Source organism: Oryctolagus cuniculus, assembly GCF_964237555.1.
Source record: "Oryctolagus cuniculus chromosome 17 unlocalized genomic scaffold, mOryCun1.1 SUPER_17_unloc_2, whole genome shotgun sequence".
Lineage (NCBI taxonomy): Eukaryota > Metazoa > Chordata > Mammalia > Lagomorpha > Leporidae > Oryctolagus > Oryctolagus cuniculus.
In genome coordinates, this window is record NW_027208203.1 from 1499730 (window position 1) to 1642359 (window position 142630).

A 142630-nucleotide genomic window follows, 5' to 3' on the forward strand; every position below is an offset into this window, starting at 1 on the left:
TCTTAAAAAAAGACCAGCGCTGTGGTGTAGTGGGTAAAGCCACCGCCTGCAGTGCCAGCATCCCATATGGGCTCCGATTCAAATCCTGGCTAGCCGCTCCTCTTTTGATCCAGCTCTCTGCTATGGCCTGGGAAAGCGTAGAAGATAGCTCAAGTCCTTGGGCCCCTGCACCTGTGTGGGAGACATGGAAGAAGCTTCTGACTTCTTGCTTCAGATCAGCGCAGCTCTGGCCATTGTGGCCATCTGAGCAGTAAACCAGCAGATGGAAGATTACTTCTGAAAGCTCTCCCACATACATTGCATTTGTATGGCTGTCCTCCAGAATGGGTTCTCAGGTGCCCAGTGAGATGTGGATCACTGCTAAATGCTTTCTCACAATTGCTGTATTTAGTGGGCTTCACTCCAGTGTGACCTCATTCATATCTGGCAAATATGATGTCTACTCAGATGCTTTTCCACGTTCATGACATATGTAAGGTTTCTCTTCAGTATCAATTCCCAGATGTTGGGTAAGATTGCGTATTTATGGAAGGCTTTTCCACAGACAGTGCACTCATAGGGTTTCTTCCATATGAATCCTCAGATGGATTGAGTTGGGGGAACAATGGAGAGCTTTCCCACATTCATTACATTTTTTTCTTTCTTCTTCTTTTTTTAAAGATTTATTTATTTATTTGAAAGAGTTACACTGAAAAAGAAGGAGAGGCAGAGACAGAGGTCTTCCATCCACTGATTCACTCCCCAAATGATAGCAATGACTGGAGCTCTGCCAATCCGAAGCCAGGAGCCAGGAGCTTCTTCCAGGTCTCCCATGCAAGTGCAGGGGCCCAAGGACTTGGGCCATCCTCTACTGCTTTCCCAGGCCATAGCACAAAGCTGCATCAGACATGGAGCAGCCAGGACTTGAACCGGTGCCCATATGGGATGCCGGTGCCATAGGCAGAGGCTTAGCTTTCTATGTCACAGTGCCAGCCCCTACTATTAACTCTTGATTCATACAGGGCCTATGTATAGTCACCAAAGACTTATAAAAAAGATAAAGCTGTACCAACCAGTATGTTGTAAATGATTTTTGTTTGGTAGACAAGATGGTTCCAAAGGTTATGGCAGTAGTCCTGCAGGACCAATTTTCTAATTAGCAATCTTATTTGTGCTTTTATTACTTCACTACACACACACACACACACACACACGCACACAAATACCCCATCTCTGGTGTTTTCTTTCAAGCTGGCCTACTAGTTTGATAATTCTTTCATCAAGACCAAATCTTTATCAACTTAAAAAAATTATACTTTGACATCTTGTCTCCCAAGAAAACAGCAACATTTATTGCCTCGTTTTCTGTTTTCGATAATGGAAACTGCTTTTAAGAAAGAGGCTTATACAAACCAAAAGCAATGTCTACCCAGTATATGTGTGTATAACTGTGTGCTTAAGAGACCTTAGTTACAGCTGTGAACCAAGATGAGCAATGGGAGAAGACACAGAGCCCTTTACAGAGGATGAGAGGAGCAAGCTTTATCTCAGATGCCACCGTCCCTTCCCTACTTGTTGATGGACAACCTCCATACTTACTCCCAGCCATCAGCTTTTCTCTTCTTCCTTCTGTTGTCCACACTGCAAAAATTAAACTTGGTCTATGTCAGCTCACTTGCTAAAAATGACAATTGAAATCCTCTAGTTCCTTGCTTCCATATCTGAAGCGCCAGCATCCCATATGGGCGCCGGTTTGAATCCCAGCTGCTCCACTTTCAATCCAGCTCTCTGTTATGGCCTGGGAAAGCAGTAGAGGATGGCCCAGGTCTTTGGGCCCCTGCATCCATGTGGGACACCCAGAAGAAGCTCCTGGCTCCTGGCTTTGGATCACTGCAGCTCCAGCCTGTTGCAGCCAAATATGGAGTGAACCAGCAGATGGAAGACCTTTCTCCCTGCTACTCTGGTTTTCCATGCTCTATGCAAATATAACCACATAATATGTAGTTCCTGAAAATCACAATCCTTCAGCTCACACCTTCTCCCTCTAGAACATCATGGCAAAGCTATACAAGTTGAGTATCCCTTAGCTGATGTCCTTGGGACCAGGAATGTTTTTGATTTTGAATTTCTTGGGATTTTGGTATATTTACAAATATATAATCAGATATCTCAGGGTTAGGACCCAAGTATAAAAAATTCATTTGTATTTCATGTATACCTTATACACATGACTAAAAGGTAATTTTATACAATATTTTTAGTGTGTCTGTGTTAGGACAAGTCACATGAGCTCAGATATGGAGTTTTCCTGTTGGTGCTTAACATTGTTTTGATTTCCAGATTAGAGTTCCAATCTGTATCTGGGACAGTGGATATTTCAATAGAGTGTTGTGGGGCAGTATGTTAAGCTGCAGCCTGCAACGTTGGCATTCAATATGAGCACCAGTTCAGTTTCCGGCTACTCCACTTGCCATCAGTTCTCTGCCAACGTGCCTGGGAAAGCAGTACAGGGTGACCCAAGTCTCTGGAACCCTGAGCACATGTGGGAGACCTTGAAGAAACTGCTATCTCCATTCTATGGCCTGGCTCCACCATTGCGGTCATTTGGGAAGTGAAACAGCAGATGGAAGACCCCTCTCTCTCTGCAACTTTGCCCTTCAAATAAATAAATATGTATAAAAAGAATAGGCTTGATCTACCAATGCCTCGGATTCCCATGATGTGAACTTTTCTGACATTGATCATGTGTTTATGGGTGAACTGATGGGAGTAGGAGGGAGGTGAAAGATGTACCTTTGATTTCGAGTAACTTAATCTAAGGGCAGATTATCTGGTTTATGGATAAACAGGTTAAAAAACAAGAGGTGGCCAGTGCCATGGCTCAATAGCCTAATCCTCCGCCTTGTGGCACCAGCACACCGGTTCTAGTCCCAGTCGGGGCACCAGATTCTATCCCGGTTGCCCCTCTTCCAGGCCAGCTCTCTGCTGTGGCCAGGGAGTGCAGTGGAGGATGGCCCAAGTCCTTGGGCCCTGCACCCCATGGGAGACCAGGATAAGCACCTGGCTCCTGCCTTCGGATCAGCGAGGTGCGCCAGCCATAGCGCACCGGCCGCGGCAGCCATTGGAGGGTGAACCAACGGCAAAGGAAGACCTTTCTCTCTGTCTCTCTCTCTCCTCTCACTGACCACTCTGCCTGTCAAAAAAAAAAAACACAAACAAACAAACAAACAAAAAACCAAAAGGTTATATAGTGAAAAATGTAAATGATTCAGTGAAAACATCCAATTTTTTTAGGGCATTAACTGGAACAATACAGTAACCCATAGATGCCACATTGCATGTATTATCAACTACAGGGGAATACTCTTCCCACTGACAGTAAAATTTATGGTGAGGGAGAGCTCAGGTGGCTCTGGGCCCCCATATTGCCCATTTTAGGCCAAGAATAAGTATAAGAAAGGAAGAGAGAACATGGGAACATATAGCTTCTAACTTGAATCCTGTTCTAGTATTTTATTTTTTAAAGATTTATTTATTTGCAATCAGAGTTACACAGAGAGAGGGGAGGCAGAGGGAGACAGAGAGAGGGAGGGGAGAGGGGGAGAAAAAGGGAGAGGGAGAGGGAGACAGAGAGAGAGATCTTCCATCCGATTCACTCCCCAATTGGCTGCAATGGCTAGAGCTATGCCGATCTGAAGCCAGGAGCCAGGAGCCTCCTCTGGGTCTCCCACGTGGGTGCAGGGTCCCAAGGACTTGGGCCATCTTCTACAGCTTTCCCAGGCCACAGCATAGAGGTGGATCAGAAGTGGAGCAGCCAGGTTTGGAACTGGCACCCATATGGGATGCCACTGCACCACAGTGCCAGCCCCCTGTTTTAGAATTTCAAAAAGTGAGGATTTATCTAAGAAATAAAAACTATGAGTATCTTTTAAAAGATGATTGAACACTTACCAACAGATTTGAATGTTTGATTATTCTTAATTATTTTATACCTGTGTGCTGTTAAATTGCTTTTCCCCAAACCATATATATTTCAAACTTCAGTGTTTTAAAGCCTATTTTGCCTGGTTTTACTGTCTTCCTTTTACTGTTGCCCATTGCCCCTGCAAAGGGAATAGTGCCTGTGCTTGGCCTGAGATTCAGTACTACAGGATAGAAACCACCCTCCTCTCCTCCTCAACTTACAGGTATGTAGGCTCCCAAGGGCTTCTCCATCCCATCTTCCAGATGAACAATTAGCAATGTGATTGGCTTCCTGGATACAGAGATAATTTATGTTGGTCCTTCTTTACATCATGAAAGATTCTATATTAGGTGAACTTAAAAGCAATTTACACAAGTTCCTGATAATATATGTATGTATACAAACAACATCTTTATTGACAATGGGACAGTAAGAACAAATTGCTTATAGGTAACCAAAAACATTTGAAATGCACAACATTAAAACTTTCAACATTTATGCTGGAGTACAAACACGCAGTCAAGTTGAACATCAGGTGTAACGAGGACAAATACTGAAACACAAAGAGCCGTATTTCCCAGTAAAATTACCAGTGGAGTTGAGTCCCTTCATGTTATATTGCAAACTTGTTTCTGGAGCCAACAAATAGCTCCTGTTTAAGTCAGACCCACAAGGAAAAAAGCATGCTCCAGGAGATCTCAAGGAGGCTGTGCAGGGAACAGCACCAGAAAAGAAGCAAGAGCAGGAAGAAGTAAAGCTTCAACTCTGTGACAGGCCAGGGAGCAGGGCGGTCATGGTCCTCAACAGGTAAAAAAAAAAAAGGCGTGGAGAACAGAATGATTCTCAACTTCCATGGGCTGATTCTTAGCCACATCATTTGACACACACACACACACACACACACACACACACACACACACACATACACACAGGTTTCAAAAAGCTTTTGGGAAATCTGAATTATGAAAATTATTATGCATGGGTTTTGAAAAAACTTTTGCAGCAAAATACATGTGCTTTTAATTCCACTGACTTTCTGAGACACTCTTTTATACAATTGTAGACATATGTACACACACACACACACACTCTGATGCTTAACTGCTTCATTTAGGAATAAATGTAGACAGTGAAGGGGGAATTGGGAGTACTTGCTTACATAAGTGGAAGGGGGGCTCCTCATGCTTTTGTGCCAGATCCTTAAGATGCACTGTCCTATTTAATCCTCATGACAACCTTATGAGAAAGGGATGATTTATTTCCATTTTACGAATAAAGAAACTGAGACTCAGGATAAGTTGCCTCCTAAGGTCACACAATTGCTAACTGGGGTTGGTAGATTTTAAGCTCAACTTTCAAACACCCATGTTGGGCATGCATATTTTTGTTAGTTTAAATGTGGCCCCCAAATGAATTTCTTTTCACTGAACCATATGGTATATTTAAAACATTTTCACAGCTTCAATTCTCTCCACAACACATGATAACATCCTAAGGTAGGAACATTTTGATGCATTTCCCATCTCTTTTATTTTCCTTTCACACAAACTCACACGGTTCTGTAATCTTAACAATAAACTAGAGGGACAGGGATACTGTTATGGAGTAGTAACAACTCAGTGTTCATCTGCATTGCTCTGCTTACCAGTCTGGTAGATGGTGGTAACTTCAATGGCTTTAGTCCCTAGTGAAGGATTACTTCACCATCACTACAACTTCTCCAATTTCTCTGACTGTTTTATCTGTCTCTACCTTACTTCTTGACAGATGCTATAGCATAGGAGCAGCATTTTCTGTAGAGCCAGATAGTAAATATTTTAGGGACATACAATCTGCTATTGACTGAATGTCCAAAATCCATACCCTGAAACCCAGTCATTACCTATGTGATGGTCTTTGTAGGTGGGGCCCTTGTAAATGAGATTTGTGTCCTTATAAGATGGGCCCCATTCTACCTAGTGAGGACACAGTGCAAGGGTGCCTCCCTACCAGGAAGTAGGCCTTCATCAGACCCCAAATCTGCCAATGCCTTGATCTTGGGACCTCTTAACTTCCAGAACTATGAGAACTATATCTCGGCTGCTTATAAGCTACCCAGTTTTATTTTGTTAAAGTAGTCAGAAGATATGATTTCTGTTGCAGCTACTCGATTTTGCCACTGCAAGGAAAGGCAACCAAAGACAACATGTAAAGGAATGTGTGGCTGAGTTTCAATAAAATTTTATTTAGAGAAATTGACTGTAGGCCCAGGTTGATCTATGGGACTGGGCTACAGCTATCTGCTCAAAACTATTAATACTGAATATTAAGGAGGTGAAAGAGTTCCTTTTCCTATATTGTGATGAGTCAGCCATTATCCTACCCAAACCCTTCAGACCCAAGTCTTCCCTCCCAACTCTATCTCCTTCAATGTTTTTTGTTCATTCTACAATCTCTTTGTCAAGAGCCCTTTTGTGCTCATTTCCATCATTGCTAGATTTATATTCCATGCATCCCTAATGATAGTGCTCTTCACTATCCCTACTTCTTTAATCTATCTCCCTACTTTTCTTCCATCATAAAATTAAGTTCCACTGAGAGGGAACTAAGTAACTGGGATAATGTGGAAGGGACAAGAGTAGAGGCTGATTGATAATTGATCATGAAGGATAGGAGTTAGGAGAGAAGAAAGTAGAAATCTGTATTTTTCTATCTTTTTACATAATTTTCTTTATACAGAACATATATATAATAAAAATGGCATTTACATAGTGTTTTACTAGTTATTTGACCTTTTGCTTTTGTGTTTCCAATCCCACCACTGGTCTTGGTCACCCTTGTAACTTATGCTAACATATCACTGTGATTTCATGCCTTGTCCATCTTTAGAACTCTGAGATAAAGACCAACCAACACATGGAGAACAACAATAACAACAACAGGGTAAACATTAAGGACAGAAAAACTGCTTTTCAGCTGCTTATCTCAGTGAGTTGCTCAGGACTGTCCTGTGACTATTTTCCATACCTGACAGGAATGCAGGAGCTGCTGTCTCACAGTTGCTTCAGGTCTTCTTGACTGGAACCTTAAATATAATAACACATTGATCCAATCCACCAGCTTTCCAAACCCTCAATAGCCATGGGGTCTTTTCTCAAAGTGACACAGCACAATGTACACAATGCTAAATAACGCGGAGAAACAATGTTTCCTGGATATTTGTGGACATTATAAAACCAAGGATTATTCAATGCCAAGGATAAACAAAGAGGGGCTTGATCAACACTTAAGATTCTGACCAACTCTGTCTTTCAGGCTAACTCCATGAAAAAGTGGAAAATGAAGGTACATTTCTATAGACAGGGATAACAGTGCCTCAATCTATAATCAATATAACTCATATGACCATAGCTCAGAACCTGCTGTAAATACTTTGTTTATATTCATAAAAGTAGATAGCAACTTTTGGGAGATAGGAAGGAAATCCAAAAAACTTTCAACTCTTAGCTTATTTAGCTTTTTTGGATAATAGAAATTACATTTTCTGGAGAAATGATACCACCTGCATATCTGGATCTCTATTTTGGATTCAAAGAATAATAACTTGGTGAACTCTTCATGATAAGGATTTACTATAAGCTATCAACCTAACCTATCAAGTAAGAATTTCCTTTCCAAAGTGAGAAACTACAATAGGGCTCCAATATGACCAGGAGAAGGGAAAACAATTTCATAATTTATAATGCTACCCTCTCTGGGATTGCATGAATTTCCTTGGATGGGTATTTGAGAGGTTGAAGATTAAAATTTTGAGATTTCTGGTCAGAAGTTTTAATAAGCAAATCAATGGACATAAGGACCATCCTGTCTGTGGCTCAAAACTATGTATTATGTGAGTGAAATTAGATGTTTATATAAAATTAGTCCTCAAGTGCATACAATGGTTTACATCTAAACACTCAGGTACTTAACACAGTTATAAACCCAACTTATATTATTTCACATTCAGGGATGTTCCAGGGTTGTTCTTCAGTGTGAATTCTTTGATGTCTGCTGAGGGATGAACTACACTTAAAGCTTTTCCCACATTCATTACCTCTAAAGGGCTTCTCTCCAGTATGAGTTCTCTGGTGTTGAATAGGAGCTGATGAATGAATGAAGGCTTTTCCGCACTCTCTGCATTCACAGGGTTTCTTTCCAATACGAATTCTTTGATGTTCAGCAAAATTTGAGCTCTGACTAAAGGTTTTCCCACATTCACTACACTCATAGGGTTTCTCTCCAGTATGAGTTCTCTGATGCTGAACAAGATGTGTGCTTTGACTAAAAGTTTGTCCACATTCGCTACATTCATATAGCTTTTCCCTGGTATGAACCCTCTGGTGCTTAGTAAGGGATGAACAGTGGCTAAAGGCTTTCCCACATTCTTGACATTTATAGGGTTTCTCTCCAGTATGAGTTCTTTGATGTTTAATGAGTGCTGACAAATGAAGGAACACTTTATCACATTCATTACACTCATAGGACTTAACTCCAGTATGAATCAACTGATGTTGCACAAGATGTGTACTTCGGTTAAAACCCTTCCCACATTCGCTGCATTCATAAGGTATTTCTCCAATGTGAATTCTCTGATGAACTGGAAGGGACAAGCTTTCTGTGAAGGTTTTCTTGCATTCGTTGCACTCAAAGAGAATTCTAGTACGAGTTCTCTGATGCTTTGTTAAATTAGCTCTGTGGCTAAAAGATTCCCCACATTCACTGCAGGTGTAAGGTTTCTCTCCAGTGTGGACTCTCTGGTGTCGAATAAGTACTGAATGGTAAGTGAAGAGTCCACCACAATCATTGCACTGATGAGGCTTTTTCTCTTTAAAAGTTCTCTGCTTTTTCATTAAGCTCAACTTCTGTTTCAATCTTTTATCAAGTGTATGAAAGGAAAAGGATCCTCTGGGAACTCTGTCTTGAGTGGCAAGAACAGACTTCTGACTGTAGTTCTCCCAGTAAATGTCATGTTCATGATCTGTTTCTTCAGGTAATGAATTCATGTGGGTGAACGTTTCTCTCAAGTGTCTCTCCTGACTTCCTTGCATATTCTCTAACCAATTGTCACATTCAAGAGCTGTTTCCAAGCCATTATTCTTTGTCAGTCTCTCTATTATTGCAACCAGGCAGGAATCTTCTTTGGAAAAACCTTGCACTGAAGTTGAATCCTTGCTCTTGGGTCTTGTCTCCATGTCTGAAAAACATTGGAAATGCAAATCCCCTTCATTTTATGTGCTCAACAGAAAGGCAATTCTGTAATAGGTAAAAGTTAATGAAGGTGAAAGGCATGCCTTCATGGAGTAAGTGGATCTGACTCATCAGATGATTTGTAAAGAGAAGCAAATGGAGGGAAACAAATACTCAGTATATGCAGAGAAAATGAGTATACTCCATCCAGGAGAGTCCCAAGAGGGAAAAGACATCCAGAAATATAGGTAAATGCGGGTTATGTATGAAGCAATATATCCATTTATGAGCAGACAATGAGTACATCAGGTCAGATGGGAGAAGTAACTTTTTATACAACACACATTGCTACAACAAATATCCAGGCAATTATCTCAGTATATAGTTATGACTTCTAAGTTCTCAGTTTTCCAATCTTGCCACATCCAAATATAAAACCCACTGCCAGTTTAATCTTCCTAACAATGCTTTTCTACTATGCCCCTCATCATTTGAGCCATCACCTGCTGTCACCCCTCTAGCAGGAAGCTGGGATTAGGAGCACAGCCAGGATCTGAATCCAGGCTCTCTGATACAGGATGCAGGTGTCTTCACCACTAGGCCAAATGGCTGTCCTTGTATCTAATCTTTAATCAATTACCTCCTGCTTAATTAGAGAGTCTTAGAGCAGAAAAGTCATAATTTTCTTTTTTTTTTCTTTTATGACAGGCAGAGTGGACAGTGAGAGAGAGAGACAGAAAGGTCTTCCTTTGCCATTGGTTCACCCTCCAATGGCCGCCACAGCTGGCGTGCTATGGCCGGCGCACCATGCTGATCCGATGGCAGGATCCAGGTACTTATCCTAGTCTCCCAAGGGTGCAGGGCCCAAGTACTCAAGCCATCCTCCACTGCACTCCCTGGCCACAGCAGACAGCTGGCCTGGAAGAGGGGCAACCGGGACAGAATCCAGCGCCCCAACTGGGACTAGAAGCCAGTGTGCCGGCGCAGCAAGGCGGAGGATTAGCCTAGTGAGCCGCAGCGCTGGCCCAAAAGTCCTAATTTTATCTGACAAGGATTGTAAATATAAAACACTTCTCCCTTTTCCAACTATCTATCTAGGTAATAATGGATTTTCTTCATACACTTAAACTAGAACAGCATATCACAGGTGCTGGCACTGTGACACAATGGGTTAGGATGCGGCCTGTGATGCCAGCTTATCATATCTGAGTGCTGGTTAGGATCCTAGTTGCTCAGCTTCCAATCCAGCTCCCAGCTAATGTGCTTGGGAAAGCAGTGGAGGGTAGCTCAAGTACTTTGGCCCCTGACACCCAAGTGGGAAACCTAGATAGAACTCCCGGCTTCTGGTTTCAGCCTGGACTAGCTACAGCCATTGTGACCATCTGTGCAGTTAAAGCAACAGATGGAAGATCTCCCTCCCCTTCTCCTCCTTCAAATAAATAAATCTTTAAAAAACAAACATAAAAAAACATATCACAAAAAACTGCATTCAGAAGCAACTATCAGAATAATTATCTTTGATGAAGCCATATTTTGGAGAGATTTGCAGAAATGTGAAAAAAAAAGAAATCCTGTATAGGTATTGATTTGAGTCCCGGCTGCTCCACTTCTGATCCAGCTTCCTGCTAATGAGCCTGTGAAAGTAGCAGAGGATGGCCCAAGTCCTTGGGCCTCTGTACTCACATGGGAGACCTGGAAGAAGCTCCAGGCTCCTGGCTTTGGACAGGGCCAGCCCCGGTCATTATGGACATTTGGGAAGTAAACTAACAGATGTAAGATCTCTCTCTTTCTCTGTAACTCTGCCCTCCAATAAAATAAATCTTTTTAAAAAAATCAAGAAAACTACAAAAATCCACCACTCTTAGGTAACATATTTTTGTTTATGAAGTCTTTATAAAAATTGTAATGCAGCAGAGGGTAATGGGTTTATAATTATTTTAAAATTAATAGCTCATTTTTGCTCAGTCTTAATTTTTTTTAATAATTCCTCCTTTTTTTGATTTATTTATTTACTTGAGAGGCATAACTACAGACAGAGAGAGGGAGAGACAGAGAGAGCAAGTTATCTTCCATTCACTGGTTCACTCCCCAAATGGCTGCAATGGCTGGAGCTGGGCCAGGCTGAAATCAGGAGCCAGAAGTTACATCCTGATCACGCACATGGGTGCAGGGGCCCAAGCAGTTGGGCCATCCTCCACTGCCATCCCAGGCCATAGCAGAGAGCTGGATCAGAAGTAGAGCAGCCAGGACTAGAACCAGTGGCCATATGAGATGCAGTCGCCGCACGTGGATGCTTAACCTACTGTGCCACAAAGCTGGCCCCTCAGTTATAATTTCTAATGTGGTAAATTTTAGTAGATATCACCTGTATGGACAAAAGCTCTTTACAGTCTTCAATAATTTTTAGTTACACTAGGTCTTTGGATGCGAAAACATTCAAGAGCTGCTAAGACAAAGCCTGGAGAAGGAGGGAAAACAGGTGAGATAAAAATGTCGAAGTGAGTAAAAGCAGAGTTTTACAAGATTTTGTCAGCCTCAAGGATTCTGGTCATTAAGCCAAAGGGTGTGAGAATCCCTGAAGTGTTTGGAGCAAAGGGATAACTTGATTTGACTTGATTTTGAAAACATCACTCTCAGTACGATGTAGAGAATGGAGTGCATGGGGCAAAGGCAGAATTGGGAGATTTATCATAACTGTTCAGGCAAACAACAGGCATGTGGGTGTTAACAGCGCATGAGTATTCGCTAATTACAGTAAAATGTAATTAAGTAAATGTGTTCATGCATAAAGGAGAGGAGGAAATGTAAAAACTGTCCACAGAGTTCTGGCATGTACAATTTGATAAGGCAGGGAGTATCTAGGAAAGAAGCTGCCTCCTCTCTCTGGCCCTCAACATGGGAAGATGTAAGTCAGCCTAAACCTGTTTGTAGCCAGTGCTCGAGGAAAAGTGTGCTTGAGAGCAAAACCCACGGAGAAAAAGAAAGCTTTGGGAAATAAAGCTTTGGGAAATGAAGAGAACAGGTTTTAATGTTATTTCTTGGGCCCCACATCTGGCCAGACCTCAATTTTTCAATAACATTTTAGTCAATAAATACCTCTCTTTGCTTAAGCCAGTTTTTTTCCATCAGCTCCAACCGACTAATAAAGTCTTCAAGACTAATGTAAGGTGGCTGAGAAGCCAATGGAAGACAGCACATATATAAAGGACCTGCAAAGTCACCTGTATACACACTGCCAATGGCTAGTAATTACTGTGTATTCCCTGGATCACAGTGGCCGAGAGAAAGGTGGAGCAATCTTTGGGTTGTGGCACTCCACACACAACATGGACAGCTCCCTTTCTCCTCCCCAGCTCCTTCAAATAAAACTTTTCAGAACATATAAACTTGAAAGATAAACACAATGATCACCCATATGGTATGACTACCACCTAAATTCAGCAATTTAAAAAAATATATATTTATTTAAAAGGCAGAGCAATAGGGAGAATGAGAGAGAGGACGAGGGAGTGGAGGGGAGAGAGAGTGAGAGCGAGAGAGATCGATCCTCCATTCACTGGTTAACTCCTGAAATGTCTACAACAGCCAATGCTGAGCCAGAAATTCTATCCAGGTCTCCCATGTCGGTGGCAGTGGCCCAAGCATCATCAGCAGGAAGCTGGACCAGAAGTGGAGCAGCCAGGACTCAAACTAGCACTCGGATACGTGATGCTCATGTCAGAAGTGGAAGCTTAATCCACTGTGTCATATTGTTAGCCCCAACAATTCTTAATATTAGCTATTCTGGCCCTTTGTGGGGAAGGGTGATAACTTAAAAGTTGCAGACAACAATGAATATGGATGGAAAAGAGAGGTACCATGGGTAAGTAGGAGACATTTTCTACTGAGCCCTTTGTAATCTAGAACTCAGCTCTCTCTAGAGTGGCTCTAGTGTCACAAAGGAATGCACCTGTACTTTGAGAAGTAAGGTGGGATTTCCGCAACCATTAGCGCTCACACTCACCTGGGACCCGGCTGTGAGGCGCAGAGCTGCCACTTCACCTTCGTCTGCACTCCTTCAAGAGCTAAGGGCAAGGAAGCAGTAATGATGTGGCCTCCGCCGCTCTTGTCCTCAGAACTGCAAGTCTAAAAATCCTGCTTCCACACAAACTGTGTTCCCTACAAACACTGAGACTGAGGGGAGCCCAAGTCAACCCACTGCCTCGCAAGACCATGGACAGTGTCTGTGAATATTGCTACTTGATGTTTATATTTGAACACATTCTAGAAGGTGGCACTCTCAGATCCAGAAATTAGAATACATCAGTTCCTTTTGTTGGAGAAGTAGGCTCCATGGCCATCTAAAATTATCCCACATGCTTATTTAAAATGTAGACTGCTGGAGCCGGCACTGTGGCAGATTAAGTAAAGCCACCACCTGCAGTGCCGGCATCCCAGTTGGACACCAGTTTGAGTCCTGACTGCTCAACTTCCAATCCAGCTCTCTGCTATGGCCTGGGAAAGCAGTAGAGATGGCCTAAGTCTTTGGGCCCCTGAACCCACATGGACACCTGGAGGAAGCTCCTGACTCCTGGCTTCCAATTGGTGCAGCTCCAGCTGTTGCACCCACTTTGGGGGGGTGAACCAATGGATGGAAGACCTCTCTCTCTGCCTTTACCTCCCTGTAACTCTGCCTTTCAAAGAAATAAATCTTTTTTTTTTTTTGACAGGCAGAGTGGACAGTGAGAGGAGAGAGAGAGACAGAGAGAAAGGTCTTCCTTTGCCGTTGGTTCACCCTCCAATGGCCGCCGCGGCTGGCGCGCTGCGGCCGGCGCACCGCGCTGATCCGATGGCAGGAGCCAGGTGCTTCTCCTGGTCTCCCATGGGGTGCAGGGCCCAAGCACCTGGGTCATCCTCCACTGCACTCCCTGGCCACAGCAGAGAGCTGGCCTGGAAGAGGGGCAACCGGGACAGAATCCGGCGCCCCAACTGGGACTAGAACCTGGTGTGCCGGCGCCGCCAGGCGGAGGATTAGCCTAGTTAGCCGCGGCGCCGGCCAAATCTTGGGAAATATATCAATTCCTATACAGTAAAATGACTGATTCAGCCATAGATAAATGTTGCCAGGGACATGGAGAGCATGGAGCCTTCATAAACTTCCAGGGCAGCCACTATGGACAGTAATGCGGCAGTTTCTCAGCATGTCCTACATGGGACTGTGTATTGCCAAAGTAGTTTATCTCCCAGGTATGCCACTAAAAGATACAAAATCCACATGTCCATAAAGGCTCACTGGAGCAGTATTCATGAAAGCCAAATATGAAAGCAACCCAAATACTACTGTGTAAGAAAAACAGTGGCAGTATGGCTTTTATAAATGCATACTATTTGGCAATACACATCAATTAAGAAATAAAAGACCACAAAAATAATGAAAGACAAAATATTTTAAGAAAGAGAGGAAATCAGAAGCAAAACCCCACACACTGTAGCATATCCAAAAGAACGGCCAATCTCTGGAGACAGAGTTTAGATTAATGCCTGTCTGTGGCTACTGGTGGATGAGGAGTTATTGTAAATAGTATGAAGAATTTGGTGATTAATGAAAATGCATTAGACTGTGCTTATGATCATAGAACTCCAAAAATCTGACAAAGCTTGGGATAGTCACTTGAAACATCATGGCTGGGCAGAGAGGCTCCTGACTTTGGGCTTCACAGAAGAAACTGAAGACAAACAAATATGACAAGGTTTCACATACTCTGCTCATTTGGTTCAAAAATATTTAAGGCCATAAACACAAGGGGTCCTTACTGTTCAATGGGCAATATTTAGTATGAAAGAACTATGCATTTAGGAAATTTTTGCACCAAAATTAACAACACTTAATTCCATATTTCTTTTTGGATATTGCAGACAGCTCCCGACACTTCTCCCGTGGTGCAGGCCCCACCCCTGCAGGTGCCGGGAGAAGAGCTGGGCCTCCAGGTCGTGGTGCAGAGGGTCACTGCACTCCCGCAGGGTCCCCCGCGCCCGCGTCCTGTCGCAGCCCCCACCTGACTTGTCCCTCTGGTGGCCACAGCTCCGCTTGTGCCCGCGGAAGATGCCGGGCTGGCAGGAGTCCAGCAGGCCGGGTTGTTGGCGCTCACTTCCGCAGCGCCCCCAGCCACTGGCTCAGCTCATACACACACTTGCACTGCAGCCGGGCGGTCTGGGGCCGCCTGCGTCCTCTGTCCAGATGACCCGCATGACCCGGGAGCTGCCGAAGCTCTTCTCCTCCCCCTTTTCGGCCGCCTGGATGTGGGCCAGCTTGACGAGGGCGCTGTTCCTGGAGCCGGGCGTCTGGGCGAGGCTGAGGGCCTCGCTGGAGAGGGAGACGCGGAGCTTCTTGAAGGAGGCGGCCAGGGTGCCCTCGGCCTTGGTCCTGTGGAGGAAGAGCGGCCCCTCCTTCAGCGGCAGCGCCTGCAAGCTCAGAGCCGGCTGCAGGTGCAGCTCCTTCTCCTCCTTCTCCTCCTCCTCGATGTCCCGAGCTTGGTGACGAAGTCCTTCAGCGGCGCCACGCCCGGCGCACTGTGGGCTGCAGAGGCTCCATCCACGCCTCCTTGGCCCTGGGCGCCAGCGTGTCCATGCTGCCCGCGTTCTGAACGGCCTGGGCCAGCAGGAGCAGGGTGCGACCGGTTCGGGCGTCCGCGTGCCGCTCCCGCAGGGGGAAGAGCTTGGGCGACTGATGGCCAGAGAAGAAGCGCAGACACAGGAAGCTGGTGAGGGCAACAAGGGAGCAGCAGGTTCTCCTGCTGGGTGCTGGGGAAGCGCTCGCGCACACCCTGGAGAGCGGGGGAAGGTGGCGCGGCCACGGCGGGGCATGCGCGAACCGAGCGACAGCGTGCGCTCAGCAGCGCCCTCAGGTGGGCACGCAGCATCTGTGCACCCTGCTCCAGCACCTCAGACTCAGGACGGTGCACCCCGGAGCACCTTTATGTCCTTAACTTCCACCTTGCTGGGGTCCAGCTCCACGTACTTCTCTTCAAACACCCTGTCAAGGATGGGGCGCAGCACGGCGTGCAGATACCGCACCCCGCCACCTTCAGAAAAGACTCCATGGAGTTTGAGGCCAGAGAGTGGCTGCGAAAGAGGGTGTTGGCCTCGCTGGTGCGGCTCAGCTCCAGCTGGAACAGCAGGCCCAGGAATTCCATATATTGTAATTCCATATACACTTAAAGAAATACTTCATTTTTCTTATGTGAAAAAATTTTAAAAATGTATTTAGCATCAATTTAAGATAAAGTGTTACCTCCTAAGTGCTCCACTTAGTGATTTAATGTACAGTAATACTCTCCAAATGGGGTCAACTTCAAGAGCAACATGTAGAAACAAGGAAAATACACTACTACTAATAAATAACTTTATGCCAAACTTTCTAACAAGGCAAAAGAGAAAAGAAAGTGTTACTTTTATCATATGCAGAAATAAATAAACCTGGTTTGATCATCATTGCTATTTTCAAGATTCTGTGTCACTAAAATCTGTTTTGGAAGGTGTCACTATGAGAAAAAGCTTTTGTATTGATGACAGTAGATTTTTCAGTGCATAATACACAATTACAAAGCGTTGTATTAAGCATTGCTCCTGTGTTAAACCATTGTCAATCCTCACAGTTCTGTGAAGTAGGCAACATATTAGGCATCTTGTGAAGGTAGTAACTAGGTACAAGAAGGCCAAGTGATTTACCTGAACTCAGACAGCCCACCGGCAGCAGACCCCAAATTCAAATCCAGGACTTCTGGCCAGCAGACAGGTTTTAACATGTACAGTAGATTTTACTTTTAAAACTAATTTGGAAAAGTAATTTTTTAAACCTAGATTTTTACTTTTAAGGGTTTTAAGTAGGAAGACTATATAAGGGGCAGGTATGAGAAATAACATTAGTAACATTTTGGACTTGTTAGGATTTAAATACACAATCGATATCCAAAGAGAGATCTCAAGTAGGCAGTGTGATACACTAATCTGAAATGAAGGAGGGTTCCTGGGCTAGAGATACAAATTTGGAAACCATTAGTACATACACGGTAGTAAAAATCATTAGAAAGAATATCAAAGATTGTACTGAAGAACAAGTCTATGTTTAAAAAGAGGGAAATGAGAAAAAAGCAGGCTGTGATGAATACACTAGAAAGGCAATAGAAAATAGAGCAGAAACCTACCATGACACAATCAAAGCAATATATGACTAAACCACAGGCAGTGTCATATTGAAGGGGATAAGCTGGGAGGAAGTCCACTAAATCTGGAGCCAGTGACGACCATTTCACCATTATTTTCAATATGCTTCTGGAAGTTTTAGCCAGAGACATTAGGTCAGAAAAGCAAATCAAAGTGATACGAATTGGAACGAAAGAAGCACAATTACCCCACTTTGCAGTTGATATGACCCTTTATATAGAGAAACCAAAAGATTCCAATAAAAGACTATTAGAGGGGCAGGTGCTGTGGTGCAGCGTGTTAACGCCCTGGCCTGAGGTGCCGGCATCCCATATGACTGATGGTTCAAGTTCCAGCTGCTCCTCTTCCAATTAAGCTCTCTGCTATTGTCTGGGAAAGAAATGGAAGTTGGCCCAAGTCCTTGTGGGCCCTGCACCCATGTGGGAGACCCGGAAGAAGCTCCTGGCTCCTGGCTTTGGATCGGCACAGCTCCGACCTTTGTGGCCAATTGGGGAATGAACCAGTGGGTGGAAGACTTTCTCTGTCTCTCCCTCTCACTGTAAATCTACCTCACAAAGAAATAAACACAATATTTTATTAAAAAGAGGAAAAAATAAATGACACAAAAATGGGAAAATATCCCATGTGGAAAAATTTTGGAGAAGAGTTTCTGTTCAGAACAATACTACTGACAGGATACATAAAATGACATTGAAGAAATGCCCTCTACTTTTACAGAAATAAGTGTTAACTTGGAGAGAACAAGCTTTGATGGGATCCTGGGATTGGAAGTTACTGGAATGAGTTCAGGAGTAAAGGGAAACAATATTTATGACAGTGAGGAAAGGCAGTATTCTCACAGATATTTTTGCTGAGTGACAATCATACATGATCTAATTTTCCTTTATCTGTGTTCTCTAATCCTTAAATAATAATTATAAATTATATTTGCAACACTTCACAGTTTTTAAGCTGTGAAATGAATATGTAGCACTAAAAGGCAGACAAAGGCCCTAAAGGATACATTTCTAAAGTTAGAGAATAAAAGGACCTCTTGACAATTCCCAAATATGTATTATGTGTACTAGTTGTCATTTTGTTTAGACTTCTAATACCACACAAAGATTGAAAAATCTCAAAGGCTTGGTAAACACCATTTAATCCTATCCTAGTGAAAGATAAAAGCTCTTAATCATATTAAATTTTGAATTGTTAAAAAAAGGAAATGTAGAAAGTAATCTTATTATATATGTAAAGCTTTGAAGCTTTATTTGAGCTCCCTCTTGAGAAACGTGGTGTGGCACACATTGTTGTCTCTAAAATGGGTAGTGACACGCATGCACGGTGTTCTGAGCAGGAAGAGTCACTGCATTAGCAGTCCTTTTGGGCCAAATCCAGCTCCTTGCTATCTTTGTATTTTGTTGGAATACAATCACACCTGTTTACTTACAGCCTACACATATTTTATGCAACAACAGAGATATTATGGCTCATAAACCATAAAGTATTTACTTTATGACTCTTTATGAAAAGGTTTGCCAGTGCTATGCTTAGATCAAAGATCCTTTGATATGTTTTAATAGGTTTTATCCATCATTCAGAAATGTTTAGAGAGTATGTAACATTGTATGCAATCCCTCAACAATAGTCAATTAATTTGAGTGTCTATCATTTGAGCATTAATGCACTGGGAGCAAAACCCAAAAATCTCAAGATTAGTCATTTTTAGAAACTGATCAGAAAGCCAGAGTAGCATGGGGCTTTTCTTTGCACATCAACAGATATCTCAAATATTATAACTAAATTTTTTAAGATGTGTCATCAAACCAAGGGCTTTAAATATACTGAAATGGTGTAATAATAAGTATAATATATATGTATGCTCATTTTGAAAATGGATGCATACTATATTGTATATGTATGATAATTAATTAATTTATTTATTGGCTATTAGGCTATCTTCCAACTTTATGATATGGCATCATACCTCAGAACTTTAAGGACATTGTTAATACCTGTAATATATGTATGAAATGTTTCAATCAATGTAGGCTATTTATATTACATATATTATCTAATTATGTTATCTGTAATACATTACATATGTCCTTAACATAGATGTGCATATTAATGTATAATATTTCTTGTTATTTCTTGTTTTCTATAGGATATAATTCCTGGGAAGTAGTTACAAAATAATTTTTTTTAAGGAAGAGAAGAATAAGAAGCAAAAGCCCGCACATTGTAACATATCCAGAAAAAAAATGGCCAATCTCTGGAAACAGAGTTTAGATTAATGGCAGTCTGGGGTTAATGGTGGATGAGGAGTTATGGTAAATAATAAGAATAATTTGGGGATTAATAAAAATGCATTTATTTTAGACTGTGCTTATGATTATGGAACTCCAAAAACATGACAAGCAGGAATAGTCACTAAAAACATCATGGCTAGGCAGACCGGTTCCTGACTTTGGGCTTCACAGAAGAAACTGAAGACAAACAAATATGCCAAGGTGGCACATATTTTGCTCAATCTGGTTCAAAAATATATAATACCCTAAACACAAGGGGTCTTTACCATTCAATGGACAATGTTTAGCATGGAAGAACTATGCATTCATTTAAGAAATTTTTGCACCAAAATTAACAACATTTAATTCCGTATTTATTATTTGATATTGCCTAATTCAATTTAATTCCAAATACACTTAAAGAAATACTTCATTTTTCTTATGTGAAACAATTTAAAAGATGCATTTTTCATCAACTTAAGGTAAACTCTGCCTCCTAATTGCTCCACTTAGCATGACAAAATACCAATTCCGTTATTTCCAGATTACATTAGTCTTAATAAACTACTCCAAAGACCATAATATTAGACGTGAAACTAACTTAAATGTTTTAACATCCCTTAACCTTATACACCAAGTAAGATGCTGTTTGGAGTTTATTTCTTGGCATTAATTATACACATATATGGACTACAGAGTGAAATTTTAATTTATACATACAATGTGTACTGATGAATCAGGGTAAACAATTTGCCCTACTTTGACATTACACTTCATTATCAGAGCCTTGGAACACCTTTCTTCTATTTGCTTGTAAAATATAGATTACTGTGGACTATAGTCACCCCACCATTCTATGTAACACTAGGAACTCACTCCTAAAATCTAACTCTGATTTGGTACCAATTACTCCAAGTAGTTTCTACAAATTTCTTAATTAATCAGTTTGAAAAAACAGACACACAGAGAGACAGATAGAGAGGGAAAGATAATACTCCCATCCACTGTTTTATTTCATGGAGGCTGCTCAGCATTGCTAATCAAGACCACAAGGGTTATGACCTCACAGAGGTAAAAATGGCTATTATATAAAAGTAAAAATGATAACAAGTATTGAACCAGATGTGGAGGAAAGGAAATATATAAAATTGCTTGTGGGAATGTAAAATGGAAAACACTATGGTGGTGTCTCAAACAAAATTAAAAATGGAACTAGCAAAAGACAAAGCTTTCCCACTACTGGAAATACATCCAAAGGAACTAGAATCACTATCTAAAAGATAACCGGGGGGTCGGCGCCATGGCGCAGTGGGTTAATCCTGTTGTGTCGGCATCCCATATAGGTCCCGGTCTGGTCCCGGCTGCTCCTCTTCCAATCCAGCTCTTTACTATGGTCTGGGAAACCATAGGAGGATGGCCCAAGTGCTTGGGCCCCTGCACCCGCATGGGAGACTGGGAGGAAGCACCAGGCTCCTGGCTTTGTATCCACACAGCTCTGGCCATAGAGGCCATTTGGGGGGGTGAACCAATGAAGGGAAGAGCTTCCTCCCTCTCCCTCTCCCCTCTCCCCTCTCCCCTCTCCCCTCTCCCTCTCCCCTCTTTCTCTCTCTCTCTCTCCCTCTCACTGTAACTCTACCTCTCCAATAAATAAATAAAATCTTAAAAAAAAAAACAAGAGATATATTTCTTCATGTGAGCATTATTCAGAAGACAAGAACAGGATATGAAAATAGCCACACAGTCAGCAGATGAATACAGAAAACGTGATACACACACACCATGAATCACATTCAATACTAAAAAATATGCTCTTTTGTCACAACGTGGATCCAAATGTATGAATGTGGACATCAGAATGCTTGAAGTAAGGCACAGAAAGATAAATACCACACAATCTCACTAACATGAGGAATCTAAGAACATCAAACTTAAGCACAGAACAGAATAGTGGTTACCAGGGGCTGAGGATGAAGGAAATAAGATGGTAATTTAATGACACATATTTGCAGTTAGGAGATAAATTGACTCCTTGAGACCTAACACACAGTGCAGTATATTGAATATAAATACAGTATTAGATGCTCATGATTTGTTAAGCTCTTAAGTATTCTTCTATAAACATATAATCTGAATGATTTGTTAATTTGATTGTCCTATCTTTAAATAATATATATGTACAAGAAGACACAAAAAGATTAAAAATACGACAAAAATGTGAATTTTCCACAAACCTGAAGTCCCCTCACAAAGAAGTTTGTGAAAAATGGGATTACAAGAGAACGTGAATTTTCCATAATCTTTTAAAAGTCCCCTCACATATCAAAATATCAGGTCACAGAATCTGAGTATATACAAATTTTATATGTCAATTATATTCAAATATTCTTGAAAAAGTACCCTATATTAAATTATAAATTATAAATAATTTAGGAATCTAGACTTGTATCTTTGGGATTGGGAAGGTTATCAGGGAACAGAAATAATTTTTAAAGCACTCATAAATGTGACTAGCTAAAATTTCTATTTTTAGAGTTCAAAGACAGATGATCACCTGTCAAGATAATGTGTAAGGTCTAAGATGACATCCAAGTACCAAATTACAGTGGCCTCCTGCCCCTCTAACACTTTGACAAAAACCTTGAGCCGAATACCTTGTTTTGTTCTTATTTTCCCTAGTCTATGACACTTACGTCAGCAACATAAAGTGAGGTCAGACCCCAGAAAGAGCTATGCTGAGAGGCCAAGGTCCGGGACTGAGTCCCAGCTCCAACATCTTCGGGAAACTTGGGGAGTCAGGTCACCCTGGGAAGAAAAGAGGAACCAAGGACCCCACAACGGCAGCCCCTCACCTGCATGAACCCCATCACACAGCCCGGATTCTCCCTAGCGACCACCTGGTCCCCACTCACTATTGGGGAAGACGCAAGGCTGCCGCCACACAGCTTCCCAGAGACGACTCCCAGGATCCTGGGCCCACAAGCCCCTGCCAGGAAGGGACAGGACTCCTGGGGTCCGGGTGCCAGCCCAGCCCTGACACTGTGGACAGAGGGCTGAGGGCAGTGCTGGGCCAGCAGCGAGATGGGGCCACAGACTCCAGAGCCCTCACCACCTTCCCCATCTCTGCACACCTGCCCTGCACTCACCTTCTCACAGCTTCTGAGGGGTGCGGAATCCTGTGGGGGAAACACCCGCGGTGAACAGGGGACGAACCTCCCAGCAGCACAGCCCCCTCCTCGGACCTCTCTCCACTGCAGTGTATGAGGTGGGGCCCTGAGGGGGGAGTGTCAGTGTATGATGTGGGGCCCTGGAGGGAGTGTCAGTGTATGATGGTGGGGCCCTAGGTGGGGGAGTGTCAGTGCATGAGGGTGGGGCCCTGGGAGGGAGTGTCAGCATATGATGGTGGGTCCCTGGAGAGGAGAGTCAGTGTATGATGTGGGGCCCTGGGGTGGTAGTGTCAGTGTATGATGGTGGGGGCCCTGGGAAGGAGGTTTATTGTATGATGGTTGAGCCCTGGGGGGAGTGTCAGTGTATGATGGTGGGGCCCTGGGGGAGTGTCAGTGTATGATGTGGGGCCCTGGGGGAGTGTCAGTGCATGATATGGGGCCCTGGGGGAGTGTCAGTGTATGATGTGGGGCCCTGGGGGAGTGTCAGTGTATGATGTGGGGCCCTGGGGGAGTGTCAGTGCATGATATGGGGCCCTGGGGGAGTGTCAGTGTACGATGTGGGGCCCTGGGGGAGTGTCAGTGTATGATGTGGGGCCCTGGGGGAGTGTCAGTGCATGATGGTGGGGCCCTGGGGGAGTGTCAGTGCATGATGTGGGGCCCTGGGGGAGTGTCAGTGTACGATGTGGGGCCCTGGGGGAGTGTCAGTGTATGATGTGGGGCCCTGGGGGAGTGTCAGTGCATGATGGTGGGGCCCTGGGGGAGTGTCAGTGTATGATGTGGGGCCCTGGGGGAGTGTCAGTGCATGATATGGGGCCCTGGGGGAGTGTCAGTGTATGATGTGGGGCCCTGGGGGAGTGTCAGTGTATGATGTGGGGCCCTGCGGCGAGTGTCAGTGCATGATATGGGGCCCTGGGGGAGTGTCAGTGTATGATGTGGGGCCCTGCGGCGAGTGTCAGTGTATGATGGTGGCAGCCCTGGGGAGTTGTGTTATTGTTTGATGATGGCTGTCCTGGGGAGTTGTGTTATTGTTTGATGGTGGCAGTCCTGGGGAGTTGTGTTATTGTTTGATGGTGGCGGTCCTGGGGAGTTGTGTTATTGTTTGATGGTGGCGGTCCTGGGGAGTTGTGTTATTGTTTGATGGTGGGGTCCTGGGGAGTTGTGTTATTGTTTGATGGTGGGGTCCTGGGGAGTTGTGTTATTGTTTGATGGTGGCGGTCCTGGGGAGTTGTGTTATTGTTTGATGGTGGGGCCTTGCGGGTGTGCAGTGTATGACATGGGGCCCCTTACAGTGGGGTCCCTATATCTTTCCTTGAGGAGAATACCACATTTGGTTATACCAAGTCCATAGGTGAGATACAGTGAAGTGACTCTGCTACTCTAGTGTCACTCCTATGGGCTGCAAACCCCACTGCTCTCAGGCTAAGTCCCCAGTGCCTGTTCTGGCCTAAAAAACCTCTTTCACCACCTTGCCAGACCACTTCCCACCCCTGCCCCATTTCTTATCACAAACCCTGAGCCCTTCCACCCTGACCTCCCTCCTGCTCACCAAAGGCATTTGCTACCCCGGGACCTTTGCACATCCCCCGCTCACCCCCAGAAACCTCCTTTCTGCATCTAGTTTGAACTCCGGCTTTCCCCAGAGGCCTCCTCTGAGCTACCGCCTCCTCCAAGCTCCACAGAGACAGGAGCCTGACCCTGGCTCGCCCCCGTCACGGTGCCTCGAACCCTGTCGTGCCATCGGCTCTGAAGCTGTCAGTCTCCCAGCTGGAGTGGAGCTGCGCCCAGCCGCGGGGCCGAGCGTGCTTAGGCCTTGCCTGCTTCAGGGAGTCCTTCAGGGTGAAGAACGTGTAGGCCATGTAGCTGGGGATGAGGACCATGGAAGACAGAGCCATGAGCGAGCCCACTCCCTGGCCCCATTTGGGGAACACGTAGCTGCCCATGGTGAGAGGGGTGAAGAGGAACACGCCCTGCGGAGGGGGAGGGGCGGCACTGTCAGCCTCCCAGGCCGGCCACCAAGACCCCACTGCCTGGGCTGACCCTTCCCGGGGTTCAGCACCTGCGGCCCCCCACAAGGGCCTCGGAGAAAAGGCTCCTCCAGCCTGCAGGCACCCCTCCCCCGGGGTAACCCACCCTGGCCAGCAGGACCAGGGCCCACGTCAGCAGCCTGGCCTCCACCTCCCGGAGCCTGCCGGGCGCTTTGGACAGCTCAGCCCTTGTGGGCGGCACAGCAGGGGCTGGGTGAACTGGACTTGGGCCCTGAGGGCCTCCCCCACCCGCCCTCGCTTCCAGAAGTTTCTCCCGGGGCGGAGCCACCCCAACCCTGCAGGCGTTGCAGCCCCAGCCTCACCGCTATGATGATGGGGTTGAAGAAGGACCAGCACAGCTTCCACCAGATGCAGGGCCTGGAGCCCACCACCTCCTGGATGTTGTCGTAGAAACGGTTCACACCTGCGACACAGGCGCAAGCGCGGGGTGCACCGCTGAGCTGTGGGGTCCGCAGGCCGCCACCCCCAGCACCCTTAGAACCATCAAACCCCATAGCACGCGCGCCAGGGAGAAAAGCCAGCCCCCTGCAGGTGGAGACATTCACTGGCCACGGAAGGTCAGGGGTCGCGGTCCCCTCCCACAGGCCCCGCCTCTCCTCCAAGGTATGGCTGGGCGGGCCGGAAGTGCAGCCCACCGCAGAGATCTGCGCATGACTACGAGAACCCTAGGCCTCGCGAGAGTAAGTTCTCCAAGGGAGCACTGCGCATGCGAAGTCCCGGAGGCTGGTGGTCTGGGTCGGGTCGGGGTGGAAGCAAGACCGGGCGAGCGCTGGGGGATGTGGCGCTGCCCATCTCCGTCCACGCTCTGGGCTCTCTGGTCCAGCAGAGAGGCAGGAGGGGCGGCCTCAGACCCTTGGGCCCTGGGCTCCGGAGATTTGGGGCACGACGGAAAGGAAACCCTGGTTCCTTCGTTTTTTCCCCCCAGGGACGATGTAGGCTTTCCATCATGGCAGCTTTTGTCAGGCGGATGATGTCAGCTCTATACTTCCGTCTCCCGTTTTACAGATCCGACGTGAAACAAGACTTTTTATCCCACAACGGACACTAGTTGGCTCCCTGCTTACATGAAGTATTTATCTGTTCTCCGTGGAGTCGTATGTATTTTAAAGACACAGAGCGATGGACAGGAGTCTTCCCTGTGCATAGCAGTGGGGGCAAGGTGCGACCTCAGCCAGGAACCTGGAACTCAGTAGAGGTCCCCCCCCCACCGTGGGCAGCAGGGACCCAAGCCCTGCACCATTACCAGCTGTCTCCCCGGGGTGCACGTTGGCAGGAAGCTAGAACTGGACATGGAGCCCAGTCTTGAACCCTAATACGTACGGGTGTCCACGCAGCCCCTTAGCCTCTCTGTCGCATGCCCACACCCTAACTGTTGCTCTGTCTTCTGCACACGGAACTGGTGCACCCACCACGCTGAGCTGTGTGAGCACAGGGATTGAACAGTGCAGGGAGAGGGCCTGCTGTCCCGGCTGCTTCTGCTGAATGACGAATGAGTGAATGAATGAATGAATAAAGGAGCAGGGGTGGAGGCTCACTGTGGAACCAGGAGATGGAGACACATTCGAAGAACATGAGGGGCCGGCGCCGTGGCTCACTAGGCTAATCCTCCGCCTTGCAGCGCCGGAACACTGGGTTCTAGACCCGGTCGGGGCGCCGGATTCTGTCCCGGTTGCCCCTCTTCCAGGCCAGCTCTCTGCTGTGGCCAGGGAGTGCAGTGGAGGATGGCTCAAGTGCTTGGGCCCTGCACCCCATGGGAGACCAGAAAAAGCACCTGGCTCCTGCCTTTGGATCAGCACAGCGCGCCGGTGGTGGCGGCCATTGGAGGGTGAACCAGCGGCAAAGGAAGACCTTTCTCTCTGTCTCTCTCTCTCACTGTCCACTCTGCCTGTCAAAAAACAAAAAACAAAAAACCCACGAAGAACACAAGGAACAGCAAGCTCATGCTGCTGGTGGAGTAGTAATTGAAGAGTTTGAAGACGTAAATGCCCCCTTGTGAAAGGAAGGGAGCATGAGAGCGCCCCCCCCACATCTGGGCCCCCTGGCACCCAGCACCGCCGGGGAAGCCGGGCTCATAGTAGACTGCCTGGGCCTCGTGAGCAGGCCAGGCCTGGGGGCTGCTCCCCAGCGCCGTCTGTCCATGCATGACTCGGTCCTGCCTCTCCCCTGCTGAGAACCTCCCAGCACATACGTAATAACATGGTACATAACTAAGCAGGGAGACGTCAAATCAAGTCTAACTCAAATGGCCTGGCCTGCAAGGCTCTGCTCCGCTCCCTGCCACACTGGCTTCCTTTCTGTTCCTCACCCTCAGGGCCTTTGCACCTGCCATGCTCTCCTCCCCTCCCTGGCTGTCCCTCCTCATCTAGGTCTCCGCTCACCTGCTCACCTGTCGCTTCCTTAGAGACCTCCCCCACCATCCCCTGTCCCAGGTAGAGGCCTCCCGGCCCCCTGCTGGCCATTTCCCGTCCTGCTGTATCCACTCTGCTCCACAGCACCTGGCACTTTGCAGGCACCTCATCTGTCAGCCTCATCCCCACTGCAACTCAAGCTCCAAGAGAGTAGACTTGGCAGTGGCTCTCACACTGTTGCTGGGTTCCCAGTGTCACACATGTGGCCCACAGCCGCTGGTCCCAAGTGCGAGTGAGGGAACAAATCAACACCCGGGATCACAGTGGTTCCTGGGCCCACGGGTGGCCGTGTGGGTCGTGAGAGTCGTTCACGGTGAGTGTACAGTTCACAGACACATGTTCATGGATGCAACAAGTGGCAGTGTTCACTTCGAAGGCCCGACTCCAGGGGGGCTGCCGGGAAGCAGAGGCCAGGCTGCCTGCTGCGGTCTCTGGCTCTGTCCTACGCTGTCTTTCTCAGCATCTGCGTCTGTGACAGCCAGGGAGCCCCCGGAAGGCAGGACGCTGTCTGCCTCAGCGCCGTGTGTCTGGGGCTCAGCAGAGAGCTCCGTGGAGGCAGAGGGGGCGTTGAAAGGGCCCCAGGGCAGCAGCGGGAGCCCACCTGGGTGATGTTGGAGAGGCCGCTCAGGTAGGAGACGATGCAGACGGCGACGTGAAGAGCTCCTGGCAACTGTGCAGCAGTCTGGGGTACTCGTCCACCAGGGCCATGATGAAGCCCTCCATGGTGCAGAACTGCAGGGGGGCGGGGTCAGCCACCCGCCCCCCATGGCCCCACCCACCACCCACAGCCCCACCCACCACCCACAGCCTGAGTAGCACCTAGACGGCAGGGCTGGGGGGGTGGCCCAGGGTCCAGCATGACGCTGCCCCTGCTACCCTGGGGACCTCAGCGGAGTCCCCTCCCTCTGGGTTTCCGTTTCCCCTGCTGGACTTGGCCAGTTCACAGGGCTGCTTCAGGGATATTCTAGGGGTCTGAGATTCTGAGTCCTCCTCTGGGGGGGGAGGGGCCTGGGAGAGGGGTGGTCTCCTGGCTGTCGATGACCAGCATCAGTAGCATGGAGAAGAGGATGGCCCAGAGCGGAGAGATGGGCAGCTGGGTCACTACCTCCAGGTACGCCAGGAATGCCAGATCCGGGCCTGTGAGAACGAGGGGCAGCGTGGTGGGTACCTGCACCAGTCCCAGCACAGCCACCAGTCCCTAAGCCTCACGTCAGAGTCACCGCTGGGCAGCCAGGCCATGGTGCAGGCTGCAGGTGAGGGGCTCACTGTCCAGGAGGGGGACTGCCGTGGGCTGGCCATCAGCAGGGGCGGGTCACATGCAGAGAGGCGGCCCCCGCGGGGACACTTGGGAGGCCAAAGGCTGCAGGCTGGGGGTGAGGGGAGAGCACAGGGCAATGCTTACTGAGGTTTCTGGCCCGGGCACCAGTTGGGAACCCTTCTCACGAGGAGGACCACAGGCTGGGGGAAGGCATGGGAGGTGTGTCCAGGACAGGTGGTGTTTGAGTGTCTGGCAGGGGTGTCCAGGAGCAGGGGAAACAAAGAATGAGGAACAAAGACATTGGAGCTGCCTGGGTGTGGCTCTGTAGGGGCCAGGGGAGGCCCAGAGGGGGAGGAGCTGCCATTGTCCAGGAGCTCAACGTCCTTTCCCCAGGCCCCACCCAGTGCTCCGGGGATCAAGCTCTGTCCCCTCCAGAGAGCTCAGGGACACCTTTGTGCACACAGTGGACCTCCTGCCTTCTGCTGGCCCCGCCCCTGGGGATGGGGGAGGCTGCTTGTGGTTTCCCTGGGCCCTGGGGCACTGAGACTGAGGCAAGCTAAGTGTGCACAACCCACCTGGAGAGACTGTTCTGGAAGCCAGGATAAAAGCAGACTCGAGGTGAAGAGTTAAAATTGTATATGTGCAGGTGTAAAAAGTTAAGCTTAAGCTTACAGGTTTAAACCTTCCTGGTGCAGCTGTAAAAATAAAACAGAGTGAAGTAGCACCTTGACAGTAGGGACTCCATTTTGGAGCACTTGAGACTCCATTCTGGGAAAGCACCCCCCCACCGTGAGACTCTAGTCTGAAACTATGATCTCAAATAGTCAGACAATAGCAGTGCACTACATCACCCTTGGCAACACACAAAAACCCCCTAGCATAATTGCTCAAGCTTAAAAGTAGAAAGGTTGCACCTGGGTTACCTGGGCTAATAATGAAGATGTGATTTGTCTATGTCTTAAGATCATAATTGCTGATTATAAGATTTTAGCAACCGCTTAGCAACCGTGTATTCTCTCCCCCCTCCCGATTTTGCGGTTTTTGCCTTTATAAACCCTATGCTGTAGTTCCTCGGGGCTCCTCTGTCCTTGTATGTTCAGAGGGCCCCAACATGTTGGATCAATAAATTTAACCCTTTGCTGGTTGCATGAGAGTAAAAGTCTCTTGGAGTCGTTCCTCGGGCAGTGGGCTTTTTCAGACCCTAACAAAGGGAGTTTGCATCATGGCTAGAAACATGGCGTGGTTAGATCAAGCCTTAAAGGCCCGGGCACAGGAGCGGGTCTTTTCTCCTACAAAATCCAGGACCATGCAGGAAGCATCAGTGTGGCTGGGAGACAAAGAGGTTTTACAGTCAAACTGATCTGGGCACAAACCCCTTTCGAGCTCTGAGCTTGGGCAGGCGGCTTTGGCGAGCCTGTTTCCCCACCTGTGACATGGGGACATAGCACCTACTGCAGAGAGCTGGGAAGATCAGGGGGCAGTGTCTGGAAGGCAGTGAGTGCTCTGCCACCCACAGGGTGAGGAGGACAAGGCAAGCCCCACTCCCAACCCCTGGCCCCGAGACGGGCAGTGCTGACCTGAGGCCGCCACGTCAGCAATGGACTTTTTGACATGGGCATGAAGCCCACAATGGAGAAGATGACAAAGCCGGCAAACATGCTGGTGCAGGAGTTGATGCAGCAGATGATGATGGAGTCCCTGGAGGGAGGCGGGGCGGGGTCACGGAGGGTAGAGGTCATGGGGGTGGGGCCAGGGAGGGCAATGACAGGGACCCAGGAGCAAGCCAAGGAGGGTAGGGCTGGGAAGGAGGGGGCTCTGGGCTTCCACTGGCATCTGTACACGTTGTTGTGTAACAAGTTGTAGCTGCCCATGGCGATCAGGAAGCCCAGGCCCAGCCTATAGGAGAAGAGGATCTGCGTAGCTGCGTCCAGCCACACCTATGGGCAGAAGTGTCTAGTGGCCATCACAGCCACAGACCCCAAGGCCCCTGCCCGTACCAGTCGGCTGCCCCCGTCACACCCCAGGCTGCTCACTACGGAAGTTGGGCATGACGTAGAACATGATGCCCTCCTTGCGCCAGGCAGTGTGACTCCACGGAAGAACAGGATGACGAGCAAGGTGTAGGGGTAGTGGCTGAGAAGTAGACCACCTGGCGAGGACAGGGAGGGGCACGTCAGTCCACCCACGGCCCCGCCCCTTGCACCTGCCTGTGCTGCCAGTGCTTCTTCCTCCAGGAAGCCTGCTCTGCTTGGCTGCCTGTGGAGTCTGAACCAACCAGCTCAGCACCTGGTTTTACCTTCCCCATTCCCTGTGATTTTTAATGGATGTCTAATTTATCCAAGCAATGCCTGTTGGCAGGAAATGTTGAAAGTTACACAGGAACACACCCATGTGCACAAACACACATACACAGTGGCCCCTAGAATCAGCGTCCCACAAGACACAGGTTTGGGTCTCTCACATCTGCTTTCTGATGTCTAGAACAGTCCATGGTATACAGTAGACACTCAATAAATGTCTGAAAAATATACAACTACAGGGCTGTGAGCATTTTACTGTTCCTTCTTTGACACCTTCTTCTGCACAGATGATCATGTCTCAGAAAAGCAGGCTACAATCAGCCACTTGCTTTCTCAGTGAGCAGCTTTCAAGGTAAAAGCACACTCAGTCTGTTCTCTGAAGACCGTCTGCCACCTGAACAGTGAGTTTTAATTCTACGAACGGTCCCCAGGGAGGTCCCGCCACCCTCTCCCAGCAGCCCCCGCTGTTAGCCATTTGGGTGACTTCCAATCTTCCGTGCCTCATTGAACACTCCTATTTATAAACCTTTATCTACAGAATGACTGTATCGCTCCTGGGAGAGACGTCTAGATGTGGAATCACCAAGCAGAAAGTGACGGCTTCTCAAAGGCTTTTGATGCATCGGAGCATTGCCCGATTCCCTCTAGAATCAGCACTTCAGGGTGGCGATGCTGTTGTGGTGCAGTGGTTACACAGATGGGGGTGACACCGGCATCCCACACTGCTCCACTTCTGGTCCAGCTCCCTGCCAATGTGTTCGAGAAAGCAGCAGGAGCTGGCCCCAGTGCCATCCATGGGGGAGACTCAGATGGAGCTCCAGGCTCCTGGCTTCCGCCTGCCCCAGCCCTGGCCATTGCAGCCATTTGGGGAGTGAACCAGGGCTGGAAGACACCTCTCTCTTTCTCTCTCTCTCCCTCTCCCTCTCTCTCAATCTCTCTTGCCCTCCTCTCTGTAATTCTGCCTTTCAATTTTTTTCATTTTTTGAATCATTTTTTACAGATAAGAGTTATATACAGTAAGAGAGAGAGAGAAAGGTCTTCCTTCCATTGGTTCATCTCCCAAATGGTCACTACAGCTGGCACTGCGCCAATCTGAAGTCAGGAGCCAAGTGCTTCCTCCTGGTCTCCCATGTGGGTGCAGGGCCCAAGCACCTGGGCCATCCTCCACTGCCCTCTTGGGCCACAGCAGAGAGCTGGACTGGAAGAGGAGCAGCCAGGACTAGAACCAGCACCCCTATGGGATGCCGGTGCTGCAGGTGAAGGATTAACCACGGGAGCCACGGCGCCAGCCCCTCAATTTTTTCATTTTAAAGAAAGCAAATGGCACTTCCTCCAGTGTGGCACATGGTGGCTCCCTTGCAGTGCCAACTCTGAGCATAATCATTTTCAAAACCCATTTTTGCCAATTGGTCATCAAAAGCCTGCAATTATTTCTCTGCTCGCTGGTGTGGAATAGCGGTTTCAGACTCATCTCAGCAGCTCAGGGGCCCCTGGCTCCTGGCCAGTGTGGGTCTCCCTTGGGGCAGCTTGCTCTCCCTCACTGCACTCTGGGCTTCTTCAGGACCAGGGAAGCCACCTGCCATCTGAACAAACCATTGTCCCTGGAATTGGGAAGAGAGGATGAAAACGAAGCCACTGGGTCAGTGTCTCAGTGCTCCGAGCCCCAGTTTCTCTCATCTGGAAAATGGGTGCAATTAGCCCGGCTGCTAGGACAGGAGAGCTGTGATGAGCCCACCAGGTGCTGGCACAGGGACCACTCAGCAGTGCACATAGCTGCACCTGGGGGACAGTGGCTCCCAGTGGCTTCACCGCCCTTAAAGCTTCGCTTTCCTGCTCCCTGAAGCTGGAACGGGAGACACCAGGCCCTGCCCAGCTCTCCCTCATCCCATGCACGGGTCCGAGACGTGAGAACGAGCCTTGGATCTGGGTCTCCGGTTCCCTCCAGGGCAGGTTTTCAGCACCCGCCTCAGGCCCACGTGGAGGCTTTGTAAGGCTCTGTTTTGTCTCTTTCTGCACCTTCTTCTGGAAAGTTCCGCCAGCTTTTTGGCGTGTTCTGGTCCCGCCCCACCTGTCCCTAGCCACCTTCTGTTCCAGTCTCTCTGCTGTCCCTTTGCTCCCTTCGAGACCTGGAGACCTCAGACAGCACACCTGCCCCTCTGCTTCCTGCAGGAAACGCAGGTATCCTTGAGCCTCAGCCTCCAGTGTAAGGCCTGAGAAGTGGGGAGGGGAGGGAGTCGAGGCCAGTTCTGTCCTGCCAGACGTCCCTGTGCGGGACACCCAGCTTGCAGTCACTCTGTCCTTGCTGACCTGATCATAAAGACAAAAGAGCAACAGCCCCTTGCTAAGTGCTGAGAGCTTTCTAGAATCACCAATGGCGGGGCTGGCATGGTGGGGCCACTGTTTGTGACAATGCCAGCTGCTGTGCTCTGCTTCCAATCCAGCTCCCTGCTCATGCACCTGGGAAGGCAGCGCATGATGGCCCAGGTACACGGGAGACCCAGATGGAGTTCCTGGCTCTGGATTTTGGCCTGGTCTAGCCTCAGTCTTTGTGGCCATTTGGGGAGTGAACCTGCAAATGGAAGATCTCTCTGTCTCTGTTGCTCTGCCTGTCAAGTAAGTAAGTAAGTAAGTAAATAAATAAATAAATAAATAAATCTTGAAAACAAACTCAACAGGGTCCAACATTGTGGTGCAGAATGTTAAGCCAGATAGCGGCATCCCGTGTGGGCACCAGTGGGAGTGCTGGCTGCTCCAGTTCTTAGCAGCTCCCTGCCAAAGCGCCTGGGAAAGCAGCAGGTCATGGCCCAAGTCTTTGGGCCCCTGCACTAATGTGGGAACCTGGGACGGAGTTCTCGGCTCCCGACTTTGGTTTGGCCCAGTCTGGACCACTGTGGCCACTGGGGAGCGAACTGGCAGATAGAAGACCTCTTTCTGTCTCTTTTTTTCTCTCTCTCCCCTCTGCCTGTCTCTATGTCCCTCTTTCTGTCAAATAAATAAATATTAAGAAAAAAAATGAACAGTAAAGGATGTGTGAAAGCACCAGTCCCATCCCGCAGAGGGGGAAGCGGAGCTTCAGAGAGAAACGGCTTCCTTCAGGTCACTCAGCCAGGAATCAGCCTCACTGGGATCTGAACTCAGACCTGTTTGCAAACAGGGCCTGAGGACTTTGTCACAACCTGCCCGCCTGTGTTCCTCATCGCAGGAGCCCCTGCGCCTGGAACTGAAGCCCTGTTCCTGGGGCAAGCTGGCTGAGTGGCCCGTGACTGGCACCTGCCCGGGGCTGCAGAATGCCAGGGACCTGCCGTGAGCTGAGCTGCGAGCCCTACCTGTGTCAGCTCCTACGTGCTCTCTGCTGCTCTAGAGAGTAGGCAGTGCCCTAATGCCCACTGTGCAGGAGAGAGAGTCGAGGTACCCAGAGCTGAAGGGTTGGGAGGGGCCCCAGGAGCTGTGGACCCCTTGCCTGAGCAGAGCTCCCTCGGCAGCCCCAGGCCCTTACCTTTCTGGTCCAGCCCAACCTTTCCAGATGCAGTAATACACCAGGAGCCAGGCGATGGCCAGGGTGATGGCCAGCAGCCAGTGCTTTGGCCTGGCTTGTCCAGCCCATCAGTCATCTGATGCATGTTGTGCCTGCTCTGAGAGGAGGGAGGAGAATGTCACAAGGGCCGCTGGGACCTGAGGGGGCCTGGGGCATTGGCAGGGATGTGGTCTACCTCAGGGATCATGTCGGAACCAGGAGCAACGACTCAAGGAGAGCAGGGGCTGCAGCTGCCTCTGTCGCTGCTCAGCGGCTGCCCCACCTCTGCTCTGCCCTGTGCCAGCCCAGGAGCCCTCTGGGTGCAGGTGCCCTGTGTGATCCTGCTACAGATAGCTCCCACCTCTGCTCTGCCCTGTGCCAGCCCAGGAGCCCTCTGCGTGCAGGTGCCCTGTGCAGTCCTGCCATGGACAGCTCCCACCTCTGTTCTGTCCTGTGCCAGCCCAGGAGCCCTCTGGGTGCAGGTGCCCTGTACAGTCCTGCCATGGACAGCTCCCACCTCTGCTCTGCCCTGTGCCAGCCCAGGAGCCCTCTGGGTGCAGGTGCCCTGCGTGATCCTGCTACAGACAGCTCCCGCTCCTTTGCAGAATGAGGCTGCACTCCCTGGCTGGCCTCATGAGCCAGCTCCGCATCTGTAGTCTCAGGGCTCTGTCGTGCAGCTGGGCCACGTGCCACCCATTCACCTGTCCCTGGCCTGCTCTCACCTCCTCCATGCCTCAGTGCACTGCCTTCCACAAGCCGCCCAGCACAGGGGATCTCTCCACGCCACAGAGACTTGGACCCCAAGACCTCATCTGTTGTACGCCCCCAACACACATCTGTGAAGTGCCCCCCTGGGAAACAGAATCAGCGTGGCCTTCCCGGAGCCAGAATGTATGTCTCTGGGTGTGCCTGCACATGAGCTGAACCTGTGTGTAGGCAGGTGTGCCAGTGTATGTCCATGTCATGTGTGAACATGTATGTTCATGTGTGTACGTGTGTGTTGGCGTGCAGATGGGTGTCTTGTGAATGTGTGTTAATGTGTTTACATGTGCATGTGTCTGCATGCGTGTGTATATGTGTGTTCATGCATGCACGAATGTGAACACACATGTATGTGTCTGCACCTGTGTGTGCATGGGTATGTGTGCACATGTGCTCACTCCAGGCAACCTGGGGTTTATAAGTACAGTGATCCCCCAGTATCTGCAGGAGACTGGTTCCAGAACCTCTTGCAGATAAAAACTCTGCAAGTGCTCAAGCTCCCACCAGAAAACGGCGCCTGTGTGCACAGAGGCTGCACACGGCCTCCCGTGAGCATGGAGTCATCTCTGCACAGTGTCTGGGCCTAGCTCCGTGTCCACACCACGGAAAAGCTGCAACACTGCACTGCTCCCGAAAAACAAGAAGAAAGCCCGTGCACGTTTGGCACAGGCACAATTTTTTCTCAACTATTTTGGGTCCACTATCGGCTGGACTACCTGTGAACCCAGGATGCAGGGGCCAACTGGGCCTGGGCTGGTTCTCAAGACGGGTCCTCACTGGCCTCTCTGGGAGCCCTGCTCAGCTGTGCTGGCTCCTCCCTGCCCTGAGCCCCCCTCCACCCACCCGCCACCTTCTCCACCCTGCACTGCGCCCCAGGAGGTGATTGCTCCAGCAACCTCTCCGGTCCCTTGGCCTCTGGCTAGCTCTGGATAGGCCACTGGGCAGTGCTGGCAGGGAGCGAGAGGCTCAGAGAGTAGGATGCCAGGGACTAAGTGTCCCTGGCTGCTACGTGACTGTGTCTCCAGCTGGGCTCCTCTACCTGCAGCCATGGCTGGCATCAGGTGCCTCATTCTCCACCCAGCTCTCTTCTGGAAAGGGGAGATGTTACCCATGCTGCTGCACACAGTCTCCCCGCCCAGTTAGGAGGGGCTGCCCTGTCCCCTGCAGGCCCTGCCCACCCCGGTGCCCCATGCCACCCACACTCACTCCCAGAACTCCACCATGGTGCTAGTCATGTTGGTGGTGTTGATGATACTGTAGTTGGAGAAGCAGCGGTCGGTATTCCAGGGGTTATCACACTGTTTCCAGCAGTGTCTGCAAGGACAAGGTCGTGTGACCAAACCCCACTGGGGCCCCAGGGGCTGGCACATGGCCCAGCTCTCCCTGGCCATCCTCAGTGTACCCCAAACCTCCTGGAAGCCACGGTCCTGCCTCTCGTTGCTGATGGCTTGGGAGGGCAGGTGGCGCCGTGATCACAACGGGGCAGCATCTTGCTCCAGGCCACACAGCGGCTACGAGAGCGCGCCCTGGTCACTCCAGGGCCCAGCCCTCCAAACTACATCCCCGGGCCTCCTGTGCCCTCCCTGGGACCACTCTCCAGCTCTGCCACCCTGGCCATGGGGTCTCGCCCACTGCCTTCTGGGACACGGCCAGCATGGCCAGCCCGGCCAGCCCCGGCGTCTTCTCTACCAGGCCTGGTTCTCAGCATTGTGAGATCCTGAGAACCCCAGAAGGCTGGTTTCACATTTTGTCTCCTTCCAGGTTTTTTTTAATTAAGATTTATTTTATTCATTTGAAAGGCAGAGAGAGAGAGAGAGAGAGAGAACAGAGAATAGAGATTGCCTATCTTCTGGTTCATTCCCCAAATGACTGCAACAGCTGGAGCTGGGTCAGGTCAAAACCAGCAGCCCAGACCTCAATCTGAGTCTCCCATGTGGGTGGCAGGGACCCAACTCCTTGAGCCATCACTCGCTGCCTTCAGGGTGCACGTGAGCAGGAAGGTGGAATTTGGTGCAGGGCTGGGATTCAAACCTCAGCACTCCCACAAGGGCCCGGGCACCGCGGTCGTGTCCTAAGTGCTGAGCCAGACTTCTGAGTGTGCAGCGTGGGGGCGCTCAGTGCATCCTGCAGCCACCCAGCCATCATCCCAGCCAGCTCCAGCTGCCTTCCAGCCTACAGAACTGGGACCCCGCGCCCACTAAACACTAACCCTGCACTCCCTTCCTGGAGTCCCTGTGACTCCACTCTGCTCTCTGCCTCCATGAACTTGACTAACTTGACTAGCGGCGGGGAACCGGAGGAGTCCCTCCTTCTGGGACCAGCTTGTTTCGCCTGCACTTTGTCCTTGGGGTTCCCCAGTGTGGTGGCCTTGCCTGCCTCAAACACTCAAGTCCACTGGGCTCACAGGCCCCGGCTTGCGACCTCAACCTGCCATCCTCTCCCGGGCCTTGGCTACTGTGCAGAGCTGCTGTGCACACATGTGTGCCAGCCCCTCTTAGAGACCCTGCTTTCTTCCTGGGGTGCTGACCCAGAGAGGGGACGGCTGGGTCACAGGGGGCTCCTGGAGTCAATCTCCTGGGGAGCTGAGGTTGTCCCCATTTCAGAAAGAGGCCACGAAGGCCCCAAGAGGTGAAGTCTCTTAGCTGAGGCTGCACGGCAGAGAGTGGACTTGGGATTTGAACCCAGGCCAGCAAGACCTGTGCACCATGGGACAACCATACCCATCTTAGACGTGGTGTGGTTGGGGGCAGGTGTGCACCCACAGAAGGTGCTTGGGGCCAGGACTGCTGTGGGAAACCCCACCCTGCTCTGCTCCCAGAGTGCTCAGGGGGCTGCTTACCGTGGTGAAGGAGTTGTACAGGTAGTAGATGGCCCACGAGATGATCATGATGCAGTGATGTTCAGCCAGAAGAGAACACGGCCAAACCTGCAGGCAGGATACAGCGTCAGCCACACGGCCGCTGCCCACTCAGCCAACCACCAGGATGGAGGCGAAGGGCCAGGTGGTGACCGGCAGAAGGTCACACATGCCCCCCAGGTGAGGGAGCCAGGACTCACGTCTGGGGCCAGGCAGGGTGGGGCCCACGGCCAGGACGCCTGATGCCCCGCATGTCCCGGGAGCCTGCCAGGCTCCAAGCCCCACCAGGAAGTGAGCACAGGGAGTCCCTCCTCTCCCCTGCCCTACCCAACACCCTGGCTGGTGCTGGCTTCAGGGGCATGGCCACACTCACCCTTGAACATGGGGGCCAGCTTCCAGATGCCCAGCCCCCCGATGGACACATACTGGCTCAGCGAGTACTCCAGCAGGAAGAGCGGGACTCCAGCAGAGATGAGCGTCAGGAAGTAGGGGATGAGGAAGGCCCCTGGGGGCGGAGAAGGTGAGGCTCATGCCGGGCCCCTCCCCCTGGTCAGGGGAAGCATCCTGCTTCCAGGCTGCCCTCCAGGGTTTCCTCTCCCTCTGCCTGGAAAGCAGCACCCACAGCCAAAGAGAGGCTCAGGGCACCCAGGAGGAGGCCCGTCCTCTGCCAAATGGGGAGATGAATTTTGGGGTACAGTTTAACTTTTTTATAAACTTTTTAAAATTGAAAGGCAGAGAGAAAGAGAAAGAGAGAGGTCTTCCATCCACCCTCCACCTGTTCACTCCATCAAATGCCCACTGCAGCCGGAGCTGGGCCAGGCTGAAGCTCAGGATGGGAACTCCATCCAGGGCCCACGTACCTGAGTCCCTGCTGCCTCCCACGGTGCCCTTTAGGAGGAAGCTGAACCCAGGGACACAGGGCACCCTGAGTGGCATCTTCACCCTGACCCAAATGCCCACCCCGGGTACTGCTCACACACAAGCATTGTCTTAGGGGAACCCCTAAAGAGAAATGAGGAGAAGTATGGGGCCTGGGGATCCCCTGGGGTCTCCAGTGGCCCTATCTTGCTACGGAACCCCAGAAAACGCCCAGGTCCGGCCCAGCGGCCATCCACAGGGCTACTACCTACCACCTCCATTCTTCCTGCACAGGTACGGGAACCTCCAGACATTGCCCAGGCCAATGGCATAGCCCACACAGGACATGAGGAAGTTGAAGTGGCCCTTCCACATGTCCCTGTCGGGAAGCTCTGCCCCCTTCTTCTGCACCTTGACCATCAGGGTCTTGGGCTTGTCGTTGGCCACAGGGGCCTCGCTGACCTCCGTGGCGATCTGCCCGTTGGCCACCTTGCTGCCGTTGGCCGCCATGTCTCTGGGTTTGCACACAGGGGTCCTGGCAAGTGGGCGTGTGACATCAGCCCCGGTCCACGTGGACAGTAGCTTTGCAGCTCAAGGTCACCCTGGAAGGACAGGGCCAGGGTTTAGGACAGAGAGGAGTGGGGGCTGCGGGGGCCTCACCCTGAAATTACAAAAGTGGAGCAGCCGTCTGGGGGCCGGGGCAGGTGGGCTCCTGAAAGCCCTCTTGCTCCCACTGCCCCTGCTCTGGAGCGGAGAGGCCTCGGCTCCCAAAGCGGAAGGGGTGACGTGCTCCAGGGCTCCAGCCTCTGTGTCCCACCCCAGGGAGCAAGCCCAGGACCACGACCCTCCAAAGGCAGACACCAGGGCTGTAAGGAAAGATCTTCTCTTTGCCTCTGATGATGTGATAGGGGATTTGCCCTTCGTCAAGGCCATAATTAGCGTCCAGGCTGTCAAGGCCATAATCAGTGTCCGGGCCGGCAGCGAAGGGGCTCCATCTGTGGCTGAAGGTGGGGTGTCCCGGCCACGGGTGGTGCTGCAGCCCAGGGGTCCCGAGCTCCTCCCCCAAGTCCGCGTCACCACGTGGGCGCTGTGTGTGTCTTTGAGCAAGCGTCTCCACTGCTCCCGATCTCACACAACAGGACCCCCTCACTGCGCTGCTGGGGGCCCCCAGCCCGCTCTTGCTTTTCACTCTTTTTTTTTTTTATGACAGGCAGAGTGGACAGTGAGAGAGAGAGACAGATAGAAAGGTCTTCCTTTTGCTGTTGGTTCACCCTCCAATGGCCGCCACGGCCAGCACGCTGCGGCTGGCGCACCGCGCTGATCCAATGGCAGGAGCCAGGTACTTATCCTGGTCTCCCATGGGGTGCAGGGCCCAAGCACTTGGGCCATCCTCCACTGCACTCCCTGGCCACAGCAGAGAGCTAGCCTGGAAGAGGGGCAACCGGGACAGAATCCGGCGCCCCGACCGGGACTAGAACCCGGTGTGCCGGCGCCGCAAGGCGGAGGATTAGCCTAGTGAGCTGCGGCGCCGGCGCTTTTCACTCTGTTTAGCAGAAAGGCAGACACAGCCCTCCCATCTACTCCCCCAATGCCTGCAGGGGCTGGGGCTGGCAGCCCGGCCCTAGCTCCAGCCCAGGCTCTCCACACGTGTACGACCACTGCTGGCCACGGCCACCCTGAGACTCACCACAGGCAGCCTGCATCCTTCCGCCTCTTTACTTCCAGGGGACAGTGTGTAAAACTGCACGCTGAGCAGTCCTGAGTTTCAGCCTCTAGGCTGCCTTTTGCCAGCTGCATGCCCCAACCTACTCAGCTAAGGGCTCTGCGGATGGCTCAGAGCCTCTACTTCCCCATCTGTGAAATGGGGTGATCCTCTGTGGAGCTGTGGGTGTGTGTTCCTCCCCACAGCTGGACTCACCTGATGATTTTCTGTGATGGGTCAGTTCTCACAGGGCTCTGGACACAGCTCCTGGGTGACAGTCTGCAAGGCAGGGGAGGGGGCCGGCGAGTGGGCAGGCGGGGCTGGGGGATGGAGGGTGACAGGGCGGCAGGAAGCTGCTGGTGTCTGGGCTGTGCACATGGCTGGCAAAGCGTCCCCAGCCAGGGTGACCGCAGCGAGTCCATGCAGCGTGGAGCCGGCCCTCAGGTGTGGGAACATGCTGGGGAGGGGCCGGTGGCCCAGGGACAGCCGTGGAAGGGAGGGCCACGGGGGCGCTGAGAGGTGAGGCTCCGTGATTTTATCAGAAGACACAGGAACCCAGCAGAGTGGGGCTGCAGCCTCCGGGCCCAACACCACCGCAGCTGCGTTCTCTCCACTCTGCAGCCAAGGCGTGGGCACGCAGGCAAGAGCACCTTGCTTTGTGGAGAAAAGCAGGTTTCAGAACAGTTGCTTCTGAATGACCCCGCGTCGGCCCTCTCCCTGCAAATTTGCCCATTTAAAAACCAAAGCAAGAAGAAGAACCCAGCAGCCTGTGCCGTCAGCAGGGGTCAGGGGTCAGCTTGAGTGGCTTCGGTGCCCTCCTTTGTGGTCGGTTTCTATTTCCCTAACTTCTGCAGAGGGGCTTTCCATGGATACAGCAACGCAAAACAGACGTAGGGGACCCTCAGCACCAACTGGCAGGAGTGGGGGCTGCACTGGCCCTGGGCTTCGCAGAGGTAGGAACTGAGCCACAGCAAAGCGCAGGGCGGGCCCTGCCCCGCCCGCCTCCCCGTAGCCTCCGCCAGGCCACTGTGCCCGCAGCGCCCTCGCGTGCAGCCCCTGTTACCAAACACCACTGTCCACTCCTGGAGCTCCAGCGGAGCCGGACCGCCTTCGCACAGCCCAGCCTGGAACGCCAGTCCCGCTCCTCGGCCCCGAGGACGGCCCCCAGGGGTCTGAGCTCCTGCACGGCCCACAGGCGGCTCCTGGATGCCCGTCCAGATGCCGACGCGGGGGCGCAGGAGCCTCAGAGCTCAGAGCTCAGAGTGAGAGGCCGCCGCCCAGCTCCAGCACGGCAGGAAGTGGAAGGCGCCATGGCCCACCGGGGAATCCTGGGGGACACTGGGGGGCTGGGGAGCAGACTCCGGAAAGGGGCGGAGGCTGAAGTGCATCCCTTTGGGGGTTCAGCTACCAAGTCCTTAACACTCCATGATCCGGCGGGGGGGGGGCAGCTCCAGCTGTCATGTGTTCAGAATGATCCAATCACCTCGGGCCATGGCTGATCACCTGACCCAGGCTAGCCAATCAAACTTCTTCCCAGGGAATCTGGCCTGGGACTGAGGAAGTGGGCGAATCTCGGAGCTACTTGGAGACTCCAAGGCAGCCTCCTCTGCCCATCTCGTCCCAAGGTAGCAGGCTCAGTGTGCGAGGAGGAAGCACCCAGAGCCAGCAGGTGGACAGGGGGCTCCCTGAGCCGGAAGTGGCCCCCAAAGTTCAGTTCAGCCCCTGAAAGCTTAATTCCTGGTGCAGCAGGGTTGAGAGGTGATCAGGCTATGAGAATTCTGCCCTCAGGAGTGGTTCGGTTATCTCAGAGTGGACTGGTTACCTCAAAGACTGGATATGTTTCCTCGAGACAGAATTGGTTATCCCAGGGCTTGGTTAGCTGTCCCAGAAGTGGGCTGGCTATCCAGGGGCTGGGTTGGCTATTCCAGGAATGGGCTGGTTATCTTGGGAGTGGGTTGGTTATCTCTGGAGTAGGTTGGTTATCCTGGGGGTGAGTTGGTTATCAGGACTGGGCTGGTTACCTTGGGAGTGCATTGGTTATCTCGGGAGTGGGCTGGTTATCTTTGGAGTGGGTTGGTTATCTCAGGAGTGGGTTGGTTATCTTGGGAGTGGGCTGGTTATCAGTCATTCTTGCTCCCTTGCTCTCACCATGCCTTCCACCTCTGCCACATTATGGCACAGCAAGAAGACCCCCGTCAGACATGGGGACCACCCCCCTTCCTGGCCATCCCAGCCTCCATGACCATGAGCCTGGAAATCCGTCCGTCACCAGAAAGCCAGTCCATGGCACATGGCTTCTGCAGCCCCAAACTCCCCTCCCCATCTTACTCCGGCGTGGGGGCTCCTGGTGCCACCACAGCTCTCTGCCTCACCCCCAGCAGGTGCTCCTCCCAGGAAGACAGTGAACAGGGACTTCCTGGGCATGCAAGGCCCAAGCATAGGAGCGCGTAGCAGGGTCCAGTGTAGCCCTGGAGCTTCCCTGTGAGGAGTCCCACCGCCCCAGTGCAGCGAGCCTTGCAGAAGGCGTGGAACGCACCCAGGGAAGCTACAGGAAGTAGAGGCTGAGGATGCAACTGGTGCTCCCGTGGGGTCCTGGACTTGTCCCATGCTGCGTCAGAAGGCCCTTGGCTGTGTCTGCCCTCCACGAGTGCTGGCTGGCTGACTTTACCTCTCTGTGAAGTGGGGGAGATACAAGCAGCTCCCACCTGGGGCTGTGCTGAGGATCAGAAGCGCTGAGGCCAAGCAGGTGTCATGTGGCCCCCGTACAGGCAGCCACAGCGCTCACCCTGGCTCCGGGCCCCAGCAGTGACGATGACTATGGCGACAGTCTTTTTCGGAGCACATTCCATTCAGGTCCTCAGCACCTTTGAGTATCTTCAGAAGCCCAGTGGGAATGGGAGCCCGGCCTCTTTCTACAAACTTGCAGCGGCCTCGCCCGCCACCCCGGGCCAGACGGGGGCTGGGAGCGGCACATCTGCATGCTTGGTCAGTCGCAGAAAAGTGATTCTATAACGAAGCAGAGCAGGGAAAAACACCCCAACCAGCTCGTCCATGCGAGGAACCCGGCAAGCCGGGGACTGGGTGCCCAACCCAGAGAGCTCCCAGGCAGTGGCACTCAGGCGCACACCTGGGACCCCGAATTCCTGGCGTGGGCGTCTCCCCTGCCCCTCCCTCCCTGGTGGAAAGGACACACAGGGAGCAGGTGTGGGCAAGCTCGCAGCAGGGCCCCGCCATCCCAGTCATTCCTGCCTTTCTTGAGACGCAGCCCAGGGCCCATGGCTTTTGGGGATAGTATCCAAGGATGCGGCCACGCACGGGGAACGCCGGCCTGAGACTCTCCTTTACCTGCTGGTGGAGCAGGTGGGAGGAAGAGGCGTGGCCTCCTCCCAGCAGCTTCCAGCCCCATCTCATGAGGCGACAACATCCTGCAGGCCAAGAGTCCGGCCACATGGCCCTCTGGGTGTTGAGTGGGCCCCATGAACTGAATTCCTCCAAAGGACCCTAGGAGGTGAGATCAGTCCTCTGGCCTCTGCCACTTGCTCATCATGCAGCGAGGACATGGGGGGCACACGCCAGGTGCTGGCAGGCTGTGAGTCAGCTAGTGCTTGCTGGGGGCCTGCTCTGTGCACGGAGCTGGGACAGGCACAGGACACGAGAGGTGGAGAGGTGAGGGCCTTCCCCCGGCCAGGTCATCATCTGGGGAACCACTTCTGCTGTAGCTGATCCACTGCACTGTGGTGCACAGGCTCTGAAGATGAGAAGGAATGAGGCAGCTTGGAGGAGCCCAGGTGAGGGGCCACTCGCCCTGGGGTTTGAAGGTTGAACAGGTGTTCGTCAGGTTTGTGCAAATGGAAAAAGCACCCAGGTCGGGACAAATGCGAGAGCTGACGCAGAAAAGGGCCTTTCGCACTGGGGTGAGGACTTAGGGCCCAGCTGCAGGTGCGTGGCAGGGGTGATCACGTGACCAGATCCAGCTTCCAGAAAGAGACTCCATCATGGGCCTCTGGGAAGGTGGAGCTCAGGAGAAAGACGGAGGCAGGCAGGTGCACCCCCACTCCCAGACGACACCCATCCTGCACTGGGACCAATCCCCATGCCAAAAGGGGCCCAGTGAAGTAGGAAGAAGTCCCTCTGTCAGTCCCTGAGGGAGTCCGTGCTTTGCAAGAGAAAGAAAACATGTGGAGACCGGAGCCCTAGATCAGAAGCAGCAAAATGGGTCAGAACTGGCCCGTGGGCTTGCTTTCTTGGTTGGAAAGAAAAAAAATTCAGCTGGAATTTGGGGCTGTATCTGGGATACAGCATCTCTGGGATCATGGAGAGGAGGGGCAAAGGCCCTGGGGCAGGATTGGGTCCGTGTATCTGAGAGGCCAAGGTGGCAGCAGGCCAGCACGAGGGGGAATGGAGCCAGCTGGAGGTTGTGGGCAGGGACCTGGTAATGCAGGGCCTCGGGAGCCACGGCGAGTTCAGATTTTATTCCAAAAGGGCTGGGGGAGGAGGGTTCAAGCAGCAGGGCTGAGCTGACGGGGAGGCTGCACACGGCAAGGGGGCAAGGCAGAGATGATGCGGCTGTGATTGGGGGCAGAGTGGGGAAGGGCAGCTCCCAGGATCTGCTCTGGGGCTGTGGCCCATGGGCCTCCCTGGAGACTGGGCTGTCAGAGGCCAGCCCCGGGCTAGAGGACAGGCCAGGGGCGGGGATGTGCAGACGGCGCCCTGGACCATCTCCCTCTGTGCCACTGCATCGGGGGGCAGGCGGCTGCGTGGGGTGTGGACCTCGGCAGGGCTGACAGGCCAGGGCGCAGTCTCAGGGCCGCCATTGTCTCTGGCCAGGCTGGGCATGCAGCAGATCTGGCTCGTGGGAGAGGGAGGTGGGAGAACCAGAGGCCTGGGCACGGGGTCGGGGGCTCCCTCCCAGGACATGGCGCTCACTCGGGCTTTGTTCCGCTCCAGGTTCTCCCTGCAGAAATGGAAGAGGCAAGTGTGCAACTCGCTCTCCTTTCTCTTTGCAACACTGAGGTTCAAGAAAAAATTAATATTGGGTTTGGCTCCTTTATGAAGAGGAACATAGCGCGGCTTGTTCTCTGTGCTGGGGAAGAAAGCTCGGCTCTCTCAATTGGGCCAGGCTTTCCCGAGCCTCTGTTGTGTACCGGGCATCACGCCAGCTCCTATTGAGGGAGAAGAGCTAGCATCTATTGAGCGCCTACTGTGTGCCAGGCACTTCACAGGTGTGGGACCGCCCAGGCCTCGTTCCATGTCTGCAAAGCAAGGGCTACTTCCCTCACCCGCCAGCCTGGACCTAGCAGACAGGGCAGCAAGGGAGGGCCTCGGCATCATGGGGGAGCCTGCCAGGAGGGCAGAGCCCTGGGCCCCATGTCACACCTGCAGCGGTGGCCATGGATTCTAGCAGGTTCCGGTGATCCAGGTGCATGGGACGGCTTCTGAAGCCGTGATCTGGGGGCGACCTGGATTATGTCATGGGGCATGGTTCCGATCTCGCGAATCGGGCGGTCAATAGCTTGTCTGAGTCTCTGTGTTCTTGTCTGCACATGTGGACCCTCCTGCTGCATGGACTCGGGTGAGAAGCTGAAGCCAGGGAGTGCATGGAGAAGAGGCCTGATCCCCAGGAAGCATCCACACAGCTCGGCTGCTGTGGAAGGGGAGAGGGGCCGCACATGCACCTGCCACGGAGGAGCACTGGGCAATGCGAGGCACAGAGGAGCCACAGGTGCAGCGAGTGTGCGGCTGGCCTGGCATGGCTGGAGGACAACAGGTGCTGTGGGCGGCTCTTGCTGTGCTCTGCCCTGGAGGTCAGGGAGGGCTCCCTGGAAGAGGTGCTTCTCTGATGAGAAGGAGCAGCTGGTGAGGGTCTCCTGGGCCTAGTGTTTCAAGAAGGCTCAGAAGCTGGCCGGGTCTGGGCTGGGGTGCAGACTTCAGCTGACAGTCATGACAGCTGGGGTCTGGCTGCAGTCCCCCATTATTGGACCCTCAGCCCTTGCATAACAGGGCCCAGGCAACCTCTCTCCCAGTTCAGATTGTTCCACACCTCACCAGTGCACCTGTCTGCATGCAGGCGTCTACAGAGAAGACGAGTCTGCAGTGGGCTGCAGGTGGGCCCAGTGTCGCACAGCAGGAGAGGCATGACCCTTCCTGACTGCCATCTCTTCCCACCACACTCTCACCACCAGCAGACTGGTGAAAGCCCCCAGCTGCCGCCACAGAGCCGAGAGGAGCTCACTTCTCCGCCCCTGCAGTTACGGGGTGCCCCTCTGAACAGCACCCCAAGGCCTTTTGAGTGAATTCTGTACTCTCTTTCTGGGTCCTGGTCAGAAACTGGGGCCACCAGGAAGCACCCCACATTGTGTGAGGCCCGGATGGTGCCCAGCACAGCAAGTGCTAAAAATACGGAAGCAATAACAATCGTTGGTCAAGAGAGGTCATACGCCCTTCCCAAGGTCACACGGGCACACAACGGGCGGCTTGTGCCCTTTGACTGCTGACCCCATGACCTTGTTGACCTTGCCTGCAGGACACCCGGGGTAGGGGAGCAACTTTCCTGGCCTCCCTGCCCTGAGCCAGAGGAGGAAACAGAAAATCCCAGCTCCAGGGCGTCCCTGGGAGCTGCCATGCGGTTGTCCAGGGCACGTCCCGGACCACGGTGGCGGAGGGAGCAGGCCACGGAGCAGCCCCACCCTGAGCCCAACGGGCACTGAGAGCGGTGTCCACTGCAGCTGTGTGGCTCCAGGAGTCCAGGCCCCAGCTCTCCCGCAGCCGCACGCATGGAGGAAAAGCGGCCCAGCTTTTCACGGGCAAAAAAGGGGAGTGGAACGAACCAGATGAGCTTGCAATGCAGGGAGGAGGTGAGCCGGCCACGCTTGCAACACGCCAGGGCCATGCTACACACGTGGTGGATCCCCACGCCATCTCTTATTGTACTGAAAGGTAAACCGAGGCACAGAGAAGTAAAGTGACTTTGCAAAAGACTCTCAGCCGGGGGCATCACGGCTTGAGCCAGGGCAGCCGGGTTCCTGTGTGCCTGCCCTTAGCTGCTGTCTCTGGCAGGTGCCCACAGAAAAACAAGCCCCACATTCGAGGTGTCTGGGAGCTGCCCCTCCCCAGACCCAGCTCCTCCAAGAAACCCCACCCCAACCCCTGAGAGGCTGCTGCACGGGGCTTCAGTGGTCGCCCCACTAGGGCCACTGCAGCTCCCCGGCTGCGGCCACACGGTGTCCTGGGAGCCAGCAGAGAGCCCGTGATCCCAGCTGAGCAGCCCTCACGGGGCCTGTAGGGCTGGCAGCTCTAACGGGGTCCCCAAGGGGCAGCTCTCTCCGCTTGGAGACCCAGCTCTCCTCCAACGCAGCTGCCACTTGTGCCTTGTGGCAGCTGGGCACAGCCCCGCGGATGTGTTTTGGGGGCTGACCTGAGTGGTGAAGGCACAAGTTTGGCTCCCGGCACCGCACCACATGCACTGCGTGATCTCAAGCCAGGCCCCTGCCTGCCCTGTTTCTGGGTTTCCTTCCTTGCGCAGGTAGAGCGGTGTGGCTGACTCCAGAGCCTGTGTTGGCTTCTTCCCTCAATCTCATCTCATCCCACGTGACTGGCTCACACCCCAGGACCTCGTGAGTGTCTCTTCTGGCCCCTAATTCCCAGCAGCACCCTGCTGCATGCCTCATTTTCTCAAGGCCATTTCCAATCTGAGCCACCCAGCAGTGGCCGAGCACCTCCGGGGAGCCAGGTCCCAGGCTGGGTGCAGGGGGAGAAGCGGCGAGCTGAGGCTCAGTCGGGAAAGCTGAGGGGGCAGCCAGGCAGGGGTTCAGGTGGGTACCGGGCTGCACCTCCCTTGGGCCGGCAGAGATGGGGCAGGAGAAACGAGAGCTCCCTTCCACCTTGGCCAGGGAAGCAGGAGAGGAGCAGGAGCTCTGGTCCACTGCAGGCAGAGGGAGCCATGATCACAACAGATCTGTGAAGGGCGTAACGCGAACGATGGCATCTAACTCTCGTGCCGCCCCCATGGCACAGACGAGGAAACAGGCATGGATAAAGCACGCGCTCGCAGGCCGGGATCCGCGTGACAGAGGCCTGAGCAAGTGCTGCCCGTGTTCCCAACGGCTCCTCTCCCACTCCCCGGTGGCCTCGCGGCTGCCAGTGCAGCCTGGGAAGGGGGAGCCGTGATGGGACTGCACTTTGACAAGGGCACTGGGCTGCTGTGTGCGGAGGGAGGCAGGGAGGCCGAGTGCGCAGGTGGTGGCAAGGGGGCCGGGCCACAGTGCATGCGCCCTCCCCTTTGCCCCAACCACAAATCCTCCCATCCCACCTCCCCAGCTATTCTGCTGCCTCTGCATGGCTGGGGCTGGGGTCTCCCAGGTGCTGTTTCCCCCATGGAGGTCACACGGTGCCAGGTAAGAGGTGCTCTCCTGGCTCTGCCCTCGCGACAGAGGACACCGTGGGCCTCCTGGGCAGTGGCAGCATCTGCTGTTTTCTGGGGTGTAAGGACCCTCTCCACCCCCAGAGCCGGTCCCAGGTTCCACAACGAGGCCACAGACAGGGAAGAGATGGCTCAGCTGCGAGTGGCTGGCAAGGTGCTGCTTCACCACCTGTCTCTTCCCAGGTGAGGAGTCAGACAAGGAATCCAGGGAAAAGCATGGTGAGAGGGGGACAGGGCAGTGAGCCCCAGGGGAGGGAAGGAGCTGCGTGCTGCGGGTGACCAACCCCTGTGACAAGGCCAGGAGGCAGGGGCTTGCCCTTTAGCGTGCAGATTTCAAGGGCACAGGTGGTGGAGAAGCCGGGATTCGAACCCAGGCTGCAGGGCCTCTCCCACTGCCCTCCTTCTGCTGGGTCTGTAGCAGGCCAGCCCATTAATTTCATCCTTGCCAGACCACCTCAAGGCGCTGACTCAGAATGAACCTGCTCTGGGCACCACAGGAGCCCCAGAGAACAGGAGAACATCTCTGGCCCTGCACCCCCACCGCGTGTCCCAGGTTCCCTGCCGCTTCTAGCCTCCAGCCTGCAGAGCCCAGCCGGCCAGAAACCCTGAATTCTGATCAGGAAGGCAGAGCACCATGAAGCCTGCTTGGCATTCTGGGCCACGGCTCTCCTCCTGTGCACACACACGTGCAGGAAGCCACTTGTTCTTGTTTGAGACGTGCCTGAAGGGCTCCCAAGGGCTCGGGGTCAGGGCCTTGTAAGAGCTCAGATCCGGGAAAGAGACACGACAGCTGCTCCTGTCAGGGCCAGCAGCTGGCCACAGGAGCTGTCCCGAGTCACCATGCAGGTGCAGCCTCGGCCAAGCACCCTCTCTGTGCCCTGTGGTGGCCGCACACAGCTCCATGGCATCCACCCAGCATCCACTTCTGTCCCTTGACAGCTCTGCAGGTGTCACTGGCCCCACTCTAGAGAACAACTCACTGAGGCCCAGACAGAGCAAGATGGCAACATGTGGTCACACCAGACATCTTAAACGAGAGCCAGTGCCCAGATGTGTGCAGCTGAGAAATGTTTTTTTAAAGATTTACTTATTAGGCTGGCGCCGTGGCTCAATAGGCTAATCCTCTGCCTTGTGGCGCCAGCACACCGGGCTCTAGTCCCGGTCCGGGCGCCAGATTCTGTCCCACTTGCCCCTCTTCCAGGCCAGCTCTCTGCTGTGGCCCGGGAGTGCAGTGCAGGATGGCCCAAGTGCTTGGGCCCTGCACCCCATGGGAGACCAGGATAAGCACCTGGCTCCTGCCATCGGATCAGCGCGGTGCGCTGGCCGCAGCGCGCTGGCCATGGCGGCCATTGGAGGGTGAACCAACGGCAAAGGAAGACCTTTCCCTCTGTCTCTCTCTCTCACTGTCCACTCTGCCTGTCAAAAAAAAATTTACTTATTTATTTTGAGAGAGGTGGGGGAGGGTTCACTTCCCAAGTGGCCACAACAGTGAGGGCTTAGCCAGGCCAAAGCCAGGAGCCAGAAGCTTCCTACAGGGCTCCCACAAGGTGGCTGGGGCCCAAACATGTGGGCTGTCCTTCATTGCTTTTCCCAGGCCACTAGCAGGGAGCTAGATTGGAAGTGGAGCAGGCAGGACACAGATCGGTGCCCACATGGGATGCTGGCATCACAGGCAGTGGCTTCATCAGCTACATCACAACACTGGCCCCCGGCTGTTTTAAAGCTTGAACTGGCAGCCTGGACCAGGGGGCGTGGGGCTGCACCACTTATCAAAGTCCCACGGGCACCGTCAGCCAGCCACTGACATCCCACCTCATCGGGGGTCTTGCCCGGCCCTCGACAGCTTCCAGTCTACAGGCCAGGACAGAGCCACCTCCACCACTCAGGGGAGTGGGAGAATGACATGAGTAGGGCCCCTTTGTGGGGGACCACAGGTGAGGCAACTCCGAGTGCAAGGGAAGATAACGCGCATTTTCCTTGAACTTTGCGAAGCCCGCATATCTCACACACCTGGCAGTGATGAGGTTTGAAAACGCAGGTTCAGCATCACCAATTTTGTATCTAGCAAACAAAAAACTCCTCCTGTTCTCTTAAGGAAAATTCTATTGGCTTAAGGAAAACATGAGAGACGCGGCCCTAGAATATTTTGCGAGAATGGGAAGGGCGTGGGTTTCGGAGCTGCCAAAGGGTCACGCTCCAGGCGCGAACGTATTTTCCCACGAGAGGAAGCCAATTTTATTTTTAAAATACTCAAATGAGTGCTCACTTCTGCCAGCACAGCTGTTCTCGCTTCATTCACTGAGCTTTTGAGAATTCTACAGGGCGAGAGCCCCCCTTATAGGAGAATTCTACAGGGTGAGAGCCCCCCCCCCTTACAGAGTGAAAAGTCCTAGGTAGTAAGAAGCAAAACCAGACTTCTGCTGAGAAAATTCGAAGTCCTGCATCGGATGAGCAAACCTGGGCACGCCTCCTGCTCAGCGGCATGTCAGGGTCCTCAGGAACCCTGACAATGGCAGGGGAGGGCAGGGCCTGCAGACCAGGAGACCTGGGTTCGAATCCCAGCTCTGCCGGAAAGAGATGATCACAATCTACCTTGAGAGCTATGAGGACGAAGTGGAAGAACGTGCGTGGTATGTGCAGCAGCAGCTGGGCCACGGCAAAGACCGCCTGACTGGTGCTAGCTGCCGGCCGCTCGCCCGCGAGAGTCCAGCGTAGTAAAGACACGATCGCTGCTTACTCGGTTCTCATGGAACTTTATTCATCCAGATGCAAGGCGAAAGAAAAGCCAAGCCCTTTTTCCCCTACACAATACTATCCCCATTATATACCCTAGGTTCCCCTAGCAGGACGCTCCCAGCCAATGGCAAGTCTGTTCACATGCAGTCCATGCAGGCACAGTCCAATCAAGTTGAAGGGCACATAGTGCCTCAGGACGAAAGTCCATCTTGCTCCATGTTTGTGTGTCTTCAGGACATCCTGTGGTTAGCACTTCCTTGACTTGTTTTTCTCAGCAGCCAGCACTTCCTTAACTTGTTTTGCACAAGTTGTTACAACAGGCCACGCAAACAGCAAAGTGAGGAAGTTCCCACAGGTGGCCAGCCTGCGGTTCCCCACAGCTAGCATCACTGCTTCTCAGACAGAGGTGGGGAAAAGTGTGGGCAGAATGCCAGCTCCATCAAGACAGGCGACGGTGGAGTCCTCGGGAGACATTGATCGGCTCAGATTCTTAGAGCCATCACTCATGACACGCAACCCCCAGGGCACACGTGTGTTCCTTCAAACCCCGGTGAAATGTCAGCTGCCTGCACGTGTCCACACGGAGCCTCCCTGACCCCTGTCCTGCCCAGGGGGACAGCGGGGACAGCATTGTCCCAGGAGGGAGGCTCCTCTTTTCTGCTGACCTGTCCTCAGCCTCAGGAGTGGCTGCTGCCCAGGGGACCCTGGACTGGCTGTGGGGTGGGCCAGCACACAGAAATGGTTGCTTGCGTCTCAACCGCCAGGCCCCCGGCTCCCAGCACTGAGTCCTGCACCCTCCTTCTGCTTCTAAAATGGTGCCAGGGGTCCACAGCCAGCTGCCTCCCTGGCCAGCATGCAAATGATTCACTTTGGGGTTTCTCTGGGTGTTAACCCAGTCCAGTCCCTGCCAAGGGCACTGCCCACAGTGGGCCAGCTGGGCAGGTCTGGCACAGGAAGGGCCTGGGTGCAACACTGTCTTCCACAAGGGAGGGTTTGCAGCTAGGAAAGAGAAAACCCTGCTGCTGTGCGTAGCTGTGGTGGGTTTGCAGGGACCACACACGCGCACTGAGACCCGCCCGTCACAGGGGCCTGCATTTTCTTGTCCATCTTCTAGCTTCCCGCACTCGTCCAGCTGTGCCCATCACAAGCCCACTTGTGGCCACGAGTGGTGCTTCTAGTCCCCCTCCTTGGTTAGCAACAAGATCCACTGCCCCTGAGTGATGGCTGTGACAGGGCCTTTGGGGCAGGTGCTGGTATCAATCCCACTGTGCAGATGCAAAGGACGAGGCCCCGGGAAGACAGTGACAGAGAGGGGGTAGGTGGGTAGGGCCATGCCTTGGGCTCCGGAGTGCACGGTCTGGGCCACCAGGCCACGCTGTGTCCCCTTCTGGCTGGCTGGCCTCGTCACTGCTCCCCAAGTCTTTCCAGAATTCGGGTGCTCCCAGTGCCAGCCCCGCTGCACGGGCCCAGCCTCCTTTCAGGCCTTCCCTGCTGCAGGGGGAGCCCGGGTCCTGCGACCAGACAAGGCAAGCGTCCCACGGGCTGCCCATGCCACGGGCCCCTGGCCTGCCCCTCAGGACACAGTCCCCTCTGCGTGCCAGCGGCTCATGCATCAGAATTCACGGTGCATCGCTCCACCTGTGCAATGCCATTATCTCCAAGGACACAGGCTCTGTTGTCATGGCAACCAGAGTCCTTCCACCAACTCTATTTAATAATTTCTCAGCCATGGAGCTGGGCTGCTGAGGGCCAGGGGTGAGACGCTCTGGGTCCTAGCACCTGCAGGACCTGGGGAGCCTCTGGAGGCCTCAGATTATCCATGTGGGTCATGGGGGTGTCTGAAAGGGGGGGGTTCTGACTTTCTCTAGCCTATGAAAACCCTAACAAATGGCTTCCTGGGTCCAGCGAGACAGGGACGGAGTCAGAGCTGATAGAAGTGAGTCTGGGGTCTGAGCGAGACTTTAACTCCCAGGATGCACACGAGGCTGATGCGGGTTGCCACGCTCACCCCTGCTGTGTGGCCTCCACGGGGTCTGTGCTGTCTCCAGCTCTGAGCCCCGGGGTGGTGAGGAGGTGTGCTTTGCCTGCAGCATCACAGCCCTCAGTACCCCCATTTCACAGATGTGCAAACTGAGGCTCACAGAAGGTAAGGGCATTATCCGTGGTGACCCAGCCAATGGCAAATCCAGCTCTTCTTTGAGCCCAGTGACAAGCTGTCCAGGAAGGCCGGGCCACTGACTCAAGAAGAGCCTGTCCTCTGCCCAGGAGCCATCCTGGGAGTGCACCCAGCTCACTGAAGCAATCACACTAAGCAGGAGGAAAGTGCCTACTGTGTGCCCCACTCCAAGCCAGGCACACTAGACTCCAGAAAACACAGCTGTGGGGGCTGTGATGGGTTTGTGGCTTTGACGCTGAGCTTAGGCCCACAGCAGAGCCCGGCACACAGTAGGTTTACTGTGTCCAGTTGCTGCCCATGCCTGGCCCCGGAGGTGACCCATCCAGACTGCCCAGAAAAGCCCCCAGAACAGCTGCCACAGAGCCCTGTCCAAAGAGCCGCTTGGCTCAGAGCTGGGGAGGGGCCCTTGGCTGTGTGGCTCCTGTCTGCCTCCCAGGTTGGGGAGGGGACAGCTGTGCTCTCGTCTGGACCCCTGGCACTGCTTCTGAGCACATGCTGCCAGCCCAGAGGCACGGGGCCGGCATCTCTGTTAGTCCCCGTGGCATAACGAACAGCGCTGCACCTGCTGTGCCAGCGCTGCGTATGTTCACTGCCGTTTGGAGAAAAGGCTCTTACCCCCCCCGGCCCCAACCATTGCTCTCGGGGAGGTGATTCTCGGGGAGCTGGATGAGGAGCAGAGGAAGCGGGCATGCAACCCCCCTCCCCACCTGGAGGGCTGGAGCCTGGTTGCGGTTGGCCCGGGTCCTGCTCCACAGTCCAAATCCTTGGCTTTGGGGATGGAGAAAGCAAAGCCCAGAGAAGGCGGCCAGGGAGTGATTTCCCTCCTCCTTCTCAAAGCTGGGAGCCCAGGCACAGGGGTCCCACAGACCCGGGTCTGGGCCCAGCTCTGCACGGCTGAAGGAGCCAACGATACAGCCTCGGGCAGCACCCAGAGCTGCCTCAGCCTCAGCTTCCTGATTGAGGGTCTGGGACACTGCTTGCCAAGTGCTCAGCTCAGGGGCGGCATGGGCTGGACCATTCCATGTCCCCTCGAGGCAGCCTGCCGTGCACTTGAACCCCATCTCCACAGAACAGCTCCTGCTTCTCCGGCCCTGAGCCCGCTTGTTTCTGTAAATCATAGGTGAGTCTCTGACCTCCAGCTCCAGGAATGGCCATGCTGGGGGTTCCCGTGGCCAAGGTCTCCCAGGGAGCTCAGGCTGCAGCCCAGGGGGGCTGCCTGGGACGCTGGGGGCTTCTGGCTTTGAGGCTTTTGCATTGTGCTTTCGCCCAGCCTCAGCCCTTTCCTGTACCACTGGAAACAGCAGACACGGAGGAAAGACCCCCTTCGCTCCTCAGAGGCACAGAAAGAGACAAGGGGGACGGAGCACACGGGGGCTGGCATGGGGAAGACCTGGCCCAAACCTGGGGTGAGCGACCCCGCTGCTCTGGGCCTGTGACCTCCTCTGGCCAAGGTGCACCTTAGCACCAACCTCAGAGAGGGTGGAGTGAAGCCCAAGGCCTTGGCACAGGGGCCAGGCCTGGGAGGCGCCTCAGGTCTCCTGCTCCCCTGTGTCCTTCAGGGAAGCTTCCAGAACTTGTGGGGTATGTCCGTCTTCAGCATAGCAACTCTCCAGAGGCAGGGGAGTGGGTTGTGGCCTGGGGGTTTCCGTCCACCCCCCCAGCTGGCTGGGCCATCTCTCCCTGCACGCGTCCATGGGAACCCTTCCTCATGCCCTCCTAGGTGCCAAGGCTCCGGGGCCTTCTATGCCAGCTCACGGCCACCCTGCTGCTCGTTTTCATCCAATCTCACATGGATGAACGTGTGTTCTGTCCGAGCCCCGCCACCCCTTCCTCTCCACCCAGGGAGGACAAACGCTCCTTGGGGCTTTGTCTTCTGATCCCAGGCGAGCTACTCTCAACTCAGGTGTTTCTCGGAGGTGGTGAAACCGAGACTGAATGGGCCCCTGGCTGAACCGTCATGCTCAGCTCCAACACTGGGCATGGCCAAGGACTCCCCGGTTGGAACTCAGCTACGGGAGAACAAAGAGACACAGGACCCTTGGCTCCCAAAGTTCACAGCCGTGCCTCCCTGGGCTGTCCTACAGACCCAGTCTCTGCCTCTCGCCAGATGTGGGCTGCTCTGACTCCCGGGACCACGTGGTGAACTCAGGTCTGGGCTTCAGAAGTAACCACCCCTGGACTGGGAGACTGGAAGACAGAAACGAGAGTTCGGGACTCTGAACCTCGGCTGCCTGTCCAGTGCTGGGGAGAACATGGGTAGCAGCGATACAATCATCTTAGGTTTACCATGGGGCTACTGCAGGGGCCTCCTCTGGGTCAACGTCATTCTGACCTATGGATCATTCTCCGGTACCTCACGGGCACCTGCTGGCTTCTCTGGCCCTGAAACCTAGCAGCCGTAAGAGCACTTTCCCGGCCAGCTGTCTGGTGCTGTCCAGCGCAGCTCACAGCAGCCCTCATGGCAAATGTCTGCACTCACCTCATTGCGGGGCTGCCCCTACCCACACAGAACCACCTGACCCAACAACAAGGCTGCCGAAGCAACCTGATGCCCATGCCTCTCAGGGCATCTCTGACCTTTACCGTCCCTCTGGCCAGAGCTCAGCTAACTCAAGAGCTGGCAGGAGACACTGATCTTCAGATACCAGGGAGCCAACAGGTGGGAAGGGCTGCAGGCCACTGTCCCGGGCAGCCACTGACTCTCGCACTGCCTGGCCTGGCTTGCATGCCAGGGGCCCAGCCAGCCTCACCTGCACCCCAACACCCTACCGCAGTGTGTGTTCCACTGAGATGCCCATCCCCAGTTCATGGAATGCCACAGCCAATCGCTCTGCAAGATCTGGCCTCCTTGAAATTTCCAATTTGTGAGAAATGTAAAAATAGGTCATTTGCCACAGGCAGCTTGCATGGAATCGGATGCAGCTTTCGTGTCACGTCAGATCACGGTACACAAGCTGATGGCTTCCTCAGGCTGCCTCCATGGCTTCCCAAACATCGAGACACAGGCAACCGGCCGGGAGACACCCCAAAGTTAGGACAAGGTGGCGGGGTGCTCAGGTCATAGACAACATGGGACCTGCTGGATGCCTCTGTCCAAACTGAGTCCAGCAGCTGGGGACAAGTGCATCTCCCTGCCCCCCTGTCCCACTCAGCTCCCCGGGGAGCCGGCAGTGCTCCCTGGTGGTGGTAGTGGAAGGGGGCGTGCTTTGTAGACCCTGCGGCTCCCTCAATGGGGCCGTCAGGTCATTGGGGGCTGTGCAGCGGCAGAGAGCGAAGCCCAGGTGTGGATGGGCTTGGGTTCGAGCAGCAAGTTCTGGGACTGCCTTCCTCCTCCTCAGCTCTCTCCCATCTAGGATCATCACACCAGCTGCCTCCCAGGGGCCTGTCAATGCTCAGCATAATGACTTCCGTGAGGCGCTCCCCCGCAACCCGCCAGGCTGATGGCCACCGGCCTTCCTGCTGCTGTCCTAGGACTGACACTGCTGGGTGTTAATGACTGCCCGTAAGCACAGTGCGCTTGTGTTCACATCTGAGCCTGTGCCAGACAGCTCCCACCTCAGTTGCTGCCTTCCCCAGCCACAGGCTCTGCTCTGCAGGTGTGCGGGGGATTATGGGATGGAGGAAGGTGCTCCAGGGCCCCAAAGCACCCTGAGCCACATCTCCCGGGAGGTCTGATTTTGTGGTCCACATCTGCTCTCCCTGTCCCTCTTCCTTCTAGAATGGTGCCGTCTGCAGAAAAGTGTGCCTGACCTCCATGTGTGCCCGACCTCCATGTGTGCCTGACCCATGCAGGGAGTGGGCACAAGGCACACGCCACACCACAGAGCCATGCATCTCAGCTGGGGTGGGGCAGGGGCTGCAGCCTGCACCTGGAGTCAGTTCAAGGTTGTTTCCAGAGCAGCAGCGTCTGCGCCCTGCCTCCCGCTCTCCAGCCGGCAGCTCTGCAGGGCTGAAGTGAAGGCCCAGCTCTGACTCAGCGCGACAGGCCTGCCGACATTCATGTGTCAGTGCCTGTTTGGAGAGCCAGGCAATGGCAGGGCTGGGGCTGGCATCAGTGGAAAGGAGGCTCACCTGGGGCCAGCCCGCAGGGGCCGGCCTGGGCTCCCACCTGCCTGCCGGCACAGAGAGGGCAGAGGCTGCCGCAAGGCTGCAGTGGTGGGGCTGGCGCTGTGCCTGTGTCCCCTATAAGCAAGAGGAACGGCGTCTTTGTGGCACAGGCAAGAAGCCGCCGGACACTGGTGCTTGACTTGATGTGGCTCCTGCACATCTCGTGCTGGCAAAGGCTTGCATGCAAGGCAAACCCACGGGGCCTCACTGTCAACCCTAAACCCATCCTCGGTGGTTCCCCAAACCCACCTCCTCACTTCACAGAGGAGAAGCAAGGCCCCGAGGCCTGCAAGCGTGCGCATCACAGTGCAGGGGCAGATCCTGGCCCAGCCTCCTGCCGGCTATGTGCCCTTGGGCAAGTCACTTCCTGGTCTCTCTCTGTCCTCCGCCTTCTGAAGTGGGAGCCAGAGCAGCAGGGATGAGGAGCCGGGCACCGTGGGGGATTTCACTGCTCCATTCCCCGTGAGCCGGAATGAGAACGTATCCCCAAGGTCACCTAACCAAGAAATGCCAGTGCCTGTCTCAAAGCAAACCCCCAGCCAGAGCTCACTCAGCCCCAGCCAGGGACACAGAGGCCCTGGCCTGCGGCCCTCCTGGCTCGAGCAGACAGGGAGAAATGGCAGGTAGGTCTGTGCATGCACCGGTTTCATCTGTTGAGTTCCTGCTGCGTGCTGGGCCATGCGCAAACACACAGCATCGCCGTTCTGGGGCTGCCAGGCGTGTGAACCCCGGGGTGCATGGGATAGCCAGGCCGTCAGGTGGCTTGTTTAGCTCAGATGAATGCGACTTGCCTTGTCTTCACCCTTTACCCTCCCACCCTCACCCAAGTTCCCGGGGACCCACTTCTCGGCAAACCTGCGGTCCTGTCGAGAGGAGGCCCTGATTTGCCTCCCTGTGTGGCTCCCGGGGAAGCCCTCCACTCAGACGCAGCCATGCTGGACAAGCAGGCTGCGCCTCTCCCTGGGACTCACTGTCTGTCCTCCGAGGACTGGCCACGGGGCCAGCACTTGGCTGGAGACAGAGCGCTCCCTTTGTTTGCTGTGTGCCTGATGATTTATTTGAGACCAGGGAGGCTCAGTCATTTTGCCCCGCTGCTCTGGGGAGGGGCCCTCCCTCTACCCCTCCCTCAGGGACTCACACCTCAGAGGGCAAGTTCTCCTCCCGCCCTGCCTCTGCCTGGGAGAGGCTCCAACCGATGGCCACTGGCTCAATGCTTCCCAGAGTTCTACACAGAGAGCTGGAGCCAGCTCCTAGGACGCTTGTGGGACCCAGTCCCCCTCTTTGTTTTATAACTGGGGGATGCCTTTCCCCCTGCCTCATGAACACATTCTCCCCAGGGGTCCCTGAGAGAGAGTCTAAGCCATGTCCAGCATCAGATACCCCCTCTCCTTCTCCAAACACCCCCCTGCGTGCCGCAGGCTCACTCCCCAGATGGCCGCAACACCAGGTCTGTTGAGCCAGGAGCTTCATACGGGTCTCCCAGGGGCCCAAGCACTTGGGCCGTCCTCCACTGCTTTCCCAGGCACATTAGCAGGGAGCTGGATTGGAAGTGGAGCAGCCGGGACTGGAACCAGCACTCATAAGGGTTGTAGGCTTCACAGACAGAAGCTTAACCCTCTGCACCACAGTGCACCTGCAGACCCCACCCGATCTGGAAATCTGAGGACTGCCCCAGCAGCCTCCCCCACAGCCAACCCCAGCCCAGCCTTCAAGGACCCCTCCCCCCCACCGTTGCCACGTGCTGGCTGCCTGCCCTGTTTTGCAAAGGCCCCTGCACTTGGGGCCCTGCTGCCTTCTCTCCAGCCCTGGCCTCTCCCCTCATCTCTCTGTCTGCAGGGCTGCCACTTGCTGACTGTGGCGCACCCCATCCCCTTGCATCTGTTCTGGGGTCCTGCAAAACACGGTTGCCGGTGGCCACACCAGCTTCTCTCTCTCCATGCTGCCTCCCACAAGCATGGTGTCCACCCGGCAGCAGGGCACAAAGTCCTGTGAGCTGTGAGCCAGGAACTGTCCTGGGCCACAGACCACAAGGTGAATGGGGGCCAGCAGGGGACAGGCTTTCCCAGACACGCCCACAAGCTCCCTGTGCCAGGAGCACACACACAGGCCAGCGGGGGACAGGCTGAGAAGGCTTCCTGGAGGAAGGACCCCAGCTGTGTGTGTGGAGGGGTGGCACGCAGCTCCGGGTGGCAGCAAAGGATGTGTTTGCTACCTGACCCCGGCTTCAGCTGCTTCAGGCCACAGCCACAGCATCTGCACTTTCATGCATGGGAGAGGGGACATGTGACCTAGGGCAAGCAGAGCCCGCACCCTGGCTTCAGTGAGGGCACACAGGACGGACAAATGCCTCAACAGCAGACCTCCAGTTGGGACTTTTGCTAAAGCTCTTGTCCAACAGGATCTGGGTCTCAGCCAGGCCCCCAGGGCCTCTGCCATGCCCGGAGCCGGCCCCACCTGAAATAACCCCGAGGGAAAGGAGAGCCGGGTGGCAGGCTGAGACCCTGGGTCCAGCTACGCCCCAGCGTGGTGTCAGTTATTTAAACCAGGGAGTTCCGTTTTGTTCATTGAGACCTGTGTGAGTTCAGTGATGTCCTCAGTAAACCAGTGTTGGATTGCAAATTACTTCTAAGGGGAGTACAAATCCCCGTTTGCCTCCTTCGTGTTTCCTAGGTAACCCTGCTCATAATTGTCACCTTTGCCCTTACAGTCCTGATCGGAAGTCGATTCCGCTCTCTCTTTGTTGCTCTCAATTTCTTTTCCTACATTCAAAAGCCGGCTGGGGTGTGAGGCCAGTTCCCAAGGGGCCCTTCTGATGGTCAGGTGGTCTCCCCAGCCCCCCACGGCTGTTGAGCATCTGTGCGCCCGTCTCGAGGGACGGGGAGCCCGTGACTGCACCTGGCATGTGGTCTCAAACAGCAAACTGTGCTGGGGATTCTGGGAGCTCCCTAACATGCAGGAGTGTTGCGTTTTGAACCGGAGGCCGCTGTGGGCTTGGGTTAGAAGCTTAGGGAGAACTTGCACGCGCCCCTGTGAGCTAGGGTGGTGGGCCCTGCGGAGCGGCGTTCCCAGCCGGGGCAGCGAGGAGGCCTGGCACGGAGTGGAGCAGCTCCCTCTGCCAGTGCCGAGTCCCTGGGTGGCGCTCTGTGAGCGAGCCGTGTGCCCTTGTGTTCACGTCCCTGGAGACCTATTTCTGGCAAGTTGTACTGGTCTTCCAGTTCCATGATGATGCAAAGTTTCCTTCTGAGATGCACTTATTTAATCTAAAAAAGGAAAATATTTAAGTAAATAAAAATAGATGTAGGCACAGATTTTTGCAAAAACTCTTGTGGCTGGTTTGCAAATGACTAAAGTTTGAGTAGCCTCATTTAGGGAACTGTTTCATCCATGTACTCTTTCACTCCACAAATGCACACGGAGCACCTGCTGGGTGCGAGACAGACAACACAGTCTGTGAGAGACACCGTGGGGAGCCTGGGGATGGGCCTGCTGGGCTTGCCTGCGGGCCTACGGCCAGGCCTTGACCCTCAGGGGCACTGGAGAGCCGCTGAGTGTTCTGCAGCAGAATAAGGTCCTGCTGGCCAGGTGTAGGCCAGAGACTGCTCTCCTGCCTGCTGCCCAAGACCCTCATCGGCAGCTCCTGGCAGACTCCGTCTCCATGACAACACAGAATTGCACCTTCCAGGCTTGCCAGAACTACAGTGAGACCCAGCGGTCTGCCTGCAGCCTCCGTGTTTGTTTGCAGAAGGGCTGCTGCTGCTTTCACTGCACCTCACGCCACAGGTTCCCCCATTAGCAGAAGAGTCATTACTGCGTGCGGCCCCTTGAGAGACCACAACAGACCCTGCGGGGGACCGCAGGACTGAGATCTTCTCCTCGTGGGGTCCCTGAGTCAGGCTGGGGCAGATGGCTCTCGCAGCTGCGTCCTTGCTAATGGGCAAATATTTGTGTACTTGGTCATGCGTGCTGGGATCTCTACCCTCCCCAGGCTGACCCCTGCCCAGGGGCCCACTTCCTCGCGCCTGACCCCTCCCCACTGCCCACGCCTTCCCAGCAGGTGGCCTGGCGCATCCTCCCCTTTGGAGCCAGACAGACCCGTGCACCAGTGGCCTCACCTCTTTGGGCCTTATCTGCAAAATGTGAAACGCAGGTAGGGTGCCTCTTGCGAGGGTGCTAGGAGGAAGCCAGCTAGTGGCCTGATTGGGGGCCACTGCTCCCCAGTTACCAGGATTCTAGTGTGGAGTCAAGGCTGCCTGCATGCCTCATCACCTCTGCGAACCCCCTCTGATTCTGGCCCAGCTGCCCTGGACTCCCCCCTGGGCCTTGCCCCCCACCTCCCTTTGGGTCCTCACTCTCTCTTTGGTGGGGAGAGAGCCCTGTACACTGTAGGGCTCTTTACTTGTAGACACCACCCCCGCCCCCTGGATTCTCTTCCACACGCGGGGTTTGCATCTGGCCCTTCAGTGCCACTCAAGGTCCCTGGCTCTGGCCCTTACATATGCGGCTCCCTCTACTCCTCTGCTGGGCTCTTGACTCTGCAGGTCCCAGGATGGGAGCCACCAGGACACCTGCAGAACCCCTGCCTGGCCCACTCCCCCAGCTACACTGGCCTGCCTGGCGCCTGGCTCTGAGCTTGGGGAGGTGGGGAAGGCGGATGCACAGGTCTGCCCCTGCAGGAGCACCCCTGCTGGGCCCCACCAGACTCCCAGCTGCCCCACGGGGGATCTGCATGTCAGTCACCTGCCCCTGTGGGCACCCGACAAGCACCCAGACCAAGTCCCTGGATCAGGAGGCTCCTTGGGAACCGAGGAGGGTAGGAGGTGCTGGAGGCCAAGGCGTGCCTGGGCAGAAGGTAAACCGGAAGCCTGGGAGGCAGGCATGGGGGGAGCAGGTGTCATGGAGACAATGGGGAGACTGGCTTCTCCTCCTGGGTTGTCCAGGAGCTCCCCCCACCCAGGCCACCCTATGCCTCTGAGACAGTGAGGGTACGCGGAGTCCAGGGTTACCTGAGTCCTGCCCATCACCCTTGGTTCAGCCAGAACAGCTCCACCTCTGCCAGCTCGGTGCCTGCTCCTGATGGCTTGAGCCGCCTGTGTAGCTGAAGAGAGAGAAGCTCAGAGTCACTGCTCAAAGGTGTCCAAGGGCCTCCCGGCTTGCTCCTTTTCTGGCCGGAGTGGCTCCCCTACCCCACCTTCCTTCGGCTTCAAGGGCTGGAGATGGAGTTGAACACCTTGCACAGCCGCGAGGCCGGGGCTCTCTGTCGTCAGCGGCACTGGGTCCCCCTTCCCCTGTCCTCGAGGTTTCATTCACCCGGGTGTTTACAGGATGGCTGCCAGCGCTCCCCACACACATCCTTCTCCCGTCACAGGATGAGGTCAAAGGCATTGATGCAGTGTTGACTGAGCCTGAGTCATACGCACCCCATCTCCTCAGATCCTAGGGTGGAACCAACCCACCTGCATCTCACGTCGGGTCCAAGCTCAGCCCTCTGTGTAGATGAACTCACTTACTGCACACAGGGTTCACAGGTGGCCCGTCCCTGTGGGAACAGAGGCTCAGGGAAGTGGGAGTGTTCTCTGGGCCCTGCAGGTGGGGCTCAGATGTACACATCCTTAACCACGCTGTCTACCACCCTCCGTGTGCACATTGAGGGGCTTTACCAGATCAGGGAAAACTGCTCTGTGTCCAAACACGGTGGAATGACATTGAACTTGACCTAGCAGAGGCTCGCAACCAGATCTGAACCCTAGGATGTTCCAGAAGATGTGCCGCGGCTAGCGTCCAGACCTCGGTGTTGCAGGGGCCTTGCTTAGGGCTCCTTTGGGAGCACTCCTGGGGCGGGGAAGGGGGAGTCACGTTCAGCCCATGTGTTCCAGAGGTGCGGGAAGGGGAGGCGACCCACAGGAAGGGGCTTCAGGAGGTTCATGGGCAGTGACATTAAGACCACGTGCATTTCCCATGTGCACGCCAGGAGGCGGGCAAGCCAGCTGCCCGGGTTGGGGGACAACTGGAGTGCCAACCCCAGGGGCTGACTCCGGGAGAGCAGCAGTTCATGCTAGAACTTCCTGGTTGGGTCAGTGGGCAGGCCAGACCAGCCCGGGGCGACTGTCCCCCAGGGCCGAGGTGTGGGAGCAGGCACTGGAGCAGCGCGAGCCCGCGCTGTTTTCCTTATTTGCCATCCGCAGAGCAGCTAATCCCAGGACCATTCTTGATGAGAAAACGCGGACTCGGCGTTTTCATCCCAGGCGGAAGCTGTTGACTTCCTAGAATAGATCCGGGAGAGGGAAGCCCAGTGGGAAGTGCGTCTGCGGAAACAATGGGCAATCAGGGCCAGGCGCGGGGCCAGCGGTGAGGTCCTTTCTGGCTCTGCCTGACAAGGGGGCAGGCGGCACCAGGACGGGAACTGAAATCCCACCGGAGAGAAAACCGCCAGCCTGGTTCTCAGTGTTTGGGGCCCCTGGGCTGATGACGGCTGGGGAGATACTCACAGGTACAGGAAGAGGGGACCACCTGTCCCCTCCCTTCCTCTCCCACCCGCTCCTCCTGCCTCTGTGGACTTTTCTCCCTCCCTCCCCTCTTCAGAATGCTCAGCCGGTCAGGGGTCCCCCTGTGGGAACGCTCACAGTCCTTAGGGCAGCAATTCTCTCGTCCTCACTCCCCAGCGGGAACAGTGTGCTGTGTATGTGAGTGTGCACAGATGGGCAGCCAGGCTCCCTGCTGTCTGTGTGTGCGGACGGCCCCACAGTCCTGGGTCCTTGTGCCCCCTGCTCGTCCCACTCAGCAGCTCCTCAGAGAAGGCCCTGCTCTGTCACGGCACGCCCAGACCCCACGCCTTCTTCCAAACTGCGTGTGGTGCACGTGTGCCATGGGGAGGCTTTGAGGCACTGAGGGGCTTCCAACTCTTTTTTTAAAAAATCCTTCTATCATCTATCTATGTCTGTCTATCTATCTATCTATCTATCTATCTATCTATCTATCTATCTATCTCTGTCTAGTTACTTAGCCTACTTGAAAGACAGGGAGAGAGAGAGAGAGACAGAGAGAGATCCATCATCTAACCACAAGTTCACTCCCCAAAAGCAAGCAAAAGCCAGGACTGGGCCAAGCCAAAGCCAGGAGCCTGGAACTCAACCCAAGTCTCCTATGTGGGTGGCAGGTACCCAATTACTTGAGCCATCACCTGCCCCCCACTGGGATGCTCATTAGCAGGAACTGGGCTTGGAAGCAGAGCAGCCAGGACTGGAACCAGATATTCCCATATAGGATGTTGGCATCCCAAGCAGCCCACTGCCCAGACACCCATGTTCTCCCTCTCTCTCTCCCGGCCCCCCCGGCCCCCACCAGTGTCCTCTGTGCTGTGTTCCAAAGCCACATGTCCCAGAGGGGACCTCTGCATGCACTCCTAGCTGCTCATGGAGACCGAGAGAGCCTGTGAGTTTCCCAGAGGCTGCGCACCCTGTCTTGGGGCTGGGGCCGCTGGGTTCTAGGCCAGCTCCCCTGCAGAGACCAGAGGGAGGCAAAGGCCGGGCTTCTCCTGTGGTCCTCATCGTTCCCAGGTGGGTGAGCCACAGGCGCTTCCCAGGGAACCACCCTGCTTGCTCAGCGGGAGGTGTGGGACCTGCACGGACACCCAGTGCCCCAGTCCTGCTGAACTGAGAGGGGGGCAGATGGTAGGGCCCGTTCCCACTGGACCCAATGGCCACCTGCTTTGTACTTCAAGAGGCACCAAGACAGGGCTGGCAAGGACCAGGTGTGAGCGTGGCTGGTCCCCTTAGCTGCATGCGGCCAGGTGGGGAGGTGAGTGGAGGAGAGGCTGGGGGGAATACTGCCGTCTAACTGACCTCACTGAGCTGGGTGCCGTGGACCTTCTGTGTGCTCGTGCGAGGCTTGGCCCCGCTCAGGACCAGGCTCTCAATGCTGAGATCCCACGCATAAGGTGAGGACAGAACAGCTACGAATACGCGCTACGGGTGGACATCGTGCCCTAGACGCGCAGACGCTCCTGCATGAGCCCATCTGATGGCAGGAGCCAGCGCTGGCTGTGGTCACCACAGCTTTGAAGCCACTCTGCATGGAGACAGCGCTGCAGGGACTTCCATGGCAGCCATGAGGTGACGGGAAAACACACGTGACCTCTGTTGGCTGCAGGCTCACAGGTGACAGCGGTTCACTGCTTGGGGAGAAAATGAATGGGACTCAAGACACAGTCAGGGCCGGCGCCGCGGCTCACTAAGCTAATCCTCCGCCTTGCGGCGCCGGCACACCGGGTTCTAGTCCTGGTTGGGGCGCCGGATTCTGTCCTGGTTGCCCCTCTTCCAGGCCAGCTCTCTGCTGTGGCCAGGGAGTGCAGTGGAGGATGACCCAAGTCCTTGGGCCCTGCACCCCATGGGAGACCAGGATAAGTACCTGGCTCCTGCCTTCGGATCAGCATGGTGTGCCAGCCGCAGCGTGCTGGCCACGGCGTCCATTGGAAAGTGAACCAAAGGCAAAGGAAGAACTTTCTCTCTGTCTCTCTCTCACTGTCCACTCTGCCTGTCAAAAAATTAAAAAAATAAATAAATAACAAATTAAAAAAGGACACAGTCAGAGGAAGGGGTGGCCCTGGCTGGCCACAGGGGACAGGTGCACTGGAAAGGGAGAGAGGACATTCCTTAGCACTGGCCCAGCAGCGGGGGCATCACCTGGGGACAGCACCGAGCCCAGGCACCTGCAGGGACAGCCTGGGACAACCCCTCAGGCAGCGGCAAGTGTGGGTGCAGGAGACAGAGCAGGGTGGGTGAGGCACCTGGGGCTGCCACGCCTATCTGGGTGGGGCCTGTGGGAGGAGGGGGCGGAGCCGCTGGAGCAGGAATTGTGACTGCAGCCTGGAGGAAGGCGTAGCTCGAGGTACAGGGACACCCGTGTTTCTGTGGGATTATGTACTTTAGAAGTGACCCAGGTTTCTTAGGACCCCCAAGTTCCAGGTGAGGAGGCTGAGGGCACAGAGACGGATTTGCTGTAGGTCACACAGCTTTGAACGTCCCTGTTAACTCAGACTCTGTCTAGCAAGTCCAGGCTGAGGAGAGACTGTGGGGGCCCCGGGTGCTCATGGAGCCCTAGGACCTGGCTCTGGTGGCAGAGGCTGGAGGCTGGTGGGTGACGGAGCACAGTGTGGGCTACACAGGGAGTGCGTGGGCCTGGGAGGTATGAGGAGGCTGCGATGACCCAGGGAGGAGCAGGGACACTGGGAAGAGCGCCGACTGTCTACCTGGGGGCCACGTGGACTTCCGAGGTGTCCAGTGCCAGGGCTGCTCTGACTACTGTGGTACACATAGGTGCCTGCCCCATGGGGAGTCCCAAACCCAGTCGATGAGGCACCAGTCCCATGAGGCCAAACCACAGGGTGACATTGACCCTGGGGAGGGTGCTGCTGTGAGGTGGGCACGAGCCACAGGCCTGGCCAGTCCGGGGTGAGCCTGGGACTTCCACTGCTCACAGCTGTGTCGTCCTCGCGACAGGAGGGCCTGAACCCAGTGAAGCTGAAACAGGGATACATGTGGTCAGGGCAAGCGTGAAACCTGGGTGTGATGGGTCTCAATACAACCACTAGAGCTCCTGGATCCAGCTGTGCCTGAAGTCCTAGTGGCACTTCTCCCTTTCATGGCCCAATAAGCCCTTTTGCCCTAGGGGAGGCTGAGCCTGAAGCCAGCTGGGACAGGGATTCTGGTGCTTGGCGATCTCAGGTGTCCTGGTTAATACCATGGCCAGGTCACCTAGATAGGTGTAGCCCAGTTCTGCCTACCACCACTGGGATGGAGCCACACCACGTACTGTCCATGGCTGCTTTGGCCCAGGGGGCAGAGACCACGCGGCCCACAAACCTACACGCTGACTACATGGCCTCTTACAAGTCTCTCGTCCCTGACCCGGATTATTGTCTCCTGCCTCAGTGAGGCAGAAACTGGGTTCCCTACGTCGGGCACAGCCAGGTCGGGAGCCTGGACGCTGCGCCCGCCCCACGCAGTGGGCAGTTCTGGGCCTGCACGGAGTCCCTCTCTCAGTCTCCCCACCGTGCTCCAGGGAGACACAGGAGCTGGGGAAGCAGAAACCTACAAACCACAGAGGCTCACGGCCCAGCCTGGCCACCCGTGGTTGCTGGTGTCCCAGACCCTAAAACCCGAGGGCGCTGTCCTGACTGTGGCCTGGGACCAGAGGAAGGCCTGGCAGCCAAAATGCTTTCTCCGGCCGCTGAGTGAGACAGGGATCTCAGAGGCCTGGGGGATGGGCAGTCACGTCTGGAGCAGGTGGCCTGGAGCTCTGCATGATGGGAAACACACAGGAAGCCCCATGCGACCTTGTAGAGTCCCTCTGGGCCCCCCTACCCCCCCCTGCACCCTGTAGCCATGTGGGCGTGTCCTGCCAATCCCAGCCCCTTCCTGCCCCAGGCCTCTGCACTTGCTGCTCCCCACCCCTCCGTGGAGCTGGCATGGCTGCTTCCTTCACATCGGTCAGCAAAGAAGATGGGGTGGCCCTGGACTCCCGGCTCTGCCTGCCCCAGCACCCACATGCCTCAGGCCAGGGTCTTCCAGGCTGTTTGCAAAGAAGGCCTCCTGGAGGAGGTGACCTCTCTAACAGGGCTGGACAGGGAAGCCTCAGCCCAAGGATTAGGCGGCTGTAAGTGCCTGGTGCAGGGTGGGCACCCCTGTGAACCTCAGTTTACTTATCTTTCAAAGGCAGCAGCAAAAAACAGTTCCGCGTGGGGTGTGTGGAGACTGAGCAGCAGCTGGGGCAGTCCCAGCACTGGTCAGGGACCGGCCCATTCTGGCTGGAGGCCCCTGAAGGGCCGGGGGCACAGCCTGGGAGGGGGTGCTGGAGATTCCCAAATCCTCTCTGAAAGAGAGGGGCGTGAACTCAGAAACAGGCTGTTCTCCCCTCCCCTGCTCTGGGGCTCCTGGCCCTCAGGGAGCCGGCAGCCCCCCCTGCCCCCACCCCCAACTCTGGAGCTGGTGGCTGAGCATGGGAGCTGATGGCCACCCGACCCCCACTGCCCTGCCACCATTCCTTTGCAAGGCAGCAGTGCCAGGTGCAGCCGGGAAGGTGGCAGATGGCCACAAATGAGCGGCGAATGAGCTGCTAAACCATCAGCTGGGAAATCGAGCATCTCAGCTCCCAGGGGCCAGGGCCGTGCAAGGAGTGATGCTGGGGGGATGGGACTGTGTGAGCGTGTGGCGTTCAGCGTACGTCAGGCAGCCTCGGCAGCGCTCTGGCCAGGTGAGTGTGCACATACGCACACACACACACACCCACATGCAATCGCCCCCCATGCTCCCCAGCACATGCATGCCTGTATCCATGCATTCACCCCCCAGGCTCTCAACAAGCCCGCACTCACTGTGGCACAGACAGAAACAGCAGCCTGCTGTGTCCCCACCCAGGGGGCCGGGCTCCCCCGTGGCTGGGGCACCGTCCTTATGCACACAGCCCCATGCCAGGGGCCCCCTGCGTGCCCCCCGCATAGGTACAAGCAGGCATCTGAGTGGCTTCTAAGGTGCGCAGAATCCTGCTGGGTGGTGCGGGCTGCTTTCTGGAGACTTGCACTTCCTGTTCTGCGGGAGTGAGGTGGGCCAGGGCTCAAAGCTGCCCATGGGACAAGTCGGCAACTGTGCGTCCTCAGGGCAAGGGCCTTGCGTGTCTATCTGCTGCTTGCTATGGTGGGCAGGTGCGCCCAGGTAGAGGCAGCCCTGTTCCTGTGGGTCTCTGGGGTGCAGCCGGCAGGGGGCAGGGTGCTGGATGTCAGCCAAGTTCACTGGCGGATGCTCAGGACAACACCTCCACCCCTTGAGCTGCTGAGGCTGTGGCCAGGGCTCCTGTAGCTGCCCTACACCAGAGCTCACACTCCACACACTAGTATTCACACTGGGCACATAAAAGCTGACCTACAGACTCACCCCCAGTGTGCACACATGCTCTGGGCACACATGCACCATGGCATCTGGCACTGGGTGCACACGCAGGCACCCATACTCCCCAGGGAAGGCACAGGGACCCTGCCCCTGACACAGGATCCCCATTGGTGGATCATCAGAGGGGACTGTGGTGACAATGAAGGCCAAAGGACAGGGACACAGAGGACCAGGGGGCTCCCTGGGGGCCAGCAGTGGGAAGCCTGGCTGGTGACTCTCCCCGTCTGCCCTCTCTGTGGACAGGAAGGAAGGACTCTGAATCCACACCAGGTGGCCGGTCACACGTTGAGCAGCCCGTGGCAACCGAGTGCAGAGTGAGGCCCGCCTTCCCACGTGTCCACCCTGGGATCTTTGCGCCAACGTCCCCTTGCACACATGTGTGCAGCTCCAGGCCGTGGAGCCCAGGGCCCCCACAGGCACACCTGACAGGAGGGACAAAGGTGCTCCTGGGAGGGGGCGGCATGGGGGTCCTGAGCAGCCAGTGGGTACACTCTGGGAACTTGGGAGGACGTCCTTGGCATGGCCACCTGAATCAAGTCCCAACTCCGGCTCTGGGACCTTGGGTAAAAGGCTTAACCTGACTGGGCCTCGGTGTCCTCATCTGCGAGATGGGTATAATAATGAGAACCATCACTGAGTTGTCGCGAGGATGAAATGACAAGATGCTCAGAGCTGGCCCCAGGCAGGACCAGTCTGTGCCTTTCTTCTGGATGGCTTACTCTCGCTGCCCCTTCCTCCAGGAAGCCTTCCCTGATCTTCTCTTCTTCCAAGCTCACAGAGCACTTGGCACCTGACAGAAACACCTGTTCCCATCCTAGCATTTATGGGTTTGTTGCACATTTTATCAAGCGCTGCTCTGAGCTGGCCGGGAGCCCAGGGGCTGCTGTAGAGCTGTCCGCCCAGATAAGAGCCCTTCTCTCCATCCTCCCTTCAGCCTGTGCACTGACTGACACACGGGGGAGGCCCAGGGGCCGGGAGGCCCAGAGCCCACCCGCTCCTCCCCTCCCCAGGCTCTGTCTCTGAGCTTTAAATAGCGTGTGGGGCCTAGAGAGGCGGAGCATTAACGAGCCACTGAGTCAGAGCCAGTTTTCCAGCGCGCTGTGTTTCTGATGAATTAATCATATGGGACAGCTCCAAATGCTGATTCCACGCTCTCCTGGCGAGCTGGAGGTGCCCACGGGCTGTGCTGGCCCCACCACCCTGTCAGCATGTCCACTGCCCTCCCCCGTGCACTCCTGGCCTTTCTTACGGGGATCCAGCCCTTCCCATCATGCCTTTCCCTTCCCCCAAGCCACGCCCACCGCATCTGAATCCTTTAGCCTCAGCCAGAGTCTTGGCCTCCCTGGCCCTTGCCCTCTGATGGGAGGGAGCTGCCCCTCTCTCTCGGGAAAGAGCAGAGGGGCACCAGCCCTCACAGCTGCTCTCCCTGCCATCTATGTGGCTGCACCTCTGTGACACCTGGGGACGATGCCTCCAGGGGAGATGCAAGCTGGGTGGGGGCTGAGCAGAACTGATTCAGCAGCACAGCACGGGGTGCTTTGCAGAGACAGTGGGCAGGCGGGAACGGAGGACCCGTGGGCGCTCTGCCTGCTCCTGCTCCTGCCCCTTGGCCCCCCAGCCAGTCCTCTGGCCACACTGTGACCTTGTGACCTTCAGGCTCACCACCGGGTCAGGCTGTTCCCTGCACCCCGAGGGCCCTGGCATCCCTTCTCGGCTTGCACAACTTCTAAACTCACTCTGAAGAGGTTGCTGGGAGAATGTGTGACAGTGCTCAGCGTCTGTGGTGGGTGTTGTCCCCAGCCTGGCCAGAGCTCCTGGGGGGCAGGGACCTTGTCTTTGCTCACTGTCAGCCACAGGCTCAGGTCCAGACCCTGGGGACACTGGGCTACTTGGGGAGAGCTGGTGAAGTTACCCCTATGGTCAAAAGCCTCTGGCATAAGCTGGCACCGTGGTTCACTAGGATAATCCTCCACCTAGCGGCGCCGGCACACCGGGTTCTAGTCCCGGTCGGGGCGCCGGATTCTGTCCCGGTTGCTCCTCTTCCAGGCCAGCTCTCTGCTGTGGCCAGGGAGTGCAGTGGAGGATGGCCCAAGTCCTTGGACCCTGCACCCCATGGGAGACCAGGATAAGTACCTGGCAGCGCACCAGCCGCGGCGGCCATTGGAGGGTAAACCAACGGCAAAGGAAGACCTTTCTCTCTGTCTCTCTCTCTCACTGTCCACTCTGCCTGTCAAAAAAATAAATAAATAAAAAAAGCCTCTGGCAGACCAGGCAGGTACTTTAGGGGTGACCCTAGGGCAGAAGGTGTCTGAGTGCTCACAGGGCCCCGCCTGGACCTGTTCATGGCATCGCTGAGTGGGGAGACCAGGGTCCTTGGAGCTAAGCCAGGCCTGGACCCCGGACCCCAAGGGAGTTCTGGGGTCAGACAGGAGCAGCCCAGGCTCCTTCACCCACAGCCATCCCTCTCCCAGGTGTCAGGGACCTCAGACTGCCCCGCACTGACCCTGTTGGGCACAGACTGCTGCACACAGCCCTGGCCAGCCTGGGGACACTCAGCCCCGACCACTGCGTGGGCACACAGGCATGGCCGATGCACACAGGGACGCACAGTTCAGCTCTGTGATTTCTCTGCTGACAGAGCCCAAGAACAGCAGCAGTCGGATGACCTCCACCAGGCTCAGGCCTCTGACACCATGTCATGGTTCCCTACCAGCACGCACACACGGAACAAAACAGGATGCAAGTCCAGTCATCACAGTGTTTGCCAATGGACTGCAAGACAGAATTTCACCACCAACAACTTAGAAGGAATTCCGTTGAAATCCCTGTTCTCTTAGTAGCCAATGTGTGAGCACTGTTTGCTGTTTGGAGAGGAGGCACAGGATATACAAACACCCCTGGACTGCCTTCCACCAGCCAGCTCGCTCTCCAGCACCCCTGGCCCCTACTCAAATAAAGCTTTGCACCTCCTCTTCTCGCCACCACATCTGCTCTCACAAACAAATGCTCCTCATCTCCTGGACACCAACTTGGATTCGGCTCATGGGGCCCAGGGCAGGTGACAAAAACTCTCTGAGCCTCCCTGTCCAGCTCTGCAAGGTAAGCCCGTAGCTAGCACCTGCCACGCAGGACCCTTGTGGGGTCCAGGGAGACGCTGACCGGAAGCGTGGGCAGGGCCACTGGCTCTCTCCTGGGCTGCCCGGCTTCCATGCCTTCTGCCTCCCTTCACCTCCTCAGTTTGCAATTGAAAGAGGGAGAGGGAAGGAGAGGACTGGAGAGAGGAAGAGAGGGAGGGAGGGAGACAGGGAAGGAGGGAAGAGGGAGGGAGGGAGGTGGAGGGAGAGGGAGAGGGAGCAGCAGACAAAGGAGCAGGTGCCAGAGCCAGGGCGGGAGAGGGAGCAGACACTTAATCCACAGGAACAAATGCTCTGGCCTTGTGGGAGCTCACAGGCACCTGCAGGCCAGGGCCTGGGGCCCGCCTCACCTCCAAGGGGTGCTGTTTGTCCAGTGCCTGCTCTCTTTTCTGCGAGGTCAGCTGTTGGGAGCCTGTTGTGGCCTGGGGTGGGGGCAGCAGCCCAGGGGGCTGAAGGAGGATCAGAGGAGCTGGCTGGGGACCCCCTCAGAGGGAAAACAGCGCCGCCCGCTCTGATCCTCTCCTGGTGGCTGCGATTACAGCGGCTCCCTGGGGCTGTGCAGCAGCAGAGCAGGCCCAGCTGCCTGCCCGCTGGGCCCCCGCTCCACACTGCCGGCTTCTCCTCCTCCTCCTGCCTCTCTCTCTACTGAAGGGAGCGGTCAAGATGAACTCATGAAAAGGTCTGAGGATGCTCGCTCACTCATTCATTCATTCCTCACTCATCCATTCATCCCCGCCTTACTTGATTCTCTTTTCTGAAAGATGTATCTATTCACGTGAGAGGCAGAGGGAGAGACAGGCTCCATCCGTGTCTCTCTCAAGGGGAGCAGGGACCCAAGTACATGAGCCATCACCTGCTGCCTGCCAGGTGCATTAGCAGGGAGCTGGGTTCAAAGCTCAGGGCAGCTGAGACTCAGAGCAGGCACTCTGATATGGGACATGGGGGTGCCATGCGGCGGCTTAGCCTGCTGTGCCACAACACCCACGCCCCGGTCTCCCCTTCCCTGGTGGCCAGAGTGATTCTGCAGTGGAGAGCGAGGCTCTGTCTGGCCCCATCCCTGAGCCCACCTTGTCTCAGTGGCACCAGCCCTCCACGTACTTGTGCTTGGGGCACAAAACCGGCATGGAGCCATGTGGACCTTCCTGCCTCAGCCCCTTCAGGTCTGGGCTTAGAAGCTGTTGCCTCGGGGAACCTGCTCCGAGGGGAGGCACCCTCCACAGACAGCTGGCTGCCTGCGTCCCCCCGGGCTGGAGGCCAGAAGCTGGGGAGCAGTTCAGGCTCCACATCTCACTCCCAAAGCCAGAGGCCCCCAGCTAGAGCTCTCTCTGGTTGTCTGAACTTCTCCAGGAGAACTGTCAGCCAAGGAGCAGTGTGTGTGTGTGCGTGTAAACATGCATGGGTGCACATGGACATGTGTGTGTACATGTGTGTGTACGCATGTGCGCATGCACATATGTGTGTGTGCATGTGCAGGCAGGCCTGTGGCAGTCTAGGATACCAGTTAAAAGCAACTGGCCATTAGAGCCAGGAAACCAAGGGTGGGAATATGGCTTTGCACAGCACTGGCCATGCACAGGGGCTTTACTGTCACCTGCAGGCTTTTGCCCCCCTTCCCACCCAGCCGTGGGAGAGGGCATCAGGGAAGGGGGTCCTGGTGGGAAGCAAGAGGTGCCCATGTCTGAGACAGCAGCTGTTTTGACAGGTGCACAGAGGGCACCAAAAGTGGTGAGGCATCAGTGCAGCAACCCTGGGCAGAAACCCAGGTCAGGAGTCGTCACCCGAGCAGGGGACAGTGGCTGGGGCTCTGGGCAAGGGCGAGAAGACTGTGGCTTCCCTGGAGGACTCTTGCATGACCCAGCCAGAGGGAGCTGGCGGGGGGGGCACCCTTGGCCTTCAGTGCCCACTCTTCTCCTGCCAGGCCTCCCACTGGCTGAACCCCATAGGACACAGAGGACAAGGGCTCCTGTAGGTGTGGCCCTCCCTGGACAGGGGAGAGCTGGAGCCACCGGGCCCCAGGAGAGGGCAGACCTGGAAGGGGGAACAGAGGTCCTCAGCAGGGAGGGAGTGCTGCTGTGGTTCCCACACCCAGTGCATGACGGAGGTGCCAGGCCTCTTGTTCAAAGGTGACCAAGGATGCCAGGGCAGTGACAGAAGGGCTGCAAACCAAGCGGACAGAGCAGGTGCAGTGGGCTTATGCCAGGCCTAGGCTTCAGGAGTTGTCCAAGGTGCCAACACCACTCTGTACTCACTGGGCCCTGTGCGCCCAGGGCTGCTGAGCCATCAGCTGCCACCCCGGCTGTCCCTGGGTATGCTGAGCACCAGGGCATGCGTTTCTGGAGTGTTCTTGTCTGGGGTCTGAGAGGGGACAAGCTGAGCACACGAATGAGCATCAGGGAACCTGGCAACCAAAAGCAGGGCTGCCATCGCCTCACTTCACCCTTACCCAGCGGCACGACCAATCACCTTGGCCACATCACCTCTGCTTTGCGGAGCACTTCCTGTGGGCCAGGGGAACTGCTGCACGGTCCCTCTGCCAGGCAAGGGCTGGCACCTCCCTGACAGCCCAGGAAATGGGGGCCAGAGTGAGGCTGCCTGCCATGGGCACCACCTGTCAAGACTGCTGTGTGCACAGGGCAAGCTGAACATGCTGGCATGAATGCCCATGGAGGCGTCCTGGGCCACTGCCAGGTAACTGTTGGATGGGAACCAGTCCACTTGTGGATGGGGGCAGCTCTAAGGTGTACCCGGGCTCCCAGGACCCCCTGGGCTTCCCATCCTGCTGCCCACAGGGGCCTTGGCTCAGTAACCCCACCTCCTTGCATTCCTACCCTCATGGTTCCTCCCACACTGTCAGCATTGGTCAGCACGGCCAACAGAGCAGGGCCGAGGTGGCTGGTGGGGTGTTACTACTGAGGTTATGTTACAGAAGACACCGTAGCTGCTGTTGGGAAGTCTCTCCCTCCCTGGCCCCACAACACAGGGAGCCCTCCAGGGAGGTCCACATGGTGAGGGACCAAAGCCAAGGTGAGCTGGGGAGGAGATTCCCCTGGTCTCAGTTGAGCCTCATGAGAGACCCTTAGCCAGGACCACCCAGCCAAGCTCCCTCCAGATCTCCTGTCTTCAGAAGCTTCAAATTAGAAAATTATGTGCTCCTGGTCTTGAGTTGCTACATTTAGGGATCATTTGTTTACAGGAGACAATGAATACAAAGTCACTTTTTTTTTTGACAGGCAGAGTGGACAGTGAGAGAGAGAGAGACAGAGAGAAAGGTCTTCCTTTACCGTTGCTTCACCCTCCAATGGCTGCTGCAGCCAGAGCGCTGCGGCCGGCGCACTGTGCTGATCCGAAGCCAGGAGCCAGGTGCTTCTCCTGGTCTCCCATGAGGGTGCAGGGCCCAAGGACTTGGGCCATCCTCCACTGCACTCCCTGGCCACAGCAGAGAGCTGGCCTGGAAGAAGGAAGCCCACATTCAGACACTTGGGCAACACCTGAAAAACAGCAGGATTTGAACCCAGAGCCCAGGAGCCGCTCCAGCCTGCAGGGGCCTCAGTGGCAGGGACTGGGTCTTGGCTGCCACCCAGCCTTGGTGCTGAGGCCAGGGCCCTCCACACATCAGATGCTGACTACCCATCCCTCTCCTTCTCTCGTGCTCTGTGGTTCATCGCAAATAAGTCTCCAGTGTTACTCAGAGGCTTAAGGACATGAACCCTGGATGTGGGCTTCATGCATTTAAATCCTTGCTCTGCAAGTTGCTAGCAGGGGGATCCTCAATCAATTATTTAATCTCAGTTTCTCCTTCTAAACAATGGTGCCAATAAGAGTGGGGGTGTGGGGAGTCTTGGAACGCTGCCAGTGAACAGCAAGGGCTGCTTCCCTCTCCCCAGCCTCCTGAACTCACCAGAACCAGACACTGCCACCAGCCGTGACTCTGGGCCACCTAACAAATGAGTTCTGCTGTGCCCGGTGCCCTGAAGGTCCCCCATCCCGGTGCATGGAACTGAGGACAAGCTCTCATCCTGCCCTGACAGCCAGAGAAGAAAACCTCTTTGGCAGTAGGGACGGGTGGGTGCATTGGAGGGGGGAGTATGCTCTGCAAACTTCAGTAAAAATTTTTTTGGCTGTGAACACACGCTGGCTGCCTTCCCAGCAGGTGCTCCTTAAACGCACATCAAAGGGTGGCTGGAAAGCTGCCAAGATGAACAGGCAAACAGTCGCTGCCGGAAGACGGGGATGCATCGTGCATAAACTGACATCTCCTGGGTGCACCCACACCGTGCCTCTCCCACCTTGTCCGTCTTCCTTTTGACCTGGGGACCCCAGCCCCTGGCTGAGTGGCTGACTCTGCCAGAGACCCAGAACGCACCTTCAGGCAATGCACCCCAACACTGGGAGAGGAACATGGCCCTTTTACTCCCAATTATGCTAATTAACTAATTCTTTTTAAGTAGACAATTACTCCTTTCAGTTTGACACTTTCTAACTCCATTAGCAGTCGCAGCTGACAGCATCACAGTGCTGATGAGTTACTCAGAGTCGCTTGGAGAAAGACAGACCTGGCCCTGCCCCCCCCCACAGAATGACCTTGCACAGGTCCATGTGCCTGCCCCTCCACACAGAGTGACCTTGCACGGGTCCACGTGCTGCCCCCTCCACACTGAGTGACCTTGCACGGGTCCACGTGCTACCCCCTCCACACAGAGTGACCTTACGCAGGTCCGTGCACCTGCCCCTCCACACAGAGTGACCTTGCATGTGTCCATGTGCTGCCCCCCCCACAGAGTGACCTTGCACAGGTCCCCGTGCTGCCCCTCCACACAGAGTGACCTTGCACAGGTCCATGTGCCTGCCCCTGCACACAGAGTGACCTTGCACAGGTCCATGTGCCTGCCCCTGCACACAGGGAGGGCTTCTAGATATGACTCAGGTTGACAGCTGGGGTGACTGGGTTCTGTCCCCTTGGTGGCACCGATATGCCCTGGTTCTGAGGTGGAAGATAGCCTTCCTGGGGGCTTCTTCCTCACGTGGGGGCTGCCATCACTCACGGTGCATGCCCCATGCGTGTGTGTTGGGTGCCCAGGTGTATGAGCTGGGTGCACAGCTGTGGGGCAGCCGGGCTCTCGCACCCTCCGAGCCTCTCCTAGACCAGAGAAGTGTGCAGTTCTGAGTGTGGAGCAACTTCTGAAGGCGCCTGCACTCCTCCCTGTGGGTCCTTCATAAGCCAGGAGTAAGATTGCACGCACCTGGTAAGGGCAGGGCGGCAGCTTCTCCCTGAAGAACCGCCTTGTGGGTGGACGGGAGACAGAGGCTGGGGAAGACAAGGCGTGAGCATGTACTGTGTGTGCACATGTACAGCACATGTACATTATCTGGGAACTTTGCATTTTAAATCCCGCCTTCCTGTTTGGAAAATCTTTGCAGGATGCTCTCTCCAACACCACCGTCCTCCCCTGAGCCCACCAGGCACACAGCTCTGTGCGCCTTCCAGACCCAGTCCCCCAGCCCCTCCTCCCCCCCCATCAGCTGCAGGGGGCTGGGGGCCTAGACACAGTGAAGCACGCACAGGGGCTCTAAGCTGTAGCACCTCCTCCCTGGGCAGGTGAGCAGCCTAAGGCCTGGCATGGGAGGGCAGCCCCAGCTTGCAGTCAGCCAGCAACTGACTCCGCCTCCCGGTTCTGGGTTCCATGCCTGCACCACCACCACCCTGCCGTCTTTCAGGGGATCCAGCAAGCACGGGGCTGTGGGGTTCCATGCCTGCACCACCACCACCCTGCCATCTTTCAGGGAATCCAGCAGGCACAGGGCTGTGGGGTCCCATGCCTGCACCACTACCACTCTGCCATCTTTCAGGGGATCAGCAGGCACAGGGCTGTGGGGTTCCATGCCTGTACCACCACCACCCTGCCATCTTTCAGGGGATCCAGCAGGCACGGGGCTGTGTCCGTTCACTCCTTCACTTTCATTCACTTGTTCATCCGTTCATGCAGTAACACTGAGCACCAGCTTCAGGTCCTTCACCAAAGCACCAAGTGTGCGTTCTGGGTGAACGGAGCCACCTAAGCCACAACCCTCTCTGCAGGGGCTCCCACCCACTGGGCAGACTACAGGAGCCTGGTGGCAGGGTCAGGTGGGTGCCGGGAGGAGGAGGCGAGAGAAGGAGGCTCAGTGCATGGGCCCTGGCTGTATTCCCCCTCCCACAAGGGGGGAGGCAGAGCTGGAGGAGGGCAGTGGAGGGGAAACAGAGAGGGTGAGCAGGATGTAGACTGGGACCTCGCAGCCAGCGCACCCCGCTGTGGCCAGGTGGTGCCGACTCCTTCCCGCTCTTGCTGGGACCTGTCCTCCCCGCCAGCCACCACCATTCCCTCTCGCCACAGGATGAAGCTGTTCTGGGCAAACACCTGCCCAGGAATGCAGAGACCCTGGGAATGGCTGAGTAGGAACCGAGGCAGGTGTTCTGGGGCTGGGGCTTCCATGCACAGGGGACGCAGGTAGAATCTGTGGTGCCTGCCCCCATGCCCCCACTTCACTTTCAGGGTCAGGGCTCGTGTCACCAAAGCCAGCCTGCCTGTGTACAGCTACACAGGACAACCCAGAGCTAAGCCTCAGGGTTGACTGACTCACATCTCGATCCCAACATCTCTCCCAGGGCTTTCGTCTCTGCTTCGGTGAAGCGAGGGTTGGAGCAGACAAGAAAACGTTCAGCCATGTCTGCCCTGGGCTTGGTGGAGTGATAAGCACTCTGTAAAATTTATGTGAAAAAAGCAAAGGATTTAGAATATCCAACACCAGATTGAAAGGGCAGGATAGGGTTGGAGGACTTAATGTTTCTGAATAAATATTACTGGAAGTATTGTAATCAAGACTCAATTCTGGCCGGCGCCGTGGCTCAATAGGCTAATCCTCCACCTTGCGGTGCTGGTACACTGGGTTCTAGTCCCGGTCGGGGCGCCGGATTCTGTCCCAGTTGCCCTTCTTCCAGGCCAGCTCTCTGCTATGGCCCGGGAGTGCAGTGGAGGATGGCCCAAGTGCTTGGGCCCTGCACCCCATGGGAGACCAGGATAAGTACCTGGCTCCTGCCATTGGATCAGCACGGTGCGCCGGCCGCAGTGCATCAGCAGCGGCGGCCATTGGAGGGTGAACCAACGGCAAAAAGGAAGACCTTTCTCTCTGTCTCTCTCTCTCACTGTCCACTCTGCCTGTCAAAAAAAAAAAAAGACTCAATACTGTGGGGCCAGCCTTTTGGCACAGCGCTGGCAACCTAGGATTCCCCTATCAGAATGCCAGCTTGAGTTTCAGCTGCTCTGCTTCCAATTCCATCTCCCACCAACGTGCCTGGGAAGGCAGGAGAAGATGACCCGAGTACTTGGGCCTCTACCACCCATGTGAAAGATCTGAGTGGAGTTTCAGGCTCCTGGCTGTGGGCTGGCCCAATCCAGGCTGCTGTAACCATCTGGGGAATGAACCAGCATACGAAAGATCTCTCTGTGTCCCCATCTCTCTCTGTCATGCTACCTTTCAAATAAATAAATCTTAAAAAAGACTGCAATACTGGCATAAAGAGAGACTAGAAATCAATAGATAATTATAAAAGAAGAGAGAACACAGAAATAGACCCAAATTTTTATGGTCATCTCATTTTCACCAAAGAGCCAAAGGAATCCAATAGGCTAAGAAAATGCTTTTTAACAAATACTGTTAATATTTATAAAGAATCTTCAGAAAGTTTATGGAAAATGTATATTATGGAAAAACTATGCATGGATTTCAAATTCTTTAGCACCTAAATCCACTTACCTTTTCATTCCATTTTCCATAAAGTTTTCATGAACATTGCTTTATTAAATATATGTGTATTCCTATGAAAAAATTAAGCTTTAACACCTTCAAAAATAGTTTGAGATGAATTGTAGATTTCAATATAAGCTAAAAATCTATACCTATAGAATTTTTACTCATAAAGTTGCTAAAAGAAAAATAAGAGAATATGTTCAACACATGGAGATAGGCAGAAGTTTCTCTAGATATAGCAAGTAAAAATGATAAAATAAAAATAATGTTAAATTGGACTTCATCAAAATTAAAAATAAATATCAGGCCAGTGCTGTGGAACAGTTGGTTAAAGTCCTGGCCTGCAGCACAGGCATCCCATATGGGCACTGGTTCAAGTCCCAGCTGCTCTATTTCCAATCCTGTTCCCTGCTAATGTACCTGGAAAGGTAGTGGAGGATGGCCCAAGTCCTTGGGCCCCTGCACCCACGTGGGAGACCTGGAAAAAGCTCCTGGCTCCTGGCTTTGGATCAGCTCAGCTCCAGCTATTGCGGCTATTTGGAGAGTGAACCAAAGGATGGAAGGTCTCTCTCTCTCTCCCTTTCTCTCCCCACCCCCTCTCTCTGTGTCTCTACCTCTCTATAACTCTGACTTTCAAATAAATAAAATAAATCTTGAAAAAAATATATCATGCTGCACACCAGAAAAAATTTTACTACACATTTCTGCCAAAGAATTTGTATCCAAAATACATAAAAATCTTTGAAAACCAATCAATTTATACACACACACACACACATTCACAAGGGATGTTACCTAATTTAAACAGGTTAATTCATAAAGAAATCATAGCAATCTTGCATGTTAAAATGCTCTGCATGTGGCCGGTGCCACGGCTCACTAGGCTAATCCTCCGCCTTGCGGCGCCAGCACACCGGGTTCTAGTCCCGGTCGGGGCGCCGGATTCTGTCGCACTTGCCCCTCTTCCAGGCCAGCTCTCTGCTGTGGCCAGGGAAGTGCAGTGGAGGATGGCCCAAGTGCTTGGGCCCTGCACCCCATGGGAGACCAGGATAAGTACCTGGCTCCTGGCTCCTGCCATCGGATCAGCGTGGTGCGCCAGCCACAGCGCGCCGGCCGCGGCGGCCATTGGAGGGTGAACCTATGGCAAAGGAAGACCTTTCTCTCTGTCTCTCTCTCTCACTGTCCGCTCTGCCTGTCAATAAATAAATAAATAAATAAATAAATAAAATGCTCTGCATGATTCTGTACTGGATGCTTAAATGTGGAAGAAATTGCTGCAAAAACAAATATTAGTCAATTGATGAAATGTCAGTGTAAATTTTGGATTAGGAAGCCATTTTATCAGAGTGGGTGTTTGTGGCACAATGGGTTAAGCCACCACTTGGAATGCCCACATTTCATACTGGAGTCCTGGCTTCAAGTCCCACTTCTATTTCCAGCCATTTCTTGCAAATGTATGTTCTGGAAGGCAGCAGAGGACTGCCCAAGTGCTTGGGTTCCTGCTACTCACACAGAACTGGATGGAGTTCCTGGCTCTTGGCTTCAACCTGGCTCAGTCCAGGCTGTTGCAGGCACAACGGATGAAAGATCTTTCTACCACTTTGCCTTCCAAATAAGTAAATAAAATTAAAACAAGGATACCATTTTATCAATGTTAAATTTCTTTTTAAAAAATATTTATTTACTTATTTGAATGCCAGAGTTCCACACAGAGACAGAGAGATGGAGAGAGACAGAGACAGAGACAAAGAGAGATCTTCCATGCACCGGTTAACTCACCAGAGAGCCACACAGCCATGGCCAGGCTAGACCAAAGCTGGGAGATCCTTGCAGGCTCCCATGTTGGTGCAGAGGCCCAAGCCCTTGGACCATCTTCTGCTGCTTTCCCCAGGCCATTAACAGGGAGCTGGACTGGAAGTGGAGCAGCCGAGACTCAAACTGGCACCCATATGGGATGCCATTGTCATAGTTGGTGACTTTACTTGCTGCACCACAATGTTGGCCCCAACGTTAAATTTCTGATTTTGATCCATGTCCTGAGGTTTTATAAAAGAGTGTTCTTTTTCACAGGAAATATGAGTATATCCTAAAATGTTGAAGCCATGGTATCCCCGATTCACTTTCAAAATATTCATAAAATATAACATATGTGCAAATATAAACAATTGATGAATCCAAACAAAATGCATGCTATGATTTATGTGTATCCCCTAAAATTCACATGTTCGATATTTAATCTCCAATTTTATATGTTAATGGCAGTTAGAATTGGCACTTTAGGAAGGTGTTTGAGATTAATGAGATCGGGAGCGTGAGGCTCCATGATGGCATTAGTAGCCCTGTCACCATGGAATGCTCTCTGCCACGTCACCATGCCATAAGAAGGCCCCCACCAGATGCCAATGCCAATCTCTGGGGTACCCCAGTATTTATTTGAAAGGCAGAGTTACAGAGAGGCAGAGACAGAGATAGAGAGAGAAAGAGAAAGTTCTTCCATCTATTGGTTCATTCCCCAGTTGGCCACAATGGCCAGAGCTGGGCTGATCTGAAACCAGGAGCCAGGAGCTTCTTCAGGGTCTCCCATGTGGGTGCAGGGCCCAAGGATTTGGGCCATCTTCCACTGTTTTCCCAGGCCATAGCAGAGAGCTGGATCTGAAGTGGAGCAGCCGGGACTTGAACTGGCACCCCATATGGGATGCCAGCACTGCAGGCGGCAGCTTTACCTGCTATGCCACAGTGCAGCCCTGAGAAGCAAATATTTCAAATAAATTATCCAGTCTCAGATATTCTGTTATATGAGCAAAAATGAATTAAGACAGTATGGGGGGAGTTTCTCATACTATTGTAGCTTTGCTGTAAGGCAGAAAATATATCAAATTGAAATGTTAGAAAAATCAATGGGGCAGAGGATTCTGGGAAGACAGCAGAGTAGGAAGAACAAGAGAAATCTCTGCCTACCTACACATCATTTATACTGGAGGAATCTGATGGATCTGTTTTGGCACTCAAGAGTCTCCTGCAGCAGGTTTGGATGGTGAGCTGTGGATAGTTTCAGTCTTAGCATGGTAGCAGCTGCCCATGCTTCACAGTCAGTCCCATGACAAGCACCTACACTGCGTTCCTGAAGTAGCTTGCACACACTTGACAGGAGCAGGTAGATGGGGGAAGATGAAGCAAGCCCTGGAGAAGGGAGATCATCTGAGTTCCAGAGTTACTACATCATTTAACCCAGCACAAATCATGATGCATCAAAGAAGCAGGAAAATATGGTCCCTTAATATACATAGATAGATAGATGCATAGATATATAGTATTAATATAAAAACAAAATATATATAATAATTTATATATAACAGCAATGTACACACACATACATAAAGCAAACAGAAACAGACCCTAAAAAAGATCTAGTGCCAGACATACTAGACAAAGACTTTTAAATAACTGTCTTAAAGATATTCTGAGAACTAAAGGAATATGCAGAGAAAATCAAGCAAATGATATGTGAACAAAAATACCAATATCAATAAACAGGCTGGTGCTGTGGCTCACTAGGCTAATCCTCCACCTAGCGGCGCCGGTACACTGGGTTCTAGTCCCAGTCGGGGCGCCGGATTCTGTCCCGGTTGCCCCTCTTCCAGGCCAGCTCTCTGCTGTGGCCCAGGAGTGCAGTGGAGGACGGCCCAAGTACTTGGGCCCTGCACCCCATGGGAGACCAGGAGAAGCACCTGGCTCCTGCCTTCGGATCAGCGTGCCGGCCGCGGCGGCCATTGGAGGGTGAACCAACGGCAAAGGAAGACCTTTCTCTCTGTCTCTCTCTCTCTCTCACTGTCCACTCTGCCTGTCAAAAAAAATATATCAATAAACAATATAGAAAATAGTACAAAAGGCTGAGAGCTATCTTTGAAGCTGAAAAGTACAATAACTAAAATGAACAATTCATTAGAGGGATTCAAAGATGGATGAGAGCTGGCAGAATAAACAATCAGTGAACTTGGAGAGAAGACAACCACCAACTTCAAATGTAAAGGAAACAGGTTGAAGCAAAGTGAATAGAACCTAAGAGACTTGCTGGGACAACATCAAGTGGACCAACAAAAGCATCCTGGGAGTCTGAAGGAATAACTAGAGAAACATCAAGACACCTGACAAACTCAAAGACACCCACATCAGGACAGTGTAATCTCATTTTGAAACAGAGAACCTTGACAACTTGAGATAGAAGCAAATAATCACATACAACATATCCCCCAACAACTGGCAGATTTCTCATCAGAAACCATGAAGGCCAGCAGGCAGTGGGCTGATATATTCAAAGGGACATAAAACTAAAATAATAATAATAATAAACAACTGTCAACCAAGAATCCCATATCCATCAAAACTGTCCTCCAAAAGCAGGGGAGAAATTTAGACATTCTCAGGAAAGCAAGAGCTAAGGAGAATTTTACCACTAGAGCTTCTCCTTAAGAAATTCTAGGCCGGCGCCGCGGCTCACTAGGCTAATCCTCTGCCTGCGGCACCAGCACACCGGGTTCTAGTCCCGGTCGGGGCGCCGGATTCTGTCCCGCTTGCCCCTCTTCCAGGCCAGTTCTCTGCTGTGGCCCGGGAGTGCAGTGGGGGATGGCCCAAGTGCTTGGGCCCTGCACCCCATGGGAGACCAGGAGAAGCACCTGGCTCCTGCCATCGGATCAGTGCAGTGCGTCAGCCACAGCGCGCCGGCCGCGGCGGCCATTGGAGGGTGAACCAACGGCAAAGGAAGACCTTTCTCTCTGTCTCTCTCACTGTCCACTCTGCCTGTCAAAAAGAAAAAAAAGAAATTCTAAAAGGAGTCCCATAGGGTAAGAAATGAAGATCTCAGGAAAGGCACATAGATGGCACTTATCAAAGCTAATGCTATTATAACAATGGTTCACAACTCCATCTTTTGTTTTCTACATAATTTAAGAGACTACTAAATTTAGAAGAATTATTAATTTACATTTTTAGGCACCTAATGCATAAACATGTGCTTTTTGTATTGTGATGCTACCAGTTTGATATTTTTTTTCTCATGATTGCTTGGGCTATTCTGAGTCTTTTGTGATTCCAAATGAATTTTAGGATTTTTTATTCTGATTCTGTAAAAAATTTCAGTGGTACTTTGATAGAGATTGTATGGAATCTGCAGATTCCTTTAGGTAGGATAGATATTTTAATGATACTGAGTCTCCTAATTCATGAGCAAAGAGTAGCATTCCATTTTTTGTGTCCTTGATGATTTATTTCATCAACTTTTTTTTGACAGGCAGAGTGGACATTGAGAGAGAGACAGAGAGAAAGGTCTTCCTTTTGCCATTGGTTTACCCTCCAATGGCTGCCGCGGCTCGCGCCGCGGCCAGTGCACTGTGCTGATCTGATGGCAGGAGCCAGGTGCTTCTCCTGGTCTCCCATGGGGTGCAGGGCCCAAGCACTTGGGCCATCCTCCACTGCACTCCCTGGCCACAGCAGGGAGCTGGCCTGGAAGAGGGGCAACCGGGACAGAGTCCGGCACCCCTCATCAACGTTTTTAACAGTTGTAGAGATTTTCACCTTCTTTGATTAAATTTATTCCTAAGTATTTGATTTTTTGTGTGTGGCTATAGTGAAAGGGATTCGTTCATGATTTCTCTTTCTTTGAGTTCATCATTAGTATATAAAAATGCTACTGATTTTTGTATATTTATTTTGTAATCTACAACTTTCTGGACTGGTTTATCAGTTCTAGCAGCTTTTTGGTGGAATGTTTAGGTTTTTGCCATGTACAACGTCATGAAATCTGTAAACTTGAATGTTTTTATTTCTTCCTTTCCAATTTTGATGTCCTTTATTTCTTTCTCCTCCATAACTGCTCTTGCTAATACTTCCAGTACTATACTGAAAAAGAGTTGTGAAAATGATCATTCTTGTCTTGTTCCAAATCTGAGGGGAAATGCTTTCAGCTTTTCCTCAATCAGTATGATATAGTAATTAAAGCATCTTGGTACTGGCATAAAAAGTGACACATAAATCAATGGAACAGAATAGAGAGCCCAACAATTAATCTAGGTATATATGACCAAATGATTTTTGATAAAAGTGGCCAGACTATACACTGGAAAAAAGATGATCTCTTCAAAAAATTGTGCTGGCAAAACTGAACATATATATGTGGAAGAATTAAATTAGATCCGTATTTCTCATTGTATACAAAAATCAACTCAAGATGAATCAAAGACCTACATTTAAGACCTGAGCGTATGAAATTGCTGGAAGAAAATGCAGTTGAAAGTGCTACAAGACATTGATGTAGATTATGACTTCTTGTATAAGACTCCCAAAGCACAGGCAAAAACAAAAAATGAAAAAACAGAAGAAAACATAGAAAAAAAGGGATTATATCAAACTCAGAAGCTTCTGCATAGAAAAGTAAACAATGAGTAGTGTGAAAAGACATCCAATAGAATGGGAAAAATATTTGCAAGTTACCTATCAGACAAAAGATTAATATCTAGAATATATCAGCAGCTCAAAAAATTCAGAAACAGCAGCAACAACAAAAAGTAATAATTCAGTTAAGAAATGGGCAAGAGACTTCAGTACAGAGTTCTCAAATAAGAAATACAATTGGCCAACAAATATTTGAAAAAAAATTCAACATCACTAGCTTTTAGGGAAATGCAAATGCAAACTGCAAGATATACCTAATCTCTGTCAGTATGGCTATTATCCAAGAGACATAGAGACAAAGGATTGTGAGGATGTGGAGAAGGGGGAACTCATACACTACTGGTGGGAATATAAATTAGTGCAGCCATTGTGGAAAACAACACGGAGATTTCTCTAAAAGCTAGAAATAGACTTGCCATATGATCCAGCACTTGGCTACTAGGTATATACCCGAAGATGTGAACATGTTGTATCAAAGAGATATCTGCACCATCGTGTTTATAGCAGCACTATTCACAATAGGCAAAATATGGAATAAACCAAGGAACACATCACCAGATGAATGGATAAAGAAAGTGTACATATGACGATGGAATATTATTCAGCCAGAAAACAGAATGAAATTCTGCCATTGGCATCAAAATGGATGCAACTGGAAGACACTATGTAAAGTGAAATAAGCCTGACCCAGAAAGACAAGTACCACATGTTCTCTCATATTCCTCCATATGTGTTTGCTTGATCTAATTAAATGACAGAGATTGAAAAAATAAATAAAAAAATATGATCCCCCTACACACTACCCACTGGAGACTAAATTTAGATAGAAAGACACAAGAGATTTCAAGAACAAAGCAGGAAAAAGAACTTCCATATAAATAGCAACCAAAAGAGAGTGTGGATGGCTGTATTCATATCAGACAAGATAGAATTTAAATCTAAAAAATTTACAAGCAACAAAGGACATTAAAAATTAATAAAATATTCACTATAGCAAAAAGATATAACAGTTATTAACACATTTTTAACAATACCATCAAAGTATATGAATATAGTTGGACATTTTAATATTATATTGTAAATAGTGAATAAAATAACCATACAGAAGATAAGTAAGGAAATAGAAGACTTACATCAACTTGAAATGGCAGACACATGTGGAACCCTTGACCCAAGAACAACACAACATTCTTCTTGAGTACACCAGGGGGAGCCAGCACTGTGGTGCAGCAGCTTAAAACCTCAGCCTGCAGTGCCAGCATCCCACATGGGAGCCGGTTCAAGCCCAGGCTGCTATCCAATCCAGTTTCCTGCTAGTGTACCTGGGAAAGCAGCAGAGCATGGCCCAAGTGCTTGGGCCCCTGCACCTATGTGGGAGACCCAGTGGAAGCTCCTGGCTCCTAGCTTCAGATTGGTCCAGCTCTGGATGTTGTAGCCATTTGGGGAGTGAACCAGCAGATAGAAGACTAACTCTCTTTGTCTCTCTGTGTCTCTCTGTGTCTCTCTCTCTCTCCCTCTCTGTATCTCTTTCAAATAAATAAAATTAATATTTTTTTTAAAAAAGTACACAAGGGACATTTTCCAGGATATATCAAATGTCAGGTCACAAATTAAGTCTCAATCAATTTAAATAGATAGATATCATACAAAGCAATTTTTCCCCCACAATAAGATGAAGTTAGAAATCAATAATGGTAGGGAAACAGAGAAATCCACAAAACTGTGAAGATCATATGCACTTCTGAAACAAACCATTGTGTCAAGGAAAAAATCACAAAGGAAATGAGAAAATACTGGGAAATGAATAGGATAAAAACAAAACATACCAAAACATGCGGGAATAGCACAAGCAACACTAAAGGAGAAAGTTAAAGGTAAAAACACTTTAAAAAATAATAAAGTTCTCAAATCAACAACCTAACTTTACAACTTAAAAAATTAGAAAAAAGAGAGAGAGAAAACAAATAAGAAGAAAAAGCTAAACCAATGCCAACAGGAAGAAGCAAATATGAAGACTAGAGCTGAAATAAATGAAATAGAGACTATAAAAGCAATAAAGAAGTCAGGTGAAATCATCAATTTGTTCTTTGAAAGTAGCACACATATAATGAGGACAATCATTACCCTGCTGGTGATATTACTACGCGGATTAAAGAAGATCTAGCATCTAATGGCTACTCGGTAAACCAGATGCCCCTTCATCTAAGAAGAATGGAGGTTCACATTATACAGGTACTAGTTTGAAGAAGTGGGCCACTGCTGGCATTTGAAAACAATGTTGGAGAGCATAGAGGGAGGTAAGCACTTGGTTCAACAGTTAAGACTGCTGGGGACTCTTATCAGAGGATCTCATTTGACTCTCCAATTTACTCCAAATGCCAATTTTCTGCTAACATGCACCCTGGGAACACAGTTCATGGTTTCAGTACTTGGGTCCCTGCTACTGACATGGAGACCTGAATTGAATTCCCAGCTCCTGGTTTTAGTCTGGCCCAACCCTGGCCATTGCAACCATTGCAGGCATTTGGAGAGGGAGCCACAAAGGGGAGATTCTCTCTCTCTCTCTCTCTCTCTCTCTCTCTCAGATAAAATGAATTTTTCAAAAGAATGGATAGAGATAAAAACCTACAGTGAGTGCCTGGAAGCCCATCTAGAATATTTCAATACCCAGAACACAATGATCTAAAATTGAAATAACACTGTCTTCCTAGGACAATGAATTATTAATTTCCATTTGAAATGTCTTTATTAGAAATTTTTCTGAGACACCTTGCTTCTAGTCATAAATCTCAGGAGTTCATATTTCATCCACTTGATACTTATAGCAAAATTGCTCTTTGAATTCAAAAAGGAACACATGATATTTCCCTGTAAATGTTTCTTACAAGTATATGGAGGAAAAATGTCTATGAAGTCATAATATTGAAGATTAAAAATAACTAAGAAAAAGTATGATGGTGCCATGCAGAGATTTTTTTAAAGATTTATTTATTTGAAAAGGAGAAAGAGAGAGAGAGAGAGAGAGATCTTGCAGGCACTAGTTCATTTCCCACTGGGAAATGGCTGGGGCTGGGCCAGGCCAAAGCCAGAAGCTTCATCCAGGTTTTCCATATGGGTAGCCGGGGCCCAAGCACTTGGAAACTCTTCCACTGCTTTCCCAGGCAGAATACAGGGGGTCTGGATTGGAGGTAGAGCAGCCAGGACTCAAGCCAGCACCCATGTGGGATGCCAGCATCACAGGCAGCAGCTTAACACGCTGTAGCACAACACTTGCCCAAGTATGATGCTCATTTTGTTTTAAAGATTTATTTATTTATTTGAAAGGCAGAGTCACAGAAAGGCAGAGGCAGAGAGAGAGAGGGGTCCTCCATCTGCTAGTTCAGTCTCCAGATGGCTGCAATGGCCAGAGCTGTGCTGATCTGAAGCCCAGTCTCCCACATGGGTGCAGGAGCCCAAGTACTTGGGCCATCTTCTGCTGCTTTCCCAGGCCATAACAGAGAGCTGGATCAGAAGTGGAGCAGCTGGGTCTTGAACCGGTGCTCATATGGTATGCTGTCTCTGCAGGCAGTGGCTTTACCCACTACGCCACAGCGCTGGTCTCAGTATAGATGTATTTAAAGGCCAATTTTCCTGCAAATAAATCCAAGGAGCAAGTCAGATTCAACCTTCCAAGCAAACATTTAGGCCTTTGGCTGATCTGCACCCTCTTACAAGGTGGTCACAGCTGAGGGTAAACTCACTGCATGAAGACCCACTTGGGCCACGCAGGCCATGAATGTAGACCCTCAGCAGTGAAAACAGTTTGCAAAACCATCAGTAAATACTGTATCTGCAGACCAAGCTGCAGCTCTGGTGATCCAACAAGCTGTTTACATCAGATTCATTTCAAGCTGTTAGCATGAAGATCACTTATGAAGAAAGACATTTTTTCGGGGCCGGCGCTGTGGCACAGCGGGTTAACACCCTGGCCTGAAGCACCGGCATCCCACATGGGCACCGATTCCAGTCCTGGATGCTCCTCTTCCAATCCAGCTCTCTGCTATGGCCTGGGATAGCAGTAGAAGATTGCCCCAGTCGTTGGGCCTCTGCACCCGCTTGGGAGACCCGGAAGAAGCTCCTGGCTCCTGGCTTCAGATTGGTGCAGCTCTGGCCATTGTGGCCATCTGTGGAGTGAACCAGCGGGATGGAAGACCAACCTCTCTGTCTCTACCTCTCTCTGTAACTCTGTCTTTCAAATAAATAAAATAAATCTTAAAAAAAAAGAAAGACATTTTTTCAAAGATCCGTGCACATGGACAGGTGCAGCACAGATTGCTCCTGGGTGAGTGGCAGGGTCAAAGTTTCTCCTCCTTCAGACCCCTTATTGGTCCTGAAGAGTTAAAATTGTATGTGTGCGGGTGTAAAAAGTTATGCTTAAGCTTACAGGTTTAAACCTTCCTGGTACAGCTGTGAAAATAAGACAGAGTGAAGCAGCACCTTGACAGTAGGGACTCCATTTTGGAGCACTTGAGACTCCATTCTGAGAAAGCACCCCCCCACCATGAGACTCTGGTCTGAAACTATGATCTCAAATAGTCGGGCAATAGCAGTGCACTACATCACCCTTGGCAGAGCACAAAAACCCCCTAGCATGATTGCTCAAGTTTAAAAGTAGAAAGGTTGCACCTGGGTTACCTGGGATAATAATGAAAATGTGATTTGTCTGTGTCTTACATTAATGTCAAGTCCTAATTGCTAATTGTAAGATTGTAACTGGTATTGTCAAGATTATAATGAATATTAATTTCACTTAGGTTTTAGGTTATGTTGACCCCAGTAACCATATACTCTCTTTTGATTTTATGTACTCTCTTTTGATCTTAGCAACTGTGTATAGCAACCGTGCATAGCAACCGTGTATTCCCCCCTTCCCGGTTTTGTGGTTTTTGCCTTTATAAACCCTAACCTTTGGTTATTCGGGGCTGCTCTGCTCTTGTATGATCAGACAGCCCCAGCATGCTGGATAATCAATAAAGCTTCCCCTTGTTGGTTGCATGAGAGAAAAGTCTCTTGGAGTCGCTCCTCAGGCGGTGGGCTTTTTCGGACTCTAACAGTGCATACAGCACTGAGAGAGAAAAAGGATGCTTCCAAAGGAAGCTAAGGCTAGGGATGGGGAGGCGGCAGGTTTTTACTACTGTATTTTTTTTTAATTTGAGAGACAAAGAGAGCTCCCATTTGCTAATTTACTCTTCCAAATGTCCACAATGGCTGAGCACTGGGTATGGCCAAAGTCAGGAGACAGGAACCCAATCCAGGTCTCCCTGTGGGTGGCAGGGACCAGAGCAGGATTGCCGCCTCCCAGGGTGCACATTAGCAAGAACCCAGAACCAGAAGCCAAAGCTGGGCTTCAAAGTCAAGCAGGCCAAAATGAGACATGGGCATCTTCCCTGTTGGTTAAATGCCTGCTCCACTGTACGCCTTGATGCAAAAAATTCCACAGAATCCAGAGACATTCTAAAAATCACAGTGTTATATAAATTACAGAATATGTTTCCCAATGGCTGTAATTGTCATCTTCATATTTCACAGATGAGGACATGGAAGCCCAAGGACTTAGGTAACCTGACCAAGGCAACACAGGTAGTGAGTGAACGGCCCAGCTGACATTCACTGGTGCTTTCTCTAGACTCACAGATACACTTGAATGGCATCAACAGGCATATGTCATCATTTCATTTTTTTAAGATTTTTATTTATTTAGTTGACAGATAGAATTACAAACAGTGAGAGAGAGAGAGACAGAGAGAGAGAGAGAGAAAGGTCTTCCTTCTGTTGGTTCATTCCCCAAATGGCCGCTACAGCCGGAGCTGCTCCGATCCGAAGCCAGGAGCCAGGTGCTTCTTCCTGGTCTCCCACATGAGTGCAGGGGCCCAAGAACCTGGGCCATCTTCTACAGCTTTCCCAGGCCATAGCAGAGAGCTGGACTGGAAGAGGAGCAGCCGGGACTAGAACCAGCACCGATATGGGATGCCAATGCCTCAAGCAGAGGATTAACCTAGTGCGCCATGGCACCGGCCCCATCATTTCATTTTTAAAACCATAGGATAGGGACCGGCACTGTGGCGTAGTAGATAAAGCTGCCACCTATAGTGCCAGCATCCCATGTGGGCGCCAGTTCGAGTCCTGGCTGCTCCACTTCCAATCCAGCTCTCTGCTAATGGCCTGGGAGAGCAGTGGAAGATGGCTCACATCCTTGGGCCCCTGCACCTGTGTGGGAGACCCAGAAGATGCTCCTGGCTTCAGATTGGCCCTGCTCCTGCCACTGTGGCCATTTGGAGAGTGAACCAGTGGATAGAAGACCTCTCTCTCTCTCTCTCTGTATCTCTACCTTTCAAGTAATAAATAAATCTTTTTTTAAAAAGTAGGATAAACACAAAATCACAAATAGAAACACACAAGCATAATAGAAATACAGAGATTATCAATTCTTTAAAGAAAAGTGGCTCTGTAAGACCAGCACACAACAATTATTATTCATTATGGAAGAATAATTATCTCTGGGCATATTGAATTTACTGTAATATTAAATATGGCTTTAAAAACCCAGAGAATCATTTATTACATGTATGCAGCATGGATTACATATAACCAAGGAAGCACTGGAAATTGTGTTTCTCTTGTTTGTGTGGCCTCTTTTGCTTTTTTTTCTTTTTCTTAATTCATTGTGCTCACTTGGCCCAGTCATTACACTTTGGAGTTCCGTAGCACAGAGAAGTTGATATAGCAACTATGATGATTTGAATGGTTTTCTTTTTTCACTGTTTCTCAAAAAGACATGATTTGCAGTTACAATGTTTTCCTTCACACAGTGACTCCCAATGATCCAATCCTGCCATCAAGAAAAGAAATGAAATCGGCCAAATTGCCAACATTCCTCACCTCGCCACCCCTCAGGACAGCTTATTTGCGTGCTGCAGTGAAGACTCTTATTAGCTCTTTCTCTTTCAGAGCCTGAAGTCCAGAACACTGCCTTATGTTATGATCATAAAATAGAAAAGCATAATTTCTCTAGCTCTGTGATTTTGATCTTGCACATCCTGTGTAGTGTCATATAAGCTAGACACTTTATCATTTTCTCAAATTACACAGACAACTTGCAAGTGTTTTTAATGATCCATTAACAAGTAATGAGGGGCCGGAGCCGTGGTGGAGTTGGTAAAGCTGCCGCCTGCAGTGCCGGCATCCCATTTGGGCGCCGGTTCTAGTCCTGGCTGCTCCACCTCCAATCCAACTCTCTGCTATGGCCTGCAAAAACAGCAGAAGATGGCCCAAGTGCTTGGGCCCCTGCACCCACGTGGGAGACCTGGAAGAAACTCCTGGTTCCTGGCTTTGGATCGGAGCAGCTCCAGCTGTTGTGGCCAATTAGGGAGTGAACCAGCGGTTAGAAGACTGTCTCTCTCTCTCTCTCTCTCTCTCCCTTTCTCTCCTTCTCTCTGTGTGTGACTCTTTCAAATAAATAATCTTTAAAAAAAGGTAATGAAATATTTCTCTAGCACAGAATGAGAGCCTACTCCTTATCTGAAATCAAAGTTTCTCTTCTTGCCTAGTGAGTGTAACCAAGGTCATCACTTAGCCATGCCTGCCCTGGGCTTGGTGGAGTGCACGGTCATTGCTTATCCATGTCTGCCCTGGGCTCAGGAATTCAGGACACAGCCTGTGTGCTGGGTGCCCGCCGGCTTTCTGAGGGTCCTGTCAGCTCTGGTACTGCAGCACCGGGCTGTGTTAACTTGCATCTCAGTGACCTTGGACAGACCCACTCTTGGAGGCTGCAATTCCCTAGTGACTCCGGAGCAGCTTCCACAACATATCTTGGAGGAATGGAGCCAGCTGCTGCAGCCTCTGCTGCTCAGCCCTGGCTGCTACCTCAGAAGTGAGCAGCTGTTGCCTAGCAATGGGGGAGGGGGAGGGGCCATGAGATGGAGTTGGTGGCATACAGCGAGGCTGGACAGGGGCAGGGGAGAGAGCCGCAGAGTCTCGTGGGCCACAGGTGCAAGGCTTCACCTGGATGTTTCGGCTGGGAGCAGGGCAGGCTGTGTTTTGTTTGCACTTTGAGATTTTTCTGTCTGCTGTGCAGAAGTGAGGAGGCTCCTGCTGTGGTCCAGGCATGGCTGATGGGGGGCTCAGGCTGGGGGGAGTGCCAGTAAGGGGCTCCACTGTACAGCAAACAGGTCGGATGGCAGCAGCTAGGTGAGTGGGGAGCCTGGGGCAGGACTGACTGATGGCTGGGTTTATGGCTTGGAGGGCAAGCGGGGGGAGGGGGCTTTCCCCAAGGAGAACCACTGACCCCTGTCACCTAGTGACTGTGCCCCCACAGGACTGCTGATTCTGACCTCTGTGCATCAAGTCCAGAAGCACGTGCCTCCCAGTTATCCCGAGTCCCTCCACCAGGGCACTGGGGCGCCCTGAGCCGCCCCCATTTCACAGAGCAGATGCAGGGCCCCAAGGGGTCACCAAGGCAAGCACAGGAGGATCCACAGCATGGCTGCCAACAGGCTGTCTCTCTTCCCAGGGAGCGCCGAGTGGGCTGCGGGGTGGTGGCCGCACACTGACCTCTCCTCAGGTCCTCCCACCACTGTTGGGGGTGCTGGGTAGGTCACACCACACTGCCCCAACAGGTGAAAAGCCACACCTCCAACACGGTGGTGGGACCTGCATGTGAGCCAGTGCTCAAGGCCAGCGCTGTGGCCGAGGGAGGGGAATCCCTGGCTATGGAGGCTCCCATGCACCTGCCGAGGGCAGCCTCAAGTGCAGCCAGAGGCATGCACTGTGCATACACACATGTTTACATGTGCACATGCACATGTGTACAGTGTTCCTCCAGCCGACGACTGGTCACGGTGACCCGGAGCCTGGGCACTGTGCTGTTTCTGCCTCCCTGAGACTGGAAGGCTTTAGCAGAGGAGGGAGAGGCCTGGGAGGGGGAAGTGATCTGTGGGGGCTGGCGGAGGAATGCGGACCCCAGCCCTGGGTCAGCAGCCCCTGGGTGACAGCCAGGGCCTCGGAGGGGGAGCAGCTCCCCACAGAGCCTGGGGAGGGGGCTGGGCGGTGCACTCCCCATAATCACGGCGCAATCAGCACTAATCAGCGCGTTCTTGAAATAGACCCAACTGGATGGGGAAGCGGGCGGCTGCGGCCGGCTTGCTCAGCAGCAATCAGAGATGGCGATTTTAGATCTGCAGCAACAACAGCTCTTTGTCTGCATGCTGGGGGCCTCAGTGCTGCTCTGCCGAGCCCATCACGGGTGGGAGACAGAAACACCCCCTTGGGCCCATAGCTGCCCCAGCTGGGAGCAGGGGCTGTGCGGGCGCCCGGTCCAGCTGCCTGCAGGGTGAGGTCCATGCACTCCAGCACCACTACTGAGCACCTACTGTGCGCTGGGTGCACGTGCCGCTGCCTTGGGAAGAGGTGGGCTCCGTTCTGTAGTGACTGGAGGAGGGGCTCCCTGTAGGTTGCTCGGCTGAGAAGTGCCTGAGCTGGGGCGGCAGCCCCGTCTGTCACTCCCAGCTGTGTCTGTTGCTTTAAGGGATGGAGGTCTGTCGAGACACTGTCCCAGGTCACTGCAAACCCACACCCCCACGGCCCTCCCAGGCCTTGCAAAAATAGGGCTTACAGATCCCTACTGGCAGAGGGGGCCCAGCAAGGCTGCAGAGGGCGGTGAGGGGACTTGCCCTAGGTCACGGCAGAGTGCTGATGTCACTGAGCCATGAGCGTCCTCCAAGGCCCATCCTTGCACCCATGCCTTCCCGCCACGGCCCTTCTGAGTGAGGCTGGGTACATGGAGATTCCCCGGACCAGGTGCTATGGGGGTGCTGGTGGGCCAGCCTCGCTCCCCCTTCTGTGGGGGGCACCCCCGATTTCCCCCAGGATGGTAGCACTCAGGCCCCCACAGTGGCATCAGGTGAGGCTGGGGGTGCTCTGCTGTAGCGACCCAGCTATGAGCACCAACCGGTGGGAGACAAGGAGTCACAGGGCTGGTGGGGAGGGGGCTGCATGGGAGGTGACAGCGTGGGCGGGTGGGGAGGGGAGGCCACGCAGCAGGCCAGTGACAGTGGAAGGTCGAAGGTCGGCAGAGCGGCAGGGGACAGAGGGAGGGGTGAGCCTGAGGGTCACAGGAGGCAGAGCAATGTGGCTCAGGGCTCAGGAGCGAGCAGTGTGGTGATGCGGTTCCTACCTGGGCCGCCCAGGGCCACCCACCACTCCTCTTCTGGGCCCCCTTCCAGACCCCCACAGCTGCGGTGCGCCTTCCCCTTGCTCCGGGGTGACAAGAGCCCCCTGCCAGGCTCCCAGCTGCCACTCAAGCCCCATGCAGCCACTGGAAGGGCTCCATTAAGACAGAGATCAGCACATGTCCCTCTCTGCCCCCACCCCCATCAATGGCTGCCAAAGACCCCGAGGCCCCCCTGACCTCATCACCACCATCACTGTCACATCACCTTCTGCCACTCACCTTGGCTCATCTTGCTCCGGCCTGCTGGCCTCCTAGCTGAGCCGTGAGCACTACAGAGATGCTTCCGCCCCAGGGCCTTTGCACACGCTGCTCCGGCACCTGCAGCCACAGGTTCCTTCCCTCGCCTGCCCAGCGATACTTTCCCTGCCCAGTCTATCCAGAGTCCCAGCTGGCCCCGCCTTTTCCGGGCCCTCCCCTTCTCTCCCTGCTTTATTGCAGTCACATAATTTTACCGAGCTCTGCCATCCTCAAAGCCGGCATTGTCTTGTCTCCTTTCACTCAACGCCAGTTGCCTTGGCGCCCAGTCACGACGTGGTTGGATGGTGGTGGTGGGGGTCCCAGGAGAGGAACTTGGTGGGGGAGACTGAGTTTGAGCCACGATGGCCAAAACCACAGGGCCATCCACATGGCAGCCAGGTGGGCAGGCGCCTGTCTCAGTTTCCTCATCTGTCCACTGGACTGAGCATCCCAGCTCCCAGGGGGTGTGGGGTGCCAGCTGATGGGCAGAGCAGTTCAGGGTGGCAAGCACTCCGCCACACTAGGCCATGCAATGGTGTGGGGCAGCTCCTGCTGCCTCCTGCCCCTCCCCCAGCCTGCCACAGGAGAACTGTGTCCCCCTCCTGCTGTGCCTTGGCTTGTTGCCAGGGGCCAGGAGAGTTTTTTGCAAAATAGCTTCCAGGGCTCTGCTTTGGGGATTGGGAGCCCCAGAGGCGTCCTCTGTTGAGAAAACAACTCGGTGACACTGAGAAAAGTGCAGAAAACCTGCGCGAGCCGCGAGCTGAAATCTCCCCAGACCAGTGTCACTCCCGTGACTGTTAGTTGTCGGAAATGCAATCAACTCTTCAGGAAGGCATCAATTCATATTCAGTAAAATGACTGATTCAGCCATAGATAAATGTCGATAGGGACATGAAGAGCATGGAGCCTTCATAAACTTCCAGTAAAATAGTGCAGCCAATATGGACAGTAATTCGGCAGTTTCTCAGCACGTTCTACATGTGACTGTTTATTGCCTCAGCAGTTTCTCTCCCAGGTATGCCACTAAAAGATACAAAATCCACATGCCCATAAAGGCTCCCTGCAGTGGTATTCATGAAAGCCAAATATGAAAGCAACCCAAACACTAATGTGTAAGAAAAACAGTGCGCAGTGTATCTTTTACAATGACAGAATTTGGCAATAAAATTAATTAAGAAATGAAAAACCACTAAAATAATGAAAGTCAAAATAATTTTTTTAAAAAAAGAGAAAAATTAGAAGCAAAATCCTACACATTGTAGCACCTCCAAAAATGGGCAAAAACTGAGTTTGGAGCTTATAGTGATGTTTCCAGCTAACTTGGATGAGAAAGCAATAAAGAACTGCTCAAAGGGAGATCTGAAAACTCCGAATGTGATGAGAACCATAAATAATAAACAAACAAGTAATAGAGTGAGTATATGCCTTCAAAAGATTTGTTCTTAAAATAAGATTCAAAGCATAGAAAAAATTGAATATAAGAAAATAAACAAGTGTAGTTTTAAGGTTTATTTTAGAGGTTTGCCTGTATGCCTATTGGTGAATGTGAATTATATACAGAACAAATCTAAGACTATTTTTTAAAGATTTATTTAGTCATTTGAAAGCCAGAGTTACACAGAGAGAGGACAGGCAGAGAGAAGCAGAGGTCCTGCACCAGCTGGGTCACTCCACAATTGGCCACAATAGGTAGAGCTGCACCGATTCGAAGCCAGGAGCCAGGAGCTAGCAGCTTCCTCCTGGTCCCCATGCGGGTACAGGGGCTCAGGGACTTGGGCCATCCCCTACTGGTTTCCCAGGCCATAGCAGAGAGCTGGATCAGAAGTGGAGCAGCTGGGACTCAAACCGGTGTCCATATGGGAAGCCGATAGTACAGATGTTAGCTTTACCCACCACACCACCGGCCTCAATCTAAGACTATTTTTACCATGCTATCTGCTGCCCCTCCCGCCTATTATTTTACTTCCAATTCTTTTAAATTATCAATATGGCTAATCAAATCTCTGTGCATCATTGACTTATATTCTGAGTAATTATGAAGATTGACAATAATTGTGATGCAATTTTGTTTTAGAGCCAGAGTGAAGAGTTTAGAACACTGTGAGAATGGCAATGAATTGAAAGTACTCTTTTTTATGCTACTTGACTATTAAAAATAAAGTTTAGGCAAATATTTCTTCTAAAGTGTTTTTAGTGAGTATTAGACATCCTGATTCAGACCTTTTGCTAGTGAAATATGTTCACTGTCCCACCTTGGAGAAATGAAATGTGTAGATTATACTCCCATGCAAAGTTGGTTAATGGACTCTGTAATGCCCTTCCAAAAGCTTATTGACAACATTTTGCCTTCATTTGGAAAATTAATGAAAGTGAAAGATAATTATGTATGTGTGGATTATCCATGAGAACAGCTCTAAACTTCACCATCTGAAACCTCAATGATCAGAGTAGTCTTCATTTTGACTGTTTTGCCTTGGCTTTCTTTCCTTTTTACTAGGATAAATGTCTTTTCAAATGAGGGCTGGGTTAGATTAGCACTTTTCTACAAAAGATTCCAGATTTTTAAGTGTTTATTAAGGTAGTTATGGGGGTCTGTGTGCTTGGGTCACAATTTGAAAGAACTCAATTGATATAGGGCATGTCACTAAACTGTTAACATTATTGTCATTAGCAGTATTGCTAAGTATTTTATTTTTGTCTTATTGTTCCTCATTTTATTCTTGGCTTTTGATGTTTTGAAAATTTACAGCAGGAAACCATAAGAAACTATGGACTGTTGCATTTGAAGGTTTATGTATTTATTTTAAACTTCATGTTTGTAAACAGTGCTGGTATTTCTTTTGCTTTATTTTTAGTACAATCGAATTTCACTAAGAAGTGACAGCTGGCAGTGCATGTACCTCAGCATAGACAGGCAATCTAAATAGTAAGGTTGGGTACTCTGGGCTTATTGCTATACAGTGCCAAGTCTCTTTGAGAGAATGGATGACAAACATCTTTAGCTTCCAATCAGTGAAATTTCTTTTTTTTTTTTTTTGACAGGCAGAGTGGATAGTGAGAGAGAGAGACAGAGAGAAAGGTCTTCCTTTTTGCCGTTGGTTCACCCCCCAAATGGCCGCTACAGCCGTGCACTGCAGCTGGCGCACTGTGCCGATCCAAAGCCAGGAGCCAGGTGCTTCTCCTGGTCTCCCATGCGGGTGCAGGGCCCAAGCACTTGGGCCATCCTGCACTGCACTCCCGGGCCACAGCAGAGAGCTGGACTGGAAGAGGAGCAACCGGGATAGAATCTGGCGCCCCAACCAGGACTAGAACCTGGGGTGCCGGCGCTGCAGGCGGAGGATTAGCCTAGTGAGCCGCAGCGCTGGCGAAATTTCTGTCTTAAAAAGCCGAAATTGTGAGGCCAGCACAGTGTCCTGGTTGGTAAAGTTGCTTCTTGAGGTGCTAGCATCCCATATAAGTGCTGGGTTGAGTCCCAGATGCTCCACCTCTGATCCAGCTCTCTCTAATGCACCTGGGAAAGCAGTGGAAGATTGCTCAAGTACTTGGTCCCTGTATCCACAAGGGAAACCCAAAAGCTGCTGGATCCTGGCTTCAGATTAGCTCATTTCCAGCTATTGTGGCCATTTGGGAAGTGAACCAGCAGATTTAAGATCTCTCTCTCTCTCTCTCTCACCGTCTGTAACTTTGCCTTTCAAGTAAATACATAAATCTTTGAAAATGAAATAGTCCAGAATTTAACAACTGCAAATGTACTATTTTATTTCTTTTTAATCATAATGTACAACCTTAAAACAAGTCAGACAAGACTTACTTTCAATACTGGGTTGTACAAAAACAACAAGGGATTCATAGGAGATTGCTTAGCATATATAAACAAGGGCACATTGAGAAGATTTTAGAAACATGGAATTGAAAGATAAGTATTTCTATAAAAATATTTAAATCTATGCATAGTTTTATCATAGTACATTTTTCTATCAACATTTAAGACTCATCAGATCGCATCATGAAAACACAGTATTACTTTTTTCCAATATAAGAACATTACATCAGCATCACAGTTATCTGATTTCATGCATATTTATTGTTGTTCAGCCATGCATTTCTTTGCAACTTAATGAGCAATGATTACTTCATTTTTTCCACATGTCAGACATGTCCAAGAAACAAAGGAGGGCAAATGACTGGGTCTTTTCTTTGCTCATTATTAAAAGCGATTAAGGAAACATAAGTAAAAGTCAAAAAAATAACCTATTTCAGGAATTAAAACAGAATCATTCTTTTGTAGGAACTATAGTCTTTACCAACCTACTTAGAGAAATGTGTGAAATTCCTGAGTAAAATTATGAATACATGGATCAAAATCTATCATATTTTGAAAATCAAATTCGCAAAACACAAATATAACATAAAATAGAAAAACTCATACATAAACCAAGTACGTTAAATCACATTTTGAAAACTGCAACCAAGAAAAAAGTTAAACAATCAAAATTTCAGGCTTACAGGTATATTTCAAACATCTAAGGAAGAAAAAGGAAACCTGTTCCCAAACCTATGCAAATGGAAATAAGCTGAGAATAGTTTTAATTTCTTTTGGAAAATCAGCATTACATTGATGATGATGATGCAAGTGTACCAGGATTTGAAATGATTTTTAAAAGCATACCTTTCATAAGCAGATACAAATATCATAAGCAAAGTATTATTATTATTATTATTATTGAATTTTAATTTAAAATTTATTTGAGAAACGCAGAGACACACCACCACCATCCCTCCCACCTGCTGGTCCAGCCCCCAAATGCCCACAACTGCTGCCCTAACCCCGGAGAGCTGGGCGGGGCCGCCTGTTCCGGCCACACCTGACCCCGCCCCCTCTTCCCCCACCCAGGCAGGTGCTTCGCGACCACAAACTGCCTGCAGAGGCTGCTGCAGCACCTGACCTCGCACAGCCTGACCATCGTGAGCAACGCGTGCGGCACGCTCTGGAAACTGTCAGCCTGCAGAGCGCGGGACCAGGAGCTGGTGGGGGACCTGGGCGCCGTGGGCATGCTACGCAACCTGGTGCACTCCAGGCACAAGATGATCGCCATGGGCAGCGCCGCTGCTCTGCGCAACCTGCTGGCCCACCGGCCCGCCAAGCACCAGGCAGCCACCACGGTCGTGTCCCCCCAGCACCTGCATGCCCAGCCTCTATGTGCGCAAGCAGTGGGCGCTGGAGATGGAGCTCAGCCCGGCACCTGGGCCGGGCGCACCCACTGCTCTGACTCAAAGCGGCCCACGCCAGCCTCTCCAACGACAGCCTCAATAGCGGCAGCACCAGTGACGGCTACTGACCGCGGGAGCACAAGCAGCCCTGCCCGCTGGCCGCGCTGGCCAAGCACCGCAAGGAGCTCCTGAGCGGGCAGCCGCGGCCCGCTGGGCTCGACCTCGACCTGCGGGGCGGCCAGGCCCAGGGGCCCACCCGGGACGCCGCCGGCGCCGACGCCTGAGTGCGCACCATCAAGCTGTCGCCCACCTATCAGCACGTGCCGCTGCTGGAGGCCGCGGGCAGGGCAGGCGCGGGGGCCCCCTGCGGCCCCAAGGCAGCCCCCGCGGCTCGGAAGCAGGCCTGGCTGCTGGTGGAGGGCCTGAGCCAGGTGCCCGAGAAGCTGGGGGCCACCCGGACAGCTGCGGCCAGCAGGGCGCTGCAGAGGCTGGTGGCGCAGGAGGGGCCCATCTCGCTGTCCCACTGCAGCTCGCTGTCCTCGACCGGATGCCCAGGCCCCAGCGAGGCCGGAGACTTGGACAGCAACTCCTCCCTCCAGGGCCTGGAGGAGGCAGGCCCCGAAGAGGCGGAGCTGGACCGGGCGTGGCGCGGGCCGGGGCCTGACCTTGGAGGATGTCATGCCATCCAGCTGTGTGCAGGAGACACCGCTGGTGCTGAGCCGCTGGAGCTCCGTGAGCTCCCTGGGCAGCTTTGAGAGCCCGTCCATTGCCAGCTCCACCCCCAGCGACCCCTGCAGCGGGCTGGGCAGCGGCAAGGTGAGCCCCAGCAAGCTGCCTGACAGCCCCAGGCAGGCCATGCCGCCCAGCCTCAGCAAGGTGCCGCCGGCCGCGCCGCCCGGCCAGCCCGAGAGCAGCCAGTTCAGCCTGCAGTGGGAGAGCTACGTGAAGCGTTTCCTGGACATCGCCGACTGCCGCGAGCGCTGCCACCTGCCTCTGAGCTGGACGCCGGCAGCGTCCGCTTCACTGTGGAGAAGCCGGACGAGAACTTCTCCTGCGCCTCCAGCCCCAGTGCGCTCACCCTGCATGAGCACTACGTGGAGCTGCGGCTGCTGCTGACCACAGCGCCGGCGGGGGTCGCGGTGGCGCCGGGCACCGCCGGCGAGAAGAGGATGTGGGACGACAGGAGGGGCCGGCGTCCGCGGGCTCCCGCACACGCACGGCCACGGACCAGGAGCTGGAGCTGCTGCGTGCTGCCCGTCCCGGTCTACATGCTGGGGCCCGCCCTGGCCCTGGAGGACGACTCGGCCGAGGGCACGCCTGTCAACTTCTCCAGCGCAGCGTCCCTCAGCGAGGAGACCCTGCAAGGGCCCCCCAGGGAGCAGCCCCAGGGGGCCGGCTGGACAGGCAGGAGCCCGCCGGCCTCGTGGCCCCCGCCAGCCAGGTCTCCAGGCACCGGCTTAAGGCCGGGGTCGCCGGCCGGAGCCCGGAGCAGGTCCGGGGCACAGGGAGGAGCCGGCCGGGCTGGAGCTGCCCCTGGGCCAGCTCCCAAGTGCCCACTTGGACCGGGGTCAGCGGGGAAGGGGGGAGGCAGTCCCTGTGCCTCACGACGCCCACGAGGAGGCCGTGTACTGCTTCTACCACTCTGACGAGGCGCCCTCCTTGGCCGGGCCGCCCCATCCCGCAGGCCTTGAAGCGGGGCAGGAAGGAGGCCCGGGTCCCAGCCAAGGCAGCCGCTCCGGCCCAGCCGCCCCAACCCCCCGGGGCCCAGCCCAGGCTGATCGCAGGTAAGACCCTACCTTGCTACTCCCTGAGCACCTCGGCTACCTCGCTCAAGGCTGTGAGCGACCGGCCAGCCACCTGGGAGGCCTGGAGCCCACGGTCCCCCAGGCCCTGCACCAAGGAGGCGGGCGCGACAGCTCCCCCAGCCCGCGCTCCGAGGAGGCGCTCCCGCGCTGCTGCATCGGCTCAGCCATGCCCAGGCACAGGCCCTCGGCCTCTGGCCTCCAGCGCTGCAAGGCTCGGGCTGCTGGGCAGGACAAGCGGCCGGCAGAGGCGCCCTGGGACTTCAGCGAGGAGGCGGCCGGCTCAGACCGGGCCTCCGACCTGGACAGCGTCGAGTGGCGGGCCATCCAGGAGGGCGCCAATTCCATCCTCACATGGCTGCACCAGGCGGCCGCGGCGGCACCCCGCTAGGCGGCCTCCGAGTCCGACTAGCTCCTGTCCCTGGGGTCTGCTCTGTCCATGGACCCCTCCCCACAGCTATCCAATCGCAGGAGCAGGCGCCAGCCCGGGGCGGGGCAGGGAGGGCAGTGCCCGGCGGCCAGAGAAAGGGAGCCTGGCCTCAGCCAAAAGCGCTCGAGCCCCCGCGCCCCTGGTGGCCCGAGAAGCCGCACGCTGTTCAACAGGTAGCAGCGGGGGTGCCGGCCATTCTCCAGGGACGTACAGTGATTTACGTGCTCAGCCCGGCCACCCGGCCCCAGCCCAAAGCTGTCCCTGGCCCCGGGCCACACTGAGGAAGGCGGCGGAGCCCCCCAGCCCGGCACAGCCAGCAGCCGCAGACAAGGCGCCAGCGCTCGGGCAGCAGCGCTCTCGGAGCCTGCACCGGCAGGGCAAGATATCGGAACTGGCGGCGCTGAGCCACGCCCCCCCCCAGGAGCGCCACCCACCCTGCTCCTCTGGCCAAGACCCCTTCTTCAAGCTCCTCCCAGACCTCGCCCGCCTCTCAGCCTCTGCCCAGGAAGTCGCCCCCCTCCACCCCAGCTTCAGGGTCTCTGCCTGGCCCAGCAGCCCCCTGCGTGCCCAAGACGCTGGCACGGGCCCTGCTGGCCAAGCACCACAAGACACGGAAGTCGCCCGTCCGGATCCCGTTCATGCAGAGGCCGGCCAGGCGCGGGCCGCCGCCGCCGGACAGACCCGCACCAGAGGCCGCGAGGGGGCGGCAGGGGCGCGTGGGGGCCGAATGGGTCTGTTGCGTGGTGGCCTCCACCCGCTCCAGCGGCAGCAAGTCCTCCGACCGCTCGGGCTACCGGCGCCAACTGACCTTCATCAAGGAGTCCCCCGCTTGCTGCGTCGCTGGCGCACGGAGCTGCTGTCCGACTCCGCCTCCACCTCCCAGGACCCGTCGCCCCGCCGCGGCCGGCCCGCGCTCCCCGCCGTCTTCCTCTGCTCTTCGCGCTGCGACGAGCTGAGGGCGGTCCCCAGGTAGCAGCCGACCCGGCCAGGGTCCGGTCCCGCCCCGGCCCGCGCGCGCCCCAGCGCACCAGCTGCGAGAGCCCTTCGCGCCTGCCCGTGAGCACCCCCGTGCGGCCGGTGGCGGTCAAGCGCTACTCCTGCCCCATGTCAGCGTGGCCCGCAGACCCGATGGCGGGGCCCCGGGAGCACCCCCCCTCCCCAGCGCACACCACCCAGAGCCACGGGAGCGACGGCGAGGCGCGGCCACTGCCCAGGGTGGTCGCGCCAGGTACGACATGGCGGCGCATCCGGGACGAGGACGTCGCGCACATCCTGCACAGCACCCTGCCCGCCTCTGCCCTACTGCTCCAGGGGGCCTTGCCCGAGGAGGGCCCCGCCGGCTCCCCGCTGCAGAAGACCAGCGACGCCATGGTGCAGACAGAAGAGGTGGCCCAGCCCAAGACCAACGCCAGCGCGTCCCTGAGCCTGGAGAGCAGGGAGTAGCCCCCCGTGCCAACCGGCGCCCAGGCCACCCTCCTGGGCAGCGACATGGATTGGCCGATCCCGGCCAAGGGCCCTGCCTCCACGCCCTTCGCCTTTCGGCCACGAGGGCTTGGGTATCGCTGTGGGGGGCTTCCCTAGCCATGCAGTGCGCGTCCCGCCCTTCAGCTACGTGCCCAGCCCCATGGCAGCGGCCATGGCCACCAGGGACTCCGCCTGGGAGAAGGCCCCGGCCCGTGCCCCCACTGGCCTCCTGGAGTAGGCCCCCGCCAGCCTGGCGGATGCTGTGCAGATGCGCCTAGCAGGCCAGCTCACCGCGGCCTCACCTCGCCAAGGCCTCCTCTCAGAAGGGAATGGGGTGCAAGTGCCCGCCCTAGAGGTGACCCTGGGGGAGCCACTGCTGCAACCCCAAGGCTCACCCAGCCGAGAGGAGGGAGCAGGCTCAGGAGGCGGGCTGGGGCTGTCACCACTGAGCAGGACAGGAGCCTGTAATTACTGCTCCTGCTAATTCCTTAATGATGGCTCCACCAGTTGGTTTCCACTCCCAGCCTCAACTGGGGGAGCAGGGGTGTGGGCTGGAGCCCAGACTGCGCCCCTGGGGGCCTGAGGGAAAGGTAGCAGGGAGGGGAGGGGGCCGCCAGGCTACCCTGGACCCCCACCCACCCTGTGGGGGAGGCTGGAGGACAGCAAGCCTGTGAGAGGGACAGGGTTCCTTGGGGGATGCTGGAGTCGGGCTAACCCTGCTGCCCTGGGACGCCACTGCCCAGCCAAGGCACGGTGGGCAAGGCAGGCGTGGGGGGGGGGTGCTGGCTCTGTGCCTCCCTCCCAGCTTCCTCTGCATGGACCACGTGGACAGCACAAGGACCACGGGACCCCAGGGCCATCACAGCCCGGGGACCGGAGCCTCATCACACCCCAGGAGCCTGAACACAGCAGGAGAGGGGGCCCCGCGGCCCTGCCCACCTCCACGGAGGAGCGCACTGCAGAGAGAGCCAGCGACCTCTTTCCTGCAGAATCCGGCTGGAGGAAGGGAACCTGCGGGTGGCTGCCCAGCAGGGCTACCTCCACACCCCATCCCCCAGGAGGGGCTCCACCTGCTGTATCCCGTGCTCCACACCCTTGGGCCTTGGCCAGACAGCCGCAGGCAGCAACCCGAGCGGGCGCCCTTTCAGGCCCCATCCGTGCCCTGCAGGACACAGCCCAGGAGGAGTAGGGGTGGCCCCCAAGCTCCAGGGTGCACCCCAGGTGCCACGCACTTCCTTCTAGGCCAGGGATGCCAAGCAGGGGTCCTGGGGAGCATGGGGCAGCCGGCCAGAAGATGACCAGCAGTGGGGGTGAGGCAGCGCCTGAGGCCTCCGCACACAGGGACTGCTGGGTGTCCCCAGGCCTGGGGCTCATGGCTGCTCCCGGAGCAGTGAGGGGGAGACACAGGCACAGCTCACCCCGCCCAGCGTGGGGAGATCACAGAGTGACCTTTGGGCAATGGAGCTGAGGCGGGGCTGCAGGCCCTGTCCTGGGGACCGGGACTTGCCCAGTCCCTGACCCTGGACACCAGTACCCCCCCCCCCGCCATTCCCAGGGCCACTCAGGGTGGGCGGCCACTTGGCGGCCTTCCCTCCGCCCACCCGCCTGTTCCTCACATGCTGCAGCACCCATCTTACGTGTACTTAGTGCGTCACTGCCAGCACCCCATGTAAAGCCACGGGCTCGCAGAAGGACCACACCCCCCGCACCCATGTCGCACAACTTTAATAAACAGAGCTGTACAGTCGCCTCTGCTGTATGAGCAGGGCAGGGCGGGCCTCCCACGCTGGCCATGAGCAGGGAGGCCAGGGGTCCCTGCTGGCCCGGGAAGACTGTCCCACTGGGGCGTCTCTGTCAGGCTCTGTCCTTGGCTGTGGCCCAGGCTCTGTCAGGCCCAACAGTGCCCGGTGGGCTCGGGGCAGTCTCTGCCCCGGCTGAGCAGCTGTGGCTGGGGTCTCTGAGGCTCAGGCAGCAGAAGAGAAACTCCTGTGGCCCTGGGGCTTGGCCCTGCCCCTCGGGACGCAGAGAGCCGGGGGCCGGTGTGGCCTCTGTCCCAGGGAGGGTGTCCAGGGCCTGGCCCGTGGCCGCTCTGCTGTCCACTGCATCAGCCTCTCCCGCAGCGATGAAGGGGCAGCTCCTGACCAGGAGTGCAGCATGAAGCCCCCGGGGCCCCGCCGGAAAACCGGCTCCCCCTCTTGGCCAGGGAGTGGTGCACCAGGCCAGCGCCAGGCAAGGGAGCACACAGTGGCCCCGTGAGATGGGCAGAGTCCGCTGGGGGAAGGTGGTCCCGGGCACCCACACAGGTCCACTGGGGGGAGGTGGTCCCGGGCACCCACACAGGGTCCGCTGGGGGGAGGTGGTCCCGGGTGGCCACACAGGGTCCAGCCTGGGCCCAGGGCGGGGAAGGGCCCAGGTCAGCTGGAGGAGGTGCCAGGCAGCACCGTGCACGTCACGTGGCAAATGTCCAGCTCCAGCTCAGCACCGGCTCACCGCAGGCCCTGGCACTGCTGCCTCAGCCCCTCGCCTGCCCGCTGCAGCTGTGCTTTGGTGGCCATGTAGGCCCGGCACTGCTTGTACAGCTGCTCCTGCTGAGCCTCAGGGTCCTCACTCTTCCTGGGGTCTCCTGGGAGGTCTGGGACAGCATGAGGAAGTGTCAGTCGCGAGGGAACCCCCGAGACCAGAGTCACCCAGCAGGAGGGAGCCCAGCCTGGGGACGCGGGTGCCTGTAGACCCCTGCACAGCACAAGCCCACCCTGGCGGCCTGGGCGCCCCACAGTCACTCTTGGGGGCCCATACATGACCTGGAGCCTCACACGCCAGCCGAAGCACACCAGTCTCAATAGCGGGGTCCCTGCCATCCACACGGAGCTCTGGGTTCCCACATTCCTGCTGTGCCCATCTCTGATTGTTCTAGAAATGCTCTCCTCACTAATGATGGAAACAGCAGGGCCCACACCAGGGCCACCGGCTGCCGCCAGCAGGGAACCGGATCAGATGCCGAGCGGCCCAGACCACAGGTGGTGGCTTCGCCCTCCATGCCACAGATCTGGCCCCTCTCAGGGCCCTGTGCCTGAGGAGGGCCAGGGCCAAGGGTGGCCCTGAGAGATGGACAGGGCCTGTTGTGGGGGGAGCTGGTCCTGGGCACCCACACAGCCCAGCTGGCGCCCGGGCCAGGGAAGAAGGGCCAAGGTCATCCCGAGGCAGAATGCAATTTGTTTTTTTGCCAAATGGGCTGTGGCACTTCCTAGGAAGATACACCCCAAGTGAGACTGCGTGGGGGGTTGTGGGGGAGCGTGGCCGTGACCCTCAGAGGCAGCGATGGGACAGCAGTGTGCCGACACACGTGGTCCATGATCCCCCAACACACACATGGTCCACGATCCCCCCATGCGGTCCACGACCCCCACACACACACCTGGTCCAGGACCCCACACAAGTGGTCCATGATCCACACACATGTGGCCCACAACACCACACAAACACACACATGGTCCACGAACCCCCCACACACACACACACATGTGGTCCATGACCTCCCATGTGGTCCAGGGCTGGAGCAGCAGCAGGAAGACAGGCAGCCTGGCCCCACCTGGTCAGCAAACATGTTTTGCTGAAAGGAGGGAGTGGGTCTGCTCCTGTGGCACTACAGCCGCCAGCTCCTCCCTGGCCATGGCCGGGAACCTGGCCTCGAACCTCAGCCAGACACCTGCTCACTACAGGAGACTCGCGACAGACAAAAGGCAGCCAGCGACTGAAATGCAGCTCAGCCCGGGTTCCGCCAGGTGCCCTGTCCCACAGAACCTCCAGCAGACGGCAGCAGCCCATGGCGATGCCGAGCAACCCCGGGTCACACACAGCACGGCACAGAATGTGGTAGTACAGCTGGGGTTGTTTAATTCATCTGACGGGAGGAGAGAGAGAGAGAGATGGAGGGAACAGGGAAGGAGGGGGGGGAAGAGGGAGAGAGGGAGAGAGAGATCCTCTATCTGAGGTTAACTCCCCAAACGGCCACAACAGCCAGGGCTGGGCCAGGCCAGAGCCAGGTGCTCCCTCCTGATCCCACGAAGGCACAGGGCCCCAGTATAACTTAATTCTAAAAAGTTGGCTCCCAGGGCCAGCGCTGTGGTGTAGCAGTAAAGCTGCTGCCTGGGACTCTGGCATCCCATAGGGGTGCCAGTTCAAGTCCCGGCTGCTCCACTTCTGATCCAGCTCTTTGCTGTGTGCTGGGAGAGTAGTGGAGGATGCCCCAAGTGCTTGGGCCCCTGCACCTGTGTGGGAGACCTGGATGGAGCTCCTGACTCCTGGTCAGCCCAGCTCCGGCCGCTGCAGCCATTTGGGGAGCAAACCAGCAGACGGATCTCCCTCTGTCTCTAATATCTTTCTCAAAAAAGAAAGAAAGAGAAAAAACAGTAGGTTCCCATAGAATCCTCAGGCCTTGGTCCACCGGGTGTGTCTGGGGAGGGCGGGGGCGGCACTCTGGGTCCGTCTGGGCCCAGGGCTCTGTACAGCTGAGCACCTTGCAGAGACCACAGAGCCCACCCCGATCCTGCATTCAGAACCCTGTCCTCGCACACCCCACTTCTCAGCTCCACCCCAGGCTGGGTCAGAAACCCCTGTGACCACCACCACGGCCCCTGTCCCACGGCACGCTCCCCCTCTGTTAATGGCGCCAATGCCTTCCTCGGCCCCAGGGCTACGCACGGGACCCAAGGTCCTGCCCAGCTCCTGCTCCTGAGGCCTCGGGTCCACCCCCTGCCCTGCCCTGGCCCGAGCCCCCTACCTTCCAGGGCCAGCGCGGTGAAGACAGGGTCTTGGGCCGGTGCCCTGCGCACGTCCTCCAGGATCTGCTCCACCGTGGGCAGCACCACACACTTCTTGGCCTTGGAGCCCATGCCTGCAGGTGGCAGACAAGGCCATCACAAGGCGCGTCCCCGTCTCGGCCACTGCCTGGTGAGGCCGTGCGCACCTGGGGAGCCTGCCCTGCCCTGGCCACATGGGGTGGCAGGGAGCCAGGCTGGGACCCCACCCCGGCCTCCTGGTCCCGGTGAACCACAACAGCCAGCCCACGACTCACCGGGCGGCAAAGTATTATTATAATAAATGAAATGATATAGAAAAACATAATAGGTCAATTAAAAGGAAGAGATAATAAAAAATACAAGAGTTGTCAATATTCCCAAAACAGCCATCCAAATAGGTGAAAAATGCATAAAGACGATCACTGAGTGTTTAGATTACATGTTGAAAATATTTAATAAAACTCAGCTTCTAGTAAAAAAAAACCTTATATCAGTGAAAACAACCAGAAAGTAACTTCTTCAATCTGATCAAGATTAAAAGAAACCTACAAAAACCAACACAACTAATACAGAACCATTGAAAGTTTTTCCCTGGACGTAAGCCTACACCCAGATGCCACCACTGTTTCTTTTCAACTTTCTATTGTAAGAATTATACACAAAGAATTATATAGGATGACACTTAAGCACCTAAATAATTCATAAAATCTAATAATAAATACAACTGATACATAAATTTAACAATATTACTGAAAAGATTAATGCATAAAATCCACTAATTACTAAGTACCAGCAAGAAACAAACAGAAAATAATATTAAAGGGCAAGAGGCAGACTAGAAAACAAATATCTAGGAGAGATGAAAAAAAGGATTGACTTTGTAATATCTGTAAACATTCTTAATATTAAAACCCCACAGAAATGAGTCAGCAATATGAAGAAAACGAAAAAGACCAAAGCCAATAAATAGCCAATACTCTCTAACTCACCTAAGCAGGTGGCTGCAGCCTCCAGGTGGGATTCTCCCAGGAAGACCCGTGGGGAGGCAGGAGGGTCCCAGCAGTTGGCAAGACCCTGCTGGTGAAAGGGTGCAGCCCTGGAGGAGGCCCTTGGCTCCTGAACCCAGGTCTCGCCTCTCTACCATCTGGAGTGGCCTGGAGTTCCCGTCCCTGCTGTAAAGATGCTGATTTGTTGTGTCTTCTGGGTCCTGTGTGCTGATGGCTATGTGAGCTGTCCAATCAGGCACGGTGACGTCACTGCCACATAATCTCACTGGACTGTGACACCACAGAGTTCCGAATTCCTGGAGGAGAGAGGTCCAAGGAGGGGCCTCTGCCGCTGGGAGACTCCGGAGGTAGTGTGGCATCTGCTGTTCTCTGACCTTGTCCCCCACAACACAGCCCATCTTGGACTCCTGGGAATGGTGAGTGTGTGGGGCCAACTGTCCAGAGTGGGGGAAGGGGAAGCTGGTGGTACCTGTTGGCAGGACACGGGCTCCCAAAGGGCATCTCTGGAACCTTGGGCCCCATCTTGCTGTCAGCACAGCACTTCCCTGGGTTCCTTGTGGTCTAGCGGGTGGGGCCTGGACTAGCACCCAGGACCCAGGCACCCTGCCCCTTCCCTGTTAGCAGAGAAGTCTGTGGGGAGCTGAGTGGCAGCAGCCCCCTATCTCCCTGATTGTGCAGTGTGGACAGAGTGGTCACCAGAGAGCAGCAGTGCTGTGTGTATGGGCTTTATGCACTGCACGTGATGAGCTGTCATTTATGGGGTCCTCAGTTCTTTCTTCCCATGCGGGAAACAGGGTCTCAGTTCCAGGACCTGGCCTTTCTGCGTAGCTTTCTAGGAAATACCCCAGTAGTTTTAGTATGTGGAATTATTAACTAGAAACAGTGTAGAATGCCTAACGATTTCTAAAATTTACAAGAAGGTTGAAACTGTTTAAATGTATTAAACAGTTTTTATGTGAGACTGTCAAGAAAACTTGAGAAAAGTTCTACTTTATTACACACAATCCATTTTTAAAGAGATCATATAAATAGATGTTTTTGCACTGATATTTGGTAAGTAATGACAGATTTCCCATGAGACTTTTTGTAAAGGAATTAGGACACATATTAGTTTCTCATTTAATGTCTTCATTTTTAAATATTATTTATAACCATTCACTATATTCCCACCAAACTAGGGTCTTTTGGAATTTTACTTGTTAAACTTTTCTTTGGTGAAGTATTAAGACTTTTTTTTTTTTTTTGCTGTAAAGTGTATTGTGGGGAGCAACCGGACTAGACTAAGTTACTGGAATTAAGACTTATTCTATGCATCTGCTCTCCTACAATATGGCGCTGGGAGAGGAGAAAACAGCTTCTACCCAGCTGCCTCCAGTTCAACCAATAAACTGTAGGACTTGCTCCTGATTGGAGGAGAGCGGCGTGCTCGGCGTGTGGGCAGCCGAGTTAGGATTGGCGGAGGAGGACTATAAAGGAGGAGAGAGACGGCATGCACCAGGAACATCTAAGGGGAACACCTAAGGGGAACACCTGTGCAGCCCCCGAGAGAGCCGGCCGGCGGTGTGCCGCTCCCCTGTGGAAGTGGGGAATGTGGCCAGGGGGAACTGCCCTTCCACGGAGGTGGAAGGGACAGTAGCCAACCCGGGAAGAACCAGCAGCAAACCCGGGGAGGGCCGAGCAGACAAAAGAACAGCGCAGGGTCTAGTGTCGTTCCTCCACGAAGAGGGGGAGCGACATAATGGTGCCGTGACTCGGATAGGAAACCTAGGACGGATAGGAAACTTAGGAGGAAAGAAATGGGAAAATACCGGAGAGAGAGACTAGCAAACAGCCTAGGGAAAAGCTGGACGGAAAAGGTGCCGGAAGAAGCTATTGAAAGCCTAGGCATAGACTCGGATATGGACTGTGGGAAAGAAGTTAGGATTGAAAGCGAAAGTGAAAGCTTTCATAGACTCGGATGCGGACTATGGCGGGGAAGCTAGGAGATTGAAAGCAAAAGTGAAACCTGGAGGAGGCTTGGACTCGGATACGGACTGTGGGGAGTAGCCAGGAGAAATGACAGGAATATTGTTGGAAGAAAACTTAAGGAAACATACCGGGTAGAGAAAAATGTTAGGGAGGATGAAGCCGCGAGTGCAGGCCGAGGCGGAGACATAAGCCACCTTGGAATTCTTCAAGTCACCCCGGGGAGCAAAAGGCGAAGATCTGGAACCAGAGGCAGAGACGTGGGCCGCCAGGATTCGCCAGGTTAGTCCGGGAAACTTGGACTGAATGCCGGTGGTGGCGGAAACATTCGCGGAAGCCGCTGCGTGCAGAGAGAGCACGGGGCGTGAATAGATAGGGAACGCGGGGCTGGCGCGAGGCCGTGGTGCGGGCGCGAAGTGCGTGGAGACCGCGGAGCGTGCGCGCAGAGCCGGGAACCCGCCGGCGGGGCGAGGAGCCGGGAAGCCGCGCAGAGCCGTGAAGCTGCCACGGGGCGAGGTGCCGAGAAGCAGCCTCGGGGCGAGCGCCGCCGGGAAGCCGCAGGGATAAGAGAAACAGAAGTTTAGAAGTAAAATGAGAGAAATAGGAATGTTGGCAGACAGAAGTAAAATGGGAGAAATAGGAATGCCCGGAGATAGAGAAATAGAGAAATAGAAAGGCCTCCCCACAATACTGCAATGAGAAGGCTTGGATTCGGTCTGCCTGATTAGTGAGGCGATGAGCACCTGCGGGCGGCTAGCAGCTTATGCGCCGCAGGTCACCGAAGACAGGCACGTTATCAACACCAATAAGTCACCCCACAACATGGCAATGAGAAAGCTTGGATTCGGTCTGCCTGATTAGGGCGATAAGCACCAGCAGGCAGCTCGACCAGAGTGTGAGCTGCAGGTCACTGAAGATAGGCACGAATCAACACCAATAAGTCACCCCACAACATGGCAATGAGAGAGCTTGGATTTGGTCTGCCTGATTAAGGCGGTAAGCACCAGCAGGCGGCTCGACCAGAGTATGAGCCGCAGGTCACCGAACACAGGCACGCATCAGCGCCTAAAAACCTCCTCACAACATGGCGAAGAGAGGACCCGGATTCGGTTTGCCTGATTGATAGGACTTGTAAGAACCTGTGGCAACTCTAGCAAGTAGAGCAGAGTGTGTGCCGTGGGACACCGAAGACAGGCGCATATCAACGACAAAAAATAAAAAGAAAGGGGGATCTGTGGGGAGCAACTGGACTAGACTAAGTTACTGGAATTAAGACTTATTCTATGCATCTGCTCTCCTACAATATGGCGCTGGGAGAGGAGAAAACAGCTTCTACCCAGCTGCCTCCAGTTCAACCAATAAACTGTAGGACTTGCTCCTGATTGGAGGAGAGCGGCGTGCTCGGCGTGTGGGCAGCCGAGTTAGGATTGGTGGAGGAGGACTATAAAGGAGGAGAGAGACGGCATGCACCAGGAACATCTAAGGGGAACACCTAAGGGGAACACCTGTGCAGCCCCCGAGAGAGCCGGCCAGCGGTGTGCCGCTCCCCTGCGGAAGTGGGGAATGTGGCCAGGGGGAACTGCCCTTCCACGGAGGTGGAAGGGACAGTAGCCAACCCGGGAAGAACCAGCAGCAAACCCGGGGAGGGCCGAGCAGACAAAAGAACAACGCAGGGTCTAGTGTCGTTCCTCCACGAAGAGGGGGAGCGACATGTATTTAAAATGTTATCTGAAAAACTAAAGAAAAAATACAAGGAAGAAGAGTGGGAGAGCGAGAAGAAGGATATATCATTATGCTTTTAGAATTGTGTATACAAACAATATTGCATCTGTTTAAAAAAATACCAATTTGGCTGGTGCCACAGCTCACTAGGCTAATCCTCTGCCTACGGCGCCGGCACCCCGGGTTCTAGTCCCAGTTGGGGCACCAGATTCTATCCCGGTTGCTCCTCTTCCAGTCCAGCTCTCTGCTGTGACCCGGGAGTGCAGTGGAGGATGACCCAAGTGGTTGGGCCTGCACTCACATGGGAGAGCAGGAGGAAGCACCTTGCTCCTGGCTTTGGATCAGCACAGCGTGCCAGCTGTAGTGGCCATTTGGGGGGTAAACCAATGGGAGGAAGATCTTTCTCTCTCTCTCTCTCTCTCTCACTGTCTAACTCTGCCAGTCAAAAAGAAAAAAACAACTACCGATTTGACAAATATTTAAATATGGAATTTGACAAATATTTAAAACAAAATCAGACATTGTAGATACTTTCATTTTGATTATCATTCTTATCTAGGAGATCAGAAAGCAATCCTATCTTCTCATGTTAAAATATCCTAATATATTAGAGTGGATAGAGTTCTTGGCTCCTGGCTTCAGTATGGCCCAGTCCTGGCCATCGTGGCCATTTGGAGAGTGGACCATCAGATGGAAGATCAGCAAAGGTCCCAGAGGACATGAACAGACCATTTAGAATGTCAGTGCATGCCAAGGTTGGGTCTCTGCAAGCCACAGGCTCCCTGCTCCTCTGTCCTGCCCCAGTCACTATTAAACCATTTAGGGAGTAAGAAGCAAAATTACAGGGCAGAGACATGGGCACGGAGGATACTTACAGGGAAGGGAACCCCCGACTCTTAGCTCCTGCCTCTCTGCCATGCAGATATGGTGGTCACTGTGGTGCTGTGACAGCCGGTTAGGGACAGGGTGGCCATGTGGGCCTCGGTGGGAAGTGAGACGACCACTGTGCCCAGGCTCCTGCAGAGATACAGGGCCCGATTCTGAGGGTGGCAAGTAGGCCAACACTGCTTCACCTCACACTCACTCCCACACAGGGGCGGGGAGGAGCACTTGGCCCCTGTGAAACTGCCCTGCCAGGTAGATCAGAGGCTGCGAGCATGCCACAGGGAGACACAATGGAGCCAAACTGGACAGAGAAAGTAGCACCTGCCATGCTGTGTGCTGAGCTCTTTGATTCATTGGTGGCTTCTGCGCCTGACCTCCCCATGGGACTGGCTGCCAGGCTTGGTAGAGGAAGTCTGTCTGAGAACCCCGTGGCCAGGCAAGGGCTTCCTTGACTGACCCTACTTGCTGCACAGAATTTTGGCACTAAATTATGCTGTTTCCTTAAAGCTTTATTTTACATTTATTGGTTTACTGTACTCAGAACCACACATTACTTGGGTGAAGGTGGAGAAGCAGGGTGGCATGCACCTGTGCAGCCTGGAATGTGACCATGGAATTGAGGAGTGACTGTAACTGGTGGTTACTTGTTACATGGTGACACAGCTGCTCAGTCTCAAGTGCCTGTTAAATTGTGAGGTGTCACAGAGTCAAAAACATTATGGAAAAATAAAGTACGTATCTGTCTAGATTTGATACTGGTATAATATTTTAATTTTTTGATGTAGTCTAATTTATATTTTATTTATTACTTTTTTAAGATTTATTTATTTATTTGAAAGTCAGAGTTACACAGAGAGAGAATGAGAGGCAGAGAGAGAGAGAGGTCTTTCATCCACTGGTTCACTCCCCAACTGGCCGCAATGGCCAGAGCTGCACCAATCCATAGCTAGTAGCCAGAAGCTTCCTCCAGGTCTTCCCATGTGGGTGCAGGGACTCAAACACTTGGGCCATCTTCTACTGCTTTCCCAGGCCATAGCAGAGAGCTGGATCAGAAGCAGAGCAGTCCAGACTAGAACCAGCGCGACTATGGGATGCCGACACTGAAGGTGGCAGCTTAACCTGCTACACCACAGGGCCAGCTCCTAGTCAAATTTATATTAATCTTTCCTTCTGTCCAGTACATCCATAAAGCTTCACTTAATTTTGTCTTATTTTCAATAGCTAAACATAAATTTTATCTTTTTCTTTGAGGCAGCCTGTGGAGAGATGACCCTCACATTAATCTAATCAGGACTATAGTTTTAGTGATTTTGATATTTTGATACTCCTGGATTCTACATTGCTTTTCTCTCCTACTGAATCTTCATCAAGAAAGGCCCAACAGAGCCCGGCACTGTGCCTCAGTGGGTTAGGCCATGGCCTGAGGTGCTGGCATCCCTTATGGCTGCTGGTTCATGTCCCAGCTGCTCCACTTCTGATCCTGCTCCCTGCCAATGCATCTGTGAAAGGTGCTGAGGATGGCCCAAGTTCTTTGACCCCTGCACCCACGTGCGAGACTGGAAAGAAACTCCTGGCTCCTGGCTCTGGCTGGTCTGGGCCTTGGGCATTTCGGCAATTCTGGGAATGAACTAGCAGATGGAAGACATCTCTCTCTTTCTTTCTTTTCTTTCTTTCTTTCTTTCTTTCTTTCTTTCTTTCTTTCTTTCTTTCTTTCTTTCTTTCTTTTTCTCTGTCTCTCTCTCTCTGTCTCTCTCTCTGTCTCTCTCTCTCTCTCTCTTCTTCCCTTTGTAACTCTGTCTTTCAAATAAATCTTAAAAAATAAAGACCCAGCATTTGCTGTGGTCTGAATTTCTAGTCACTTCTTTATGCTCTCCATTCCCCTCTTTTTGAAACAGAATTTCTATAAGAGTTTGCCAAGCATTTGCTGCCATTTTATGTGGGTGTGGTGGGAGCAGTAAATTTGATGTTGGTTTCATAAATATAAAGATGGAGAGGGATCAAGGCAAGGAACTATACACCTATCAGTTCATCAGAGAAACCTATACCCCCACCCCACCCCAGGGGCTCATGTCTCTGCCATTTTCAAAATTAACTGCATCTCTCAAAAGGTCCCTATGCAATTACAGCATTCATCCAAGGGCTGTCTTTTCAGTCCCTGTGAATACCATCAAAGGATTTAGATTGTAAAATTAAATGTTAATTCCTCATGATTTTTTTAAAAATATGTAAGTCTTCAGAGAGGCATATGTTTTCCAATGAATAGAAGGGTTTGGTTTACTATTATTTACCCCAAGCTGTCTAGATTAGAGGATAAATTGTTTTCTGACTCTTAATTTGAAAGATGTATATTGAAATGACTTGTTCTTTGTATTAGTGTCTTATTATACATGTTTATATATATATATATATATGCTTTTGCTATCACATATATACATACATTACACACACATATATCTGAGGATACTTCAAAAAATTGAGAGAAAATAGAGTTAAAAGAATTCTGGCACAGGCCTTGTGGCACAGCAAGCTGGACACTACTAGAGACACCTGTATCCAATACTGGAGTGCTGACTGAAGTCCTGGCTACTTTTTCTTTATTTTTTTTAAGATTTATTTATTGTTTGAAAGGCAGAGCTACAGAGAGGCAGAGAGAGAGAGAGAGAGAGAGAGAGAGAGGTCTTCCATCCAATGGTTCACTCCCCAGATGGCTGCAATGGATGAGCCTGGCCAGTCTGAAGCCAGGAGCCAGAAGCTTCCTCCAGGTCTTCCCACACAGGTGCAGGAGCCCAAGCACTTGGGCCATCTTCCACTGCTTTCCCAGGCTACAGCAGAGAACTGGATCAGAAGTAAAGCAGCCAGGTCTCAAACTGGCACCCATATGGGATTCCAGCAGTGCAGGCAGTGGCTTTACCTGCTATGCCACAGCCCCGGCCCCTGGCTACTCTATTTCTGATTCTGCTCCTTGTTAATGAATCCTGGGAGACAGCAGATGATGCCAAATACTTGTGCATCTTTCACTCATTTGGGAGACAAGATCATCGTCCTGGCTCCTAGCCTGGGCTAGGACCAGTCCTGGCTGTAGCAGACATTTAGGAAGTGAACCAGAGAATAAAAGATCTGTTTCCCCTTCTCTCTTCTCTTTCTCTATCTCCTTTTCAAGTAGCTGAAAATAAACTCCACTAAGACTGCTGAAACTCAGGGCTGGTGCTGTGGCATAGCAGGTAAAGCCGTTGCCTGCCATGCTGGCATCCCATATGGGTGCTGGTTCTAGTCCCAGCTGCTCCACTTCTAATCCAGGTCTCTGCTATGTTCTGGGAAAGCAGCAGGAGATGCCCCTACACCTATGTGGGAGTCCCGGAAGAAACTCCTGGCTCCTGGCTTCAGATTGGTGCAGCTCCAGCTGTTGCAGCCATCTGGGGAGTGAACTATCAGATGGAAGACCTCTCACTCTCTCACTCTTCCTCTCCTTCTCTCTCTCTCTCTCTCTCTCTCTCTCTCTCTCTCTTTCTCTTTCTGCCTCTCCTTCTCTGTGTACTCTGACTTTAAAGTAAATAAATAAATCTTAAAAAAAGAGACTGCTGAAACTTTAAGAGAGTTTGGTAAAGTTGCAAGATATGAAATCAACACACAAATATCAATACCCTTTGTATACACAGAAAAATGCCATGGCAGAGAAAGAACATGTAAGATCAGTATCATTCACAAAGCTACAAAATATTTCAATACCTTGAAATGAATTCAACCAAGGATGTCAAAGTTCTCTACAATGAAAATTACAATATATTAAAGCAAGAAATCAAAGAAGACACAAAAAAATGGAAGAACCTTCCACGCTTGTAGATTGGAAGAATTAACATAATCAAAATGCCCATACTATCCATAGCAATTTACATATTCAAAGTTATCCTAAAAACAGATAAGCAAAAAAAAAAAAAAAAACCTCAAAGTGGTCCAAATCAAAGTACCAATGACATTATTCTCAGATCTACAGGAAACAATGCTAAAATTTGTATGGAAGTACAAGAGACCCCAGATAGCTAGAGCAATTGTAAACAAGAAAAAAAAAAGCCAGAGGTATCACAATAACAAACTTCAAGTTATCTTGCAAGGCACTTATGTTCAAAACAAGCCTGGTACAGGCATAAAAATAGACATATAACCAAGGGAACAGAATAGAAACCCCAGAAATCAATCCACACCTCTATAGCTAACTAATCTTTGACAAAGGAGCTAAAATTGATCCTTGAAGAAAGGCCCGTCTCTCTCTTTCTTTTTTAAAAAAGATTTACTTATTTGAAATTTAGCATTGCATATAAGAGGAGATGGAGAGGGAGGGAGGGAGGGAGGGAAGGAGGGAGAGAGAGAGAGAGAGACAGAGAGAGACAGAGAGAGAGAGAGGTAGGTCTTCCATCTACTGGTTTACTCCCCAATTGGCTGCAATGGCCAGAGCTGCTCTGATCTGAAGGTAGGAGCCAGGAGTTTCCTCTGGGACTCCCACAAGGGTGCAGGGGCCCAAAGGCTTGGGCCATCCTCCACTGCTCTCCCAGGCCATAACAGAGAGCTGGATGAGAAATGGAACAGCTGGGATACGAACTGGTGCCCATATGGGATGCTGGCACTGCAGGTGTTAGCTTTACCTGCTACATAGGCATTGGCTTTACCTGCTACGCCACAGTGCCAGCCCCCAGGCCAGTCTCTTCAACAAAGTGTTGCAAGATGATATTGAATCTCCACATGAAGAAATGTGAAACAAGACCTCTATCTTATACGTTATACAAAAATCAACTCAAATGGATCAGGGATCTAAATCTATGACCTGATACCAGCAAATTACTAGGGAACATTGCAGAAATTTTGGCATAGGCAAAGACTTCTTCGAGAAGACCCAGAAGCACAGGCAATAAAAGCAAAAATAAACAAATAGGACTACATCAGGCTAAGAATCTTCTGTACTGCAAAGGAAACACAGCAAAGTGAAGAAGCAACCGATAGAACAGGAGAAAATATTGCAAACTATGCAACTGATAAGAGATTAATATCCGGAATCCATAAAGAGCTCAAGAAACTCATCAAAAGAAAACAAACAATCCAGTTAAGAAATGGGTAAAGGACACGATCAGGCATTTTTCAAAGGATGAAATTCAAATGGCCAACAGACACCTGAAAAATACCCAGGATAATAGCCATCAAGGAAATGAGAACAAAAACCACAATGAAGTTTTCCCTCATCACAATTAGAACAGCTACTATATTAAAATCAATAAACCATAAATGTGAGTGAGGACGTCAGGGAAAAGCTGGGAATGTAAACTGGTACCGCCATTGTAGAAGACAGTATGAAGATACCTCAGAAATCTGAAAACAAATCTACCATATGACCCAGCCATCACACTTCTGGGAATTTACCCAAAAAATGAAAGCAGCATATGAGAGAGTTTATCTGTACCCCTATGTTTAATACAGCTCAATTTGCAGTAGCTAAGCTACAGAATCAACCCAGATGCCCATCAACCAATGTTTAGATAAAGAAAATGTGGTACATATAAACTATGGAATGCTACTTAGCCATAAAAAACAATGAAATTTTGTTGGTTGCAACAAAATGGATGCAACTGGAATCCATTATACCTAGTGAAATAAACAAGTACCAATGAGAAAAAAAATGTTTTCCATGATCTGTGGTAACTAACAGAGTACAAAAATTTAATGTATATGAGTGAAATGGACATTTTGTGGTTTGATTATTGTTTATAGCTCTTGTCTCTACCTTTGAAGAACAGTGTTTTGTTTGTTTCTCCTTCTTACTGCTTGTTACATGTGACTTGTTACTACTTGTGTTAGTGGGAGGTTAAGCTTATGATTATAAAATAAACTGAAAGTAAGTCACTGCACAAATTAAAAGAAAGAGTAAGAAAGGAATGATAAGGGAGGGTAGAGTAGGAAGTATCACAATGCACCTAAATCTGCATATGTGAAATACATGAAATTTACTCAACTTTTATAAGTTTAAAAATTATTTTAAAAACCCAAAGTACTGAGTTTCTTAAAAAAATGTTAAAACTATCACTCCTTCAAATGTCACTTACCTAATGGCAATGTTGGTTATTTTTTCATCCCTAACTTCCCCCAAATAACTGCAAGTCATATAAGATCAGAAGCCATTTCTCCCTTTCATACCTTACATCATCCCTCACTCCATCCCAACACCAATGGTGGTATTTCAATATATATGGTCACTAATACATTCCACAGCAAGTAAAGTAAATGTGATCCTAAAACTTATTGAGATTTTCCTGTATGCTTTATTTTAAGCACTTTAGAAAGATTAGCTGCTTTATTTCTCACATTTATCCTAGGAATTGCAGCTTTTAATGCCTCCATTTTACACATGAGAAAACTGAGATTCATTAAGTAACCTAAGGAACAAGTAAATGACAGAGGCAGAATGAAAACCCAGATGGTTGAGTCCAGGTTCCATGCTGCTGCTCCACATTGCCTCTGAAGGGGCCTATTTATTGAACTCTGTAACTGTGTGGCCAGGTTCCTACAACCTGAATTCTGATTTGGAAGAGCTCAAAGGAGGAGTGAAGAGGAGGCAGACATTGAAGGGGAAACACCTGCAGCCGTGAAGCTGGATCATGTCTTCTGTGACAAGGACAGCAACTTCCACACTTCCAGAAGAACGACCCTGATCCCAGAACCCTGACAGAAGAGGCAAAGCAGCTCAGAGAGCAGTGAGTTGTCTTTGAGCCAGGTGATTAAACACCTCTGATTTTGCTGGCCCTTATCATAATCCAACTGGTCCAGATGCTACCCCCTGTGCAAGCCTAAGCTGGAGCTTCCTGAGGAACTTCTGGGCCTCAGAGAACATGGCCAGGAGCTTCCCAAAGCGTATGAATGGAGGCACAATCCGGATAGTGCAGACCTTGGCTCCTGCCATCAAAAACAGTGCAGTGTCCACTGCCCACCAAGACAGTCCCTGGGGCCAGCACCAATAAGGAGTCTAGCTGAGTATCAGAGGCAAGAAATAGGTGGCAACAGCCATGCAGGTGACAAACAGGCAAACAGGAGACCATTTTCCTTCCTTCTGACCAAGCTACTCTGAATATCCTTGTCCAGAAATGAAGTGAGTCCCAGCCACCTACTGCCAGTCTTCAAGGGGGGGTGATGGTGCTGTGGGAAAATTCCCTGTGATGAAACTCCAGAGTGCCCCTGTCCAGGACACAGTGACCAAAAAGCTTGGTAAAACCAAGGGCCAGTGGACCAGAGTCCCTCCCTCAGGGAACCCCAAAACCAAAGACCTGGAGCTCAGACAATAGTGAGAAGAGCAGAAACAGTTTTTCAGGGAGGGAAGGGCCCCAGATGGCCAACTCAGCCCCCAGCTTGGGTTCAAACCCTACTGGGAGGGAGTTGATTACAGAGAGTAACCCTAGGCTTATCCTGACCTGTTCTCAGGTGTCAAAGGCTTCTCCCAGGCCAGACATCAACCTTCCAGTTCCCTCTACTCTAGACACCAGATTCCCTAGATGTCAAGCAGCAGACACAGTCCCAACAAGCAACAGTGATCATGTTTCCCAATGCAAGTAGAAAAGAGGCCGCATGAAGCACCACAGCTCAGAAGCCCAAGAAGTGGGTCATGGGCCTCCGAAGCACAATCCTTCTAATCAATAGTTCCCACCACCTCCTGGGAAAACCTAGTCCATGAGTAAAACCAGATGCAGGCCTTGGTGGGCAAGGTCCTGATGGAGTTGCTGAAGCAGGAAAGAAATGGCCATGGACATCACCAAGATCAGCAAGAATGATCGCAGGAGCTGCAAAGCAGGAGCTTCCTGGGTCCTGTTGGCAACGAAGGCCCCCGGGAGCAAGCAGAAGCAGAAGCCGAAGGCTGGGGAAGGTGGAGATGGTGCCGGTTCCCAAGAAAATGCCTCTAGGATTCCAAGAGGAAACAACAAAGCAGTGCAAGTGGTAATGGCAAAGAAAAAATGAAACTCCAGAGTGCCTGGGAGTGCCTGACACCCACGGATCCAGGGACAAGCCATAAGGGGATTTGGGAATGGTGAAGATTAAGGGTGGAGGTCAAAGCAACCTGAAAACAAGGAGAAGCAATCTAAAAAGGAAAGACAAAGGACAGCACAAAATGGAGAAGCAGAAAGCAAAAAGAAAACCTTCATCCCACAGCACAAATACAAATTTCCCAAATCCAATATAACAAATATAAAATAGGAAAACTCTAAATTAAACTAAGCAAGTTGAATCACAATTTAAAGACTACCAACCAATAAAAAGTTACAGAAACAAAATTTAAGTTTTAGAAATACAAAATATTCCAAACATTTAAGAAAAAAAAAAAAAACAGGCACACTTATATTTCCCAGACATGCCAAGGTAGAAATAAGCACAGAATATTTTCACATATTTTAGAAAGCCAGCATTACATTGATTATAATGCAAATTGATCAGAACTTGAAATATGAATTAAGTGTAAGCCTGTCTTTTAAAAACACATGCATATCTCCTTAGTAGTTTTATAATAAATGAAATACATATGAAAATAAAATGAATAACAAGTGAGATAGAAGACAAATGCAAGAGGTGGTAACATTTTGAACAAGCCATGTAGATTGTCCAGGTAGTTGAAAAATTCAAGAAAATCACATGACCATTTAGATTGAATGTTGAAAAGCATTTAAAAAATTCACTGGAGGGTGAACCAATGGCAAAGGAAGACCTTTCTCTCTGTCTCTCTCTCTCACTGTCCACTCTGTATGTCAAAAAATAAAAAATAAATAAAAAAAATCAGCATGTAATCAAAAAAAACTTACTGGCTTTTTAGTAAAAATAAACTGTGGCTTCCCTACTCTGATCAAGGTTGTTTAAAAGGATCCTACAACAAACAACATAATTAATACGGGATCATTGACAGATTTCTCCCTTTAGAAACCTAGACCAGCTGACTCCACTGTCTCCAACTTCATCTTTTTTCATTCCATATGCATTTATTCCAAATAGAATTAATATATTTATACTGAAAAGTCAGGCATATGAAATTCACATATGCACTTGTCTGCATTAGCATAGAGTTAGTGAACCTAAGAATCCTTAATTCCAGGCTGTGGTACATTTTTTTTTTTTTTTGTCTCCAGCTTCTTACTGGAGGAGTAGTCGGGGGAGGGGGAAAAGAACAAAAGGAAAAAATAAGGTGTAAAGATCAATTTCTAAGCAATAAAATCTCAGTATATTGGAGATCTTTATTTAGAGAGAATCCATAACATCTAAAAACAAAAACTGATACATGAATTGAACGAGCTTTCAGGAAAGATCAATATCTTTAAAATCCACTAGATTACCAAGCACCAGCAAGAAACAAATAGAAGATATTAAAGGTCAGTAGGCAGAGTAGAAAACATATATTGACAGGAGGGAAAAAAAAGGCTTCAATTATGTGATGCCTTTAAGCATTCTTCAAATCAATATTAAAACATGATACAAACGGCCCAACAGAAAAATGAGCAGAAATACAAAGCAAAAGCCCCTAAGCCAAGAAGCAGAATTTTAACTCACCTGAAGCAGGTGACTGCCAGCTGCAGCCAGGATCCGCCTGTGAGAAGCACGGGGAGACCCCGGGGCGACCCCAGCGGGTGTCAGGTGCACCACGCGGAGAGGAGCCCAGGAGGAGGGCAGGGGGCCGCTTCCCACCTCTCCTGATTCACACCAAGCACAGACCAGTTAGGGAGCCACGCCTTGGAGGATGCTGATTGGCTGAGTCTTTTGTGACGCTGTGGGCGCCCCCGTCCAATCAGCCACGGTGATGTCATCACGCGGGATCTTGACGTCACAGTGGTGTTAGAGTTCCTAGGCAGAGCGAGGTCCTAGGAGATGGCCGCGCTGCTGAGAAGCTAAAGAGCCAAGTCGGGGTCTGCGCTCTCCACCTTCACAAGCTGGGAGTCACCGGGTACCTGGGAGCTGACGACCACGACATGGTGAGTGTGTGGGCCCGGGGGTCCCGACAGGGGGAAGCGGAACCAGTGGAAGCTGCCTGGGACCCCGGACCCCTTCCCTGGCACCCGGGACCCCCGACGCCCAGCCATACCAGGACACCTGGGACCCACGACACCCAGCCTCTCCCCTGGTACCCGGGACCGTTGACGCCTGGTCCCTCCCTGGCACCCAGGAACCCCGACCCGTTCCCTGGTACCCATGACCCCCGACATCCGGCCCCCTCCCTGGCACCCCGGATCCCCAGAGCCCGGCCCCTTCCCCGACGCCCAGCCCCTTTCCTAGCACCCATGACCCCTGATGCCCAGCCCCTCCCTGGCACCCGGGGCCCCTGATGCCCAGCCCCTCCCTGGCACCTGAGACCCCCGACCCCTTCCCTGGCACCCGTGACCCCCGACGCCCGACCCCTCCCTGTCACTTGGGATCCCAGAACCCGTCCCCCTCCCTGTTACCTGGAACCTCCTACCCCCTCCCTGGCACCCATGACCCCAGACACCCTGCCTCTTCCCGACGTCCAGGATCTCCCTGGCTCCCACTGCCCCGACGCCTGGACTCTTCCCTGGCAAACGGGACCCTCGACGCCCGACCCTCCCTGGCACCAGGGACCCTGAAGCCCAGCACCTCCCTTGCACCCGGGACACCCAATGTCCTGTCCCTCCCTTTCACTTGGGACCCATGACGCTTGGCCTCCATCCTTTCACCCAGGACCTTGATGCCCGGCCCTTTCCCTGGCACCAGGGACCCTCGACGCCCAACCCTCCCTGTCACTTGGGACCCTAGATGCCCGGCCCTTCCCTGACACCCGTGACCCCCGACACCCAGCCACTTCTGGTACCCTGGACCCCAGATGCCCAGCCCCTTCCCTGGTACCTGGGACCCAAATCACCCGGCTCCCTATTGGGCCCCAGGATCCCTAACACGTGGACCCCTTCTTGAAACCTGTGATCCCTGAAGCCCGGCCATCCCTGGCACCCAGGACCCCCAACCCCCTCCCTGGCACCCATGGCCGTGATGCCAGGCCCCTCCCTGTCTCTCAGGACCCCAGACGCCCAGCCCCTCCCTGGCAACAAAGATGCCTGACCATTTCCCTGTCACTGGGACCCCTGATGCCCGGCCCCTCTCTGGCACCCAAACCTCAATGCCCGACACCTCCCTGGCACCCGGGACACCCAACAACCTCCTGGCACCCAGGACCATTGACACCCGGCCATACCAGCACACCCGGGACCCATGACACCCAGCCTTTCCCTGGCACCTGGGACGGTCGACGCCCGATCCCTCCCTGGCACCCGAGAACCCCGACCCGTTCCATGGTACCCGTGACCCCCGATGTCAGGGCCCTCCCTGGCACCTCGGATCCCCAGAGCCCAGCCCCTTCCCTGATGCCCTGCCCCTCCCTGGCACCCGGGATCCCTGAAGCCCAAACACTCCCTGGCACCCGAGACCCCCGACCCCTCCCTCGTACCCGTGACCCCCAACGCCCGGCCCCTCCCTGGCACCCTGGACCCCTGATGCCCAGCCCCTTCCCTGGTACCCGAGACCCAAATTGCCCGGCTCCCACCTGGACCCAGGGATCCCTGACACCTGGACCTCTCCTTGAAACCCATGAACCCCGACGTCCAGCCGCCTCCATGGCACCTGTAACACCCGACATCCGGCCCTCCCTGGCACCCGGACTCCTGAAGCCTGACCCCTCCCTGGCACCCGGGACCCCCCAACCCCCTCCCAGGCACTTGTGACTCCCGATGCCAGGCCCCTCCCTGTCTCTCAGGACCCTAGACGCCCGGCCTCTCCTTGGCACCCAGGACACCTAATGCCCGACCCCTCCCTGGCACCCATGAACCCCGATGCCCGGCCCCTCCCTGTCAATGGGACCGCAGATGCCTGGCCCCTTTCTGGTACCCAGAACCCCTGATGCCTGGCCCCTTCCCTGGTACCTGGGACCCCTGACTCCAGTCCCCTTTCCAGGTACCTGGGACTCCCATCGCCCAGCTCCCTCTGGGCCCCGTGACACCTGAAAACTTCCCTGACACCCATTACCCACAACGTCCGGCCCCCTCCCTGGCACCCGTGACCCCTGACACCTGTCCCCCTCCTTGACACCCGGGAACCATGACGCCTGGCCTCCCCCCAGGCACACTGGAACCCCAACTCCCAGCCCCTTCCCTAGTACCTGGGACCCCCATCGCCTGGCTCCCTATTGGGCCCCAGGATCCCTGACGCATGGACCCCTCCTTGAAACCCGTGACCCATGAAGCCCAGCCGGCCCTGGCACCCGGACCCCTGACGCCCGACCCCTCCCTGGCACCTGGGACACCCAACCCCTTCCCTGGCACCAGTGACCCATGATGCCCGGCCCCTCCCTGTCTCTCAGGACAGCAGACGCCCAGCCCTCTCCCTGGACCCGGAACATTGACTCCCGGCCTCTTCCCTGGTACCCGGGACCCATGACCCCTTCCCTAACACGCGGTACCCCCAGCGCCCAGCCCCCTCCCTGGCACACAGCACCCTCAACGCCCGGCCCCTCCCTGGCACCAGGGACCCCTGACGCCCAGCCTCTTCCCTGGTACCCAGGACCCCCATCGCCCGGCTCCCTATTGGGCCCAGGATCCCTGATGTGTGGACCCCTCCTTGAAACCTGTGACTCCCAAAGCCCTGCCGTCCCTGGCACCCGGACCCCTGATGCCCGACCCCTTCCTGGCACCTGATACCCCCAACCCCCTCACTGGCACCCGTGAACCATGATGCCCAGCCCCTCCCTGTCTCTCAGCACCCCAGATGCCCAGCCCTCTCCGTGGCACCTGGAACATCGACTCCCGGCCTCTTCCCTGGTACCCATGACAAATGACCCCTTCCCTGACACGTGGTACCCCCGATGCCTGGCCCCTCCCTCGCACCCGGGACCCCTGATGCCTGGCCCCTCCCTGGCACGCGGGTCCCCCATCTCCTGGCTTCCTCCTGGGCTCTAGGATCCCCAACGCCTGGCCCCTCTTGACACCAAGGACCCCTGACGAATGGCCTCCTCCCTGGCACCCCAACATCCAGCCCCATCCCTGGCACCATGGACGTTGACACCCAGCCTCTTCCTGGGCACCAGGGACCCTCGACACCCTCCCTGGCACTCGTGACCCTGCCACCATGCCCTCCCTGTCGTTCGAGACCCCCGACATCTGGCACCCTTGCTCCCCAATGCCTGGCCCCTTCCCCGACACCCAGCCCCTTCCCTGGTACCTGGGACCCCATCACCTGGCCCCTCACTGTCTCTCAGGACCCCTGAAGCCCAGGCCCCTCCTGGGCACCTGGGACCCCCATCGCCCGGCACCCTCCCTGTCACTCGGAACCCCTGACGGCCAGTCTCCTCCCTTGCAGCTGGGACCCCTGATGTCAAGCCCCTTCCCTGGCACACAGGACCCTCGATGCCCATCCCCTCCCTGGCACCCTGGACCTCTGATGCCCGGCCCCTCCCTGGACCCAGGAAACGACGCCGGACCCCTACCTGTCACCCGGAACCCCCGACCCCCTCCGTGGCACCTGTGACCCCCGACTCCCATCCCCTCCCTGTCACACGGGACCCCAGATGCCCGGCCTCCTCCCTGGCACCCTGGACCCCCGATGCCCACCCGCTTCCCTGGTACCCAGGACTCAAATCGCCTGGCTCCCTCCTGGGCCCAGAGATCCCTGACGCCTGGACCCCTCCTTGAAACTTGTGACCTCCGACATCTGGCCTCCTCCAAGACACCCGGGACCCCTGATGCCTGACCGCTACCTTGCACCTGGGACCCTCCAAACCCTTCCCCGGCACCCATGACTCCCAACACCCGGCCCCCTCCCTGGCACCCCTGATCCCCAATGCCTGGCCCTTTCCCTAATGCCCAGCCACTTCCCTGGTACCCAGGACCCCCATCATCTGGCCCCTCACTGTCTCTCAGGACTCCAGAGCCCAGGCCTCTCCTGGGCACCTGGGACCCACATTGCCTGGCCCCCTCCCTGTCACTCGGGACCTCTAATGCTCAGTCTCCTCCCTTGCACCTGGGACCCCTGATGCCCAGCCCCTTCCCTGGCACCCAGGACTCTCGACACTCATCTCCTCCCTGGCACCCAGGACCCCTTATGCCCGTCCCCTCCCTAGCACCCAGGACCCTCAATGCCTGACCCCTCCCTGGCACCAGAAACCCCTGGCCCCCTCCCTGGCAGCTGTGTCCCCAGACACCCAGCCCCTCCCTGTCATTCAGGACCCCAGACACCCGGCCCCCTCCCTGTTACCTGGGACCTCCAACCCCTTCCCTAGCACCCATGACCCCAGACACCCGGCCTCTTCCCCCGAGGTCCAAGATCTCCCTGGCTCCCAAGACCCCAATGCCTGGCCTCTTCCCTGGCACCCGGGACCCTGATGCCCAGCCCCTCCCTTGCACCCGGGACACCCGATGTCCAGCCCCTTCTGTTCACTCATGACACATGATGCCCGGCCTCTACCCTTGTATCCAGGAATCCAGACGCCCGGCCCTTTCCCTGGCACCCAGGACCCTCGACAGCCGGCCCCTCCCTGGCACCCGGGACCCCTGATGCCCAAACCCTCCCTGGCACCCGAGACCCCGACCCCCTCCCTGGCACACGTGACCCCTGACACCTGCCCCCCTCCTTGACACCCAGGAACCCAGATGCCAGCCTCCTCCCTGGCACCCTGGACCCCTGACGCCCAGCCCCTTCCCTGGTACCTGGGACCCAAAAGCCCAGCTAACTCCTGGGCCCAGGGATCCCTAACGCCTGGACCTCTCCTTGAAACCCATGAACCCCAACATCCAGCTGCCTCCATGGCACCCGTGACACCCAATGCCCAGCGCTCCCTGGCACCCGGACCCCTGAAGCTCGACCCCTCCCTGGCACCCGGGACCCCCAACTCCCTCCCTGGCACCCGTGACTCCCGACACCAGGCCCCTCCCTGTCTCTTGGGACCCCTGATGACCAAACCCTCCCTGGTACCTGAGACCTCCAACCCTCTCCCTGGCACCTGTGACCCCTGACACCTGCCCCCCTCCTTGACACCCAGGACCCCAGATGCCTAGCCTCCTTCCTGGCACCCTGGACCCCTGACGCCCAGCCCCTTCCCTGGTACCCAGGACCCAAATCACCTGGCTAAGTCCTGGGCCCAGGAATCCCTGACACCTGGAACTCACCTTGAAACCCGTGAACCCTGACGTCCAGCCACCTCCATGGCACCCTTGACACCCGACACCCGGCCCTCCCTGGTACCCATGATCCCAGATGCCTGGCCCCTTCCCTGAAACCCGGGATCTCCCTGGAACCTGAGAATCTGATGCCAGGCCTCTTCCCTTGCAACTAGGACCCTCGAGGCCACGCCCCTCCCTGGGCACCGGGGACCCTGACACCCGATCTCTTCCCTGGCAACCGGGACCCTTGACGACCAGCCCCTCCCTGGCACCCAGGACTCCTGATGCCCGGCCCCTCCCTGGCACCCAACCCCCGATGCCCGGCCTCTTTTCGGGCACCCTGGACCCCAGATGCCCAGCCCCTTCCCTGGTACCCGGGACCCAAATCACCCGGCTCCCTCCTGGGCCCAGGGATCCCTGACACGTGGACCCCTCCTTGAAACCCATGACCCCCGAAGCCCGGCCATCTCTGGCACCCAGACCCCTGATGCCCAACCCCTCCCTGGCACCCAGGACCCCCAACCCCCTCCCTGGCACCCGTGGCCATGACACCAGGCCCCTCCCTGTCTCTCAGGACCCCAGACGCCCAGCCCCCTCCCTGGCAACCGAGATGCCTGAACACTTCCCTGTCACTGGGACCCCTGACGCTGGCCCCTCTCTGGCACCCAGACCTCAATGACGCCCAACACTCCCTGGCACCCGGGACACCTAACAACCTCCCTGGCACCCGGGACCCTTGATGCCTAGCCATACCAAGACACCTGGGACCCACAACGCCCAGCCTCTTCCCTGGCACCCGGGACCGTCGACGCCTAGTACCTCCCTGGCACCTGAGAACCCCAACCCGTTCCCTGGTACCCATGACCCCCGACGTTTGGCCTCCTCCCTGGCACCCCGCATCCCCAGAGCCTGGCCCTTTCCCCGACGCCCGGCCCCTCTCTGGCACCCGAGACCCCTGATGCCCAAACACTCCCTGGCACCCGAGATCCCCGACCCCTTCCCTGGTACCCGTGACCCCCAATGCCTGGCCCCTCCCTGGCACCCTGGACTCCTGACGCCCAACCCCTTCCCTGGTACCCAAGACCCAAATCGCCCGGCTTCCACCTGGACCCAGGGATCCCTGACGACTGGAACTCTCCTTGAAACCCATGAACCCCAATGGCCAGCCGCCTCCATGGCACCCGTGACACCCGACGCCCGGCCCTCCCTGGCACCCGGACCCCTGAAGTCTGACCCATCCCTGGCACCTGGGACCCCCAACCCCCTCCCTGGCACCCATGACTCCCGACACCAGACCCCTCCCGTGTCTCGGGACCTTAGACGCCTGGCCCCTCCCTGGCACCCGGGACTCCCGACCCCCTCCCTGGCACCCGTGAACCCCGATGCCCGGTCCCTCCCTGTCAGTGGGACCGCAGACACCCGGCCCCTTTCTGATACCCTGGACCCCTGACACCCGGCACCCGGGACCCTCGACCCCTTCCCTGTTACTCGGGACCCCAGAGGTCTGGCCCCCTCCCTGGCACCAGGAGACCAATGCCCAGCCCCTCTCTGCACCTGGGACACTCGACCCCCTCCCTGGCACCCATGACCCCAGACATCCCATCCCCTCCCTGACACCCTAGACATTGACACCCCACCTCTTCCCTGGCACCTGGGCCCTTGACACCCATCCCCTCCCTGGCACGCATGACCCCGTCATGTGGACCTCCCTGTCACTCGAGACCCCCAACATCCGGCCCCCTCCCAGGCACACCTGATGCCCGTCGCCCAGCTCCTTCCCTGACGCCTGGCTCCTTCCCTGGGACCCAGGACCCCCCATCACCTAGTCCTCTCCATGTCTCTCCAGATCCCTGATGCCTGGCCTCCTCCCTTGCACCCTGGACCCCTGATGCCCGGCACCTTCCATGGCACCAAGGACCCTCAATGCCCGTCCCCTCCCTGGCAGCTGGGACCCCGGACCCCTTCCTGGCACCTGGGACACACCCGCCCGGCCCCCTCGCTGGCACTCAGGAACATTTGGCCCAGATCCTTCCCTGGCACCCAGGACCCCAATGCCTGGCTCCTCCCTGGCACCCGGGACCCCCAAACCCTTCCCTGACACCCGGGACTCCTGATGTCTGGCCCCCTCCCTGGCACCCAGGACCCTCAACACCCGGCCTCCTCCCTGACACCCAGGAACCGTGCTGCCTGGCCCCCTCCCTGGCACATAGGAACCCTGACGCCCAGCCCTTTCTGTGACACCCAGGACCCACGAGGCTGGGCCGTCTCTCTGGCACCCAAGACTCCCACCTCCAGGCCCCTTCCATGCAACCAGGACCCCGACGCCTGGTGCCTACCTGGCACCGGGGACCAGTGACCCCCTCCCTGGCACCCATGACCTCAAAGTCTGGCCTCCACCCTGTCTCCTGTGACCCCCGAAGTCTGGCCCCCTCCCTGGAACTCCAGACCCCCAATGCCCAGCCCATTCCCCAATGCCCAACCCATTCCCTGGTACCCGGGACCCACACCATCCGCCCCTTACCGGGCACCTGGGACTCCCAACGCCCGACCCCTCACTGTCACTGGGGACCCCAGACGCCAGGCCCCCTTACTGGCACTGGGGACCGTGACACCCAGCCCCTTCGCTGGCACCCAGGACCCTTGACACCCGGCCCTCCCTGGCACCTGTGACTCCCGATGCCTGACCTCCATGTCACTTGGGACCCCCGACTTCCAGCCCCCTCCCAGGCACCCGGGATCCCTGACGCCCGGCCCCTTCCCTGAAGCCCAGTCCTTCCCTGATACCCGGGACCCCCATCGTCTGTCCCTCTCCCTGTCTCTGGGGACCCCAGAAGCCCAGGCCCCTCCTGGGCATCCAGGACACCTGACGTCCAGCCCCTCCCTTTCACTTGGGACCCCTGACGCCTGGCCTCCTCCCTTGCACCCAGGATCCCTGACACCCAATCCCTTCCCTGGCACCAAAAACCCTCAACACCCGGCCCCTCCCTGGCACCCGGGACCCCTGCCACCTGACCTCTCCCTGGCACCCAGGACACCCGACCCCATACCTGGCACCAATGAACCAAGATGCCTGGCCCCTCCCTGTACTCGAGACCCCAGACGCCCTGCCTCTTCCCTGGCACCCTGGACCCCTGACGCCCAGCCCCCTCCCTGGCACCCGGAACATTGATTCCCGGCCTCTTCCCTGGTACCCGGGACTATGACCCCTTCCCTGACACACAGAACCCCCAATGCCCGGCCCCTTCCCTGGCATCTGGGACCCTGACGTCAGCCCCTCCCTGGCACCCAGGACCCCTATTGCCTGGCTCCCTCCTGGGCTCCAGGATCCCCAACACCTGGCCCTCCTTGACACCAAGGACCCCTGATGCCCAGCCTGCTCCCTGGCACCCATGACCCCCGACACCTGTCCCCCTTATAGTCACCCGGGAATGCTGACGCTCTCCCTTCCTGGCACACAGAACCCCTGAAGCCGAGACCCTTCCCTGGTACCCAGGACCCCATTCACCCATATCCCTACTGGGCCCTGTGATCCTCGACGCATGGCCCCCTCCTTGACACCTGTGACCTGTGTCGCCCAGCCCCCTCCCTGGCACCCAGGACCTTCGATGCCCGGGCCCTCCCTGGCACCTGGAACGTCGACTCCCAACCTCTTCCCTGGTACCCGGGAAACCTGACCCCTTCCCTGACACCCGAGATCTCTGATGCCAGGCCCCCTCCCTGGCACCCAGGACCCTCGACGCATGGTCCCTCCCTGACACCTGGGACCCCTGACGCCCGACCCCTCCCTGTAACCTGGGATCCCAAACCCCTTCCCTGACACCTGGGGCACCCGATGTGTGGCCCCCTCCTTGGCACCCAGGAACCTCGACGTCTGGAACCCTCCCTGGCACCCAGGAACCCTGCTGCCTGACCCCTTCCGTGGCACCCAGGACCCACGAGGCTCGGCCAACTCCCTGGCACCCAGGACTCCCACCTCCTGGCCCCTTCCCTGCACCCAGGACCCAATGTCGGGCCCCTCCCTGGCATCCGGGACCACCGAACCCCTCCCTGGCAACCATGACCTCGAAGTCCGGCCTCCACCCTGGCTCCTGTGACCCCCAAAGTCTGGCCCCCTCCCTGGCACCCCAGACCCCCAACACCTGGCCACTTCCCTGATGCCCAACCCCTCCCCTGCTACCTGGGACCTACACCATCTGGCCCCTTACCGTGCACCTGGGACTCCTGATGCCCAAACCCTCACTGTCACTGGGGACCCCAGACGCCAGGCCCCCTTACTGGCACCGGGGACCCGTGACGCCTGGCTCCTTCGCTGGCACCCAGGACCCTCGACACCCGGCCCTCCCTGGCATCTGTGACTCCCAACGCCTGACCTCCATGTCACTTGGGACCCCCGACTTCCGGCCCCCTCCCAGGCACCCGGGATCCCTGACACCCGGCCCCTTCCCTGAAGCCCAGCCCTTCCCTGGTACCCTGGATCCCCACTGTCTGGCCCTCTCCCTGTCTCTGGGGACCCCAGAAGCCTGGGCCCCTCCTGGGCATCCGGGGCACCCGACATCCAGCCCCTCCCTGTCACTCAGGACCCCAGACACCCGGCCCCCTCCCTATTACCCGGGACGCCCGATCCCCTTCCTGGCACCCATGACCCTGGACACCCGACCCCGACTCCGATGCCCAGCATATCCCTGGAACCCAAGAATCTGACGGCCGGCCTCTTCCCTTGCAACTAGGACCCTCGACGCCAGGCGCTTCCCTGGCACCCAGGACCCTGACACCCGACCTCTTCCCTGGCATCTGGTACCCTCAATGTCCGATCCCTACATGGCACCCGGGACCCCTGATGCCAGGAACCCTGGAACCCGGGACCCCTGATGCCCAAACCCTTCCTGTCACCCAAGACCCCCGACCCCCTCCCTGGCACCCGTGACCCCCGACCCCGTCTCCTCCCTGTCACTCAGGACCCCAGACGCCCAGCATCTTCTCTGGCATCCTGGACCCCCGATGCCCAGCCCCTTCCCTGGTACCCAGGACCCAAAAAACCCGGCTCCCTCCTGGGCCCAGGGATCTCGGATGCTTGGATCCATCCGTGAAACCCGTGACCCCCGACGCCCGGCCATCCCTGGCACACAGACCCCTGATTCCCGACCCCTCCCTGGCACCTGGGACACCCAACCCCCTCCCTAGCACCCATAGCCCCAACGCCAGGCCCCTCCCTGTCTCTCAGGACCCCAGACGCCCAGCCCCCTCCCTGGCAACCGAGATGCCTGACCACTTCCCTGTCACTGGGACCCCTGATGCTGGCCCCTCTCTGGCACCTGGACCTCAATTCCCAACACCTCCCTGGCACCCAGGACCCTCAACAACCTCCCTGGCACCCGGAACCCCTGACCTCTGGCCCCTCTCTGTCACTTGGGACCCCAGACGCTCAGCCCCTTCCCTGGCACCTGGAACCTCCAACCTCCAACCCCTTCCCTGGTATCCGGGACTCCAAACGCCCAGCTCCTTTCCTGGCACCCAGGACCTTTAAAACCCAGCCCCCCCGGGCACCTGGGACCCCTGATACCCATCCCTCCCTGGTACCCGGGAGGCCTGATGCCCAGCCCCTTCCTTGGCACCTGGGACCCCTGACGTCTGGCCCCCTCCATGGCACCCATGAACCCTGACACCTGGCCTCCTCCTTGTCAACCCAGAACCCTGACACTTGGCCTCCCCCTGCACCCTGGATCCCCAACACCCAGCCCCTTCCCTGGTACCTGGGACCCCCATCACCCGGCTCCCGCCTGAGCCCCGGGATCCCGGACGCCTGGACCCTCCTTGACGCCCAAGACCCCTGACGCCTGGCCTCCTCCCTGACACCTGTGATCCCCAATGTCCGGCCCCCTCCATGGCACCCATGAACCCTGGCGCCTGGCCCCCTCCTTGTCACCCCATAACCCTGACACTCGGCCTCCCCTGGAACCTTGGGCCCCCAATGCCCAGCCCCTTCCCTGGTACCCGGGACCCCCATTGCCCGGCTCCCAGCTGGGCCCCAGGGTCCCTGATGCCTGGCCCCTCCTTGACACCCAAGACCCCTGATGACCAGCCTCCTCCCTGGCACCCTTGACCCCGGACGTTGGCCCTCCCTGTCTCTTGAGACACCCGATCCAGCCCCTACCTGGCACCCCTGATCCCGGATGCCTGGCCCCTTCCTGACGCCCAGCCCATTCCCTGGTACTCAGTACCCCCCTTGCCCAGCCCCCTCCCTGTCTCTCAGGACCCAGGAAGCCCAGGCCAATCCTGGGCACCCAGGACCCCCGAAGTCCAGCCCCACCCTGTCACTCGGGGCACCTGATGCCTGGCCTATTCCCTTGCACCAGAACGCCTGATGCCCAGCCCCTTCCCTGGCATCCAGGACCCTCGATGCCCATCTCCTCCCTGGCACCCGGGACCCCTGATGCCCATCCCCTCCCTGGCATCCAGGACCCTTGATACATGACCCTGCCCTTGCTTCCGGGATCCCCGACCCCTTCCCTGTCACCTGTGACCCCTGACACACGGCCCGTCCCTGTCATTCGGGACCCCAGACGCCCAGCCCCCTCCCTGGTACCCAGGACCCCTGACCTCTTCCCTGATACCCTGGACCCTCATCGCCTGGCTCTATCCCTGGCACTCAGAAACTCTGGGCCCAGATACTTCCCTGGCACCCAGGACCCCCGACACCCGACCCCCTCCATGGCACCCATGACCCCAGATGTACGGCCCCCTCCCTGGCACCCAGGACATTGCCGACTGGCCTCTTCCCTGGCACCCAAGACCCTCGATGCCTGGCCCCTCCCTAGCACCTGGGATCCCCAACCCCCTCCCTGGCACCCTTGACCCCGGATGTTGGCCCTCCCTGTCACTTGAGACACCCATCCGGCCCCTACCTGGCACCCCTGATCCCAGACACCCAGCCCCTTCCCAGTGCCCAGCCTTTTCCCTGGTACCAAGTACCCCTGTCGCCCAGACCCCTCCCAGTCTCTTGGGACCCCAGAAGCCCAGGCCAATCCTGGGCACCCAGGACCCCCGAAGTCCAGCCCCACCCTGTCACTTGGGACACCTGACGCCTGGCCTATCCCCTTGCACCGGGACCCCTGACACCTGGCCCCTTCCCTGGCACTCAGGACTCTTGATGCCCATCCCCTCCCTGGCACCCAGAACCACTGATGCCCATCCCCTCCCTGGCACCCAGGACCCCTGGCGCCCAACCCCTTCCTGGTGCCTGGGATCCCCGACCCCCTCCCTGGCACCTGTGACCCCCGACGCTCGCCTCCTTCCTGTCACTTGGGACCCCAGATGCCCAGATCCTTCCCTGGCACTCGGGACCCCTGAACCCCTCCCTGGCACCCATGACCCCCAACGCCCAGCCCCTCCCTGTCACTTGGGGCCCATGACGCCTGGCCCTCTCTGTGGTACCTTTGATCCCTGATAGATGGTTCCTTCCATGGCACCCAGGACCCTTGATGCCCGGCCCCTCCATGGCACCCGGGACCCCTGACTACTGGCCCCTCTCTGGCACCCGAGACCCCTGACCCCCTCCCTGGCACCCATGACCTCTGACACCCAGCACCTCCCTGTCACTCCGGACTCCAGATGCCCAGACTCCTCCCTGGCATCCTGGACCCCCGACGTCTGGCCCCTCCCTGTCTCTAGGGACCCCAGATGCCCGGCCCCTCCCTAGCACCCAGGACCCGCTATCCCATCCCTGGCACCCCTGACCCCCGACTCCTAGCCCCTTCCTGTCTCTCGGGACCCCAGATGTCTGGCCCCCTCCCTGGTACCAGAGACCCCTGACGCCAGGCACCTTCCCTGGCACCCGGGACCCCTGACACCCAGCCTCCTTTCCTGGAACCCCTATCTCCTGGCTCCCTAATGGGCCCTGGGATCCCCGATGCCTGGCCCCCTCCTTGACACCCATCACCCCCGACACCCGGCCCCTCCCTGGCACTCAAGTCCCCAGACATCTGGCCCCCTCCCTGCTTCCTGGGACCCCTGACACCTGACCTCTTCCCTGGCACCCGGAACCCCCTTCAACTGGCCACCTCCTGGCCCCCCAGACCTCAGACTCCCAGCCCCTTCCCTGGTACCTGGGACCCCCATCGCCCAGCTCCCTTTCGGGCACCAGGATCCCCAACGTCTAGCCCCCTCCTTGGCACCCAGGACCCCTGACGCCTGGCCTCCTCCCTGGCACCTGGGACCCTCGACACCCAGACGGACCCTCCCTGGCACCCGGACCCTAACGCCCAGCCCATCCCTGGCACCCAGGACCCCCGACCACCTCCCTGGTACCTGTGACCCCCGACACCCAACCCCCTTGACACCTGTGACCCCTGATGTCCGGTCCCTTCCCTGACACCAAGGAACCCTGCCACCCAGCACTTTCCCTGACACCCAGGAACCCCGAAGCCTGGCCCCCTCCGTGGCATCTTGGACCCCTGATGCCCCGCCCCTCACTGGCACCCGGGACTGCCGACCACCTACCTGGCACCAGTGACCCCTGACGTCTGGACCCCTCCCTGGCACCAGTGACCCCTGACATCCAGCCCCCTCCCTGGCATCTGGGACCCTTAAGCCTAGCCCACTCCCTGGCATACCGGCCCCCCAATGCCCGGCCCCTTCCCTGGTACCTGGGACCCCTATCACCTGGTTCACTCTTGGGCCCGGTGACTCCTGATGCCTGGCCCCCTCCTTGATACCTGGGACTCCTGTTGCTCGGGCTCCTCCCTTGCACCTGGACCCCCGATGCCCAGCCTCTTCACTGGTACCCAGGACTCAAAACGCCTGGCTACCTCCTGGGCTCAGGAATCCCTGACGCCTGGACCCCTCCTTGAAACCCATGACACCCGACGTCTGGCCACCTCCCTGGCACCTGTGACCCCGGATACCTGGCCCTCCCTGGCACCCAGGACCCCTGACGCCCAACCCCTCCCTGGCACCCAGGGCCCCCAACCCCTCCCTGGCACCTGTGACCCCAAACGCCCGGCCCCTCCCGGTCTCTCGGGACCCCAGATGCCCAGCCCCTTCCAGGACGCCTGACCCCACCCTGGTACCCAGGACGTCCAGCCTCTCCCTGGCACCCAGGACCCCTGACCCTTCCCTGACACCTGTGACCCCTGATGCCCAACCCCTCCCTGGCACCTGTGACGCCTGATACCCAACCCTTCCCTGACACATGGGATGTCAACACCCGGCCTCTTCCCTGGCACACAGGACCCCTGACCCCTTCCCTAACACCTGTGACCCTTGACGCCTGGCCCCTCCCTAGCACCCAGGACCCTCGATGCCTGGCCCCTCCCTGGCACCCGGGACCCCTGATGCTTGGCCCCCCCAGCACTTGGGACCCCGACCCCTTCCCAGATACCTGGGACCCTCTATGCCTGGACCCCTCCCTGTCACCCAGGACCCTCGAAGCCCGGCCCCTCCCTGGAACCTAGGGCCCCTAACCCCCTACCTGGCACCCATGACCCCTGACACCCGGCCCCTCCCTGTCACTTGGGACTGCAGACACCGGCCCCCTCCCTGATACCCGGGACCCCTGAAGCACGGCCCAATCCCTGGCATCCTGGACCCATGATGCCAGGCCCCTTCCCTGGTACCCAGGACCCCCATTGTCTGGCTCCCTCCTGGGCCCCACGATCCCGAGCACCTAGCCTCTTTTTAACACCCAGGACCCCTGACGCCCAGCCGCCTCCCTGGCACCCATGACCCCCAATGCCGAGCCCCTTCCCTGATACCCGGGAACCCCAATGCCAGCTCCCTACTGGGCCCTGGGATCCCCGACACCTGGCCCACTCCCTGACACCCGTGACCCCTGATGCCCGGACCCCTCCGAATCCAGGACCCTCAATGCCCGGCTCCTCCCTGGAACCTGGGACCCCTGTCACCCAGCCTCTCCCTGGCACCCGGGACCCCAAACACCCAGCCCCTCCCTGTCACTTGGGACTGCAGATGCCAGGCCCCCTCCCTGGCACCCATGACCCACGATTTCCGGTCCCCTTCCTGATGCCCAGGACACCTGCTGCCAGGCCCCCACCCTGGCACCCAGGAACCCTGCTGCCTGGCCCCTTCCATGGCACCCAGGACATCCGAGGCCTGGCCGCCTCCCTGGCACCCAGGACTCCCACCGCCCAGCCCCTTCACTGGTACCCAGGACCCTTGATGCCCGTCCCCTTCCTGCACCAAGGACCTCGATGGCCAGCCCCTCCCTAGCACCCGGGACCCCCGACCCCTTCCCTGGAACCCTTGGCCCTGATGTCTGGTCTCCACTCTGGCTCCCATGACCCTTGAAGTCCGGCCCCCTCCCTGGCACCCCAGGCCTCTGACGCCCAGCTCCTTCCCCGATGCCCAGCCCCTTCCCTGGTACCCAGGACCCCCACCGCCCGGCCCCTTCCCTGTCACTCAGGACCCCAGACATCCAGCCCCCTTACT

General features: G+C 54.5%; 1 protein-coding gene, 1 long non-coding RNA gene and 3 pseudogenes across 6 annotated transcripts; 1 reads left to right on the plus strand and 4 right to left on the minus strand.

Moving 5' to 3' along the window:
- Positions 1 to 4333: 4333 nt before the first annotated feature.
- Positions 4334 to 25267, minus strand: LOC138847895 (zinc finger protein 286A-like). The gene is made up of 2 exons (XM_070067666.1): positions 25135 to 25267; positions 4334 to 9158 (listed from the first exon to the last, which is right to left on the minus strand). Exon 2 carries the CDS (start codon positions 9154 to 9156, stop codon positions 7912 to 7914), a length of 1245 nt encoding a protein of 414 aa, XP_069923767.1. The 5' UTR covers positions 9157 to 9158; positions 25135 to 25267; the 3' UTR covers positions 4334 to 7911.
- LOC138847894 (ras GTPase-activating protein 4 pseudogene) lies at positions 14219 to 17161 on the minus strand (annotated as a pseudogene).
- Positions 23549 to 39391, minus strand: LOC138847893 (sodium- and chloride-dependent GABA transporter 1-like; annotated as a pseudogene).
- A 21771-nt stretch (positions 39392 to 61162) lies between these two features.
- Positions 61163 to 84095, minus strand: LOC138847897 (uncharacterized). 5 transcript variants are annotated; one of them, XR_011385778.1, is made up of 5 exons: positions 83746 to 84095; positions 76284 to 76450; positions 63383 to 63465; positions 62933 to 63016; positions 61163 to 61189 (listed from the first exon to the last, which is right to left on the minus strand). It is a non-coding gene; the product is annotated as an uncharacterized lncRNA (long non-coding RNA). The 5 variants fall into 5 exon arrangements; XR_011385777.1 differs by lacking the exon at positions 83746 to 84095 and adding an exon at positions 78243 to 79924; XR_011385775.1 differs by lacking the exon at positions 76284 to 76450 and having other exon boundaries at positions 83746 to 84085.
- A 12336-nt stretch (positions 84096 to 96431) lies between these two features.
- On the plus strand, positions 96432 to 106883 carry LOC138847880 (adenomatous polyposis coli protein 2-like; annotated as a pseudogene).
- Positions 106884 to 142630: the final 35747 nt, after the last annotated feature.

What these genes read in the sequence shown, in the direction of transcription:
- LOC138847895 (XM_070067666.1), bottom strand. Translation starts at nt 9,156, where the DNA reads ATGGAGACAAGACCCAAGAGCAAGGATTCAACTTCAGTGCAAGGTTTT.